Source organism: Mixophyes fleayi, chromosome 6 (assembly GCF_038048845.1).
Source record: "Mixophyes fleayi isolate aMixFle1 chromosome 6, aMixFle1.hap1, whole genome shotgun sequence".
Classification (NCBI taxonomy): domain Eukaryota; kingdom Metazoa; phylum Chordata; class Amphibia; order Anura; family Limnodynastidae; genus Mixophyes; species Mixophyes fleayi.
Window position 1 is genome coordinate 215,254,511 of NC_134407.1, and position 125,975 is coordinate 215,380,485.

At 43.1% G+C, this 125,975-nt stretch overlaps 2 protein-coding genes across 2 annotated transcripts; both read right to left on the minus strand.

Annotated features, from left to right (window-relative positions):
• Positions 1-23,271: 23,271 nt before the first annotated feature.
• On the minus strand, positions 23,272-73,773 carry LOC142095478 (uncharacterized). Its single transcript, XM_075178423.1, has 17 exons — positions 73,654-73,773; positions 72,865-73,047; positions 72,662-72,785; positions 72,494-72,582; positions 71,893-72,004; positions 65,304-66,050; positions 63,365-63,522; positions 55,112-55,231; positions 48,533-48,715; positions 48,330-48,453; positions 48,152-48,240; positions 47,624-47,735; positions 40,138-41,396; positions 30,846-30,963; positions 30,633-30,730; positions 30,378-30,489; positions 23,272-28,625 (listed from the first exon to the last, which is right to left on the minus strand). Exons 1-17 carry the CDS (start codon positions 73,732-73,734, stop codon positions 27,721-27,723), a joined length of 4,614 nt encoding a protein of 1,537 aa, XP_075034524.1. The 5' UTR covers positions 73,735-73,773; the 3' UTR covers positions 23,272-27,720.
• Positions 73,774-83,585: 9,812 nt separating this feature from the next.
• On the minus strand, positions 83,586-121,057 carry LOC142095479 (uncharacterized). Its single transcript, XM_075178424.1, has 15 exons — positions 120,180-121,057; positions 110,919-111,061; positions 110,598-110,789; positions 110,395-110,473; positions 110,065-110,162; positions 109,833-109,941; positions 106,937-107,756; positions 99,540-99,640; positions 96,589-96,662; positions 95,861-95,980; positions 91,195-91,377; positions 90,992-91,115; positions 90,813-90,901; positions 90,272-90,380; positions 83,586-85,089 (listed from the first exon to the last, which is right to left on the minus strand). The coding sequence occupies exons 1-15, from the start codon at positions 120,193-120,195 to the stop codon at positions 84,026-84,028; spliced, it is 3,321 nt and encodes a 1,106-aa protein (XP_075034525.1). The 5' UTR covers positions 120,196-121,057; the 3' UTR covers positions 83,586-84,025.
• Positions 121,058-125,975: the final 4,918 nt, after the last annotated feature.

Here is a 125,975-nt window from a genome sequence, read left to right on the forward strand (position 1 = left end):
ATACATAGGAGGGGGCATCGGGGTAACTGCTGCAAAGACCTCAATTCTTGAGGTCTCCACTGCTCTGCCACATACCATTTTTTCTTTTTTTTATTCAAAAACGGAGCCCAGCGGCAGGAAAGCTGTAAGAGAGACAGCATTATCAGAGGGGGGAGCTAAGACATAGAGCACCCCTGCCCTCCACAGAGAAGTGGACTAGCCCGGGCTTCTGGCGCCAAGGAGAAGCCCGGGAAAAGGACACAGATCAGAGGGAGCAGGCACCAGGACACTGCTGTTGGACTTCTCCCCTGTTTGGCCTATGGGCTAAGTATCTGATCTTATATAAACACATATTACTGTATTTGCTGTGTACAAAGTGGGCTAGTAGGGGTTATATTGTAGATCTCCTATTTGCCAAAAATAGTATATTGTGTTTTAAAATTACAAGTACAACTTTTATATCAGATTAATTGTTTACTTGTTTGTTTCCCACTATTCTCTCTACACTCTCTCTCTCTCTACTCAGCTAAATTTACAACTTAAGCCTGTGTGTTTGGTGTGCCTTCCTTTATAAAAATGACAGATAAAGTAAAGGGCCCTATGGCAAAATATTTCACATGTTCAAGATGTAATGTAAAATTACCTTGTGGGCAGAAAGACCCGTTGGCGCTCTGCTCTGTCTGCGAAGCAGGGGTCCCCCCTGTGCAAACACAGCTTATTTCAGCCCCACTGACGGAGTAACCGGCCTGGGTGGCCGCCCTAACACAGTCGGTTTCCTCTTTAACACAGATGGTTTTACAATCCAATCAATTGCTATCTAGTGTGGCAGCCTCGGTGGCTAATAATGCTAGTACACCTTTGGCCCTCCCCGCTACCTTAGGTTCTATTGGAACGTCTATACCAGGACCTTCCTCATTACTTATGAACCAGGCCCCTGTTCCCACAGAACCGGCATGGTCCGCAGCATTTATAAAGGGTTTGGATAAACTGAACCAGTTACTTGAATCCCCAAACATCCTGCCTGCTAAAAGAAAGCGGCCTACATCCGATAATACCCTTATGGTCCCTTCAGACTCTGAGGGGTTTTCAGAGGAGGAGGGGGAAATTAATTCTGATCCTGACCAGGTTCAACCTTAGGGACAGGAAGAAAACACTAAAAGCCAATTTATTGATGATTTGGTTTCAGCGGTGAGACAAGCGTTGGACCTCCCAGAACCGGAGGATCCTACTCCTAGAGACAGAAATCTCTTTAAGAAGGCCAAAAGGAAGTCTTCCCGTTTCCACCCTTCAGTAGAACTCAGAGATATTGCAGAGGGAGCCTGGAAACAGCCTGATAGAAGGTTCTCTGTTCCCAGAAGGTTCTCTTCCCTGTTTCCATTGCAGGAGGAAGACGTGGCTCGCTGGGAGAGTATGCCTAAGGTGGATATTCCAGTAGCCCGTTTGGCCAGACACACTTTGCTACCAGTCCCAGGTTCAGCAACTCTGCAGGATGCCAATGATCGCAGAGTGGAATCCCAGCTGAAATCTATATTTGTGGCTGCGGGTTCTTCTTTTAGACCCACATTTGCTTCAGCTTGGGTTGCTAGAGCCATGGAAGCATGGGCAGACCAACTGGCAGAGGCCTTACAGGACTCTGATTTACTTCCCCTGGCTTTGCATTTGAAAGATGCATCGGGGTACCTTTATGAGGTGGCCCAGAACACAGCGTCTGTGTCCTCCTCTATTCAGGCTGTGTCTATTTCAGCAAGAAGAACGTTATGGCTGAAATCCTGGGAAGGAGATGCGGAATCAAAAAAGTCTGTTGAAGCCATTCCTTTTTCAGCAGCAGGTTTGTTCGGCCCGGAACTGGATACTATGATTTCCCAGGCAACAGGGGGCAAAAGCACTTTTTTGCCGGTATTCTCAAGTAGGTGCCGGACTCCTCGTGTCAGCTCCTTTGGTCAGCCCTTTAGGGTGACCTCCCTGCCTAGAGGACAGTCCTTTAGAGGTAGACAACCAAATGCTCGAGGCTCCTCTGTCAGGGGCAGATCCTCGTTTGCAGCTAGGCGCCAGGCCTCCAAGACCCAGGAGAAGCCTGCGTCCTGACGACCACTCTACTCTGCCGGAGGTAGCGCCAGTGGGGGGACGTCTGTCTCTGTTTCTGGAACAATGGGCAGCGTCTTCCCAAGACCCTTGGATTCGGGGCATTATATCAAGGGGGTACATGATAGACCTGCTGGGTCCTGTACCACATTGTTTCTTTGTAACCCTTCTACCCCGAGATCCAACAAGAAGACAGGCAATACAGGCTTGTGTCGCCTCTCTTCTTTCGCAAAGAGTCATCTGCAGGGTCCCAGACAACCAGAAGGGACAGGGGTTTTATTCAAATCTGTTTCTGGTCAAGAAGCCGGACGGGTCCTTTCGGCCCATTTTAAACCTAAAGAACCTCAATGTGCACTTACGGGTGGACAGATTTCGGATGGAATCCCTGAGGTTGGTAATAAACGGCTTAGTGAAGATTCACAGTGGGGTCCTCCCACTATCAGTTTCGGCCCTTCCCTTTGGCCTCTCCACAGCTCCGAGGGTCTTCACGAAGATCATGTCGGTCATGGCGGCGTGTCTTCACTTAAAGGGAGTTCAGGTCGTGCCTTATTTGTACGATCTGCTCATCAAATCCTCCCTTAGAGATTTGCTTACGTCAGCACTTATCCCTCACCTTGGCAGTCCTCGAGAGCCATGGATGGCTGATAAACTTAAAGAAATCCCAGATGGTTCCGTGTCAACGCATGGTCTTCCTGGGGCTTATCATGGATATCAGTCGGCAGAAAGTGTTCCTGCCTACGGAGAAGATCAGTTCAATCCGGGCTATAACAACTCAGGTCTTGTCCTCTCCCAATCCCTCAATTCATTTGTGCATGCGGCTGCTTGGGAAGATGGTGGCCTCCTTCAAAATGATCCCTTTTGGCCGGGCTCATTCTCGATGCTTCCAGTGGGATCTGTTACGGTAATGGTCAGGATCCCACATACACTTGGATCTCCAGAAAATTTCGCTGTCTCCGGGGGCGAGAGAATCGCTCCAGTAGTGGCTGAATCAGGATCACCTGTCTGTGGGCAGGTCTTTTGCTCCATGGTCATGTATCATAGCCATGACAGATGCCAGCCTGAGAGGTTGGGGGGGCGGTAATCCTGCACCTCCAGCTCCAGGGACTTTGGTCGGTTCAGGAATCAGCCTTATCAATAAACGAGTTGGAGTTGAAGGCAATTCTTTTGGCCCTTCGGGGGGCCCAGTCCCTCCTCCACGGCCAGCCTGTCAGAGTTCAGTCCGACAATGCCACGGCTGTGGCATATGTCAACAGGCAGGGAGGAACCAGGAGTGCAGCTGCAATGGAAATTGCAGCTCAGATTTTGGTTTGGGCAGAACAATATGTTCCAGTAATATTGGCAGTATTTATTCCATGAATAAAGACTTGGGAGGCCGACTACCTAAGTCGAAATCAAATGATGCCGGGGGAGTGGTCACTCCACCCGGAAGTATTTCAGTCTCTAGTTCAGAGGTGGGGTCTTCCGGATATAGATCTCATGGCCTCCAGACACAACAAGAAAGTTCACAGGTTTTGCACAAGGGCAAGAGACCCCTTAGCGGTGGCAGTGTACGTAATGACGATGTCATGGGAGTTCAGGTTGGGATACCCGTTTCCTCCGATTCCCATGCTTCCTCGCGTGCTCAGGCGAGTAAGGCAAGGCGGTCTGCCGGTAATTCTAATAGCTCCCTCATGGCCGCGCCGAGTGTGGTATGCGGACATAATCTCTATGGCGGAAGGACAAGGATTTCGTCTTCCGTCACGAGACGACCTTCTTTTTCAAGGTCCCTTCCGTCACCAGAATTTACCTCAGCTCAGTTTAACGGCATGGCTGTTGAAGCCAGCCTCTGGAGAGCTAGGGGTTTTTCCCCCAGTGTAGTGAACACTATGATGTGAGCTAGAAAGCCAGTTTCAGCTCGCATCTATCACCGGATTTGGCGAGCCTATATCAGATGGTGTGAAAATAGGACATGTCACACGTCTTCCATTCGTCTCCCTCGCTTATTGGCTTTCCTTCAGGATGGGCTGGAAGCAGGGCTCCGTTTAGGTTCCCTAAAAGTTCAGGTATCGGCACTTTCAGTCTTTTTTCACCTGAAATTAGCGGATTTGCCCGATATCAGGACTTTCCTTCAGGGAGTCTTACATATTCAGCCTCCCTATGTTCCGCCTACAGCACCATGGGATCTTAACCTGGTACTGGATATGCGTAAAGGGCCTCCCTTTGAGCCTTTACTTGTGGCAGATTGTAGGTGTTTGACCTGGAAGGTCGTCTTTCTTTTGGCAATTGCATCGGCACGTAGGGTGTCGGAATTGGGAGCTCTGTCTTGCCGGGAACCATATTTGGTTTTTCACGAGGACAGAGCGGTTTTGAGAACACTCCCATCTTTTGTTCCAAAAGTGGTGTCCTCCTTCCATTTGAACCAGGAAATTGTAGTTCCGTTTTTTTCATCTACTTCTCAGTCTGATCTGCAGTCTATGGAAAAGTTAGATGTGGTTAGGGCTCTTCGTATTTATGTCAAAAGAACATCTCAAATTAGACGAACCGATTCCCTGTTTGTCCTATATGATTCTAGCAACAGGGGCTGGCCAGCCTCTAAACAGTCCATTGCAAGATGGATTACGGCAACTATTAAGCAGGCTTACATAAGAGCTAACCTTCCTGTGCCAGAGAGACTTACGGCCCATTGCACCAGATCGGTAGGGGCGTCATGGGCAGCAAGAAATGGGGCTTCTGCTGACCAGCTTTGCAGGGCAGCCACCTGGTCTTCTGAGGAATATTATAAGCTTGTCTGAAGAGGTGGGTTTTCAGAGAATGCTTGAAAGCTTGTAGACCAGAGAAGAGTCTTATTGTGCGAGGGAGAGAATTCCATAGAGTGGGTGCAGCTCGAACAAAGTCCTGTAACCGGGATTGGGAGGATGTAATGAGTGTGGCTGAGAGACGCAGATCTTGTGCAGAATGGAGTTGCCGAGTTGGGAGATATTTTGAGACAAGAGAGGAGATGTATGTTGGTGCAGCTTTGTTGATGGCCTTGTAGGTTAGTAAAAGTATTTTATATTGGATTCAGTAGAAAACAGGCAACCAGTGTAGAGACATACAGAGTGATTCAACAGGGGAATAACGATTTGCAAGGAAAATCAATCTTGCCGCAGCGTGCAAAATAGATTGTAGGGGTTTGAGTCTGTTTTGGGGAAGACCAGTAAGGAGGGAATTGCAATAGTCAATGCGGGAAATGATAAGTGCATGAATTAAGGTTTTTGCAGTGTCTTGTGTGAGATATGTGTTTTACCACAGCGGCAGATAAATAACAGTAGTGTAGGGGAATAATCCCATGAGACCTTCATTATGCAATGTTATTTATCATGTCACAAACTAAATAACAATTTAGGAAACTTGTTTCAACAAAATCAGCAACATGCATACATAAATGTCACACATCGAAGTCCTGCAGTTATTTTTCAAACCCGCTGTCCAGTGCGCTCCCACTATTCGTCCCTCCACTCTACTGTCAGAGCCTTGTGCCATAATAATAATACTTTGTACAACATAAGGTGCATGGCCCTTTATGAGCTCTGAATCTGTGATCATGTGTTCTGTCCTTAGATCTGCCCTGCTCTTCTGCTCAGCTATTTCAACCTGCTCCAAACCTTTACTCCAGCGGTCCTGTGCATTCTGGACCTGGACTGTTCCTGATTTTCCTTCTGCCTGCTGTTTGGTAAAGTTTATGCTCCTGATTGTTGCTGACCTGGCTTGTTGTGACAATCCTTCGGTTTCCTAATTTGGCATTCTGCAGTCCTGTTGTGTACCAGTCCCAGCTACATTGACCAGTCTTTTTGCACTTGATAACAGTTTGTCTCACCTGGAGGCAGCGCAGAGGACCATCACCTGTGAACTTACCTACTGCAAAACCCAAACCTCCTCGTGGGGGTCCCCGATGAAAACCAGTGGTTCGCCAGACTCTGCGCCTCAGTTGCTGCCAGCACTAATCCAGGTTGGCGAAAGTGAATCCATTATATCTGCTAGAATTGTGACAATAAATCACTATAACAGATAGGTCACCTAATAAATATATCTCACTGGGAAGTGAGGCACTAGTGAGGTACTAGTGCTTCAGTGAAATGGATTTCACAGGTTCAATACTTTTAAAAGACAACTGTTAACGGGTTAATGAGACAATTACACTAAGTGCTGCTGCAACAGATTATCTAGACAAATCAATCACAATAGACTTCTGGAATTATACACTTATCACACAAAAAACAGTAGAAATGCAACAAGGGTTAATCCAATTTGATCAGGTTAGATGCTTTAGAAAAAATGACTCTAGATTAGGCTCACTTTACAATAGACAGAGAGAACCCCCAGGGGTAAATTGTAATCTACAGGTTAAAGCAAAGTTTCAGCAGGACACATGAAGCTTATTAACTTGTAAAGGATGAAATTAACGCATACGTGACTCCTAAACTCGGTGTACGGAACAGTAATTCTGCACAACACACATTTCCAGTGTAAGCAACACAATCTTCACTTAGTAATCTGTCTAATGAAATAAGCAGATCTCTCTAAGGAACTGTAGAGTTGAATAACTTGCAATTCTCTCCTCAGCAACCATTTTAAGCAGTTTGGCATTAGGATCAAACTTCCGATACAGACAAACTCTTGTGACAAATTATTTCTCTCCATGTCCCTAGCACTCTGCGTCAGCTTGCAGATAAACATTAAATACAGCAGATTTGGCTGGAATAACCTTCAATAGCAATGTTACAGTCCCGGTCAGAGGTTTTAATAACACAGCTTGATGTGTCATTTGTTTCACTTTAATAACTTGAACATAGCAAAGAAAAATAATCTATAAACTTATAAACTTCATATGAGTCCTGCTGACATCTGATGGGCTTTACACCAAAGATGCTTCCTTCTGGGTTTACATTCTAAACATGTTTCTAAGCCATCCCTCCAGCCAGCTCCAGTGAGCGTCCTGCCCCTCCAGCCAGCTCCAGTGAGCGTCCTGCCCCTCCAGCCAACTCCAGAGAGGCTTCCGTCCCTTCAACCAACTCCAGTGACTGTGTTTTCCCTTCAGCTAGAGATGTCTCATGGCTCTATCCGGTCAGAGGTGCCTCAAGGTACTGTTCAGCTTGAGCGGCCTCATAGAACTGTTCAGCCAGAGCGGCTTCGTGGACCCATCAGGTCAGAGGTCCCTCAAAGTACTGTTCACCCTGAGCGGCCTCATAGTGCTGCTCTGTCACGGATTGGTACTCTGGATTCTTGGACCTGCCCAACTTGACACTACTCCCAGCAGGGTGTGGAGTCTAACGGACTGATGGCATTCACCAGTGACCACCGCAAGGTGATTTGGACTTAGCGGCGTCCGTCCGCAGGTCGTGGTCCCTACCAGGAGTGTCAGGTGAGATACTTGGGGAGTAGGTGTAAGAGGTATGCAGACACACTGGAGATAGTTGAGGTATAGCTCTGCTTCCAAGTAGCGGAGTGAAGACAGATACAGGATGAACAATTCAAGTAGCGGTTTAATGGTGACTAGGGATTTGAACAGGACAGTCTGTGGTATATTAACACAAGGAGAGCAATAGCAACATGTACAATTCCACTAGCAGGATAGCAGACATATATACAGCTTAGCAGTATAACAACATAATAAAAGCAGTAATGGCATGAACACTCCAGCAGCAGAATGGTAGCAACAAGTGCAGCTTGAGTATTTGGGATCACAGTAAGGCAGCACGATAAGAGAGGTGCAGTTTAACAGTCCAGCCAGCAGGGTAATAATGACAAGTGCAGCCTGAGTGGAATAGCCAGTAATACAGCAACACAATAGAGACAAATGCAATAGGAACAGTCCAGCCAACAAAGGTAGGTGAGGTCAAGCAGCTTAAGCGATACAACCTGTAGTACAGCCGGACCACCGGGATGAATGCAGAGTAGATGATCCAATCAGCACAAAGATAGTGATAGATTTGGCTTCAGCAGGATAGCCCGTGAAGTAGCTACTCTGTGAAGTCTGATGTAACTTGAGCGGTAGAGCCCGTGGAGCAGTGACACAGCGGAGACAGGTGTAGCTTGAACAAGGTAGCCCGTGGAGCAGTAGCACAGAAGAGTCAGATGTAGCTTGAACAATGCAGCCCGTGGAGCAGCTACACAGCGAAGACAGGTGCAGCTTGAGCGGTATAGCCCAGGGAACAGCAACACAGCAGAGACAGGTGCAGCTTGAGTGATACAACTCGTGGAACAGCAACACGGCCGAGACAGGTGCAGCTTGAGCGGTATAGCCCGTGGAACAGCAACACATCGGAGACAGGTGCAGCTTGAGCGGTATAGCCTGTGGAACAGCAACACAGCGGAGACAGTTGCAGCTTGAGCGGTATAGCCCATGGAACAGCAACACACAGCAGAGGCACTGATGATCCAAGTAGATACACAGGAAACAGACAAGGTCCTAATCAAGCAGGTAACTTGATCAACAAGCCCAGAGGAAAGGGAGGAAGTGCCTTTTCAAGTTTGGAGCCAGAACCAAGGACCAATAGGAAACTGCAATGAACAGACAGGTACTAGATCTGCGCATGTGCAGAACCAACGCCAGAAGCTAAGGTATGCTTAATGAGGGACAGGTGAGTGTCTTAGTCCTTGGTTATGGAAGCCGAATGAGCGCCGTGTGACATGCTCCTTCTGAGTTGCATGCCCAGTCCAGGCCTTCTGACTTATGTGTTTAACCTACGCCTTTCAAGTTGTGTGCCAATCTCGGACCTTCTGACATTTGTGCTCTGTCTGAGCCCCCAGACACTTGTGCTCAGTCTGAATTTGAGCTATCTACTACATCAAAAATACTACCATTGTCCTAGTCAGGGACTTATGTTCTTCTGCTGTCCCAGTCGGGGACTCCGGTTCAGCTAGTCCTGATAACTCCTGTTCTAGGAACCCAAGTCTCCTGTTCTAGCTGCCACCTCTTCTTCCAGTAAGGTTCCTACTGCCCTATCATCCAAATTTGTCCAGACTGCTGATTCCTTTCCTGTTTCAGAATCCCGATCACATACCTTCAATGGGGACATGGCGCAATTTAGTGCCCTTTTATTATTATTATTCCTTATTTATATGGTGCCACAAGGTTTCCGCAGCGAAGTACAAAGTACAATACGAACAGTGGACCAAACAGGGTACAACTGTTAGGAACCCCTCCAGCCGGCACAACACAACCCGAAGTCTACTCTGCCAGTCAGGTGTTCACTGGAGCCCCTGATGGTGGGGACAGACTGGGCTGCAGACTGACAGAGGGTCGTGAAGTGTGTACCGGCTGGGGAGAACCCAGGCAAGAAGAGTCAGGTCCACGCAGAGGTCAGAAGGTCGGCAGCAGGTAACAGTAACGATGAACAAGCTGAGGTCAGAGGTCACAGGCAAAGTAGCAGACCGGGTAAATGAGCCAAGGATCAGGGTCACAGGAAACACAAGCGAAGTCAAATACGAAGCCAAGGGTCATACACGGGAAGTCAAACGTAGATACAGGAACAGGAACTGGAACAAGCAGGTAAGCAGACTGGAGCACAGAGCTATAACCGGCAATGAGGTGGCAGACCTCATTGCCTTAAATACTTGAAACAGCCAATCAGGGCCTGGCTCAGATAGGAACCAGCCCCCTAACTTCATTAACCCGCAGGTTAGTAATTTCGTAGAGCGCATGCGCCCGGCTTCTCAATGCCGGGACGCAGCGCTGGAGCGTCTAGTCGTTGCCCCGGCAACAGCCGGGACATGAGAGGAAGTGACGTCCCGGTCGCCATAGCGACGGCCGGGACGCAGGTGAGTGAGTCGCGGCGGCTGGGCACCGCCGCGGCTCGTAACAGTACCCCCCCTTGAGGAGGGGTCGAAGGACCCCGACATCCAGGTTTTCTTGGAAATTTTTTAAAGAACTCCTTCAACTGTTTAGGAGCATCGAGTTGTCTCCGTGGGATCCAAGACCGTTCTTCTAACCCACGATTCCTCCACTGCACTAGGAAGTGCACCTGACCTTGCACTATTTTGGAATCCAAGATCTTCTGAACAACGTATCTTGGTGATCTGTTTGATTTTCTCTCAGGCAAATTTGAAGACTGGTTTTGAGTAGGATATAATACCGGCTTCAACAGAGAACAGTGAAATGTGTTGGGAATTCTCAACGAGCCCGGAATTCTTAACCTAAATGCAACAGAATTAACCTGCTTGATGATAAGGAACGGGCCGATGAACTTGGGACCCAACTTTTTGCAAGGCTGTCTGAGTTTAATGTTTTTTGTAGACAGCCACACTCTCTGGCCCACCTTGAAGGAGCAGATGGTACGGTGGCGATCCGAAAATTTTTTTGCGATAACTGAAGCCTGTTTCAGAGATGCCTGTACTTTCCTCCAGATAACTCTGAGATCTCTTGCAGTGGAACGGATCTCCTGGATACCAACTGGGTTAAGCGAATACAGGGAGTTAGATCTGGGGTGAAAACCATAATTGCAGAAAAACGGAGAAGTTTTAGTAGATGAATGACAGGAATTGTTACAGGCGAATTCTGCCCAGGGTAACAAGGAAGACCAATTATCATGGAACTCTGACGTGTAGCATCGCAAAAATTTTTCCAAGGACTGGTTAACTCTTTCGGTCTGCCCATTGGACTGAGGGTGATATGCGGATGATAAACTAACCTTGATTCCGAGGAGGGTACAGAAAGATCTCCAGAATTGCGCTATGAACTGGGAACCCCGATCGGAAACTATGTCAGTAGGGAGTCCATGGAGCCGGAAAATATGTTGAATGAATAAGACGGCCAAATCCCGAGCTGTAGGCAGTCTGGGTAAGGGAACGAAATGGGACATCTTACTGAACCGGTCTACCACGACCTAAATGGTATTGTGTCCTGCAGAAGGTGGTAGATCCACTATAAAGTCCATGGACAGGTGGGTCCATGGTTTTGCCGGTGGTGCCAAAGGAACTAACTGGCCTATTGGGCGGATCCTAGGAACTTTGTTTCTGGCACAAACCTCACATGAGAGGATATGACTCCTGACGTCAGCAGACATAGATGGCCACCAGACTGTACGGGAAAGGATCTCTAACGTCTTGAAAATTCCAGGATGCCCTGCAACCCTACTGTTATGCGCCTCTGCAATAACCGCCTTCCTTAGATGGACTGGAACAAAGAGACGTCGCTCTGGAGTAGTATCAGGGGCTAATTTCTGGAATCTCTGAAGTGTGATACTCAGATCTTGGGTCAACCCGGCATGGATTACAGAAGGGGGAATAATCGGCTCTGGGATAGTGACTGGAATGTGGTGTGCCGAGAAACTTCTGGAAAGGGCATCTGCCCGGACATTTTTGGAGCCTGGTCGGTAGGTGATCAGGAAGTTAAACCGGGTAAAGAATAACGCCCACCGGGCCTGTCTGGGATTTAAACGTTTGGCTGACTGTATATATTGTAAATTCTTGTGATCGGTAATGACAGAGATCTGATGTGAAGCACCCTCCAACCAATGCCGCCACTCCTCGAAGGCCCATTTGATTGCCAATAGTTCTCTATTACCGACATCATAGTTGGCCTCCGCTGAAGAGAACTGACGGGAGAAATAAGCACATGGGTGCAGACGATTAGTATGAGGATCCTTCTGTGATAGGATGGCACCGGCACCGATGTCAGAGGCGTCGACCTCAAGAATAAATGTCCTAGCTGGATCCGGATGTCTGAGGACCTGAGCGGAGACAAAGGCCTTTTTCAGGCTTTCGAATGAGGCTACTGCTTGGGACGACCAATTAGTTGGATCCATTCCTTTACGGGTCAGAGCGACAATGGGAGCCACAATGTCGGCAAAGTTGTGAATGAATCTCCTATAATAATTGGAGAAGCCCAGGAACCTCTGCACCGCCTTAAGATTGTTGGGTTGCACCCAATCCAGAATAGCCTGGACCTTAGCTGGGTCCATGGAGAATCCCTCAGAAGAGATTACATAGCCTAAAAAGGATACTCTCTGTACCTCGAACTCACACTTTTCCAGCTTAGCGTACAGGTGGTTCTCTCGTAATTTCTGTAGAACTTGTTTGACGTGAGTCTGATGGGCGGGCAAAGATCTGGAATAGATGAGGATATCATCTAAATAGACGACCACGAAACAACCAAGGAATTCCCGAAGAACTTCATTGATCAAGTCCTGGAACACTGCAGGTGCATTACTAAGGCCAAACGGCATGACCAGATACTCGTAGTGGCCAGAGTGCGAATTGAATGCCGTCTTCCACTCATCTCCTTCTTTGATACGGATGAGATTATATGCTCCGCGAAGGTCGATTTTAGTGAAGACAGTGGCCCCTCTTAGCTGATCAAACAATACCGAGATAAGCGGAAGGGGATAGGTGTTCTTGACTGTGATATGATTCAATCCCCGGTAGTCAATACAAGGTCTCAAGCCTCCGTCTTTTTTTGATACAAAGAAGCATCCTGCTCCTACGGGAGACTTAGATGGCCTGATGAAGCCTCTCTCCAGGTTTTCGTCGATATACTCCTGCATGGATTTTGTTTCTGGAGCAGAAAGGGAATACAAACGCCCCTTAGGTAACTTGGAACCAGGAATAAGTTCAATGGCACAGTCAAAGTCACGATGTGGCGGTAAGGTATCAGCAGCCTTCTTGGAGAACACGTCCCAGAATTCATGATACTGTGAGGGAAGCCGCTCCGGAATAGGCTGAATCATACGCAGAGACAGTGACAAACAAGACTGTGTACAATAAGTACTCCACTTGACAATCTCTCCTTTTACCCAGTCTATGACAGGGTTATGACAGGAAAGCCATGGGTGGCCCAAGATCATAGGAACCGACGAACAATCGATCAGGAAGAAGGTGATTGACTCAGAATGGAGAGCTCCGATCTTCAACTGTAGTGGCGGGGTCTCCCAGGAAATCTTGCCACCAGGCAACGGACCTCCGTCTAAGCCACAGACAGTAATGGCAGAGTTGAGTTTTACCATCGGAATTCCGGCAGAGCGGGCAAACCCAATATCAAGGAAGTTGCCTGCAGCTCCGCTATCAATGAAGGCCGACAGGTCCACAGAGCGAGCCCGGAAGGTGAGCTGTGCAGGGATTAATACAGCATTTTTCGGGGAGATAATTTGCAGACCTAGGTGAACTTTCCCCTCATTCCCTAGGCATGGTCTTTTCCCGACTTATTTGGGCAAGAACGGGAGAAGTGGCCTTTTATGCCACAGTATAGACATAGACCCTGAGAACGTCTCCTGTCTCTCTCTTCAGAAGAGAGACGATATGCTCCTAATTGCATAGGCTCCTCACCATCCTGGGAAACAGGAACGAAGGCGGATGGAGGTGATGATGTTTCCTTTTCAGCTTTCCGCTCCTTATATCTCCTGTCAATTTTAATGGAGAGGTGCATCAGATCCTCCAGAGAACTAGGAGACGGGTATTGCACCAAAGAATCTTTAATCTGTTCAGATAGGCCGAGACGGAACTGACTTCGTAAGGCAGGGTCGTTCCATCCACTATCAGGTGACCATCTACGGAATTCAGCGCAGTATTCTGCCGACCGTCGGCCTTGTTTCAAGGACCGTAGATGAGCTTCCGCAGAGGCCACTCGATCCAGGTCATCATACAGTAGACCCAGTACCTCGAAGAAGGAGTCTACGGACTGCATGGCCGGACTGGTCTGCGGCAAAGAAAACGCCCAGGACTGGGGGTCACCCTGTAGAAGGGAAATAATAATCCCAACTCTTTGCTGCTCTGAACCGGAGGAGCGGGGTCTCATCCGAAAATAGAGCTTGCAGCTCTCCCTGAAGTTCCGAAACAGGGTTCTATTTCCGGAGAACCGATCTGGTAAGTTCATTTTGGGTTCACAGATGGGACCTGGAGTTGGTTGTGAAGCTTTTGTGGCTTCTTCTTGAACGGACATACGCTCAGCCAATCCCTGCATCATCTGATACAAGGACTCAACGTGGCCTGCTAGGGTTTGTGCCGGAGACGGTGTGGATCCACTTGCATCCATCCTAATCTTGTCTCCGTGAGTGGGCCGGTTATAATGTTAGGAACCCCTCCAGCCGGCACAACACAACCCGGAGTCTACTCTGCCAGTCAGGTGTTCACTGGAGCCCCTGATGGTGGGGACAGACTGGGCTGCAGACTGACAGAGGGTCGTGAAGTGTGTACCGGCTGGGGAGAACCCAGGCAAGAAGAGTCAGGTCCACGCAGAGGTCAGAAGGTCGGCAGCAGGTAACAGTAACGATGAACAAGCTGAGGTCAGAGGTCACAGGCAAAGTAGCAGACCGGGTAAACGAGCCAAGGATCAGGGTCACAGGAAACACAAGCGAAGTCAAATACGAAGCCAAGGGTCATACACGGGAAGTCAAACGTAGATACAGGAACAGGAACAGGAACTGGAACAAGCAGGTAAGCAGACTGGAGCACAGAGCTATAACCGGCAATGAGGTGGCAGACCTCATTGCCTTAAATACTTGAAACAGCCAATCAGGGCCTGGCTCAGATAGGAACCAGCCCCCTAACTTCATTAACCCGCAGGTTAGTAATTTCGTAGAGCGCATGCGCCCGGCTTCTCAATGCCGGGACGCAGCGCTGGAGCGTCTAGTCGTTGCCCCGGCAACAGCCGGGACATGAGAGGAAGTGACGTCCCGGTCGCCATAGCGACGGCCGGGACGCAGGTGAGTGAGTTGCGGCGGCTGGGCACCGCCGCGGCTCGTAACAACAACAGTACAGAACAAAACGAGAAAACCTCCAATAGCTCCAATTATAGTAGTTACAGTGACATTGGAGAAGAAGAAATGGAATTCACAAAGAAAGGAAGAGGGCCCTGCTCCTAAGAGTTTACATACTAAAGGGAGGGGAAACAGACAGCAGGCGCAAGAGGAGTCAGTGGAGGGATCAAGCACAAGAGGAACGCGAATAGGAAAGGTGATCACTGCGTAGGAGAGGCGACGATCATTGGCCAAGTGCTGGCAACGGGCGGGAGTGTGAATGGAGAGCAGGTTAGAGATATATGGGGCAGTGGAGTCAGAGAGGGCCTTGTAGGTGAGGGTGAGGAGTTTAAAGAGGATTCTGTAGGTGAAAGGGTGCCAGTGTGCGAAAAGGCAGAGAGGGGAGGCAGAGAAGTAGCGGCGTGAAAAAAAGATAAGTCCTGCAGCCGCATTGTGAATAGAGCGAAGGGGGGCAAGATGGGAGTGGGGGTGAGGTATAAAGTTTTGATTATCTTATTTTCCCTCCATGCCAAATCTTGTCAATATCCAACGCAAGCAAGTATCCTTCTTGTTATCTAACTTTCGAGGGAAGGCTTTGGAATGTGCAAACCCCATATTGAGACCAGAAATCCCATAATTTCAAATTTACAAATGTTTACTGACTCAGTGATTGATGAGTTTGTCCCATCACTTGCAGTTACAACCTGCGATTCATCTGTACCATCTGCTTTATAAAAAAAAAAAGGCGCACCGTATGGAATTTGGTTCCCCACAGTTTTATGTCTAGAGAATTATTCCTTTCTTGACCATGGGGTGCAATCACTAACTTGATATTTAACTACTGCAAAGAAGAGAAGTTAGTTAAAAAATGGTGAACAGGGGGCGTGGTTTGGACGCCATCGGAGGTAGACGCCTGACTGGCAAGCTCCGGGGATAAGGTGCCCTAATCCACTTACATCGGGACTTCTGAGACCCCAAATCAGCCCTGCTGATCCCCGCTGCGGACCGCTAGATAAGTGTGCCAACTGCTCACACGGAGAGTGACAGGAAAGCCTGAAAACCGACGGAGAGAGGTGTGGGGCCTGCCTCAGTACATGGCGCCCGGCCGCGGTCACATCTGGCCGTGATATCAGGGAACTGCACTAACCTGTAGAGGCCAGCTACATCCCGGCAGAGTGTTCAGCGGCAGCTGGGGACCGGAGAGAACTGCAGGGACCGACTCAGCAGGCGCTGCACATGCAGATATGCAGATCTGAGGGAGAGGAGTTGCTGTATATGGCAGCGAACAGTCTTATCTGCTCCACTACCACCAGAGCTGCTGACTGGCCGGCTAAGGTATTGTGCCCGAGTCCCCCCACAAATGCAGGCATTGGAAGTGCTGTAACACTGTAACACTGGAGTGCTCTCTACACTCCATTTCAGTTTCTCTCTAGACGGAGGCAAAAATAAGGCAACACTGCACCTGGTGGCTGCTTTAAAAATATAGCTCCTTTCTGTGATAACCTTGAGCCTTTTACATCTTTGAAATATGCCTAAGCCACTTATACACATGTCGTGATTGCAGGGGGTCCCTCTACCCATGTCAACCGAAATATCTCTGAACTAATTATCTTCAATGTCAGCCGACCAGAGCTAACGCTGCTTTAACAACATATCACTTATCATACTACGGGCTCCCGCGCAACCAGTGTCTTGGAAAGTTTTCTATCTTATTGTAGCTCTTCCTGAGTGACGCCGGAATGGCCCCGAAAAAAAATGCGAAAGGCGTCTCATCTGCTTCACCAGTTCAATTCTTCAAACCACAGGTTTCTACCCTGGAGGCAGGTACCTCTAAGAGGCTGGAGACACCCAGGACCAAGACCTCCGATGCTACGCCAGCTACTCAGGGGGCAGCTCACGGTGTGGTCCCTGCTGACAACCCAGATTCTGAGGGTCCTATCACGATCAAGGCTATGCAGCACCTCTTCTCCACCTTTAAATCTGAAATACTATCAGAAATGAGATCGTCGATCAGGGAGATACAGAGGGAAGTCGCTGAGTTAGGTGGTCGTACTGGCCACATTGAAGACACAATGGAGGAACTGGCGGCCTCACGCAATAATCTCATAACGGAACATGAAACCTTGAAAGCAGAATTTCGGGACAAATTTGCGGATATGGAGGATAGATCCAGACAGAATAACATCAAGATTCGGGGTATTCCAGATTCCATTACCTAAGCTGAACTACTCCCCTATGCATTGGATCTTTTCCGTAAACTATTGCCTGACGCGACTGAACAGGACTTGATGGTTGACCGCATACATAGGCTTCCCAGACCAAGATCAGTGTCGGATGACCTACCTAAAGATACACTTATGAGAATCCACTTCTTTCAAACTAAAGAACGTATCTTGAGAGCGGCCAGATTGGAAGATAAAGCTGAATTCCTTCAGAATCTTCAGATATTTCAAGACTTCTCTATGGCTACGATTTCTAAACGGAGATCCTTTCAACCAATCACGAAAGCTCTAAGAGCCCAAGACATCATATATAGATGGGGATTCCCAGTCAAATTAATCATTAGGAGGAATAATTCTACTCACACTATTTCATCGGTTGAAGAAGGTATAGCGTTATTGAAAACCTGGAATGTCCCTGTTCAGGAGCCTGCTTCAGTTCCAAGTTCCCGCGTGAGACAGGACTGGTCGAAATGAGTATTCTAATGGGCCTTAATGGTCCTGATCTCTCTACATTTTAGTAAATATTCGGGAAGCCCTATTTCAACATGATCTCCGGGATGCGGATTGTGCGGCTACTCAAACATGACCTACAGTTTCCGGGGGACGACTCGCCAGGGACTATCTGGAGTCATCTAAGCACCCATGCTTAAAAATGCCTTGTTGTTTTCACTAAGTTGTATGTTATGTGTCTTTATATCTGGTTACGTTACTTACTGCAGGTGCTGGATGTCGCTGGAGTACACCGCGTTCCGCCCCTGGAAGCAAAAGAGTTGGATACATGTCTATATATAGGTTACAGTTAACGGTTAAGGTACTATTTTTGTACTGTGTCAATGTTTTGCTGGTATGTTGTTTTGATTGATATATCTCTTCGCCCTGGATATATTCCATCTGATACGGTTGAATTTTAGATTCTTTAAAATTGCGGGGGTTTGCCGGGTTGACAGGGATGAGGAATGCCATAATTGGCCTGACCCGCCCCAAGTTACTTATTTTGCTGGTCTTTTCCTTTCCCTACCAGCAAATACTCTAACCCAATGTTTTGGGTTATCTCAGTTTTTTTCCCCTTTTTTTTCCCTATGTTTCCCGTTCCCACCGTTATTTCCCCCTTAATCAGGAACACCCCATTACATACTAAAGTCGCCACTTCTAATACTCTTGTTTTGGGTACCAATGTCTCACTTGAGGCCCATTCTCCCTACTCTAATATACATTGCTACAGGGTACCCCGTTTTAAGAATGACCACAGGGCAATAGATTACTTACAGTATAAATTAATAGACACACTTATTATTCTAAATGGTTAAATTTCTTACGCAAAATGTTAGGGGTTTGAATTCTCCAAATAAAAGGAGACTAGCCCTAACTTCATTCCACAAGCTGCGTGCCGACATAGTATCCCTAGGAAACACACTTTAGGGTGGCAGCTCCCCCCATTCTTCGAGATAACCATTATCCGACTTGTTTCACGACAAATGGCCCATTAAAACGTAATGGAGTAGCCTTGCTATTTAGCAGTAGAGTTACTTATGTGAATAAGACTACCATAGCAGATAAAGCGGGCAGATACTTGATTCTAGTCGGTCTATTAGAAAACAAACCAGTGACCTTGGTTTCACTTTACGCTCCAAACTCACGTCAGATTCCTTTTGTAAGAAGAGTGTTCTGGGAAATAGAGAAACACAAAGAGGGTAAATTGATAGTTATGGGGGACTTTAATATTGTGGCAGACCCTAGGCTAGATAGGTCATCCCCAGTTCCATCCTCTCCTTATAATCCTACTCTTCCCACTATACCAGGACCTTCTTTAGCCTTTTCTAAGTTGTTAGCAGAGTTCGACCTGTATGATGTCTGGAGAACCTCGGAACCGAGTGGCAGGGACTACACATACTTTTTCTCAGTCCACAATTCATACTCCCGTATAGACCTTATCTTAACTGATAAGTGGACATTACAGGCCACTAAACAAATTAAAATTCTACCAATATCTTGGTCTGACCATGCTCCTGTGTTGTGGACGTGGCATAGAGGCTGACCGTATGACCCTCCTAGGTCCTGGCGCATGCCAGCATATTTATTGACAGTTCTGGAAGCTAAGTTAGACCTCAAGAACGCTCTCCATCAATACTGTCAAAATAATGCCCCGGAGGACACTAATATTTTTAATTTCTAGTGTGCTCTGAAAGCAGTATTGAGGGGAGTTGCGATTCAGACAGGTGCCCGATTAAAAAGAGCTAATGCATATCGCCAAACTGAGCTAGAATTAAAATAACAAACCTTAGAATCCCAAAATAAGCAACGCCCTTCTACTGAACTAAAGAATGAACTGACACTGTTCCGAGGTCAACTTCAGAAACTGTTGATGGCCAAAACACAACAAGCTTTGACTAAACTTAGGCAAAAATTCTATGTTGCAGGGAACAGAGCGGGGAAGCTTTTGCCGAGAAAGTGTAGGGGTCAACGAGCTAAACATAGAATTAAACATCTAGTGGACGAAAGTGGACAAAAAGTATCTAATCCTAAAAGTATAGCGAATATGTTTGCTCAGTACTATGCTAAACTCTATAATTTGAAAGAGGATAGCCTATTGCATCAACCGTCTCCGGCAGACATAGATGGTTTTTTAAATAGCTTGCATATCCCTAAAGTAGACCCGGAGACTGCAAAATTCCTATCTGTCCCCTGGTCCCAAGCTGAAATACAAACAGTTATTAAAAACCTACCAAGAGACAAAGCCCCTGGCCCTGACGGTTATATCAATGGCTTTTATGTTATGTTTCAGGAAGACCTCCTACCAATATTAGAGCAACTATTTAACGCAGGGACAACACATGGGTCATTCCCCTCTGAAATGTTAGAATCTCGAATCGTCGCTATACCCAAGCCGGGGAAGGACCCAGCATCATGTCTCAATTATAGGCCAATCGCCCTTCTGAATTCTGACATTAAAATATATGCTAAACTGATAGCAGACAGGCTTAACGGACTTCTCCCAAATTTGATCCATCCAGACCAGGTGGGATTTGTTCAGGGGCGGCAGGCCTCGGATAATACAAGAAGATCAGAGTCTACTATCTTTTACACAAATAAAGGAACAATTTCACCTCCCTTCCCAGGAATTTTATAAATACCTGCAGCTCAGACACTGGTTCAACTCCCTTCCCAGACTAGGTCTACCCATTACAACTCCTCCGCCCTTGCTGTTCACTAAATTAACAAAAGGAGATAATAGAGCCAGTATTACCTTCTGGTACCACTATACCCTCCCCTCTACATCAGAAAATAAAACCAAAATACAATTGCAGTGGGAATCTGACCTTCAACTAGAGTTGGAAAGTGAAGAATGGGAAGCCATTTTCACAAACTCGTTCCGAATGTCCAAATGTATAAATCACACAGAAATGATGATAAAATTAATTAATAGATTGTATCTTACCCCAACAAGACTTCATAAAATGTGGCCCTCCCAGTCGAAACTCTGCTGGCGGCAATGCAATATACCAGGGGATTTGATACATATATTCTGGAACTGTCCCTTTATACAGTCGTTCTGGGTACAAATCTTTCAGTTAGTAAGGTTACTAGACAAAATCTCTCCCCTACCCCAGAGGTCGCATTACTGCAGCACTACCCCCCCCCCCCCCCAGTTTCCATCACATGCTAAATATGTCTTTAGCCATATTCTGATTTCCGCAAGGGCCTCCTTAGCTCAAGGTTGGAATTTACCACAGATACCCTTGATATCGAAAGTAGTGGTCAAGGTGCAATTCAGCTTTGAAATGGAGACAGAGGGGATGCCCTACTCCACTGCCACCTCGTCCCCGATAATGAAGTGGTTCAGCTGGCATGTGTATGTTACGGACGGAGAGGGAGCGCGTCCAAATCAAATAGACTCTAATTTACTACCTGCATCTCCTACACTTAGAGAAGTTCCCCAATGTTCCTATTAGTAGTTCCCTGGTGACCATTCGACTAGTGTAACTTTCACGAATTGGAAGGGATCCTATTGGGTTCCTCCCCTCATATGTTCAATGTGGTTTAACAGCAGAATTGTTTAAGGTGTTCCTCCCCACTATGTACCCCTTCAAACCTTCCCCCTTTTTATTTTTGTGTCCTTTCCTTACCCCCCCCCCCCATCCCTTTCTGCTTTCTGTACCCCATAATTTCTGAAAAATTAATAAAAATACTATTGAAGTTAAAAAAAAAAAAAAAAATGGTGAACAAACAAGCTCCCTTTAAAATAATTGTACAAATAACAATTTTCAAGGGAGCGTGTTTGTGCACCATTTTTGAACTAACTTCTTTTCTCTTCTTTGCAATACCATCTGCTGTATCTCCAGTTACCCCCGACCTGGGAATTACATTTGTGTTGTATCCATCCAATAAGTGCCGTCCTTTCTTCCCAAAATGTTTGTGAAAAAAGGGTCTACTGAGTCTCAACTTCCCACGGGTGCAGTTTCTATATAATTTCCTCCCTTTGGATATCTGGTTACTGGATATTACATGAAGGCTTTTTAGTTACGCGCCCAATTCTCAAGTATGATTCTCACTTTTCTGATCGATCCGAAGTTTCCTTGTTATTGGGCTTTTAGTATCCGCCCTAAGGAGGGGGGTACTATCACGATCTGCCTCTGGCTGCAACTCTGCATCTCCTTCCTAGATGCTCCTGTTCCTTCCTCTGATCCTGCCTACTAAGGGTTAAGCTCTCATACTTGGATCCTGATTATGCTTACCTGTCTCTGGCCTTTAAAAGACTGTCTCTCCCTGCGGTCTGGGCCAGTTAATCAACTGTCTGTGCTGCGGCTGGTTTCTCAGTGTAACTCTTGTATTCTGATCCTGACTGACTCTCGGATCATCTCACATGTCCGGCATCCAGCTCCAAGATTCCCAAGACCTCCAGATAGTCTGTGGCTGCAGATCACTTCACCTGCTTGGTAAGCATCTCACAAGCTTCTTAGCTTTATCTGACAATCCAGTCATCTAATATCTGCAATCCACTGTCTACCTTGAAAAAACAGTCTTCAGCTTTCCAGCCAACCTGCTTACACAGACTATCCAGTACCTGCAGTTAGCCTTTTGTGCAGATATCCAGTACTTGTGTTATCTGCCTTTTCATTTACTACATCTCAGTTTTACCTGTATGGTCCATGTTTAAATAAACTACCTTGTTTCATTTACATTACTCTCCGTTGTGTTCATACTAAGAATCCTGACAGGCTTCATTGGGCTCTCAATATCTCTCGGTTGGCAGGATCGTGTAAAATAAGGGGTTCAGGTCACAGTGTTGGGACAATATACCCTGTGTATGATACAGCAAATTGTCAGTCTTTTTGGGGATTAATCTATTAGTGAAGCTGTCCTAGTTTGTCCATTTCTCTGGCATACAGACAATACGAACCATAAATGTTAAATTTCTGTATTTTTATCCCGATATTTTGTAACTTACATTTTTCTTATGTAATTTATTAGGTTTTATTTTATTAGATCAAATGCCTTGTACCTTTTTATATTAAATATAAGATTGAAAAGTTTTGTCCTTGTTACTCTAACAAATCCATAATCCTTTCTATGAAGATAAATATTTGCTTGACCCTGCTAACCCTTTGATTACTCCACTGTACTAACCCTTTGTATGCTAGGGCAGGCTGTATGAATACTTTGAGTGCTAGGATGTGATGTGTTAACCTTTGTTTCTAACAGGAATCATTGGTGTGCCAGCGTGTACATTTGTGTAACAGAGTTTGACATGTTATGCATGTGACTGCTGGTGTGCGGGTTAACTAATAAGGAGCATAGTGGGTATATATATTTGTGTGCCAGAACGTTGGGGTCCTATTGCCCTAAATTAATAGATGATGGCAGATGTAATAGGTGTGTATGGATGTGAGAACTGTTCTGGGGGCGATTCAGCATGATCTGTAACCTGCGTATAGGTGAGTGCAATACTGAGTGCTGAAATCCTCTGTAACCGCTAACAGTAAACATCCAATACAGGGACGCTGGGAGCATGTTTGTGAGAGAAACACAAATGTACTGGTATGGTCAGAATGTATTGTCCAAGGTGTCCTCCACCCACCATTGTCTGGTAGCCATACACTGAGGACACATTTCTCATATGGCCACTTAGACTCCTTGATACCCTTCTATCATGAATTTAATGGTTTGGATGCTCAAATCCGCTTTACTTATACTGCCAGCTCACAACAAACTTATGGTTTTAGACAACACAACTTTTTTATTTAAATGTATTAAGTTTCTTAAATAGGAAAACAATAAGGAAAACAAGTAATTTACGCTCATACAACCACCAACATTTATTTATATAGCGCTTTTACAATTGGGGACAAACACAGTAATAAAACAATACTGAGTAACACAGACAGAGGTAAGAGGACCCTGCTCACACACTTACAATCTGGGGGACAAATCCGCCATACATCAAGGTGAAATTTTTTATTTTTTTTTAAGCAATACCAGATTCACATACATCTATATGTCAACCCAACTGATAAAAATCAGTTATTTTATGAATGTAACTAAAAATAATTCCTGCAACCAGCTGTGTAGAATTAGCCTATAGGGCCCGATTCAAATCCAAACGCAACGTTTAAAAAAAGAGAGCAGAGAACTTGAGTGTAATTCTGACCGTAATTAAGTTAGTGCGGATCTCGAGATGCATTTCAATTTAAACCTGGGTGTAAGTGCGCTCTCTGTAAACGTTACGTTCCATATGTTATCAGACAGAACAGAGTGCGGGATATGCCCATGCAGATGTGCAATGTAAAGTCACAACACATTTTACTAAAAAAATATTTTAGCAAATAAATGAACACATAATACTATAATTATTAATACAAATATATGCTTTAACAATATATATAGTTTTTTACATTACATAAATTAGGATGTTCTTAACGCATACTATATACACACAATGTGTTTTTATAGTTTCTCTTACTTGCACACATGTCCTTTTGTTAGCTACTGGCCGTCATCACTATCAGTCAACACTTACACCTGCCATGTAGCTGTGCAAATGGTACGGCTAAAAAAAAGTTTATTTACAAGATACCCCGGACTGAATAGGCCGTATTTGCGTTGGAACGCCCTCAGCAGGCCTTTGGCGCACCCTTACCGTACATTGTCAACGTTCGTCTGCCCCTTCCCACCCCAGTTCTGCCCATTAGGTCGTAGGCAGCCGTAAGTGTCATTTGCGTTTGGACATTAATTTCATACAATTGCGCTCATTGGCGTAATTCCGGTTTTGACCCATACGCAGAGCAAATTAACACAAGATACGGCACCCAAATGGACTTACGTACGGATATGAATCAGGCCCATTGTCAGTAAACAAAGAATGTAAGAAATGTATATAATGCTATTTCCTAGAGGGTATCAGTCTTGGACTGGATAAGAGACTGACTATGCTGGTTTACAGACACAGGACACATTGTTATCAGTATATTGACATCTGACCTAAAAAACATTCCCTTTTTGATGGAATATAATTCAATCAGTGATCAGACCTGCACTGTAATGTAGAAACACAGCCAATAACTGAGGCTTAACTATCTGTAGAAGATCTTGTGGTTATGCCTAAATTGCACACGCTATCTTCATATTCTGTTCCTAGATACGCTTGTTATATAATCACACTTTTCCTTAAATAATGTCGCCTTATTCAGTCCTTTCACCACGCTAAATAACACTAAAGCCTTACAGAATTACTGCTCTAATACCTACTGTATCTTGGTGATACGTCACAGTGTATACATATACCTGTTATAAATAACCAATACTCGCCACAAGTATAAGTATTAAAGTATTTTACTGTTAAACATAAGTATATACATATATACACAGAAAACTTTGCACTTACAGTTTATACATATATCTATTATAATATCCTTCAATATAAGTAATACAGAATAACAATACCAAAACTAAAACTTTGTTCAGAACATATATTGTAATTAATTCTGTATTCACACCATTACTTTAATACACTAACTCTGATGTTTTCCTTTGTCCTATACTTACTTTATACATTCTGTATACATATATCTTTATTTGCCTTACCTTTGTAGTATCTTAGAAATTAGTTATAATAGATATATATTAGCAACAGTGAAGTATAGCAGTACAGAGTATATTATTCAGGATAGTTTAGTATAGCAGTATTATAGCAGTTAGCTCAGTACAGCAATATAGCTTACAATAGATATATACTTCAGGATAGCAGCATTGTAGATCAGATATAAATGTATAGATCAGTATAGCAGTAGCATTCACATTAAAACAGTAATGAAGTGCAGATAGTAAGAAATACTTGTAAATATACTTATACCATTGTGTCCCCTTGGTTCTGTAGTCTATTTCAGGGCTTAGCTAGCTGGTCTGTGTCCAACAGTAAAAAGCAAGTGACCCTCCCAGTGTCCCAACACCCTCCTTTGTCTCTGTTTGGTCAGTTTCCGATAACAGCTTTGATACCCGAGTTGGGTGTGGGGGTTTTACAAACACATGCAAAATAGCTAATGTTGCCATGTGGTTGGGAGGAGGGGAGATACTTTGAACACTGCATGAAATGGCTTGGGAATCATATCATAGGAGAAGAATCTTCAACACTATCCTTAAGTACAGGAATTGCAGCTCGCAGACATACACATGATGGGTATACTGGATACATGACATACAACTCTCACTCTAATTACCGACCCCATCACTCAGCTCCCATGCCCCTCCAAGCTTCTCAAGACAAAATGCCTACACTGTCAATGATTTGATCACGGCAAAAACTGAAGGTTATTACGCTCTTCTGATTCTCCTGGATCTCTCTGCTGCATTTGCCATTGTTGACCACTCTCTCCTCATACAAACGCTACAATCCCTAGGTCTTGAAGGCACTGTCCTATCCTGGTTCTCATCCTACCTATCTAATCGCTCTTTTAGTGTTAATTTCTCTGGATCCACCTCAGCTCCGCTTCCTTTATCAGTTGGAGTTCCACAAGGCTCAGTCCTAGGTCCTCTCCTATTTTCTATCTACACCACTTCTCTTGGAAAACTAATAAGATCCTTTGGATGTCAGTATCCTCTCTATGTGGATGATACACAAATCTATCTATCCTCTCCTGATCTCTCACCATCTGTGTTATCTCGCGTTACTGACTGTTTTTCTGTCATTTCATCTTGGATGTCCTCTCGCCAACTCAAACATTCTAAAACTGAATTATTAATATTCCCACCCAAAAACAGTAGCGTCCTGCCTGACATTTCTAATTCTGTTGACTACATGACCATAAATCCCACTCTGCAAGCTCACTGCCTAGATGTAATCCTTCACTCACAACTATCCTTTGTTCCCCCCATCAACTCTATATCTAAATCATGTTATATACATCTAAAGACCATTTCCAGAATACGCACATATCTCACACAAGACACTGCAAAAACCTTAATTAATGCACTTATCATCTCCCGCATAGACTATTGCAATTCAATCCTTACTGGTCTTCCCAAAATCAGACTTGAACCCCTACAATCTATTTTGCACGAAGCGGCTAGATTCATTTTCCTTGCAAACTGTTCTTCCTCTGCTGAGTCACTCTGTCAGTCTCTACATTGGTTGCCTGTTCTTCAACGAATCCAATACAAAATTGTTCTACTAACCTACAAGGCCGTCAACAAAATTGCACCAACATACATCTCCTCGCTTGTCTCAAAATATCTCCCAACTAAACACCTCCGTTCTGCACAAGATCTGCGTCTCTCTTCCACTCTCATCACATTCTCCCATTCCCGTTACAGGACTTTTTCAGCTGCACCCATTCTGTGGAATTCCCTACCTCGCACATTAAGACTTTCCTCTAGTCTTCAAACCTTCAAGCGTTCTCTGAAAACCCACCTCTTCAGGCAAGCTTATAATATTCCTCACCCACCATCTTAATCTCCTTAGGTTACCCTATTATCACCCTCTATACAGCCAACACAAGACATTAACCCTCTGACCAACATTGCTGTGTGACTGATCACACAGCCCACTCAATACTTTTTACCTTTGCATTCTAGTTGGTCCAATGTGCAATATGATGTAGCACGTGCCCCTGTGTTTCAAACTCCCATTGTCCCATAGATTGTAAGCTTGTGAGCAGGGCCCTCTTACCTCTCTGTATGTATTACCCAGTATTGTCTTATTAATGTTTGTTCCCAATTGTAAAGCGATACGGAATTTGCTGGCGCTATATAAATAGATGCTGATGATGATGATGATGAGTACTATAGAGTTAAATAACAACTGATGTACACTTTAAGAAAGAAAGAAATATCCCAGTTTCCTCCAGCTCAGTCCTTTCAGATCACTGTCTCCAGTTGCACCTCCTGACACCTCATCTGTATGATCCTCTTAAATCTCTATTCACTAGCACTGCTAACATACACTATAACCATTCCTCTCTAGTGCCTCTGACTCATGGAGATCCATCCATCTACAATTACATCACAATCTGTCTGTATCAAACCTCATATCGAAGGTGAGATCATTACTCCTCACACTGGTGATTACAGTATGATTTATTTTTTTATAAAGTTTTGCACTGTAGGTAAACCATTTATCATGTTATTCTGCTTTGAGTAAAACATAAAGCTAGTACCAGTAAACCCAAAACACAACATAAATGTGCAAGTGGGTCCAATATTTCAGATGTAAAATACTGTAAGTCAATAAATGGTTAATGAGATATTTTCGCAGCCTTTTATCTTTTTAAATCTGTATGAAATTTCTTATGATGTTTAACAAGATTTGATTTCTGTGCAAAATATTTCCCACAGTCAGAACATAAAAATGGCTTCTCACCGGTGTGAGCTCTCTGGTGTCTGACAAGTTCTGATTTATGATTAAAACGTTTCCCACATTGAGAACATGAAAATGGTTTCTCGCTGGTGTGAATTCTCCGATGTCTATAAAGATTTGCACTGCTGGAAAAACATTTATCACATTCAGAGCATGGAAATCTCTTCTCGTCTATGTGAATTGTCTGGTGATTACTAAGGCTTGTTTTCTGTGTAAAACATTTCCCACATTCACTACATGAATATGGTTTCTCACCAGTGTGAGTTCTCTGATGTTTTACAAGATATGATTGCCATGTAAAACATTTCCCACACCGAGGACATGGAAATAGCTTCTCACCTGTATGAATTCTTTGATGTTTTACAAGATCTGATTTCCGCAAAAAACATTTCCCACACTCAGAACACACAAATGGTTTTTCTCCTGTGTGCAGCATATGATGTACAACAAGACTTGATTTCTGTGCAAAACATTTCCCACATTCAGAACATGAAAATGGCTTCTCAATGGTGTGAATTCTCTGATGTCTATAAAGATGAGCACTGTTGGTAAAACATTTATCACATTCAGAGCATGGAAATTGTTTACTACCTGTGTGAACTTGTGTAACACTATCTGATCTATCAGGAAAATATTCCTGATTTAAAGGAGCAGGTGATAAATCTGCATTGTGAAGTACTTCATGTATATTTGTGGTAATAGGGATTTCTCCTGAAGAATTTTGTATGACGTCATTATTTTCTACTTCACAATTTGGTGATAAAATTAGATTTCCCTTCAAAGTATTCTTACTGTTATATTCATCTGCTGGGAATAAAAACATGTATGTAAATAAATATATTTGCAATAGTGATTTTTTTTTTACATTGAGGTACATTGTAGTACTCCAAAATGTACATAATATAAATATACATATTACAGCTGTAATTTATGAACAGTTTATGCACATGTATGGTCTCGAATGTTGTAAAAAGTTTATAGAGAAAAAACTAGAGTATTATAGATAACTTAATATAAATTATAATTTTATAGTAAGGTGACAATAGGCTTAAAAAACAAAACCCAAAGCTCATTAGTGCACGAAACAGAACTTTGATTTTTGACATGAAACCCATCAAAACATTGATAGAATTTTTGGGTAACTCCATTTTAAAATAAACCTCTGTATACTTTGTTTAGAGGAGTCCTTTCTGCTGTCAAGTATACAAAGTACATTTTGTAACTATTAGATTCTAATCCAATATCTAGTGTAAAATACAGACCTTAATTTGATGGCTAGTGTATAATACAGATCCCAAAATAATGGCTAGCGTACAATGCAGACCTAGATCTAAAGCACAGAGTACAAGATAGACCCACATATGATGGCATTCAGAGCAAAATTTTATGGCTAATAGTGTAAAATAAAGACCCAGATCTGATGACTAATGTATCATATAACACCAGACCTGATGGCGAGTATATAATACAGACCCTGGTCATACAAAGCTGGCCTGACGCTGTTAACAAGTGCAGACACTAATCTTGGTTTGCAATTTGTTAGGAACCGTCGCAATATCAGCTACAGACCATAGGTGGCAGTGCACCATCAATACAACACCTGCACATTCTTTTTCATTTACTTCAACCAGCACTTTGGAATCATTATAATTAAGAGACCACATCTGAATGCCGCCTTTTTAAAGTCCTGCCAATCTTTGCACGATCAAAGTTGGAATTTTGTTTCTCTGCTGATGCATCAATCGTCCTGTTTTGTTTGCCTGGTTATCAAGTTCGGCTACATCCCTCACAATTCTACCATCTTCAGTTCATTGACGTCAGCTTTGTCTCCCATGACCCGACGTCCGCTCAGGACAAAAGCGGCCTCGTTCGTCTCAACAGGTTGTACAAATTCAGAACGGCTACCCGTCCCATGTTCTTTCCCTTTTTCAGTATTCGGTTGATTTCATCTCTTTCTCGTGGTATTTATTTGCACTAGCAAACAAACTGATGCCTATTCTGGTCTGCTCATCTACTAGTGTGGTCAGCTAGGTTCCATGAAGGGCGTCTATCTCTCTAAGTTGATGGCATCTTGCTATATCTAATACTAGTAATTTGTACATTTTTTTCCAGGCATATTTCTCAGATATAGGGTTTATTTCTGGGCTCAGGATCAATTGGAATAAGCCTAATGTGTTCTCACGGTTCCAAAATGCTTCTTTATCTGTGCAACTAAGAAGGATTATGAAGTGCAGCCAATGGGACTTCAGGATTCCTCTAGATTGGCCCTGTGACATGGTTCTCCCTCCCATTGTCTTTGTTGGGGGATTTGAAATGAGATGTATGAGAAACACCAGAGAGTGTGTGGAGGAGACTGGTCAGATCTCTGGGCTGGTAGCACAATGATACGATGTGAGGAGAGCAGGAGTCTAATAGGGGCTGATGAATCCTGACTCCCCCACTGGACAGATACTTTTCCTCATCAGTTTGTACAGACAGAGGAGGGTGTAGAATAAGAGATTGTTGTAGTGACTGAACAAGGAGAGTATGTGACTTCTGTATTTAGTGTGTATTACTCACCTGTGCTGATATCTGTAGGGATTTCCTCCTCCTTACACTGCTGATCACCCCTCACATACGTCTCTTCTTCTACCTTTATATCTTCTACTTTAATAACAATTAGGTCTTCAGCCTAAAAAGCCCAATAATACCCCATGAATTGAGATTACACAGAAGAATATCAGTGTATATGACCCACACAGATACTCTACAGATCATATAGTGAAGAATTACTTTGCTATTTTATTATTTGGTGAGACGCTAAACTCCATCTACCTGATAATCCTGTGGGATATTGGAATTTTCCTCAGTACGATCCTGGGAATAAAGATAATGGGGACATCTCTCTGGGGTATTTATTTTACTGGATCCATCTATAGGAGACACACAGTGACTGAATACATTGTTTATACGATTATCAGAATATGTGTATCTAGGTGACCATCATAACTTATTTCTCCTTTACAATAAATTAAAGTCTCCTCTTACCCAGTGATGTGAGGGGTCGGTGATTCTCCATCATCACGTCCTTGTACAGACCCTTGTGTCCTTCTAAATACTCCCACTCCTCCATGGAGAAATAGACAGTGACATCCTCACACCTTATAGGAACCTGACACACACAATGATACAGTCATCACCCAGACACATCCCCTGGTGTTACTGTATAATGTCCCATTCCCAGCAGTCACCTCTCCAGTCAGCAGCTGAATGATCTTGTTGGTGAGTTCTACAATCCTCTGGTCATTGTTTCTCTCATGTATCAGTGAGTGAGGTGGAGGCACCGTGATGGGGCTCTGGGTCCTGCTCAATCCTCCTGACACACGGGGATGGCTGCTGGGTGTCACATGCTTACCAGATGTCTTCTTCATCACTGTGTAATCCTGTGTTTTGAGTAAACAAACATCATTATACATATAGAAGAGGCAGACACTATAGATACAAAAGATCCGGTTGGCTGTGAAGGAACCATAGAGCAGTTGGTTGTGAATTAAGAGTAAGTCACTGTGACATTCCCAGAATCCCTCACATCCAGGCTGGTCTCTACTTTATTAATATAGATACGAGTGATGTCACTGTGACATTCCCTGACTAACTCACCTCTCCAGTCAGCAGGTAGATGATCTCGAAGGTGAGATTTAATATCCTCTCAGTCACATGACTGTCCTTGTCCATTGAGTCTGTCATGTGGTCTATAGAGGGTTCTTTAAAGATAATTGGGTATGACTTTCACGTGACTTCACGCCTTTATCTAGGAACAGAGAAAACAGAATTCTAGAAAGAAACAACAAAAAAAGTAGAGCCAGAGTGTGTCTATAGGGGCACGCAGGGATTCAAATTCTTTATTATCATTAGTAACTTAACAATAATTAATAATGCAAACAATCTTTTATTAGTGAAATATTATAAAAACCACAAAAAAAGGACAAAAGGGACCAGTTTTATTTGATCTGTTAAAAATAGCAGCTAGCCACAACTATATCAGGCCACTGCTGTTATATGAATGTTTATTGTTTCATCGTATATTATTGAACAGTTCTAGAAATTATTTCAACTTTAAATAACACCACCAAATTTAACCCTTATCAAGGGACTGAGGATATTATAGTGCTCCCGTGAAGATTAGGGAATATATAGTCCCTAAACTGATCTAGAGGGAATTCTAGAAATAGATTATTACAGCAACTATATCATATTTGTTGAAGAATTAGAGTATAGACTACAGTTAAAAGCTGACATTGATCTATATTGTTAATACTGAAACATTGGGATCCCTGAGATATTTTCCCACGATACATATAGCTAGAAAAAGTGGGATAGTGGAGATAAAGAGTCAAATTGTGAAATTTGTAGGAAATAATGATATGAAGGGGTTACTGGGAAAACAAACTACAAGGGTGCTCCCAACAGGTCTTGAAGCGGCTGTCGAAACATGTGATTGGCTCTGCATTGTCCATTAGCCACTAGGGAATGAACTTTATTGTAACTAAAAGAATGAGATCTCAAATTATTAATCTGCCAGTGAGAAGCATGGGAAACCCCCTAGCTTATAAATAGACTTTGTGTCTTTTGATATTTCATTCTGCACGGTTGATCCTACATAGAGGATCATAGTTTCCATCCTTCTGATGGTTTGTTATTTTGCCAAGCCGGATCATGTGGATTAATTTGGGTTCTTCAAAAAAGAACAAAAGAAGAATTTGTTTTTAGAATACTAGTGGAACATTTTTTGGGGTTTATTTTTTATGAACACCTACAGGACCTCTGAATATTTTTTTTTTTATTGACTGAAGCCTTGTGGATTAAAAAATTACAAGATAGGATACATTACAGATGAAGACATCAAATGGTAAGGATATGTCGTCTTATTATTTTTAATAAAATTATGTGCTTTAAATGAGGGAGTGTGTTTTATTTACATTACTTTTTTTTTTAATTAAACAAATGTGGTTTTAAAAAGGTGTTTATTTAAATTTTAGTTTGTAGGACTACATGACTCATTGGGTCCTGGGTGTTAGGGCATGCTGGCACTTGTGGTTCTCCAAGTGCCAGCATGCCCAGACTGTTAATGGCAGCCTTGGTTAGCTGGGACTTGTTTTTTTACAAACTAAAATAGTGTTTTACACATTTTATTACATTACACACACTTTATTACCCCACACCTACTGCCCAGGGGTGTGAGAAGAGCCCTAGTGCTTTCAGCACGGGGCTAGGGGGGCCAGAGCATTTTTGCAGACCCTGCACCCTAGGGAAACCAGCCCTGTGCTGAACAGAGTGTCATTAAGGCAGGGGTACCCCATGCTATAGTACCACCAACACCGACTGGTTTGCCTAGTGCTAGTTTTCATCAAATAAAAAATTGATTTTTAAAGACTGCAAAGTGCCGACACGCCCAACCCGCCGGCTGAACTAACTGCTCAGCTGAGATAAGGTAGAAAAAAACCTTTCAGACACTCAGAGCAGGATTCAGAGTTTGGCACGCCCCTACTGTACACTGACTAAGGCAGTGGTTCCCAAACTTTTGCAGTTCACGGCACCCTTAAAGTCTCCAAATTCTTTCAAGGCACCCCTCCAAAATAATTACCGAGCAGTCCTGTTTTAGAAGTAGTTGGGTCAAAAAATTGTAATAAGTATTTAGGTCAGGACAGAAATACTTATTTAGTTGTATGCAAAAATGTCCCCTCTGCATCCAGACACACTGCCCTCTCTCACACTGCCCCCTCTGCCACGCTGTCCCCCCTCCTCTGCTCTGTCACGCTGTCCCCCTTCCTCTGCCCTCTCTCACACTGTCCCCCTCCTCTGCCCTCTCTCACGCTGTCCCCTCCTCTCACGCTGTCCCCCTCCTCTGCCCTCTCTCACGCTGTCCCCCTCCTCTGCACTCTGTCCCCCTCCTCTGCCTTCTCTCACGCTGTCCCCCTCTGCCCTCTCTCACGCTGTCCCCCTCCTCTGCCCTCTCTCACACTGTCCCCCTCCTCTGCCCTCTCACGCTGTCCCCCTTCCTCTGCCCTCTCTCACACTGTCCCCCTCCTCTGCCCTCTCTCACGCTGTCCCCTCCTCTCTCACGCTGTCCCCCTCCTCTGCCCTCTCTCACGCTGTCCCCCTCCTCTGCACTCTGTCCCCCTCCTCTGCCTTCTCTCACGCTGTCCCCCTCCTCTGCCCTCTCTCACGCTGTCCCCCTCCTCTGCCCTCTCTCACACTGTCCCCCTCCTCTGCCCTCTCACGCTGTCCCCCTCCTCTGCCCTCTCTCACGCTGTCCCCTCCTCTGCTCTCTGTCATGCTGTCGCCCCTCCTCTGCCCTCTCTCACGCTGTCCACCTCCTCTGCTCTCTGTCATGCTGTCGCCCCTCCTCTGCCCCGCTGTCACACTCCTCTGCCCTGTCACGTTGTCCCCTCCTCTGCCCTCTGTCCCCCCCTCCTCTGCCACGCTGTCACGATCCCTCTCACTCTGCTTCCTCTGCCGCGCGTCAGCCATAGAAAAAAGAAAGAACACAAAAACTTACCAATCCGCGCGGCGCCAGGACCCAGCATCCTCCTCTCTCCTGCAGCTTGTCACTGAATATCGACGTCAGTGACAAGCTGCGGGAGAGAGGAGGATGCTGGGTCCTGGCGCCGCGCGGATTGGTAAGTTTTTGTGTTCTTTCTTTTTTCTATGGCTGGCCTGCGGCACCCCAGTGACAGGGCCACGGCACCCCTGGGAGCCGCGGCGCACACTTTGGGAACTGCCGGACTAAGGCAAAACACTCCTTCCCCGGCCCAGTTCACTTCCCGAACTCGTAAGCTATACTAAGTGTCCTTTGCGCTCAAAGGCGCACAGAAAAGGGCTGTATTGAAGGCCATACCTGTCAGTTCTGTGCAGAGTGATTTTGTGCACAATGGCCTCCAAATCGGCAGATACCGCCTTCATGAAACAGGCCCTTGGAATTCACATTAATGCCACAATAAGTTTTTTTTTGTTTGTTACAAGAGTGACAATAAATATCTACTTTGCAAATATATAGAATCAGTACAGGGAAGGCATTCATAATATACATTATTATATAATATTAGTCCTGCTGGAAACTATATAAAATGTGACTGTGATGTATATGGAGAAACAGGTCAGTAACAAGAAAGGAATATATAATATACTATAATATCACCCCATATATACAGATACTGTGGGAGATGTCTGGAGACCCCTCACCCAACAAATAGAGAAGATTCATCAGTAATATCCCTACAGGGATTACATAGAGGACACATCACATAGTGACTCTTCCCTGGGTCACCAGAGTCTGCTCCACCTGTCCTATAATGAAAGTCTGCCCCATGTATATATAATAACATTACACCAAACACTGCTCCACCTGTATTATTATAAGAGGACAACAGATTATACTCCACCTGTGATAATATTGTTATACTGATGTCAGTAACACCTGATACCTGTAAAAACAAGACGTCCCCGCTGCTTCCTCCTCACTCACCCACGGAAACGTTACAGAGAACTCCCGGTTACTACAGTACAATGGATTTCCGTTCCAAGATGAGCTTCAACAAAATGGCCGCCGCCGTGTGCAGAGACAGAGCTGCCTCTGATCAGCTAGTGAGAGGGGCGTGTCTATGCAAATGAGGGGAAGGGATTGTATTTTCTTACGTTTTGAGCAGCACGTGTCTTATTCCCACGTGACCAGTTCTAACCTCCAGTATATCTACACAGACCGACTGCAGGGCGGGGCTTACACGCGTGGGCGGGGCCTCGCCATACAGTGGGCAGGTTGGGGGCGGGGTCCGGGATGATCAGGACCAGTGATTATTATGTACACTGAGCACATCCTCTGGTATAACAGGGACATATAATTACTGCACTATATTAATTTGGATTTTTTATTTCTATATGAAATATTTTAATTTGCAGGAATCAAGGCTCTGAATGAAAGTGAATTGAGGATCATTCTGGATCAAACAAGATTTATTGGGACAGTGGAGACACTATGTTCATTGTAATTAAGGGGTCTATATGTTATTGGTGGCTAGTGGGTGGCAGCGACTATCATTGTGTATCGATGTATAGCGCAGGGATACTAAATGTAGTAACGTCACTATTTAACGTGCCAGGCATTGATGAGATTCCAGAAATACCAGAAAGTTTATAAAGTTTCTGGTGTTGAATTGCCTTTCTAGAACAGAAGACCTCACGTAACAAAGATGATGCTCCCCATGAACTAGAAAATTATTTCCAATTCACTATCTGTCAACCTGTGGGCTATTTAAACTGACACATTTAAGATTGATGCATTCCCCATTGAGAAAGTCACAATAGTGATAGAACGCGTTGGGTTACCGCCTTCACTACCATCAGACCTACACCCGCCTACAGAGAGTGACGTGTGCATCTGCCTCCTCACTGTTGCTGATCTCAATACTCATTGGTGGTTAGTGGGGGGCTTTTAATCCAGCTATTGAATTCCAAACTGATAAGTGCATAATTAAACTTAATTTCCCATCTGAATGACGTAAAATATATATTATTAGTATGTTATTTGGGCTGTATAAGCATGGTAGTCATCTGGGCTATAAAACCATCCATTCACTCATCTCCTCCACTTGGCTCATAGTGTTTAGAAAGCAGAATTTACCCATGGGTGCTGTATTTTATTTGAAATTCGGGTGGTCAGACCCTGAAGGTATTTGTACAAGGTCAAAGGGGTAAATGTACCAAATCTTCTAACAAGAAAACGTGGAGGTGTTGCCCATAGCAGCCAATCCGATTCTAACTATCATTTTTCCTTTTTAGAAGGTTTGACACATCTACTTAAAATAATCATTCACCAGTTAAGATAATTGCAGTGAAGTAAGTCTGGAGCCTCTTCTATGTTTAAAACATCAATAACCTTAACATTTACAACAACAAGCCTCCCTATATATCGATCTAGCACGAGGCTTCTTAACTTGTTATACCTCACCCACTTAAATCCCCCGCCCCCCTCCACCAGGACAAATACTTCCACGATCTGACAGCACGGTGGCTCAGTGGTTAGCATTTCTGCCTCACAGCACTGGGGTCATGAGTTCGATTCCCGACCATGGCGTTATCTGTGTGGAGTTTGTATGTTCTCCCCATGTTTGCGTGGGTTTCCACCTGGTGCTCCGGTTTCCTCCCACACTCCAAAAACATACTGACAGGTTAATTGGCTGCTATCAAAATTGACCCTAGTCTGTCTCTGTGTGTATGTTAGGAAATTTAGACTGTAAGCCCCAATGTGGCAGGGACTGATGTGAGTTCTCTGTACAGCGCTGCGGATTTAGTGCCGCTATATAAATAACTGATGATGAGCTATAGAAATATTTGCCCACCGATCCCCACTACACTAATTACTCTAAGGCCCAAGGCAAAGTGCATTAGTTAATGCCCACGACGTACACTAACACCCTCCAGCTGCTTCCTACATTTGTCCTCTACCTTACTACCACCTAAGCCCACTGTCATATATCCACAGTAAGCCGCAACACCTCCCTAGGAACCAAATATCAACAGAACAGAAAGACAATGGAGCGCCTCTTCCGGCTTGCGCTGCAACTGGTGGCCATCTTGTTTTCCTCCTTTATAACCCAAGGTCAGCAAATGAAGAACTGTGCAGCTCACTCATAGGAGCCCACCCAAGCTTTGTCAACTGCTTTTGTTTGAGCAAGCGCATCTCTCTAACAGACCTAGGTCAACTGCAAGTGCTACACTATCTGTATCAATAAATGTACCTCTTTATGACAAATAAGCATCCTTTACATGGTTTAATTCCCATCCCCAAGTGGGAGTAATGGAATCTGTCACCTGAATGTCGTGTATACCTGATTTGGGTTTAGGACATAAAAGTTTGACCTACTTGACAAAATAAAGTGGTTTAACACTGATAATCCCTCATAGCAGCACTCCTTTCTCCAGGCGATTTGATAAAACACACTCGCTTGTCTGTCTTTCCTCCAATTTGACATGAATGTAGAATACAATTTACTCCCTTGCTGTTCCCTCTGCGGCATGAGCCATACAGTCACTTTAGTACAAGCTGGCCACAGACAGCAATTAATGCCAAGGTGTTTGGTGCCATTGTCCTCAGTTTTAGACTCCGCCTCTATCCCCTATCTTTCCCTACACTTCACCCTTGTTACTATATCACAGTCCTACAAAAAGGTATTATAAAATATTATTCAGGTCTCCCCATTTTTCCCTACCTGATTAGTAACAAAAATACTTAGACAAAGTAGATCAAGGTAAACATGAGTTACTTATCCCCACTGTTCTACAGCATCTGTGTCCAAGATAGTTTCTCTCTGCTCAGATATTTGTTAAGCGCTCCCACTCTTCACTGTAAAGTCTTCTCCACCCTCTCAAGGTGTCTCTCTCTCCATAAACCCTCTGTCACTCAGATCCCCGTTACTCTCTCTCTCCCCGACAGTCTGCACGGGACTCTCCCTGGATGTCTGCCTCTCTGAATCTCCAGCTGCCATTTGTAACCGCTCCTTCACATGCTCCCCCTCCCTACTGCATGCTGGGAGATGTAGTTCTCTGCCGGCAGTGGAGGTATCTAAAGCGCATGTACGACCCAATAATTCAGTGAATAAAATTAAATGGAAGTTGTATGAATATCAATCGTAAGTGTAACGTTGCTTTAATAGCAAAATAATACACATCATGTATATTGATAAATGTACTATTTTGTATGTTTGCTAAATATGTGCTTTACATACAGGACACAGTGACGGCACTTCAACCTTGTCTAAGAAAAACATGGTGTTTCCGGCCTGATTAAAAAATAACATCTTAAGACGAAGACGGAAGGGGAATGCTGGATTGGATGCTCCAACCAAAGCAGCCACAATAAGAAGGTAAGTTAATTTGTTTTCTTATTTTGCTCTGAACATCTGAACCTAGGTTCTCTGAATTTGTCTTCTGTTAATTGAAACCGAATGAAGTCTTAATTGTGAATATTTACTATTTTGTAAGTATCTTTTTCCTACATTACTTTGGGGTATATATGAATAAGATATACATCAGTTGTACCATGCAAATTACATGTTTTTTAACCAACAAAATGCTGAAATATTTTATGATTAAAGTTAATGACTGGACAATCAGTGTTTTCAGGCAAGTGTTTAATTTCGAAAAGGACAATGAACATCTGAGTAGAAATCTCTATCACCGCAGTTATGTCACAATGAAACGAGAAGAGATGGGGTAGGTGGACACATATGTGACACAAAAACATTTTTTGAAAAACTGAGTAATAAGACAGCCACTGTAAATAAATACTAAGAGCAAAGTTAAGATGAATCACGAAGAAGTAAAACCTGCTTAAAAATAACCCAGGAATCCAAAGAGCTTGTAAAACTCAATACAAACCAGCAATCAGGTTCTCAAAATGACAGAATAATCTCTACAGATGTCAGCTGGATTATACTCAGCAATGAAAGAGTTGTAGTAACTGTATTGTCTGACTGTTACCCACCTGGCTTGTCCTGGACGTTTATTCTTCAGTGACCCTGACCTCAGCTCGTACTCTGACTGCACTGCTCCTTGTTCATTGCAACAGGATTTTTTCTTCTTCAACTTTCTACCAAAGTCTTTGAACTTGTACTTTACTAAGTTTTTAACAAGGTTTGAATGGTCCTTTCAGAGTTGTGAAGTGTTATTGTCTTGGCCCTTGTAGTGCTGCAGGTTTTCTCATCTATACACCACCAAATAATCTCCATCTCCTGATCACTACTGCGAAAGGCGAGATTCAGTGAAGGACATATTGAGGACAGTGTAATAATAATAAATAAGCTGTCAGGATTTCAATTAAACAAATGTCCTTATCTTTCTGAATAGTCCATATAGTAGGAGAGAGAGGTTCTTAGTACCAAGAAGGAACAAGCCATCTGACTGCTCTAAGGAGATTAGAAATCTCATTATATGACCCCTCTCACACCTTCAATCACAGACCACGTAAAAACATGATTTAATATTTTTCCACTTTACATATTACATACCCAGCAAATTGTTGAGATGATAGATTAGTTAACGTGGTCTAAGTTCTTTATATGAGGAATCTGTTGCAGCCTGATGTTGATTACATCAATTCCACTTATGTGTGGATTGCAATTACATTGTGATATATTAATATATTGTATAATAATGAGAATTTTATTTACCCTTTATTAAGCGGAGACAGCAATATAATTTATAATTACATTTATGCTTGATACTTTTCAATAGTAATATTATAGTATGTCAAATACTCCTGCAATTTACGATTCCTGTAGTTCTATAAACCCAAATAAATTGTGTTTCCTAATGTGTGATGCCGCTGATGTTTACAAAGACTTGATTTATGGGCAAAACATTTCCCACATTCAGAACATGGAAATGGCTTCTCACCTGTGTGAGTTCGCTGATGTTCAGCAAGATTTGATTTCTGTCTAAAACATTTCCCACATTCAGAACATGGAAATTGCTTCTCACCTGTGTGAGTTCGCTGATGTTTAAGAAGATCTGCATTATCTAGAAAACATTTCCCACATTCAGAACATAAATATGGCTTTTCACCTGTGTGAACTCTCTGATGTGTATTAAGTATTGACTGCCGTGTAAAACCTTTCCCACATTCAGAACATGAGAATGGCTTCTCTCCTGTGTGAAATCTCTGATGTATAGTAAGTACTGACTGCCGTGTAAAACATTTTCCACATTCAGAACATGGAAATGGTTTCTCACCTCCATGAACACTCTGATGTTTAATAAAATTTGATTTGTGATTAAAACATCTCCCACATTCAGAACATGGAAATGGCTTCTCACCTGTGTGAACTCTCTGATGTTTAACAAAATTTGATTTATTATTAAAACATTTCCCACATTCAGAACATGGAAATGGTTTCTCACCCGTGTGAACTCTCTGATGTGTAGCAAGCGTTGACTGCTGTGTGAAACATTTCCCACATTCAGAACATGAAAATGGCTTCTCACCGGTGTGAACTATATGATGTTTATTAAGATCTGATTTTTGCTTAAAACATTTCCCACATTGAGAACATGAAAATGGCTTCTCACCTGTGTGAATTATATGATGTTTATTAAGATCTGATTTCTGTTTAAAACTTTTCCCACATTCAGAACATGAAAAAGGCTTCACACCTGAGTGATGTCGTTGATGTCTAACAAGATTTGATTTGCATGTAAAACATTTATCACACTGAGAACATATAAATGGCTTCTCACCTGTGTGAGTTTTTTGATGACTAACAAGATATGATTTCTGAGCAAAACATTTCCCACATTCAGAACATGAAAATAGTTTGTCATTTCTATAATCTGTACTGTGTGTAACAATATCCAAGTTGTAAGGCGAACATTCCTCATTAATTGAAGGATCAGATGATATATCTGCACAGTGAATTAATCTATGATTATTTAGGGTAATGGAGTTTTTTCTTGAAGAATTTTGTGTGATGTCGTTATGTTCCATTTCACAATCTGGAGATAAAATGAGATGTCTCTCCCAGTTATTCCAGCTGTGTTGTTCATCTGCTGGGAATAAAATAAATATATGGAAATATACATTTCTGCAGAAGAGATTTGTTTTTCCTATAACAAGTGGATTGCAATATCACAACATTTCCATACAAACAGTGCATTCAACATTTTCAAGTTTCAATTTGTGAATGAAGAATTCATAGATTATACATTACATGCTTTGATGTCACATTGTTATTCAAGACCGGTCATCGGTTAGGACTTTATGACGAGAGGAGTTGACATCATTAATTAAGACAACTGAGGAAGATAAGGACCCAGGAGCCCTAAGAATGGTTAAGAAATGTTTGTGAAATCTCTCCAGTGGGCCTTGAAGAAGTAGGTGCCCTGGTATCTCTTCTACTAGGTGGTTCTGTATTGGTGCAACATCTGGGCTTGGTACTGGGATTCCTGTACTAGATTCAGACACTTAACCTATATGCTATCTGTAATCATAGTTACAATCTATAACATTCACTTTAAACAATGTTCACTCACACTCTAGACATTAGACTCATATGCAGGTCACATTAGCTGCTCTGACCTCACACTGTCTTATCACTCTCAGGATCTCCATCTCAATCTTTGCAACTGTACCAGATTCTCTCTCTTTAACAGGGGACATCTCCATCAGAGGTCAGACACAACCAAGCATCCAAGAGCACTAAATCAAACATGTATATGAACAGACCGGACTTGAACAAACCCTGGTACAAACGAGCATAATCCACCAGAACACATCACCTTTTTAAACACTAAGATCCTGCCAGAGCTCTCGGTCCACACTCAATAATTACATCACAGGAGCGTTACTCTCTCTTCTTTTGGCAGGAAACCTCAGAGGGTTATTATGCTCATGCACTACAGAAGACCACACTTAGTCCCACTCACAGCATATGAATAACTACGCAGAATAACATTTTAACATAGACATACATATGAGAAGCTTTCTTGAAAACCTGTTGCCCTTGCAAAACAAACAGCATGGCAGAGAACAACAATCTTCTTTCCCATTATACTTTTATAACATTTTTCTGGTCCAAAAACCAAAGCATGGACCGTTTTCACAGGCTATACTTTTATAAATATTTTATGCTCATGAAACAAAGCTCCAGACACTTACCATAAGGACTAAGCCCTGAGACCCCACCCTATTAATCATGGTCAGAGTTTGTCAAATATCAGGTGCCCCTATGTTGTCCCCAGAAGGCTAGGGAGAGACAAGTATCAAACATGTTCAATAATGGTTCTGTATGCCCAGGATCTCAGTGGCAGGGGCAGGTTGGGAACTTAAAGTGACCCTGGAAAAGATTACAAGTGGCCTCGTGTAGGCAGAACTAAATCAACTGTAGACGGAGCCAACACAAATGGATGGGGTTAGCACACAGTTAACCCTAGCTACATCGGTGGTAGACAAAGCCAATGCAACACGCAATGGTAAGCGAAATCACAGCAAGCAGAGAGTGTCACAGTAGGTGAAGCTAATGCACAAGTAGGCAAAGTAAACACAAGCAGGCCGAGTCAGCATACCGGTGGGTGGAATACATGCATCGGTTATGTGATTAGTGTAACTTAATCCAGCCACAGAGGGTTCCTAGGGTTTGCAATAATATGACAGTAGTTAGGTTTCAGACGTCCTTGCTCTTGCATGAAGTTTGGTCAACATCAGATAGATAGTTCTAACTGGGATCTCATCCACTGTCAATCTCCCACTGGTTCTCAAGTCTCCCTAGCAATATGAAATGAAAACAATCTCATTGTCTCCACCTACATGTATGCAAGACTTTAGTGTTTCCTTACCATGATGGTGGGGTATGCCCTTACCCCCAAGAATAGGGACTACCCTCCCAATGTCCTCTGTACCTCTTCTCGGCGGACACTGCACAGCACAGCCGGCAACCGAGTGTCCCAAAAACTTACATGTTCTCTTATTTGGATTAACGGAGGTTAGCTGGATAATTCTGTGTTACCAGTTTAGTCCTGTAACACAACTGCAAAGTTTATATTAGTTGAGGGAATCACCCCAGGCAAAGAGCTATAGTCAGAGGAAGCCCTGATCAAGGCTGCGACTCTGGACCTACTGAAGAAAGCAAAGCAAACTGTGGATGAACCGCGCTGGTGACTGCAACATGGGAATCACAAAATGGCCGCCCCAACATGACATCCCATTGCTGAGCAGGACCACAGCATGGCAGTCCCAAGATGGCCACCACAGAAAGGGAATTCTTTTGCTCCCAGAGGGAAACGTTCACAGAATAGAGAATGCACTGCCCAGAGAGAGGGAACTTCTCAAGTTACAGGAGGCTTCTGAAAGAAATTTGTTGGAAGTTACTCCAAACCTGGCTAGGGAGTTTGCTGTCATCAGACTACACAGAAGATGCATCTGTCTCTCTTTGGAAATCTGACCGGCAACATGTTGTAGTATCAAAGGGCGCTGCACACGCTTTCACAGATCTGGAGGAAGTGGCAGATCTGATAAGGCTCACACCTCTGCTTTTTACTGCTTAGCTCCGCACACACTAGGACTTTCTCACCTTTACCCTTGCAACAAGGGGCTGCTCTGCCCTGACTGTCTGATATGCACCCACTGGCCAGATATATATCAGCAGGCTTCTCACTGATTCGCCCTTCTTCTACCTGCTTTGCCATCACCTTGGTCTGTAAGGTAGGAAGGATTCTCTATCTTGCCCAGGTTCGTTGCTGGGTTTGGTATAGATGAGGTATCAAACAGTCTTCGCTTACACCAATCTCAGGAGAATAGACACACAGTAAATCTCGAGGTAAATCTCCCACTTTCCCCACATGCTGCTTTTAGCAGTCCATGTTAGATTTCTGGTAGGTGATGTCCCTTTGTCACAGAACTTCTTCACAAAGGTTTTGTTAGATGTTTGGTGGGACATCTCTCCTTTCAGGGTACCTTTGGGGAAATAGCATCCAAGATGATTATAATGGATGTCACAAAAGGTGTTGTTCCTAGTGGGTCAACTGTGAAACTTTCCTGTCCCGCACTTTGAGCCAATGACCTGGGCTTAAGGGTGCTCATTGTGCCATCTTGTAGAGCCCCACGTTGCATGACATTATATAAACCATTTGTGTATGTAATGGTAGCACTTTACACTAAGCTCCTACCTTATAGCAACTTTGGGTCTACAACCCACTCTAGCTATGTCTCTCCAGCATCTGTATCTTATGGATTAAACTAAGCAGTCAGGTGTCCTTACACATACAGATTTGGTAATGGTAGAACAAGTATAAAACCTATTTTTTGAACTTCCGCACAGAATAGTTAACAGATATTATTGTAAGTAAAGTGGGACTGCTCTGATATGATATATGTATCTATAAATGTCCTCTATGCCTAAACTCCAGAGCAGAGGTGGAACCCCTCGAGCAACCAAGAACAGAACACATTTTGATCCCTTGAGACAGCACTGGTGAAACGCGCGTTGTAGTGGGCGGTAGTGTCCGAGAGCTCTGCTGCGAGGGGCCTCCTTGACTATATACCTCTATAAATAAACAATATATAGTCACATACAACTGTCTTCGTCTCAGATTAAGACCAGACCCGATATTATAGACAGTTCGGGTGTTAGAACGAAGAATGGCCGTCAAACAGAACAAACTAATGTTCAAATGCGTCGCTGATGATATTATAAATCTACAGTGAATAACACACAGTTATGTGCTGCATTTAGACTATAGAATTAACTGTGGGACAGTATTTTATGATGTCAAAGTCACGAATAAACATATATAAATGTGCCTTGAAAGCCGGCTTCTTCACGGAGCAGCTCTAATTGATCTCATTAAGAGATCGAATGACTGAGAAATAGGCTGTTTAAAGAATCCAATATAGTGTTCAGATAGAGGTATTTAAGTTCTGGTAAAGGGAGATCCAGACTTGTCATTAATTTGACATGGGAACGTAGGGCCTGATTCATTAAGGAACTTAGGCAAGAAATTTCTTACATGGAAGGGGTGAAAATTTGTTTTCTATTTTGCACATAAGTTAAATACTGGCTATTTTTTTCATGATAACGATAATTGGACATTATAATATCAGTATAATCAAGAGGTCCTCTGTTGCATCACTGCAAAATTTTACACACTTTTAAATGTCTTTTTACTTTTTCTTACTATTATTTTAATTTTATATTTCGCCATACCTAGATAAAGAGATAGATGGTAATGTCATCATGGTTTTAAATTAAAATTAATAAAAAGTTTGATTTTATAATAAGTGGGTTCTAGTGTGCCCCCATTTAAGGGAATTCTTTTCCCTCTTTTTTTGAATGTGCAACGGTAGAACAGGTGTGATGAGATCAGGGCTGGATTAACCATAGGGCTAACTGGGCTACAGCCCAGGGGCCTATGGCATCCAGGGGGCCCTTGAAAGTGCTCAGCAGCAGTATTGATCGGTCGGGGGCGCCCCCGGCGTGATCAGTGCTGCTGAGCACTTTCACTGCGGTCCTTCTCCGGCGAGCTGTAGTCTCCTTACTGAGGAGATCTCGTGAGTCTCACTCTCACCAGATCTCCTCAGTAAAGAGTGTACAGTGCGCCAGAGAAGGAGGTAAGTGCCGGGGGGGGGGGGGGGGGGGGGTCGGGCAGCTCGGATCACGCAGGGGGGGGGGCCCTCACGGGGGAATGGAGGCCTCCTTAGCCCAGGGGCCTCCATTCCCTTACCCTTAATCCGGCCCTGGATGAGATGCAGCAGCTGTAGTGGTGCACAGCTACATCTGATGAACTGAACACCAGATCATTGGGATTAGACATGCAACGTCTTGTGTTACAGTCACTTAACTACAGTCTCATCTTTCCTTTCTCTAGAACCTGACAACTTTTCATCACGTCTTCTGATCACGCACATGGCAGTAATTATATTATCACTCTATAGAACTCACCTGAATGAAAAACTGACATTGACATACAGACTCTCTTAACTTGTTGATGGCACACTCAGTACTTAAGCAAAAGGGGGCATTTTATTTAGATATGTGTATGTGTGTATGTATGTATGTATGTATGTATGTATGTATGTATGTATGTATGTATGTGCAGGTGCAGTATTCGTTCAGGTGAATCAGAATATAATCAGTACAGGATATCACCTACAAAGGTGTTATTACCATCAGCAAGGCCATCTTAACAACATTATGGGCCCCCGGGCAAAGCAGTGCACCGGGGCCCCTATGTATATAGATATATATATATAGATGTATAGAGATACAGATACAGATATAGATATATAGAGATAGAGATAGATAGATGTACTTGCTCAGTGACCCTTGAAGGTTTTTTTGCAGGTTTTGTCTTTTGCAGGATTATTTACTCTAATTAAGAGCCCTGCCTATGGGGCCCCCTTGCCCGTGGGGCCCCCGGGCACCTGCCCATCGTGCCCAATGGAAAAGATGGCCCTGACCATCAGTGCTTAGGGATGTTTAGGTTGATAATGTTGTGGTAGTTCTCAGAAAGGATCATGGGTAATATCACATGAGATCACACTCAGGAAGGACCATGAGAAATATAATGTAGTACATGGGGAGGATCATGAGTAATGTAATGTAGTACATGGGGAGGATCATGAGTAATGTAATGTAGTACATGGGGAGGATCATGAGTAACGTAATGTAGTACATGGGGAGGATCATGAGTAACGTAATGTAGTACACGGGGGGGATCATGAGTAATGTAATGTAGTACATGGGGAGGATCATGGGTAATGTAATGTAGAACATGGGGAGGATTATGAGTAATGTAATGTAGAACATGGGGAGGATCATGAGTAATGTAATGTAGTACATGGGGAGGATCATGAGTAATATAATGTAGTACATGGGGAGGACCATGAGTAATGTAATGTAGTACATGGGGAGGACCATGAGTAATATAATGTAGTACATGGGGAGGATCATGAGTAATGTAATGTAGTACATGGGGAGGATCATGAGTAATGTAATGTAGTACATGGGGAGGATCATGAGTAATGTAATTTAGTACACGGGGAGGATCATGGGTAATGTCATATCTGGTAGTTACAGGGAGGAACATGGCAGCTGGTAGCACAATGATACGATGTGAGGAGAGCAGGAGTCTAATAGGGGCTGATAGATCCTGACTTCAACACTGGGCAGATACTTTTCCTCATCAGTTTGTACAGACAGAGGAGGGTGTAGAATAAGAGATTGTTGTAGTGACTGAACAAGGAGATTATGTGACTTCTGTATTTAGTGTGTATTACTCACCTGTGCTGATATCTGTAGGGATTTCCTCCTCCTTACACTGCTGATCACCCCTCACATACGTCTCTTCTTCTCCCTCTATATCTTCTACTTTAATAACAGTCAGGTCTTCTCCCTAAGTAAGCCACAAAATAATAAAATAAAACTATAATAATGGCTGATTTAATTAAATGACCCCTCTGTGACCGGGATATTTTATATCTTCGAGATCAGATCATATTTCAGGTTTTCTACTTATCGGTTTTACCAATCCAATTACTTTAACCCTAGTAAGTTTTGCCAAATATCAAATAACTAGTTCTCTATGTAAGTTATGTGAGGTAAAAGTTTTAGGGTCTCCCCCTATATAACTTCCACTTTAATATCAATCAGGGCCTCACTATAAATGACTCAAAAAACAATAAAATAATTATTGAACAGAGATTAAACATAACAATATCACATTATAAGATCACCACAACTTCTCTAGAGATCATATATAGTAGTCACATTTGTATTATGGGATTTGTTGAGACCCTCAATTCTATCTACCTGAGGGATATTGTGAGTTTCCTCTATATGATCCTGTGAATAAAGAGAACGGGGACATCTGTCTGAGGTGTTTCTGTTACTGGATCCATCTGTAGGAAACACACAATAGCTGAATTATTCATATGTAATTATCTGAAAACTCCATTCTCCTTTACAATAATAAAGAGTTCCCTCTTACCCAGTGATGTGAGGGGCCGATGATTCTCCATCATCACGTCCTTGTACAGACCCTTGTGTCCCTCTAAATACTCCCACTCCTCCATGGAGAAATAGACAGTGACATCCTCACACCTTATAGGAACCTGACACACACAATGATACAGTCATCACCCAGACACATCCCCTGGTGTTACTGTATAATGTCCCATTCCCAGCAGTCACCTCTCCAGTCAGCAGCTGAATGATCTTGTTGGTGAGTTCTAGAATCCTCTGGTCATTGTTTCTCTCATGTATCAGTGAGTGAGGTGGAGGCACCGTGATGGGGCTCTGGGTCCTGCTCAGTCCTGCTGTCTCATGAGGATGGCTGCTGGGTGACACCCCAGACTTCTTCACCACTGTGTGACCCTGTGTATTAAAGAGGAAACAATCAGCACAAAGAGTAGATGCAATTCACTTTTTCACAGATCCATCACTCAGGGTTATAATAATAATATAAACATATATACACATGAATTAATGGTCTCAGAAAGCCAGACAGAGTAATGTTTAAAGCAGCACTCCCAAGTAGGGGGCTGCTGCAAAGAGGATTATTCTCGAAGCTCCATGGTTTATCTCACACCCCTGGCAAAGGTGTTTGTGTGTTGGGGGGGGGGTTAATTATTACATGAACCAATAACAGAAAACAATCTTTGTGGTTGGCCCTTCTGCTGACAATTTCAAGTGGTGAACAAAAATAACTCCTTTGGTCATATGGGAGCACAACTTTATTCATTACAATTCATTTATTGGGAACAAACGCAGTAAAACAAAAACAAGACTGGTTATTATCAGACAGTCAGAGGAGTTAGAGGACCCCACCCACCAAGCCTACAACCTGTAGAAAAAAAGGGATTTTTATACTTCTGCTAAATCTTTTTCTCAGAGTCCAAAGGGGGACACTGGAAACACTGGGGTATAGAGGGCGGTAGAGGAGCTTAGGCACAGATCTCCCTCCAAAAATTCAAACTCCTTCCCCTCTATACCCCCATAGGACGGGACTTGTATTTTTCTTTTTCATCATTTATAAACATTTTATGAAAGGCATCGAGTACATACAAACATAGTGAAAAATGAAAGCACAGGACATCAATAAGTATAAGAATAAACAAAGTATAAAATAAAAAATGTAATACAGGCGTACAATACACAGCATACAAGTGCAACGGATGATAAATATTAAATGCCAGATTTTAACTAACTAATTAAAAAGAAATAGATGGATCTCAGGTGTGACAGTGGGGCCGCGGGAATTCAAGGTATCTCTCTTCGCAGAGGACATACTTCTTTCTCTTATATAAACTTATGGATGAATATGGCCTCCTGTCTGGCTATAAAATTAATTTTGTTAAATCCGAGGCCATGCTCCTCCATGCTTCCCCTTCCCTTAGGTCCAGTTTACAGACTAATTTCGCACTACGTTGGCAGGTAAATAAGATCAAATATCTTGGAGTTTACATCACCTCGTCCTATGAGAGATTGTATCGGGAAAACCTCCCCCCCCTTCTGTCAAAAATCAAACAGGACTTGGAGACTTGGAAGAGCTATATCATATCGTGGCTGGGGAGGATTATCGCTATTAAGATGAACTTGGTCCCTAAACTTCTGTATCTTTTCCAGACTCTTCCGGTGAGGGTTCCTGACTCTGTGTTTAGGGATTTGCATTCCTCCTTCCTAAAGTTTATATAGCGTGCCAAGCCCCCTAGAATTTCGATAGCAGTGCTTAAAAAGCCCAGGGCTCGGGGAGGCAGAGGTTTTCCAGACATTAAATTTTATTATTTGGCATCCCATCTGACCCAGGTGGCGGTAACTTATGCGCCTTACCAGTCCATAGCTTGGGTGGACCTGGAGACCCACTATGTTGGGGTTCCCTCCATGGCATCACTCTGGGGCTTGGCCAATATGGATAGACCACCAGCGGCCTCCTCTCTTCAATCTCTTAAATTCTGCTTATCCCTCTGGGACTCATGCCGGGTCAAATATAAATTGTCCTCCCCTATTTCACCTCTGACTCCCCTTTGGGGCAACCCACACTTCCCTCCTGGCAATTCAACCCAGCAATTTAAACTCTGGATAAAGGCGGGATTACGGGTGGTTTCGGACCTGGTGGTTAATCGAACTTGGGCTTCCATGTCAGAACTTCATCATAATTTTGAACCGTTTCGTCCGCTCTTTTTTGAGTACTTCCAGGTTCGACACTTCGCCATGTCTCTGCCCCCCCAGGAGGCTCTCCGGGTCCCGACCTCCTTTGAGTCCAGGTGTTTACATTCACCTCTCACCAAAGGGATGATCTCCCAGATCTATAATTGGCTCATAGATTATACTTTTGATACTCCAGGCCGACATGAGCGGGAATGGGAAAATGACTTGGGTCCTCCCCCAGACGACTTGTGCTGGGAGGAGGTCAGGGAGGGGATTGCCAAGAGCTCGATCTCCACATTAATTAAGGAAACTGCCTATAAAGTGTACTATATCGCTTCTCGGCCTTTTGGCTAAGATCAAGTGTAGTTCCTGTCCTAGAAGGGTTGTGGATTGGCCTGGAAGGGATGGGGCTCCTTGGTCTGATGCCAGAAGGCCGGTGGTGACTTGGCGGCTCGAGGTTGTCTGTGCCTCCGGGGGACAGGGCCCGGAGGTGACCTGAAAATGCACAGGTGGTGGTGGTCCCACTATCATGAGCACAGAGTAAGGCACAGAGCACATACACGGAGAGCGTACCCTGCACCACTATGTACCTTCTTGGTCCCGGCCTTATGGCTGGACCAGAAATTTTTTTACACCCTCCGGCCATCAGGCTGGGGCTTATGGGCATCTTTTTTATTTTTTGAACATGCAGCACTTATGCACACTTAGCACTTTTTTGCACGGATTTCAGTTGGTTTGATTTTCGTTTACACATTTTGGGTTTGGGTTTAACCCTAAGGGGAACCCCTCTCCCTTAGTCATCTGAGACTCTCTCCTTATGGGGAGAGTTGAAGAACTAGTCCCCCGGGGAAAGCTTCGGCCGACCTCGGGGTAAAGGGGACTGCCCGAGCCTTGCGGAGGAGGCAGTCCTGAAGACCCTTGCCCTCTAAGGGGCCTTATGGCTCCGAGGGTCGGGGAGTAAAGGGGCACCCCATAGCTCGGCGAAGGGGTGTCCGAAGAATCTCTTTCCCCCAAAGAGCCATTTGGCTTTGGGGGAGAAGGAGCAACGGGGCCCCTTCCTTTTTGGGAAGGGTCTAAGTCCCAAGCCCCCAGCACTGTTTTTTCATAGCACTGGGTGATTTGGAGCACGCACCTCGAGCTTCAATAATAAAAAAAAAAGGTGGTACTATACTCCTGTTAAGTTGTTTCGAATGTTCCCTACGGCTACTCCGAGCTGCTGGTGGGAATGTGGCCAGAAAGGTACAATGCTACACATATGGTGGACCTGCCTTCGTATAGTTCCTTTCTGGAACATGGTTCTTACACTCATAAACTCTGTATCAGAACAACAGATAAGTAAGGACCCCTGGTCATTCCTTCTCTCTCGCCCTATACCTGATGAGAGCGCGCCTTCTAACAAGCTTATCTCCCATATTCTGGCAGCCGCTAAATCCCTAATAGCAAAGCACTGGAAAGACCCTAGGGCTCCCTCTATGCAGGAGTTACGGTCGTACATAGGACATGCCGCAAGCATGGAGAGTATAACGTGTTACCTCCATGATAAATCATATAATTTCGATAAGGTGTGGGCCCCGTGGTACTTACTAGAAAGCCGTAGCTGCCTATCCATTCCTCCTCCTGCAGATGGAACATAGCTTTTGGGCCGCCTCTGGACTCCCCCAGGCTGGATATGATACGCTGCTGGTGAGTAATGTTTGTATGCTGCTTCTCTTTCGGGAAGCCATTGTAACTATGTGTCCCAGCTTCTCCTAGCAATGTACCAAGTTTGCGTGCCTATCTATTTATTAGCTATATTGTTGACAATATTTGAGCCTTTCTACCCCTCTCCCTCCCTTCCCTTTTCACCCTCCCCACCGATATAAAAGTATAAAACTCAGAGGAAACACCTTGATTATTAAGATTTTTCTTGTCAAAAATGTTGTATGTGCTGTTCCTGTTGTTTCCTCTTCAAATAAAGAGTTTAAAAAAAAAAAATTGATGTAAGAGGGGAGTGGAAGAGGGTTGTGCGAACGAAAGAGACGGCAGGACAAAGGGAAAGAAATCCTCACGGACAATCCAGCATCTATGTGATATTAGAGAGCAGAGGGCAAATATTTCGGAAGTTAAACTCAATTAAAGTGGAAGCCAAGGGGCATTAATGAAGTGGGACCAAGCACTCCATGTTTTGTAGAAGGAGACGACTGAAGTTCTGAGAATACTGGCGATCCATTTCATAGATGTCCCATATTATTTTCTGAAAAGCAGCTATTGTGGGTGGGCACCGCATTTATAAAAGGCAAGTGGTCACTCTCCAAATATGTCTGGCAAACTAATATAGGTATTTAGGTATTTCAAGGAAGGGTAGAGGAAGCATTATAAGCTTCGGCTGAGACTTCAGTATTTTTTAACAAAGCACAAAAAGCATGAGAGAGAGGAGAGAACAAGGTTCTCAACAATAACAGGAACAAGAACCTAACAAGGAGAACAGAGAAGAACAAGGAACAAAGAACAGAAACAAGAACAAGTGTAAAAAGTGGGCATACAGTGTCCCCAAAGAATTAACACAAATGTAAATAGATCATTTTCTCTTTCACCTATGGGAGATGTCCAAAAGAGTATGATCAGAAGTAATAGTGCACAGAAGCTTGCGTCCACAACTGCCATTTTTGGACGCACAAATGTTGAATCTGTAGAATTTTGTGAACGTGTGTATGAAAACCAGGTGGCTTCCCGGCACAACTGCTCAGCCAAAGCCCGGCCCTATTTGAGAGGCAACCACCGATCTTGTTGAATGTGCCCATAATCCACCTAGCATACCTTTAGACACTGGCCAGCCTTTTCTTGTTGACATTATAGTGGACCAAGAGGTCATCTTTAATACGCAATTCATGGGTCTTATGGACATAGGTCCTCAAAGCACTGAACACATCCAGAGAGTGAAGAGAGTCGTTTTCCTCTGGGGCTTATCCCGGTGTGAAGCCAGGATCAGAATGTGCTGATTAAGTTAACACTTGGAGACCACCTTAGGCTGAAAAGACTTAGGACTAGATTTGCTAAGCTGCGGGTTTGAAAAAGTGGGGATGTTGCCTATAGCAACCAATCAGATTCTAGCTGTCATTTTGTAGAAGATACTAAATAAATGAAAGCTAGAATCTAATTGGTTGCTATAGGCAACATTCCCACTTTTTCAAACCCGCAGCTTAGTAAAACTAACCCTTAGTCTGAAGAACAGCCCTGTCTTCATGAAAGATGAGAAACTGTGGCCTACAAGACAGAGCTCCAAAACTCTCCTGGCTGTGGATATGGCCAGAAGAAAGCTGTCAGCACCAGATTGAGATCCTAAAGTGCTACTAGATGCATGTATGGAGGTTGCCTAGGCATCACTCCCTGCAAGAAAGCCTAAAATTTCCTGTAAAAATGCCAAATTTTCCTGTAAGAAAACTGATAGGGTAGAAACCTGAACCCTGGAACCCACAGGTCAGAGCCCCTAGAACTAGCCTTACTGTGCAGCAGCTAACTATACACATGAACAAGATAGGAATAGTAGGTAATATAGAGGCCAACATTGAAGCAGGCATCACAAGCCGGGGTCAGGGTCACAAGCCGGGGTCAGGGTCACAAGCCGGGGTCAGGGTCACAAGCCGGGGTCAGGGTCACAAGCCGGGGTCAGGGTCACGAGCCGGGGTCAGGGTCAGAAGGTCAGACAGAGTAATGGTTAAACTTAACAAACACGAACACAACCTGTCGCTCAGGCAATAGGGAACTGTCATCCTGCTAGTATCTCCAGCACCGTATCAGGGTGTATAAACAAACTATGGGAGACGTATCTATAAGCTGTGCAGCAGCATTCAATCATTTATTTCCTACAACAATAAGGGGAATGTTGTATCAAGCTACAAATAAGATAATGCTGGGATTTTGATCTATAACACAATTTAGGTTAATCTGCTTTAGTCCAGAGTGATAATACTAATCAGAAGTAATGAGGTCTCAGCATCTCACAGACAGACTACATGTTGTATTCACACTTGTTATATATATTCTCCATATGACTGTTTAATCATTTTCATGATGAAAAGTTATAATATAATTTCTAGAGTCAGCCATGTTAGTTTTTATATCTCAGACATATATTCCTGTCCCCCATGTGACATCTTCCATCCTATAATAACACCAACCACACATCATACACCCTTGTCTCATGCAAAAATAATTTACCTGTGCTGCATGTCTCAGCCCCCTACCTTGCCTCTTCTCTGCACCCTGCTAGTACTAAACAGCACATAATAAATTTCCTTATGGTTCTCTACAACCTGGCACAATGCAAAGTTACAAATGGCTAGACTCTAAATCCCATATTTCCTTTTTCCTTCCATGTCCCCCAGTTCTCCTCTCACCACTAATCACCACAAGTCCTCACTGTATTCCACTGTTACTGTGCCCTGGTCTAGTTACTTCCTCTGCTGCTCACAGATGTAGTGTTGCCACTGTGATATTCCCAGCATCCCTCACTTCTCCAGTCAGGTTTATATGAGTGATGTCACTGTGACATTCCCAGAATCCCTCACTTCTTCAGTCATGTTCATGATTATTAATAGAGATAAATAATAATGAAGTCACTGTGATATTCCCACAATCCCTCACCTCTCCAGTCAGCAGGTAGATGATCTCCAGGGTGAGGTTTAATATCCTCTCAGTCATGTAATTTTTATCCTCGTCCATTCTCTGTGAGACAGGCAGATGATATATACAGGTAAGTCTGTCCTATAGATGGGTTAGAGAATAAATTAGAAAAGTTGATTATTACAAAAAAACATTTATATAATGCAATATGGGGGCATTATGTGGCTATATAATTGGGCAGAGGCAATAGCAATTTGGCACTGATGTGCACAGGAATTACAATCTTGTCAGATCACACATGTTACAAAATTACATATTCACCAAAATATATAACTTATTACCAAGGTGTGTACACTAGAAATTCACAATAAGTATATACTATATCACCATACCATGCAGGCCAAGTACATAATTTTCCCACTGGACTAAGCACAGAGCACTAACACCATCCTGCTTCTCTCATTTATCTGTTTTTCATTTTATTACGAGTGATAGTAAATCTCTATTTTGCGCATATGGAGAAGCAGAACAGTGAGAGGGAAGGAACATATAATATACATTTATTACAATATAACATTATAACCAGCCCGCTGGCAGCAGAGTCCTCCTGGAAAGGATATAAAATGTGACTGTAAACAGGGAGATACAGTACAATAACAGGGAAGGAATATATAATATACTATAATATATAATACCCACCATGAGTACACATAATGTGGGACCCATATGTTGGGGATAGGGGGGGCTATACCACTATACTAATTATTACTAATATCCCTACAGGGTTTACATAGAGGACACATCATATAATGACCCTTCCCCAGATCACCAGAGTCTGCTCCATCTGTTCAACAAACACGGCACCAGAGACTGCTCCACCCGTATAATAATAACACGGCACCGGAATCTGATCCACCTGTATAATAATAACATGGCACCAGAGTCTGCTCCCCCTGTATAATAATAACACGGCACCGGAGTCTGCTCCACCTGTATAATAATAACAACACGACACCAGAGTCTGCTCCACCTGTATAATAATAACACGGCACCAGAGTCTGCTCCACCTGTATATATAATAACACGGCACCAGAGTCTGCTCCCCCTGTATAATAATAACACGGCACCGGAGTCTGCTCCACCTGTATAATAATACCACGGCACCAGAGACTGCTCCACCTGTATAATAATAACATGGCCCGGAGTCTGCTCCACCTGTATAATAATAACACGGCACCAGAGTCTGCTCCACCTGTATAATAATAACACAGCACCAGAGTCTGCTCCACCTGTATAATAATAACATTGCACCAGAGTCTGCTCCACCTGTATAATAATAACACGGCACCAGAGTCTGCTCCACCTGTATAATAATAACACGGCACCAGAGTCTGCTCCACCTGTATAATAATAACACGGCACCAGAGTCTGCTCCACCTGTATAATAATAACACTGCACCAGAGTCTGCTCCACCTGTATAATAATAACACGGCACCAGAGTCTGCTCCACCTGTGTATATATAATAACATGACACCAAATACTGCTCCCCCTGTATTATTATAAGATGGCAACACATTATACTCCACCTGTGATAATATTAGTATAATGATGTCAGTAACACCTGATACCTGGAAAAACAAGACGTCCCCGCTGCTTCCTCCTCACTCACCCACGGAAACGTTACAGAGAACTTCTGGTTACTACAGTACAATGGATTTCCTGTCGAAGATGAGCTTCAACAAAATGGCCGCCGCCGTGTGCAGAGACAGAGTAACTGGAGGCAGAGCTGTCTCTGATCAGCTAGTGAGAGGGGCGTGTCTATGCAAATGAGGGCTGTGACTTCTGGGGAAGGGTTTGTATGTTTCTTACACGTATGCTGTGCATATATATATATATATATATATACAGTGTATGTGTAAGAAAAATACAATCCCTTCTCTTGAAATCGCAGCTCTCATTTGTATGTGTACGTGTATGTATATATATATATATATACACACGCACACACACACTATTTTACTGTACTACGGGGAGGCTGCTAATCTATTATACTATACTATGGGAGAGCTGCTGATCTACTTTACTGTACTATGGGGGGCTGCTAAATCTACTTTACTGTACTATGGGGGGCTGCTAAATCTACTTTACTGTACTATGGGGGGCTGCTAAATCTACTTTACTGTACTATGGGGGGCTGCTAAATCTACTTTACTGTACTATGGGGGGCTGCAAATCTATTTTTACTATGTTATAGGGGGCTGCTAAACTACTTTACTATACTATGGGACAGGTAGGGCTGCTATACTACACTACTATACTGTGTGGGGAAAGGAGGGGAGGGGGCTGTTATACCACTATACTATGTGAGGGAAGGTGGGTGGGCTGCTATACCACTATACTATGTAGGGGATAGGGGCTGCTACACCACTATACTATGTGAGGGAAGGAGGGGGGGTTGTTATATCACTATACTATGTGAGGGAAGGAGGAGGGGCTGCTATACCTCATAATGAGACTATGGTATAATGCTGTTTTCCAAAGTCCCTGCCTTACTGATTCTGAAGTGTTGTTCTACCTGAGTGACTATTCCCCCCCCCCCCCCACTACATGGGGGTCCCCCCTTGTGTTTCCCTTGTTATGACCCTCCCTTTTTTTATTTCTGCCACCGCCCCCCCATATACTCTTGCAAAAACTTAAATAAAATTAATGGATGCATTTTTTTCTCCAGGATATGAATATACACATATCACACCCCTTTTCCAGCTCGGGTGTATGTACAGATTTGTGTGTCCTGTCTGTATATAAACTTTTACCTTGTTTCCTTAGTGGTGCAGTGCCTCTACCTTAGTCAGGGTTCAGTAGGATCTTCGTGGGGTAATGTTCTTGGAATGACCAACATCAGAGATAGACTAAGGACCCCTCCGAGGACCCCACTACTTAAGACCACAGACACACACAAATGAAGTAACAACACACCAGCCTGTCTTTCGAAGCCACACCGGCACGTTTATTAGTGAGGCGTGGACTCCTAAAAGTTTTGCAAGTTTTATATATCTAAAATATATCTATTTATATCAAGCAGTGGTTTAAACTTTAAAGGTAACTTTGGGTGCAGCAAACAATAAATACACAGCAATTTAGGTACACACGTTTCTACTATATCAAATGAACAGGACCAATACTAAATACACTTTAAACGTGTCTCACTTGTTATATACCACTAAGAGGTACCTCTAATCCCTTTAATTACTATCCTGCAATATTACTCTAGTCACAATACTTCCCACTAGCAATATACATTAACCTCAATAACAATTGCTTCAATTTCACTAGGACATATCATACAAAAACATTTGTATAATAAACAGATGAGTGCAATTATGCAGCCTTTCTAGCATGTATTACTAATGGATATCTCCTTCACAGAGCAAACAGGGATTGCTCTGTGCTATTTGCAATCGTATTGTCACAGTTATCTGTATTTCTCAAATTTTGGCTTAACGCTGAAAAATCCCTCACAGCAGCACTTTGCAATCTTACTCTTCTCCAATAAACAGTTACTTTTTCCAGGCGATTTGTTAAACCACAATCCCTTGTCTGTCTTTCCTCTAATTCAACATGAATGTAAAATACAATTTACACCCCCGCTGTGCCCTCTTTTCCTCTTAGTGTAAACATACAGTCACTTTAATACAATCTGGCTCCTCAACACACAGTGAGGATTTTCCCACAGACAGCAAATAATGTCAAGGTGTTTGGTGCAATTTTCCTCAATTTTAGACTCAGTTTCTATCCCATATCTTTCCCTACACTTCACCCTTGTTACTATATCACAGTCCTGCAAAAAGGTATTATAAAATATTCTTCAGATCTCCCCACCTGTTTCCTACATGACTAGTAACAAAAATATTCAGTCTAAGTAGATCAATAACAAGGTAAACAAGTGCCTCTCAGAATCTCCAACTGCCGTTTGTAATGGCTCATTCACACTCTTCCCCTCCCCACTGCATGCTGGGAGATGTAGTTCTTTGATGGCAGGAAAGGTATTTAAACCGTATGTGCGGCCTGCGCTACACTAGACACAATGCAGTAATCGGAATAATTCAGTAAATAAAATTAAATTGAAGTTGTATGAACATGAATTCTAAGTGTAATGTTGCTTTAATAGTAAAATAATACACATGTTTATTGATGAATGTTCTCTTTTGTATGTTTGCTAAATATGCGCTTTACATAAGGAACACAGTGACTGCATTTCTACCTTGTCTTAGAAAACCATGGTGTTTGTGGCCCGGTTGAAAGTTAACATCTTAAGACTAAGACGGAAGGGGAATGCTGGATTGGATGCTCAAACCAAAGCGGCCACAATAAGAAGGTAAGCTAATTTGGTTTTTGTTCCAAAATATCTAACCCTAGCTTCTATGATTTTGTTTTCTGTTGTTAAAACCGATTAAAGTCTTAATTGTGAATATGAGCATTTTGTAAGTATTTTTCCCTACATTACCTTGGGACAGTGGTTCCCAAACTTTCTCAATTCGAGGCACCCTTACGGCCACCATAATTTTTCCAAGGCACCCCTAAGCCAAAATAATTACCGGGTAGTCCCGTTTTTTTAAGTAGTTGGGTCAAAATGACGCGAGATGTATTTAGACCACTTCACCATCACATTGTGTCCCTTCATCATATCACTGCACCCCTTCACCATATCACTCTCTATCCCCTTCGCCATCTCACACTCTGTGCCCCCCTTTTCGCCATCTCACACTGGGTCCCCCTCTTTGCCATCTCACACACTGTGTCCCCCTCTTTGCCATCACACACTGTGTCCCCCTCTTTGCCATCTCACACACTGTGTCCACCTCTGCCATCTCACTCTGTGTCCCCCTATTTGCCAGCTCACTCGACCCCCTCCCCTCCTACAGCATCTCTGTGTCCCCCCTCCTCCTTCTGCGTCTCCCTCCCCTCCTTCAGCGTCTCTCTGTGTCCCCCTCCCCTCCTTCAGCGTCTCTCTCTCTCTCTGTGCCTCCCTCCCCTCCTTCAGCGTCTCTCTCTGTGCCTCCCCTCCCCTCCTTCAGCCTCTCTCTCTCTCTGTGTCCCCCTCCCCTCCTTCAGCGTCTCTCTGTCTCTGTGCCTCCCTCCCCTCCTTTAGCGTCTCTCTCTGTGCCCCGCTCCCCTCCTTCAGCGTCTCTCTGTGTGTCCCCCTCCCCTCCTTCAGCGTCTCTCTCTCTCTCTGTGCCTCCCTCCCCTCCTTCAGCGTCTCTCTCTGTGTGTCCCCCTCCCCTCCTTCAGCGTCTCTCTCTGTCCCCCCCTCCTTCAGCGTCTCTGTGTCCCCCTCCCCTCCTTCAGCGTCTCTGTGTCCCCCTCCCCTTCTTCAGCGTCTCTCCCTCTCTCTGTGTCCCCCTCCCCTCCTTCAGCGTCTCTCTGTGTCCCCCTCCCCTCCTTCAGCGTCCCTCCCTCTCTCTCTGTGCCTTGCTCCCCTCCTTCAGCGTCTGTGTCCCCCTCCCCTCCTTCAGCGTCTCTGTGTCCCCCTCCCGTCCTACAGCGTCTCTCTCTCTGTGCCCCCCTCCCCTCCTTCAGCATCTCTCTGTGCCCCCCTCCCGTCCTTCCAACGTCTCTCTCTCTCTCTGCCCCCCTTCACTTTTCGTTCCTTTAGTTACCTTCTTCCTCATGTTCTGCTGTCTTCTTTCCTCTCTGCTGCTCACTGACACGGTCGGACGTGATAACGTCACGCCCGGCAGTCAGTGAGAACAGTAAGGAGGAGGATCCGGCGCTGGATAATTGGTAAGTTCTTCTTTTTTTTTTTATTCCCAGGGCGATCACGGCCCCCCTGTGATAGCATTGTGGCACCCCAGGGGGCCGCGGCGCACACTTTGGGAACCGCTGCTTTGGGGTATATATGAATAAGATATACATAATTTATACAATGCAAATTACATGTTTTCTAACAGATATGTACCAACAAAATCCTGAAATATTTTAAGATAAAAAAGTTAATGACTGGACAATCAGTGTTTTCAGGCAAGTGTTTAATTTTGAAAAGGACAATGAACATCTGAGTGGAAATCTCTATCACCGCAGTTATGTCACAATGAAATGAGAAGAGATGGGGTCGGTGGGAACATATGTAACACAAAAACATTTTTTGAGAAATTGAGTAATAAGACAGTAACTGTAAATAAATACTAAGAGCAAAGTTAAGATAAATCACAAAGAAATAAAACCTGCTTAAATATAACCCAGGAATCCAAAGAGCTTTTAAAACTCAATATAAACCAACAATCAGGTTCCCAAAATGACAGAATAATCCCTACAAATGTCAGCTGGATTATACTCAGTAATGGAAGAATTGTAGTAACTGTATTATCTGACTGTTACCGACCTGGCTTGTCCTGGACGTTTATTCTTCAGTGACCCTGACCTCAGCTCGTACTCTGACTGCACCACTCTGTGTTATGTCACATAGATGTCCCACAGTTAATTTTTTCTTCAACTTTCTACCAAAGTCTTTGAACTTGTGCTTTTCTAAGTTTTAACAAAGTTTGCGTTGTCCTTCAGAGCTGTGAAGTGTTATTGTTTTGGCCCTTGTAGTGCTGCAGCTTCTCTCATCTGTACACCACCAAATAATCTCCATCTCCCGATCACTACTGGGAAAGGTGAGATTCAGTGAAGGACATATTGAGGACATTGTTACTGATTCTTGTTATCACCTAATGAGCCGTATTATTCATTCATTACCCCAAGTAATATCCTGCTCACATCTATAGTCATTATACTGCTGGGAATATTGGAAGTCTGAAGCATTTAATGGACATTACTGGTTTATACCAAGACAAGCAGCCATCAGCTTCCTGTACCCCATGAAGTAATAACACAATGTAGATTCTCCAATGTATCAATTAAATAAGCTGTCAGGATTTCAATTCAACAAACGTCCTTATCTTTCTGAATAGTCTATATAGTAGGAGAGAGAGGTTCTTAGTACCAAGAAGGAACAAGACATCTGACTGCTCTAAGATTAGAAATCTCATTATATGACCCCTCTCACACCTTCAATTACAGATCAAGTAAAAACATGATTTAATAGTTTTCCACTTTACATATTACATACCCAGCAAATTGTTGACATGATAGATTAGTTAACGTGGTCTTGTTATTGTGGAGACTTAGACCGATATTGAATAGAATAAGTTCTTTATATAAGGAATCTGTTGCAGCCTGATGTTGATTACATAAATTCCAGCTATGTGTGGATTGCAATTACATTGTGATATATTAATATATTGTATAATAATGAGAATTTTATTTACTCTTTAATAAGCAGGGACACCAATATAACTTAAAAAGAGGATTTTTATATTTACGATAAATCCCTTTCTTTGATTCCATCTGGGGGACACTGCTACCATGGGGTTGCATGAGGGGAAGCTAGGAGTCAACACTTAAATAGTTAATCAACGTGTTTATCCTACAGACTTCGCCCCTCTGCAACCTCCTTCATCCTCAGTGTATTTATAAAGCCCAAAGGAAGGGAAGACAACTGGGAGAAGGGAGGGAACGCAGTGCTCCCCAGATGGAACCAGAGAAAGGGATTTATCGTAAGTAGAAAAATCCTCTTTTCTCTCATCCTATATGAAGGACACTGCTACCATGGGGACATTTTAAAGCAGCCCCCTAAGGGAGGGACAGCTCTGACAGCCCGGCACGCAAAACACTGCGGCCAAAACTGGCGTCCGGGGGCGCAAAAATATTAAACTGGTAGAACTGAGAAAAGGTATAGACAGAGGACCAGGTGGCCACCTGGCAAAGCTGATCAGCTGAAACCCCATTACGTGCAGCCCAAGAAGCCCCCACAGAGCGGGTGGAATGTGCAGCAATACAGCTAGGCACAGGCCGATCTGACGTGACATAGGCCTGATTAATGGTGGATGTGATCCACCTGGCGATGATCTGCTTAGTAGCCGGCCATCCCCGTTTACGTCCATCAAGCAGCACAAAGAGTCCATCTTGTGGATGGCTGAAGTTCTTAAATGCGAAATGCACAAACAACATCCAAGGAATATTTGGACTGGAGGCCCGAAGATTGGGCCCACTACTCTGGTGTAAAAGCCTTTTGACCGCCAAAGACTGGCTTCAAACAGCCAAGGCATGAAAGCCAGTTCCCAGAACCGAAACAGGCCTTGCAGTAAGAGGATGTCATGAAGCAGCAGACGACACCCTGACTTGACTGCCGGATGTCTGCGAATCAGACCCGACGTATTCAATGTGGAGTCACCAGCATCACAGGTAGTTCTCCTTTATTAACCTGTCTGAGAACTCGGGCCAGCATCGGAATGAGAGGAGACAGATATCCCAGGTGGAACTCCCAATGCATGGTCATGATGTCTACAGCAACAGTCAGAGGATCCTGGTTCTCAAGCAGAACCCGTCCACCTGCCCGTTGAGGCAATATTCCATCAGGTCGATATTGGGCAGACTCCACTTCAGGACCAGCGACTGAAAGACCTTCGGATGGAGGGACCACTCAGCTGGCTGTATTGCATGTCTGCTGAGGTAGTTGGCCTCCCAGTTTTCTACGCCTGGGATGAAATCCGCCGATATTGCGGGAACAATACTTTCTGCCCACGACAAAATCTGAGCTGCAACTTGCATGACTCCCAGACTTCTGGTGCCTCCATGGCCGTGGTATTGTGGGACTGGAGGTGAACCCGGAGCACCCTGCAGGACTAGCAACATGGCCTTTTAATTCCAAGATATTTATAGGAAGCGACGTTTCCCAAGGCGACCAAGTTCCCTGGATTCTGATGGGGAACATCACAGCACCCCAGCCAAGAAGGTTGACGTCCGTTGTAACAATGGTCCAGGATCACAGGGCAAAGGACCTGCCCATGGTCAGGTGATCCTGGATCAGCCACCAGTGAAGGAAAAGACTGGATTCCGGAGACAACTGGATCAACTGAGAATCCAAGTGAAGGGTGGAGCCAGTCCATTTCCTCAATAGGTCCCACTTCAAGGTGCATGAATGAAAACTCCCGAAGGGAAGAATCTTGAACGCGGAGACTAGAATCTTGAACGTGGAGACTATCTGGCTCAGGAGCCCCATGCATAGGACCATGGAAAGCCCATTAAGTGCTAGAACCCTGCGCACAGAATTTTGAAGGGACTGCACCTTGGTGTCTGGAAAAATTATCTTTTGTAACCTGGTAGCCCTTTTTACCCCCTGAATTTTACCAAGAAAATAAATTAGAGGCAGGAAGAAACCGTCACACAATATTATGTCAGAATAGAGCAGTAAAGGAGGATATCAATTTGGCCCTGGCTAGTAGCCCAAACAGTATCTCCCAATGCTTGTGCCTCACAATATCTGTAGTAGAGGAGAGAGGTCTGTGTGCAGCATGGGGAATGTACAGCTTGTCTCAGTAGCTGATAACAGGCAGCTGTTGTTTTACCGCACTTTTCAGGGAAACAACTGGCCTCTGTAGGGGTGTCCTCTCTTCATGCTGCTCCTTGTTCATCCAATATCTCTTATGGTGTGCTATTCTTGTTATCAAGCAGTCTAATGGGACTGCTTGGCTCTCTGGTTCTAGCGGATGCGCTGGCTTCTATATATAAGCGCACAGCACCCTTTAGCCCATCCGTGACAGTGTGCGGTCCAAGTTTCTAAAAATGGTGGCCTGCATCAGCATCACGACGCGCTCTGCTGACTAGCAGTGCCGGTCAACCTCCTGTCACTTCTTATAGTGATCTGTACTGCCAGAGCCGTCCATGCTCTGGCAATGCAGAAGCCGGGGGTTCTGTGAGGAAATGTCTTTCCAACACATCCCCAGTAAGTTACAGCGCTGCAATACCTGCACCTAATTTAAAATAAATAAAATAAATTTCTCTAAGTCTGTAAAAAAAATGCTGCAGAGCAGCACACAGTAAGCCCAACACAGCAAGCTCCTTGGGCACTCAAATTACACTGAGGATTCAGGGGGTTTGAGAGGGGAGGTGTCTGTCTGTAGGAAAAACAAGTTGATTAACTATTTTAAGTGCCGACTCCTAGCTTCCCCTCATACAACCCCATGGTAGCAGTGTCCACCCAGAAAGGAAGAAAAAGAGATTGTATTTACGCTTGACATTTGTCAATAGTAATATAATGGTATGTCAATTACTGCTGCAATGTACGATTCCTGTATTTCTAAAAAAACTAATTGTGTTTCCTTATTTGTGACGTCGCTGATGTTTACTAAGACTTGATTTATGGGTAAAACATTTTCCACATTCAGAACATGAAAATGGTTTCTCACCTGTATGAACTCTCTGATGTGTAGCAAGCGTTGACTGTTGTGTAAAACTTTTCCCACATACAGAACATGAAAATGGCTTTTCACCTGTGTGAACTATATGATGTTTATTAAGATCTGATTTCTGTTTAAAACTTTTCCCACATTCAGAACATGAAAAAGGCTTGAGACCTGTGTGATGTCGTTGATGTCTAGCAAGATTTGATTTGTATGTAAAAGATTTATCACACTGAGAACATGGAAGTAACTTTTTACCAGTGTGAGTTTTCTGATGATCAACAAAATAAGATTTCCGAGCAAAACATTTCCCACATTCAGAACATGAAAAAGGCTTCACACCTGTGTGATGGTGTTGATGTCTAACAAGATTTGATTTGCATGTAAAAGATTTATCACACTGAGAACATGCAAGATATGATTTCTTTGCAAAACATGAAAATAGTCTATCATCTGTACAATCTTTACTGTGTGTAATAATACCCGAGTTGTAAGGTGAACATTCCTCATTAACTGAGGGAGCAGATGGTATATCTGCACAGTGAAGTAATCCATGTATATTTAGGGTAATAGGGTTTTCTCCTGAAGAATTTTGTGTGATGTTATCATGTTCCATTTCACAATGTGGAGATAAAATGAGATGTCTCTCCGAGTTATTCCAGATGTGTTGTTCATCTGCTGGGAATAAAATAAATATATGGAAATACACATTTCTGCAGAACAGATTTGTTTTTTACTATAACAAGTGGATTGCAATACCCCAACATTTCCATACAAACAGGGAATTCTAATTTTTCTAGTTTTAAATTTGCGAATGGAGAATTCAAAAATTAAATTAAAAAGCTTCCATTACATGCGATGATGTCACAGTGCTATTCAAGACCGCTCATCGGTTAGGACCTTATGACAAGAGAGAAGTTGACATAATTACTTAAGACAACTGAGCAAGATAAGGACATAGGAGCGCTAAGAAAGGTGAAGAAAGTTTTTGTGAAATCTCTCTATTGAACCTTGAAGAAGTAGGTGCCCTGGTATCTCTTCTACTAGAGACTGGTGTTCTGTATGGGTGCAACATCTGGGCTTGGTACTGGGATTTCTGGACTAGATTCAGATGCTTTACCTGTATGCTAACCTGTAATCATAGTTCACACACTAGTCTTCTGACTCACATGCAGGTCACATTAGCTGCTCTGACCTCACACTGTCTTATCACTCTCAGGATCTCCATCTCAATCTTTGCAACTGCACCCGATTCTCTCTCTCTACCAGGGGACATCTCCATCAGAGGTCAGACACAACCAAGCATCCAAGAGCACCAATTCAAACAGGTATATGAACAGACTGGACTTGAACAAACCCTGTGTGAAAGGTATTTTTGGATGAAGCCAATATAGTAGCTAGAAATATATTTACACTGTTTTGTTTTATTTGATGTGGTATTCTTGATGCCAATTGTATTGGTTTGTGTGAGCTGAGGAGAGGGATCTGAGCAGCAGTGGAAGAGTTAATTCTATAAACAGATGTTGCCAATTAACTCCTGGTGAACAAAGATATTCGTCACATTCCCTCGCAGTCTTGAAACCCCGATGGACCATGGAACTCCAACCAATTGTAACATGACATTGAAATTGTAATACAACATACGTTCTTTTTACCATTAAAATTGCTGCTTTCACTCTAGAAGTTAGAAATTTCAGATTTGACATTTTGGATGATAATACTATGACAGCGCAAGCTCTTATTTTGTCAATATACCATATACTTTTTTCTTAAAGTTCGGCTGCTGTAAAAATTCAATTATTGCTTTATCACTTGGTACAGACGAGCATAATTCCACCAGAACACGTCACCTTTTTAAAAATAAGCTCCTGCCTCAGTACTCGATCCACACTCAATAATTACATCACAGAAGCGTTAATCTCTTCCTTTTGCATCAAGTATCAGAGGGTTATTATGCTCATGCACTACAGAAGACCACACCCAGTCCCACTCACAGCATATAAATCACAATGCAGAAAAACATTTCAACATAAACATACATATGAGAAACTTTCTTGAAAATCTCCTGCCCTTGCAAAACAAACAGCATGGCAGAGAACTACAATCTTCTTTCCCATTATACTCTTACAACATTCCTCCGATCCAAAAACCAAAGCATGGACCATTTTCACACGCTATACTTTTTACAATTATTTTCTCATGAATCATCCATAGCAAACGTTGACAAGTGTTATGAAACAAAGTTCCAGACACTCACCACAAGGACTAAGACCTGAGACCCCATCCTATCAATCATGGTCAGAATTTCTCAAATATCAGGTGCCCCTATGTTGTCCCCAGAAGGCTAGGGAGAGGCAAGTACCAAGCATGTTCAACAATGGTTCTGCTTGCCCAGGATCTCAGTGGCAGGGGCAGGTTGGGAACTTGGAGTGACCCTGGAAAAAATTATATAAATTGGCCTCATGTACGCTGGACCAAATCAACTGTAGATGGAGCCAACACAAATGGATGGGGTTAGCACACACTTAGCCCTAGCAGCATCGGTGATAGACTAGGCCAATGCAACACGCAATGGTAGAAAAATTCACAGCAAGCAGAGCCTGTTACGGTAGGTCAAACTAATGCACAAGTAGGTAAAGCAAACACAAGCAGGCCGAGTTAGCACACTGGTGGGTGGAATACATGCATTGGTTATGGGTGTTGTGTAGCTTAATCCAGCTGCAGGGAGCTCCTAGGGTTTGCATTAATATGACAGTAGTTAGGTCTCGGGCGTCCTTGGTCTTACATGAAGTCTGACCAACATCAGATAGATCATTCTAACTGGGGTCTCATCCACTGTCAATCTCCCACTGGTTCTAGAGTCTCCCTAGTAGTATAAAATGAAAATAAATCTCATTGCCTCTGCCTACATGTATGCAAGACATTAGGGTGTCCTTAGCATGATGGTGGGGTACCCCCAAGAATAGGGACCACCCTCCCAATGTCCTCTGTACCGCTTCTTCGAGCACAAATGGTTTTCAAATATAAAAGAATACATAATTACAGTTATATTTAAAAGTAACATGAACAATTCAAAAGATGGTGTTTTTTGTTCAAATTAAACGATAATACACCCATGTACGTGCCATGCAAAATGTAGTATGTCTTCATTACACTGTGCATAGCGCATACATGGGTGTATTTTCATTTAAGTGAAAAAAATAAATAAATAATATTTTCAATTGCAGGTATACAATTTTGCATGATGATTTGGTCAGTAGTCGTGTCCACCAGGCAGCACAGCCGGCATCCCAGTGTCCTGGAATCATCCATCTTCTCTTATTTGAATTAATTAACCATAGCTATGTAATTCTGTGTTAACGGTTTAGTCCTGTATAATGGATAATACAACTGCAAAGTTTATGTTGGTCGAGTGAATCACAACACCACCCCAGGCAACGAGCTATAGTCAGAGGAAGTCCTGATCAAGGCTGCGACTGTGGACCTACTGAAGAATGCAAAGCAAACTGTGGATGAACCACACTAGTGACTGCAGCATGGGAATCACTAAATGGTCACCGCAACAAGAGGTCCCTTTGCTGAGCAGAACCACAGCTTGACAGTCCCAAGATGGCCACCACGGAACGGGAACTCTTTTGTTCCCAGAGGGAAACGTCCACAGAAGACAGACTGCTCTGCCCATAGAGGGAGGAAACTCCTCAAGTTACAGGAGGCTTCTGAAACAGTGTTGTCGGAAGTTACTCCAAACCTGGCTACAGAGTTTGCTGCCATCAGGCTGCACAGGAGAAGAGGAATCTGTCTTTGTTTGGGACTCCGACCAGCAAAATGTTAGTAGTATTGAAGGGAGCAGCCCACACTGTCACAGATCCGGAGGAAGTGGCAGATATGATAATCCACATGTTATGATGCCAAGCTAGCTCAAGCAACCTGGGGTACAGTATTGTTCTCAGTCATTACTGGCCAGATATACTTTGACAGACCTCTCACTGATTCGCCCTTCTTCTATCTGCTTTGCCATCACCTTGGTCTGTAAGGCGCTACGGAATTTGGTGGTGCTATATAAATATGTTGATGATGATCATGAAGATGGGAAGGATCCTCTATGTTGGCCAGGTTCGTTGCGGAGCTTGATTTAGATGAGGTATCCAGCAATCTTCACTAACACCAATCTCAGGAGAATAGACACACAGTAAATCTTGAGGTAAATCTCCCACTTTCCCCACATTGTGCTTTTAGACGTCCATGTTAGATTTCTGGTAGGTGATGTCCCTTTGTCGCAGAACTTCTTCACAAAGGTTTTGTTAGATGTTTGGTGGGACATCTCTCCTTTCAGGGCACCTTTGGGGTAATAGCATCCAAGATGATGAGAATGGATGTCACAAAAGGTGTTGTTCCAAGTGGGTCGACTGTGAAACTTTCCTGTCCCGCAGCTTGAGCCAATGACCTGGGCTTTAGGGTGCTCATTGTGCCATCTTCTAAAGCCCCACGTTGGATGACATTATATAAACCGTTTGTCTGTGTAGGTAATGGTAGCGCTTTACACTAAGCTCCTACCTTATAGCAACTTTGGGTCTACCACCCACTCTAGCTGTGTCTATCCAACATCAGGGTCTTATGGATCAAAGTAAGCAGACAGGTGTCCTTACACATACAAATCAGGTAACGGTAGAACGGGTGTAATGAGATGCAGCAGCTGTAGCGGTGCACAGATACATCTGATGAACTGAATGTACACCAGATCACTTGATTAAACATACAACATATTGTGTTACAGTCACTTAACTACAGTCTCATCTTTCCTTTCTACACAACTTGACATCTTATCATCATGTCTTCTGATCACGTACATGGCAGTAATTATATTATCACTCTATAAAACTCACCTAAATGAAAAGCTGACATTGACATACAGACTCTCTTAACTTGTTCTCAACTGCAGTTAGTGTACAGGTAATAGTCTCAAAGTTTATCTGGTTCCTCTCAGTCTAGACATGTGACTCCCATGCACATCAGGCCAGCAGTATCCTGCTCTGACCTCACACTCCGTCTTGTCCTTCTTGTGATCTCTGTAATTGTCCTGGTTCCTAGGTCTCTAGCTAGGGACATCTCCCTTGGGAGTTCAGCAACACTCAAGCATCAGGGATCACAAAGTCAAACAGGCAGATGAACAGACCAGATTAAAATTGAACCAGCATCAACCCACTGGAACACACAAATCAGGTCCCGCCATCGCCCTCACCGCAGCCCTCAAGAAAGTACTCTCAGAACATATGTAAAAGGGGGCATTTTATTTAGATATCTATGCAGGTTCAGTATTAGTGCAGGTGAATAAGAATATAATCAGTATAGGGAATCAACTACAAAGGTGTTATTACCATCAGTGCTTAGGTTGATAATGCTGTGGTAGTTCTCAGAAAGGATAATGGGTAATATCACATGAGATCATGCTCAGGAAGGATCATGAGTAATGTAATGTAGTACATGGGGAGGATCATGAGTAATATAATGTAGTACATGGGGAGGACCATGAGTAATGTAATGTAGTACATGGGGAGGATCATGGGTAATGTATTGTAGTACATGGGGAGGATCATGAGTAATGTAATGTAGTACATGGGGAGGATCATGAGTAATGTAATGTAGTACATGGGGAGGATCATGAGTAATGTAATGTAGTACATGGGGAGGATCATGAGTAATGTAATGTAGTACATGGGGAGGATCATGGGTAATGTATTGTAGTACATGGGGAGAATCATGAGTAATGTAATGTAGTACATGGGGAGGATCATGAGTAATGTAATGTAGTACATGGGGAGGATCATGAGTAATGTAATGTAGTACACGGGGAGGATCATGAGTAATGTAATGTAGTACACGGGGAGGATCATGGGTAATCTAATGTAGTACATGGGGAGGATCATGGGTAATGTAATGTAGTACATGGGGAGGATCATGAGTAATGTAATGTAGTACATGGGGAGGATCATGAGTAATGTAATGTAGTACATGGGGAGGATCATGAGTAATGTAATGTAGTACATGGGGAGGATCATGAGTAATGTAATGTAGTACATGGGGAGGATCATGAGTAATGTAATGTAGTACACGGGGAGGATCATGAGTAATGTAATGTAGTACATGGGGAGGATCATGAGTAACGTAATGTAGTACATGGGGAGGATCATGAGTAATGTAATGTAGTACATGGGGAGGATCATGAGTAATGTAATGTAGTACATGGGGAGGATCATGAGTAATGTAATGTAGTACATGGGGAGGATCATGGGTAATGTCATATCTGGTAGTTACAGGGAGGAACATGTTAGCTGGTAGCACAATGATACGATGTGAGGAGAGCAAGAGTCTAATAGGGGCTGATGGATCCTGACTCCCCCACTGGGCGGATACTTTTTTTCTCCTCAGTTTGTACAGACAGAGAAGGGTGTAGAATAAGAGATTGTTGTAGTGACTGAACAAGGAGATTATGTGACGTCTGTATTTAGTGTGTATTTCTCACCTGTGCTGATATCTGTAGGGATTTCCTCCTCCTTACACTGCTGATCACGCCTCAAATACGTCTCTTCTTCTACCTTTATATCTTCTACTTTAATATCAATCAGCTCTTCAGCCTAAGTCACAAAATAATAAAACAAAACTATAATAATAATGACTTTTTTAATTAAATGAACCCCTCTGTGACCATGGTATGTTAGAACTTTGAGACCAGACCATATTTCTGGTTTTCTATCTAACAGTTTTAGCAAAAAAAAACCAAAAAATAAAAATCGTTTTCCAGGTTTTTTACTTTAATCCAATAACTATAACCTCAGTAAGTGTCAACAAATATCAATCAACTAGTTCTCCTAAGAACAGGGCTAACAAGTATATGTAAAATATGTGAGGTTAAATTTTTAGGGAATCCCCCTACATAACTTCAACTTTAATATTAATCAGGCCCTCACCATTAATGACCTACAAAACAATAAAATAATAATTAATAAACGCAGATTAAACAGAAGAATATCACATTATAAGATCACCACAACTTGTCTAGAGATCATATATTGTAGAGTCACATTTGTATTATGGGATTTGTCGAGACCCTCAATTCTATCTACCTGTGGGATATTGTGAGTTTCCTCTATATGATCCTGTGAATAAAGAGGACGGGGACATCTGTCTGAGGTATTTCTGTTACTGGATCCATCTATAGGAAACACACAATAGCTGTAATTATTTCAAAACTCCATTATCCTTTACAAAAAAAAAAAAGAGTTCCCTCTTACCCAGTGAGGTGAGGGGCAGATGATTCTCCATCATCTTGTCCTTGTACAGATCCTTGTGTCCTTCTAAATACTCCCACTCCTCCATGGAGAAATAGACAGTGACATCCTCACACCTTATAGGAACCTGACACACACAATGATACAGTCATCACCCAGACACATCCCCTGGTGTTACTGTATAATGTCCCATTCCCAGCAGTCACCTCTCCAGTCAGCAGCTGAATGATCTTGTTGGTGAGTTCTAGAATCCTCTGGTCATTGTTTCTCTCATGTATCAGTGAGTGAGGTGGAGGCACCGTGATGGGGCTCTGGGTCCTGTTCAATGCTCCAGACACACGGATATGGCTGCTGGGTGACACACCAGACTTCTTCACCACTGTGTAACCCTGTGAATTAAAGGGGAAACAATCCGCACAAAGAGTAGATGCATTTTACTTTTTCACAGATGTATAACTTAAGGTTATAACACTAATATAAACATATATTCTCATGAATTAATGGTCTCAGGAAGCCAGACTGAGAAATGTATAAAGCAGCACTCCCAAGTAGGGGGCTGTTTCACAAAGACATTATTCTCAAAGCTCCATGGTTTTTCTCATATCACTGATCAAATACTGGAGCTGTGTGATGCTGCAGAGGGTGTGTGAGATGACTGCATGAACCAATAACAGAAAATAATCTTTGTGATTGGCCCTTCTGCTGCCATTTTATAGTCATGAACAGAAATAACTCCCGTGGTTATCTGGGAGCACATCTTGAAATCTACAATGGAAGTTCGATACATGAGGGTAAGTGCCACATATTGTATATTGGTCCAGCCATTTTGCAAAGGTATAAAGTGCTTAGTTGGCTATATGAAATAGTCGGACAGCAATGTTGGTCAGAGTTGTTGCCTTCTGTGAACTGTGTAAAGGGTGGTAATAGGGTACCCTAGGAATTTTATAAGCTTGCCTGAATAGTGATGTCACTGTGATATTCCCAGAATCCCTCACCTCTCCAGTCAGCAGGTAGATGATCTCCAGGCTGAGGTTTAATATCCTCTCAGTCATGTGATTTTTGTCCTCCTCGTCCATTCTCCGTGAGACAGGCAGATGATATATACAGGAAAGTGTGCCCTATAGATGGGTTAGAAATATAGAATAAATTAGGAAAATTGATTAATACAACATTTATATAAAGCTATATAGGGGCAGTATTTATAATATTCCTCAACTACATAATTTCCCACTGTACTAAGCACAGTGCACTAATGTACACCATCCTGCTTCTCTCATTTATCTGTTTTTCATTTTATTATGAGCGATAGTAAATCTCTATTTTGCGTATATGGAGAAGCAGGAAAGCGACAGGAAAGGGACATATAATTTACTATAAAATATAATATCCCTCCGTATGTACAGAAAATGGGGAACATGTCTAGAGACCCCTCATCCAGCAAATAGAAATTATTCATCATTAATATCAATACAGGGGCTTACATAGAGGACACAACACATAGTGACAATTCCCCAGGTCACAGGACTCTGCTCCCCCTGTATAATAATAACACAGCATCAGAGTCTGCTCCACCTGTATAATAATAACACGGCACCAGAGTCTGCTCCCCCTGTATAATAATAACACAGCATCAGAGTCTGCTCCACCTGTATAATAATAACACGGCACCAGAGTCTGCTCCACCTGTATAATAATAACACGGCACCAGAGTCTGCTCCACCTGTATAATAATAACACGGCACCAGAGTCTGCTCCACCTGTATAATAATAACACGGCACCAGAGTCTGCTCCACCTGTATAGTAATAACACGGCACCAGAGTCTGCTTCCCCTGTATAATAATAACAGCACTAGAGTCTGCTCCACCTGTATAATAATAACACGGCACCAGAGTCTGCTCCACCTGTATAATAATAACAGCACCAGAGTCTGCTCCACCTGTATAATAATAACACGGCACCAGAGTCTGCTCCACCTGTATAGTAATAACACGGCACCAGAGTCTGCTTCCCCTGTATAATAATATCACAGCACTAGAGTCTGCTCCACCTGTATAATAACAACACGGCACCAGACTCTGCTCCACCTGTATAATAATAACAACACAGCACCAGAGTCTGCTCCACCTGTATAGTAATAGCACTGCCCCAGAGTCTGCTCCACCTGTATAATAATAAAACGGCACCAGAGTCTGCTCCACCTGTATAATAATAACACAGCACCAGAGTCTGCTCCACCTGTATAATAATAACACGGCACCAGAGTCTGCTCCACATGTATAATAATAACATGGCACTAGAGTCTTCCCCACCTGTATAATAATAACACAGCACCAGAGTCTGCTCCACCTGTATAATAATAACAACACGGCACCAGAGTCTGCTCCACCTGTATAATAATAAAACTGCACCAGAGTCTGCTCCACCTGTATAATAATAACACGGCACCAGAGTCTGCTCCACCTGTATAATAATAACACGGCACCAGAGTCTGCTCCACCTGTATAATAATAAAACTGCACCAGAGTCTGCTCCACCTGTATAATAATAACACGGCACCAGAGTCTGCTCCACCTGTATAATAATAACACGGCACCAGAGTCTGCTCCACCTGTATAATAATAACACGGCACCAGAGTCTGCCCCACCTGTATAATAATAACATTGCACTGGAGTCTGCTCCACCTGTATAATATTGTTATAATAATGTCAGTAACACCTGATACCTGTAAAAACAAGACGTCCCCGCTGCTTCCTCCTCACTCACCCACGGAAACGTTACAGAGAACTCCCGGTTACTACAGTACAGTGGATTTCCGGTCCAAGATGAGCTTCAACAAAATGGCCGCCGTCGTGTGCAGACAGAGTAACTGGAGGCAGAGCTGCCTCTGATCAGCTGGTGAGAGGGGCGTATCTATGCAAATGAGGGCTGTGACTTCATGGGAAGGGATTATATTTTCTTTCGTTATAAGCAGCTCGTGTCTAATTCCCACGTGACCAGTTCTAACCTCCAGTATATCTACACAGACCGCCTGCAGGGCGGGGCTTACACACGTGGGCAGGTTGGGGGCGGGGTCCCAGGAGATGAGCTGGTGCTGGAGCAGTGAGCAGGTTGGGGGCGGGGTCCGGATGATCAGGTGGTCCCAGGAGATGAGCTGGTGCTGGAGCAGTGAGCAGGTTGGGGGCGGGGTCCCAGGAGATGAGCTGGTGCTGGAGCAGTGAGCAGGTTGGGGGCGGGGTCCGGATGTTCAGGTGGTCCCAGGAGATGAGCTGGTGCTGGAGCAGTGAGCAGGTTGGGGGCGGGGTCCCAGGAGATGAGCTGGTGCTGGAGCAGTGAGCAGGTTGGGGGCGGGGTCCGGATGATCAGGTGGTCCCAGGAGATGAGCTGGTGCTGGAGCAGTGAGCAGGATGTCCTAATATCCATCAAGCACAAGGTCTTGTTCTGGGGTCTGCACCTTGTGGGAGTGGAACCTCCTGAGTCACCAGGAGGTGGGGAAGGAAGAGCTTTGGTTACATTTATTAAGCCCCATCTCCTCATTAGTGTAGTCTTGGGCAGATCTTTACATATGTGCAGATTATGCTCTGAGGACGGAATCCCCGGGGATAACAACTGTTCTTTCATGACTGCAGCCTGGGTCTCCGGGAGGGTGAGCTGGTGCTGAGGTGTGAGTCTCATAGGGGAAGTGGTGATGGTGACAGCCGCGTCATTGTGATTTTGTGTGACCGAGGCACAAAAATACCCAGTATAACTGCTGGGCTGGTCACATGGGACCTGAGACTCATATGTCCCTCTATGATGAACCTCTGTTCATAATTCTTTGGACCGAGACTATACAATACTCAGGCTTCCCGTTTAGAGGGGAGTCATGGCAGAATGTGATATCCGAGGCCTCAGGGCGCAGAAGAAGAGGTCTCGGGCACAGGAGGGCTGGCAAACTTTAGCCTGGGTGGGGGACTCCGCTCAGCAGCCTATTAGGAATATTTAAAGGAAAATAAATGCATGTAGCCCAGTAACCCAGCACAAGGTAGCCCACTATGGGACCAGCCCGGGTGTATATGCCCCCTTGGTCTCGGGTTCCCTGCTATCTACTGGGAGTGAGTTTGTGGCTGGTAGCTATGTGGGCCACAGTGTATTAGAAGAGCCGTCGAACAATGAGGTAAAAGTGGGACCCCAGTGAAAGAGGGGGGGGGGGGGGCATCACTGTCTGCAGCAGTATGGCTGTATCAAGGAAAGAAATAGATACCCTACAGAGTTAGAACAGCTGCAAGGGGCAGTGTGGCAGCAGCGAGAGTGGCCCTGGAGGGGCTGAGAGCCCAGTGTAGCGTATTAGAGCCCAAGCAAGTGAAGAATTTCCCATGCTCTCAGGACTAGCCCATTGGGCTTAGATATATTATCCCTCAGGGATTGGCAGCTGTGATAAGGGGCTGTTACAGGGCTGTCCCTCCCCAAACCCACAAACTCCCTGCTGGTATGACTCCTGGTTGTCTAGCTGGTTACAGCCCTAAACAGTGTAGACCTAATCAAGGTACTGAGGGGCTTGGTCTTGAGAAGGGCTATGCAACTCCCCTGACATGCTTTTTCCCTGAGGTTCAGCTTCCAGCTGTCTCAGTGGTGGGACAGGATACTGCAACCCATGCTGGTCCCGTTAACCACCCATAACCACCCTTGAAACATAATAGCAGTAACACTGGAAACCACCACACCACTACCTACCAGATTAACTATACATAGTTTCCACACTATGAACCATGAAATGCAGTAAACAAGCAAGAATACATTTTTCCTATTAAAACTATGTTATATTGGCACATGTATCTTATGAGGGTAGGTAGGGCCCTCACATAATGGATGGGCTGTCTTGGTCCTCTTGTCAAGAGGCCTGGGACATATTGGACCCAGAGTAGCGATCCAGGGGTGCCTGAAATCACTTGGGGAGTGGTGACCCTGGCTTGAGAGTATGGAACAATGCACAAGTCCCACTTTTCAGCTACACTGAATCTAGGAGAGGTGGTGTGATCCTTGTGGCTGACATCTAACCCGAAACCCCCAACATCCACCCTCCTTTCCAGGGGGGCAGAAATTTGGTGTCCTGGGGGAAGCTCCGGCAGAACCCTGGGCAAAAGGGCCCCGGCAAGCATTGTGGTGAAGGAGGTCTGAAGACCCTTGCTCCCCTAAGGAACCTTTTGGTCCCCAGGTTCAGGGATAGAGGGGTCCTTCTTCTTTAGAAGAGAGACTAAATGCTGCACCCCTGTGCACATTTTTGTGCGTTTGCACTTTTTTGGGCACTTGGGTGAAGGAAGCACCTTTCCTGGCTTTCAATAACAAAAAAAAAAAGGCTTATGGAAGGCATTAGCTTTAGTGTGGTAAAGTAACACCAGTATCTGACTATTACCCCAATATATTATGGTCACCCAATGAGGTCTCTATAGTAGGGTATTTCTTCCTTCACCCACTCCCCCCAAGGACCACAGTAATTCAGGAGTGCTTAAAAAGTCTGTCCAAGAAGGATAAGGATTCTCTTTTGACTTGACAGGACTGGCTGGAGGTTTCGGCTTCCACTAGACTGTCCGAATATAACACTGCTCAGGACAAGGGATTGACTGTACAGACATTGCATGGACTTTGCCGATAGCTGATCCATAACAGAGTCTGTTCATTTTTGTGTGCCCGCCAAAAGCAGGGTGATGGATTTGGCAGACCGCTGCTGTATTAGGCAGAGAGGAGAGATTGGTGAATCCCTGGAGTTTCCTTGCATATCTAAAAGGACTACCTCTGCAACCAATGACCGAAGCTCATTTTTGTAAAGTATTGTAATCCTTAGGTGTTTGGTTTTGTCGCATACCGTGTACTGTGCAATTATTTTAGTGTTACAGCCATTTTAGTGTTTCCGAGAAACTAAATTAACCTTCTGTTTATTGCAAATTGATGTCTGTCTAAGTTGGAAAGTACCCCAGGGCACCATTCTATAAGGGTCTGTTAGTGAGCCCAATATAACTCCCAGTTGATGCCAGTTCCCTACCCATAGGCTTTGTCACGATCTGCCTCTGGCTGCAGTTCTGCATCTCCTCCCTAGATGATGCTAGGCCTTCCCCTGATCCTGCCTACAGAGGGTTAAGCTGTCGTTGAATCTGGATCGTGCTCACCTGTCTCTGGCCCTTAAAAGACTTACTCTCCCTACAGTCTGGGCCAGTTCAACAATTGTCTCTGCTGCGGGTGGTGGCTCAGTGTAACTCCTGTGTTCTGATCCTGACACACCCTGGATCATCTCACATGTCTGGTATCCAGCTCCAAGCTTCCCAGCTTATGTGGACTCTCTGAACTGTCGGCAAGTCCTTTAAAATCCCCTCAGGAACAAATCAAGGTCACCGTCCTTTTCCAACACAGGGAATTGGTCGTGCCTGGGTTTTTTCCTACCCGGACCTCGGTCTGCCGACTGGCATTGAGCCTGGCTAGCTCTAACTGGTATTTGCGTTTTGTCATGACGTTCAGCAGCCTCCCTGTCTGTGCGATGTTCAGCAATCTCCCTGGCTGCAGCGGCACAGGGTTCAGTATCCTCTTGGAGTTGCTGGATCAGCTGCAACGATGTTACAGGATCAGTATCCTTCAGCTGTTTGAGGACAGCATGCATGTAACTGTCCAGGGTAGATTTCTCACTTGGTTCAACAGAGGTATTTGTGGTAATGTACAGTGTTACTGCTCTCCTGAAGCATAGATGCTTTCTCCCTGGCCTCCTCTGGCACTTAGCTTCTGATCAGCATCCATAAGCGCTTGAATAATTTGCTCTCTGTTCTTGCCGGGGTCGACAATTCCTCTGTAAACACACAAGGTCAAAAGATCTTCCCTTTTCAAATGCCTATAGTCAGCGGTCATCCTGGACCTCACACTTCCACCAAATAAAAAATAGACAAGAAAAACAAGGGAGGGGAATAAAAACTATTTGCACAGTGTATCTTTTAAAATTTTGAAAGGCTTGAGCTTAATCTTCGGTCAATTAGGATGCCGACTCTCTCTAGAATCACACACCACTAATTTACTCAAGTTCTTATGATAAAAAGAAAAATATTATCAATCCCGCCAAGCTGCCACCAGTTTGTCACGAACACCCCAGCCTGTCTCAGATACAGCAATCTGAACAGCTTGTCATGACTGGTGTTACCTTAGTTAATTAACACACCTTTTCTGCCACCACGAAGGATTTATTCTTTCGTCCTTACGTTCACCAACACCACTTATTAATGTTTCACACTAAATCACATACACATGTAGCATGAGCCTCCCTGGGCTTCATAAATTCACAAAGAATCACAGAGAATATACTAGATTAAATATATTTAATCTGAAAAATATTTCCAAGGCTTTACTTTACAAAATAAACAGACATACAATAAATGGCACAAATAAGTTTTAAAAAATAAAATGGGAAATAAAAACCAGAGTGCCTAGTTACAACTTCAGGAATTGGCGTGTAAGGAATACACATTGAAAAGGATGGCACATTTCAGTTGTGATAGACCCCCCTCAAAGAAATGAACACTGTATTACTGATACAAGGGATTTTTAAACCATTTCCTGTTGGCTCTTCACCCTCCACCTTAGGAATTTAATTTTCACCTAAATTAGTTTGATGCCCCAAATGACACAGAGCTTTGAAAGTAAATTATGGATGTCCCGAGACCTGGCATTTTCACAGGACCTGAGATCTCACTTCTGCTTGTTTGGCCTGGCTAAGTCTAACTCATCTGCATACACAAACTACTCAGAGATTTTATCTGTCTCTGGGCCTGGCTACTTTCACAAGACCATTGACACTTGCCTAGGTCAGACTCAGGTCAGTTAACAAAATACACTTTGAAAGGTTACATAAAATATTCAGTGTTATACATAAATTCAACAGAAAATTACAATCAGTGATTAGATATACTACATTTCATCACACTAAGGACCTTTTTTGAGAAATAAACATCACTGCTTCATGATCCTGCTTTGACGCCTACTTACCTGCTGTGACCTACAGATTAGACCACCCTAATCAGTTATCCGGCTGTTCTGAAGTTGAGACCCAGCATCTAATAACAACATTGTGCCCGTTACCCTCCAGCTCTGACCATTGTGAGAGGCCAGGGAGATCCATCCACAGCAAACCTGATCTGAAGGAAGAAGTCAGGGGTACCAGACCAGGTGCTCAGGAAGGAGGTGTACTAGCAGAGTTACCCAGAAAGAAGCGGTTCTATGTGTTGGTGAAGGAGTGTAGTAATGGCAGCAGATCCCCTCCTACAGTGTTTAGAGGAGGCGCATTTGGCAGCTGGTCCCCAGCATGACAGGGTGGCATAGGAGGTCTATCCTGTCACAGTAAGATATTGGGGTCATCCATGATGAATAGTTGTCCCGGCTTTTCTTCTTCTATAATATGGTCCTTTCATCAAAAATGTATTAAGTCTGCACTTTTTTACTATCCACAAAGTACATTATGAAAATAATGGTCCTGTAACATCCGCTTATTCAATCTAAGCAATCCCTTTTTATTATCGATGACTTTTATTAAATTATTCTAGTTCATTATGTTACCCTAATTATCACACATACACTGTGAAATCAGAGACCCAAAACAGATCAGTGTGACCCTTCTTCGTGCGGTAATGTTCTTGAAATGACCAACACCAGAGGGAGACTAAGGACCCCTCCGCCTCCTACTTAAGACCACAGACACACACAAATGTAGTAACAATACACCAGGCTGGTCTTTAGAATCCACACCGGCACGTTTATTAGTGAGGTGTAGACTCCTAAAGGTTATGTAAGTTTTATATATCTAAAATATATCTCTAAATCAAGCAGTGGTTTAAGGGTAACGTTGGGTGCAGCAAACACAATAAATACACAGCAATTTAGGTACACACGTTTCTACTATATCAAATGAACAGGACTAACTAATACTAAATACACTTTAAACGTGTCTCACTTGTTATATACCACTAAGAGGTACCTCTAATCCCTTTAATTGCTATCCTGCAATATTACTCTAGTCACAATACTTCCCACTAGCAATATACATTAACCTCAATAACAATTGCTTCAATTTCACTAGCACATATCATACAAAACATTTGTATAATAAACAGATGAGTGCAATTATTCAGTCTTTCTAGCAGGTATTACTAATGGGTATTTCTTCATCTCCTTCACAGAGCAAACAGGCATTACGGCTACAAATAGCACAGAGCAATGTCACAGTTATCTGTATTTCTCAAACACAGATAATCCCCCACAGGCATCACTTTGTAATCTTACTCTTCTCCATGAATGTAGAATACAATTTACACCCCCGCTGTGCCCTCTTTTCCTCTTAGGTGTAAGCATACAGTCACTTTAGTACAATCTGGCTCAACACACAGTGAGGGCTTTTCCCACAGACAGCAAATAATGTCAAGATGTTTGGTACAATTTCCCTCAATTTTAGTCTCTATCCCCTAACTATCTTTCCCTACACAACACCCTTGTTACTATATCACAGTTCTGAAAAATGGTATTATAAAACATTATTTAGGTCTACCCATCTATTCCCTACATAACTAGTAACAAAAATACCGAAAGTAGATTGATTACAAAGTAAACATGAGTTACTGGGTTTACTGCGCTCCGGTATCTGGTAAGCTCTCCCACTGTAAATTGTAAATTAATCCCCACTGTCTCAGGGTGTCTTTCAGACCCCTGTTACTCTCTCTCTCTCTCTCTCTCTCTCTGACAGGCTGCAGGGGTCTCCCCCAGAATGTCTGGCTCTCAGAATCTCCAACAGTCATTTGTAGTGGCTCCTTCACACACTCCCCCTTCCCACTGCATGCTGGGAGATGTAGTTCTCTGCCGGCAGGGGAGCTATCTAAAGTGTATGTGCGGCCCGCTTAGGTCCCCAGCGTTACACTACACAATGCAGAAATACAGTAAATAAAATTAAATGGAAGTTGTATGAACATCAGTTCTAAGTGTAATGTTGCTTTAATAGTAAACACACATCACGGCCACAATAAGAAGGTAAGCTAATTTGCTTTCTTATTTTGCTTCGAAAATCTGAACATCGGTTCTCTGATTTTGTCTTCTGTTGTTAATTGAAACAGAGTGAAGTCTTAACTGTGAATATGAAAAGTACAATAATGTGTGTCTCCAGGCAACAGTGAACCATGGTGGAGGTTCCTTGCAAGTTTGGGGATGGATTTCAGCAAATGGAATTAAGGATTTGGTCAGGATTAATGGTGTCCTCAATGCTGAGAAATACAGGCAGGTACTTATTCATCACGTGATACCATCAGGGAGGTGTCCAATTGGCTCCAAATTTATTCTGCAGCAGAACAAGGACCCCAAACATACAACCAATGTCATTAAGAACTATCTTCATCGTAAAGAACAAAGCGTCCTGGAAGTGATGATATGGCCCCCACAGAGCCCTGATCTCAACATCATCGAGTCTGTCTGGGATTTCATGAAGAGACAGAAGGTTTTCAGCAAGCCAACATCCACAGAAGATCTGTGGTTAGTTCTCCAAGAAGTTTGGAACAAGCTCCCTGCTGAGTTCCTTCATAAACTGTGTGCAAGTGTACCTAGAAGAATTTATGCAGTTTTGAAGGAATAGGGTGGTCACACCAAATATTGATCTGATTTAGATTTCTCTTCTGTTCATTCACTTTGCATTTTGTTAATTGATAAAAATAAACTATTAACACTTCTATTTTTGGAAGCATTCTAGCTTTGCGGCATTTTTTTCACACCTGTTTAAACTTTTGCACAGTACTGTAAATTCCAGCTATGGGTGGATTGCAATTAAGTCGTGAAATATTAATATATGTGTAATGATGGAAATTGTACATCCCCTTCATTAAGCAAGAACACCAATATACTTTAAAACTGTTTTCATGCTTGATAAAATAGATAAGATAAACTTCAACAAGATAAAATAGGAAAATATACGGGTCTTGCGCTGAGTTAATAAAAACAATTTGGATTAGCAGCTGTGCTACATAAAGGGTAGAAGCCAAACCCTTTTCAGAAAACAATCAAGAAAACATAACAGCGCTAAATTTCATAATAAGAATGAGTCTCAAGAAAATCCAACTCCCTATCGCAGAAAAAGATAAGACAATGTGTATATTTTGTGTTTATTATTAATTATTTCTATTGGAGCAATTATACCCAGTTTGTCTTATCTTTTTCTACCACAGGGAGTTTGATTTTTTTTAAGACTCATTCTTGTTATGACATTTAGCGCTGTAATGTTTTCATGATATTTTTCAATAGTAATATTATAGTGTGTCAAAGACTGATGCAATTGGGTTTATAAAAATTCCTGTATTTTTATAAACCCAAATAAATTGTGTTCCCTCATGTGTGAAGTTGCTGATGTTTACAAAGACTTGATTTATGGGTAAAACATTTCCCACATTCAGAACATGAAAATGGCTTTTCCCCTGTGTGAGTTCGCTGATGGTCAGCAAGATTTGATTTCTGTCTAAAACATTTCCCACATTCAAAACATGGAAATTGCTTCTCACCTGTGTGAGTTCGGTGATGTTCAGCAAGATTTGATTTCTGTATAAAACATTTCCCACATTCAGAACATGAAAATGGTTTCTCACCTGTGTGAAGTCTCTGATGTGTATGAAGTATTGACTGCCGTGTAAAACATTTCCCACATTCAGAACATGAAAATGGCTTCTCACCTGTGTGAACTCTCTGATGTATAGTAAGTACTGACTGCCGTGTAAAACATTTCCCACATTCAGAACATGAAAATGGCTTCTCACCTCCGTGAACACTCTGATGTGTAGCAAGCGTTGATTGCTGTGCAAAGCATTTCCCACATTCAGAACATGAAAATGGCTTCTCATCTGTGTGAATTATATGATGTTTATTAAGATCTGATTTCTGTTTAAACCCTTTACCACATTCAGAACATGAAAATGGCTTCTCATCTGTGTGAACTATACGATGCTTATTAAGATCTGACTTCTGTTTAAAACTTTTCCCACATTCAGAACATGAAAAAGGCTTCACACCTGTGTGATGTCGTTGATGTCTAACAAGATTTGATTTGCATTTAAAACATTTATCACACTCAGAACATGCAAACGGCTTCTCACCTGTGTGAGTTTGCTGATGATGAGCAATTTCTGATTTCTGTCTAAAACACTTCCCACATTCAGAACATGAAAATAGTTTATCGTCTGTATAATCTCTACTGTATGTAACAATATCAGAGTTGTCAGGTGAACATTCCTCATTAATTGAGGGATCAGATGATATATCTACACAGTGAAGTAATCCATGTATGTTTGGGGTAATGGGGTTTTCTCCTGAAAAATTTTGTGTGATGTTGTTATGTTCCATTTCACAATCTGGAGATAAAATGAGATGTCTCCCCGAGTTATTCCAGATGTGTTGTTTATCTGCTGGAAATAAAATAAATATATGGAAATGCACATTTCTGCAGAACAGATTTGTTTTTTAATTGAATGAAGAATTCATATATTAAAAAGCTTCCATTACATGCTATGATGTTACATTGTTATTCACGACCGCTCATCGGTTAGGACTTTATGACAAGAGAGAAGATGACATCATTAATTAAGACAACTGAGCGAGATAAGGACCCAGGAGCCCTAAGGATGGTGAAACATATTTGTGAAATCTCTCCAGTGGACCTAGAAGAAGAAGGTGCCCTGGTATCTCTTCTACTAGGGACTGAGCTCTGTATGGGTGCAACATCTGGGCTTGGTACTGGGATTTCTGGACTAGATTCAGACACCTTACCTATATGCTAACCCAGTAGTTCCCAAACTTTTGCAGTTTGCGGCACCCTTAGAGTCTCCATAATTTTTTCAAGGCACCCCTCCAAAATATTTCTGTCAAAGAATAATTTACAGCTAACTCACACTGTGCCCCTTCATCCACTCACTCTGCCCCCTCTGCATCCCCTCACTCTGCCCCCTCTGCATCCTCTCACTCTGCCCCCTCTGCATCCCCTCACTCTGCCCCCTCTGCATCCCCTCACTCTGACCCCTCTGCATCCCCTCACTCTGACCCCTCTGCATCCCCTCACTCTGCCCCCTCTGCATCCCCTCACTCTGCCCCCTCTGCATCCCCTCACTCTGCCCCCTCTGCATCCCCTCACTCTGCCCCCTCTGCATCCCCTCACTCTGCCCCCTCCTTCATTCTTTTGCCCCTCCATTGCTGTTTCCTATCACCATTCCTCTCCGTTTCTTTACTAACCATACTTGACCTTCTTTCTTCTATTACTTCTGTCTTTTCTTCCTTTTTCTTATCAATGCAGTGGTGCCCGGGACCCAGCATCCTCTCCCCTGCCGCTTGTCACTGAATGTCGGGCGTGATGATGTCATGACCAACAATTAGTGAGAAGCGAGGAGGGAGGAGGATGCTGGGTCCCTGGCGCCGCTGGATTGGTCTTTTTTTTTTTTTTTCTCTTCCTGGCCACAGCACCCCTGTGACAGCGCCACAGCACCCCTGGGAGTCGCGACACACACTTTAGGAACCGCTGTGCAACCTGTAATCCAAGTTACAATCTAAAACATTCACTTTTAACAATGTTCACTCACACTCTAGACTTTAGACTCACATGCAAGTCACATTATCTGCTCTGACCTCACACTGTCTTATCACTCTCAGGATCTCCAGCTCAAGCTTTGCAACTGCACCAGATTCTCTGGGGACATCTCCATCAGAGGTCAAACACAACCAAGCATCCAAGAGCACTAATTCAAACAGGTATATGAACAGACCAGACTTGAACAAACCCTGGGACAAACGAGCATAATCCACCAGAACACGTTACCTTTTTAAACACAGAGCTCTCGGTCCACACTCAATAATTACATCACAGGAGCGTTACTCTCTCTCATCCAACTGCATCCCAGCGTCTGACGCCCAGCACAGCCGGCAATCTAGTGACTTGAGATCATTCACTTTCTCCTATTTAGATTAACTAAGCATAGCTGGATAATTCTGTGTTAATGGTTTAGTCCTGTAACACAACTACAAAGTTTATGTTGGTCGAGTGAATCACAACACCACCCCAGGCAACGAGCTATAGTCAGAGGCAGCCCTGATCAAGGCTGCGACTGTGGACCTACTGAAGAAACCAAAACAAACTGTGGATGAACCGTGCTGGTGACTGCAGCATTGGGAATCACAAAATGGCCGCTGCAACATGACATCCCTTTGCTGAGCAGAACTACAGCATGACAGTCCCAAAATGGCCACCAAGGAACGGGGATTCTTTAGTTCCCAGAGGGAAACGTCCACAGAACACAGACTGCTCTGCCCATAGAGAGGGAACTCCTCAAGTTACAGGAGGCTTCTGAAACAGTGTTGTCGAAAGTTACTCCAAACCTGGCTACAGAGTTTGCTGCCATCAGGCTGCACAGGAGAAGAGGAATCTGTCTTTGTTTGGGACTCTGACCGGCAACATGTTCGCAGTATTGAAGTAAGCAGCCCACAATGTCACAGATCCGGGGGAAGTGGCAGATATGATAAGACAATCCACATGTTATGATACCAAGTTAGCTCAAGCAACCTGGGGTGCAGTATTGTTCTCAGTAATTTCTATGATTATAGATGCTGCAATTTTATTGCCGAATTGAAAGAGAGCAAAAGATACCAGTTACAGCATGTGACAGGCCTTGTTAATATGTTGCTTTTGGTGTCTTCCTTGGCAGCAACAGTCTTTCTAGTGGTTGTGCTCACTCCCTGGTAACCTCTCTTCATGTAAAGTCTCAGTGCATCAGCTTGTTGTATAAGTTTTTGAAGGTTTCCACATTCTCTCCAGTAGACTGCAGTGTATCCATCTCTCTACATCAACTATTGAAACATGGTCAACTGCTCACATCTCTGCTCTACTCCCCTTGGACGTTCTCTCCTTTTTCCTTGCAACAAAGTTCTGCTCTGCCGTGAGTGTCTGATATGCACCTACTGGCCAGATATATATCAGCAGGCTTCTCACTGATTCGCCCTTCTTCTACCTGCTTTGCCATCACCTTGGTCTGTAAGGTGGGAAGGATTCTCTATCTTGCCCAAGTTCATTGCTGGGTTTGGTATAGATGAGGTATCCAGCAATCTTCACTAACACCAATCTCAGGAGAATAGACACACAGTAAATCTCAAGGTAAATCTCCCACTTTCCCCACATGCTGCTTTTAGACGTCCTTGTTAGATTTCTGGTAGGTGATGTCCCTTTGTCACAGAACGTCTTCACAAAGGTTTAGTTAGATGTTTTGTGGGACATCTCTCCTTTCAGGGTACCTTTGGGGATTCCAGATGATGATAATGGATGTCACAAAAGGTTGTGTTTCAAGTGGGTCGACTGTTAAACTTTCCTATCCTGCAGCTTGAGCCAATGACCTGGGCTTTAGGGTGCTCATTGTGCCATCTTGTAGAGCCCCACGTTGCATGACATTATATAAACCGTTTGTCCGTGTAGGTGGTGCAAGTGCTTTACACTAAGCTCCTACCTTATAGTAATGTTGGGTCTACCACCCACTCTAGCTGTGTCTCTCCAACATCTGTATCTTATGGATTAAAGTAAGCAAACAGGTGACCTTACACATACAGATTTGGTAATAGTAGAACAGGTGTAATGAGATGCAGCAGCTGTAGCGGTGCACAGCTACATCTGATGAACTGTATGAACACCAGATCATTTTGATTAGATATATATATATAATGTATTGTGTTACAGTCACTTAACTACAGATTCATCTTTCCTTTCTACACAACTTGACATCTTATCCTCATGTCTTCTAATCACTTACATGGCAGTAATTATATTATCAATCTATAGAACTCACAATGCAAAGCTGACATTGACATACAGACTCTCTTGACGTGTTCTCAACTGCAGTTGGTGTACAGGTAATAGCAGTCTGAAAGTTTATCTGGTTCCTCTCAGTCTAGACATGTGACTCCCATGCACATCAGGCCAGCAGTGTCCTGCTCTGACCTCACACTCAGTCTTGTCCTTCTTGTGATCTCTGTAATTGCCCTGGTGTCTAGGTCTCTAGCTAGGGACATCTCCCTTGGGAGTTCAGAAACACTCAAGCATCAGAGCACAAAATCGAACAGGCAGATGAACAGACCAGAATAGAATGAACCCACTGGAACACACAAATCAACTCTTTATACACTTGGGTCCTGCCATCGCCCTCACCGCAGCCCTCAATGTGGCACACTCAGTACTTAAGCAAAAGGGGGCATTTTATTTAGATATGTATGCAGGTGCCATATTAGTGCAGGTGAATAAGAATATATTCAGTACAGGAGATCACATACAAAGGTGTTATTACCATCAGTGCTTAGGTTAATAATGCTGCGGTAGTTCTCAGAAAGGATCAAAGGTAATGTCACATGAGATCACGCTCAGGAAGGATCATAAGTAATGTAATGTAGTACATGGGGAGGATCATAAGTAATGTAATGTAGTACATGGGGAGGATCATGAATAACGTAATGTAGTACATGGGGAGGATCATGAGTATTGTAATGTAGTACATGGGGAGGATCATGGGTAATGTAATGTAGTACATGGGGAGGATCATAAGTAATGTAATGTAGTACATGGGGAGGATCATGAATAACGTAATGTAGTACATGGGGAGGATCATGAGTATTGTAATGTAGTACATGGGGAGGATCATGGGTAATGTAATGTAGTACATGGGGAGGATCATGGGTAATGTAATGTAGTACATGGGGAGGATCATGAGTAATGTAATGTAGTACATGGGGAGGACCATGAGTAATGTAATGTAGTACATGGGGAGGATCATGAGTAATGTAATGTAGTACATGGGGAGGATCATGAGTAATGTAATGTAGTACATGGGGAGGATCATGAGTAATGTAATGTAGTACATGGGGAGGATCATGGGTAATGTATTGTAGTACATGGGGAGGATCATGAGTAATGTAATGTAGTACATGGGGAGGATCATGAGTAATGTAATGTAGTACATGGGGAGGATCATGAGTAATGTAATGTAGTACATGGGGAGGATCATGAGTAATGTAATGTAGTACATGGGGAGGATCATGAGTAATGTAATGTAGTACATGGGGAGGATCATGAGTAATGTAATGTAGTACATGGGGAGGATCATGAGTAATGTAATGTAGTACATGGGGAGGATCATGAGTAATGTAATGTAGTACATGGGGAGGATCATGGGTAATGTAATGTAGTACATGGGGAGGATCATGGGTAATGTAATGTAGTACATGGGGAGGATCATGGGTAATGTAATGTAGTACATGGGAGGATCATGGGTAATGTAATGTAGTACATGGGAGGATCATGAGTAATGTAATGTAGTACATGGGGAGGATCATGGGTAATGTCATATCTGGTAGTTACAGGGAGGAACATGGCAGCTGGTAACACATGGATACGATGTGAGGAGAGCAGGAGTCTAATAGGGGCTGATGGATCCTGACTCCCCCACTGGGCAGATACTTTTCCTCATCAGTTTGTACAGACAGAGGAGGGTGTAGAATAAGAGATTGTTGTAGTGACTGAACAAGGAGAATATGTGACTTCTGTATTTAGTGTGTATTACTCACCTGTGCTGATATCTGTAGGGATTTCCTCCTCCTTACACTGCTGATCACCCCTCACATACGTCTCTTTTTCCATTTGATCTTCTACTTTAATAACAGTCAGGTCTTCTCCCTAAGTAAGCCACAAAATTATAAATTAAACTATAATAATGGCTGATTTAATAAAATGACCCCTCTGTGATCCGGGGAATTTTATACCTTCGAAACCAGACCATATTTCAGGTTTTCTACATATCGCTTTTAGCAATACAATTACTCTAACCCAAGTAAGTTTCAACAAATATCAATCAACTAGTTCTCCTAAGAACAGGGCTAACAAGTATATGTAAGTTATGTGAAGTAAAAGTTTTAGGGTCTCCCCCTATATAACTTCAATATCAATCAGGGCCTCACTATAAATGACCCACAAAACAATAAAATAATAACTGATTAGATTAAACAGAAGAATATCACGTTATAAGATCACCCCAACTTCTCTAGAGATCATATATTGCACAGTCACATTTGTATTATGGTATTTGTTGAGACCCTCAATTCTATCTACCTGTGGGATATTGTGAGTTTCCTCTATATGATCCTGTGAATAAAGAGAACGGGGACATCTGTCTGAGGTGTTTCTGTTACTGGATCCATCTGTAGGAAACACACAATAGCTGAATTATACATATGTAATTATCTCAAAACTCCATTCTCCTTTACAATAATCAAACAGTTCCCTCTTACCCAGTGATGTGAGGGGCTGGTGATTCTCCATCATCACGTCCTTGTACAGACCCTTGTGTCCTTCTAAATACTCCCACTCCTCCATGGAGAAATAGACAGTGACATCCTGACACCTTATAGGAACCTGACACACACAATGATACAGTCATCACCCAGACACATCCCCTGGTGTTACTGTATAATGTCCCATTCCCAGCAGTTACCTCTCCAGTCAGCAGCTGAATGATCTTGTTGGCGAGTTCTAGAATCCTCTGGTCATTGTTTCTCTCATGTATCAGTGAGTGAGGTGGAGGCACCGTGATGGGGCTCTGGGTCCTGCTCAGTCCTCCTGACACATGGGGATGGCTGCTGGGTGACACACCAGACTTCTTCACCACTCTGTGACCCTGTGTATTAAAGGGGAAACAATCAGCACAAAGAGTAGATGCAATTCTCTTTTTCACAGATCTATCATTTATAATACTAAAATAAACATATATTCTCATGGTCTCAGAAAGCCAGTTCATCTCATACCCCTGGCCAAATACTGGAGCTGTGTGATGCTGCAGAGGGTGTGTGAGATGACTGCATTAACCAATAACAGAAAATAATCTTTGTGATTGACCCTTCTGCTGCCAGTTTAAAGTGGTGAACAGAAATAACTGGTGTGGTAATCTCGAAACACAGCTTAATTTATTAATTAGCATCCATTTATATAGCACGAACTTTACAATTGGGAACAGACCCAGTAAAAAAACGAGACTGGTTATTATCAGACAGCCAAGAGGGGTTAGAGGATCCTGCCCACAAGCCTGCAACCTATAGGAAAACTGGGATTTTTATACTTCCATTAAATCTTTTTGTCCAGAGCGGAACGCTGGAAACACTGGGATATATATATATATTTAGTTGCGGTAGAGGAGCTTATGCCCAAATCTCCCTCCAAAAATTCAAACTCCTTCCCCATATACTCCCATAGGTTGGGACTACAGATTTTTTTATTTTTTTTTAATAAACATTTTGGTAAAGGCATTGAGTACATACAAACATAGTGAAAATGAACACAAGTCCTACGCATAGGACATAAATAAGTAGAAGAATAAATCAAAGTATAAAAGAATATAATACAGGTGTATAATAAACAGCATACAAGTGCAACAGATGATAAATATTCAATGCCAGATTTTAACCAATTAAGAAGAAATAGAAAGAGAAAATCACATTTTCTCTTTCACCTATGGGGGATGTTCAAAAGATGTTCCTACGGAAGGGTGTGCCCAGAAGAAGTAGTGCACAGCACCTTACGTCCAAAACTGACATCTTTGGGCGCAAAACTGTTGAACTTGTGTACGTAGACCTGGTGGCCTCCGGGCACAACTGCTCAGCCGGAGTCCTGCGCCGTCAGATAGGCACCCACCAATCTGGTAAAATGTGCCAGTCACAATTTTGTAACAGGCAATTCCTGGCTGGGAGACAACCTGATAAGTTACCAAACTAATCCACCTAGCAATAGTTTAGACACTGGGCAGCCTGTTCTTGTGGACATCATAGAGGACCAAGAGGTCATTTATCCTACGCACTTAATGGGTCCTATCGACATAGGTCTTTAAAGCACTGAACACATGCAGATAGTGAAGAGAGCCCTCTTCCTCCAGGACTTACCTCAGTGTAAAGCCAGGATCGCAATGTTCTGAATAAGTAAAAATTTGGTGACCACCGTGGGCTGAAAAGGATTAGTCCGAAACTGTGGCCTACAAGACAGAGCCCTCAGCACCAGACTGAGATCCTAAACTTCTACTGGGTGCATGTATAGAGGCTGCATAAGTATCACTCTCTGCAAGAAAGCCTACACTTCTGGTAATAATGCCAGTTTTCCCTGTAAGAAAACATATAGGGCAGAAACCTGAACCTTCAAGGAGCTAAGTCTCAAGCCCCCTTCCAGACCTTCCTGCAAGAAGAAGAGTAAACAAAACAAAAAGTGGAGGGAAACTCCCTTCCTTTCACACAAGGAAATATAAATCTATCAGACCCTGCGACGATGCCACGCAGAAACTGGCTTTCTGGCTGTGAGCATTGTCTGAATCACACTGCCAGGGATCAGGGCTTCAACAAGATTCCTGCCTGATGGAACAGATAAAATAGACAGAGGTGCCACCTCGATGGTAGAGCCCATCTTGCTAGGACTTTCATGGAAAAGTGAATCAAAATCAGTTTGCAAACTAGCAGGGACAAACACAAAGAGAAATCCCGCAACACACTGCTATAACCAGAAAAGGAGCTGCCTTTTTTACTTTTACATAAAAATGCAAAAATCTCAGTTGCACACATTTGTAAATGTATGAAAACCCACCTTCCCCGTCAAGGCGCTTCTGCTAATAGGGTTGTCCTAAATCTAAACAGTGAGAGTCCCTATATTTGGGCCATGTGTTTTTAAATTCCGAGCTAACTTACCAAGAGATACCCCAAAAAGCCTCCAAATGGCAATACAGTACCAGTTCTCCCCATCAGCTAGTGATACCAACATGCCGCTCAAACAATATAGAAGTGGAAGTTGCTCAATCAATTTATAGGTTCATTCGCCTGTACGGCAAGGATTTTTCCTGTGGTAAGAACACTATCTACTGGCTGCTGTCAAAAAACAACAGGAAGACCATCTGCTAATTAACAGTCAGGTTGGACTTCTAGTTGTTAATCCAATTGTGAGATTATAAAGTCCCGGCCATCTCTTGAACATGACCTTGCAACAAGTCCAGGGTGCCCACATTGATCAGCAGATCATCCTGGTAGGGTATTACAGTCACCCACCAGGATCTCAGTAGTACAGCCATCACTTTCATGATCTCAGTGAACACCCTGAACGCTGTCAACAGGACAAAGAGTAGAGCAAGAAACTGAAAATGGTGGGACTGTACAGTAAATCTCAGGAGAAACTGGCGTCCCTCTCAGATTGGAACATTCAAGTACGTGTCCTCGATGTTCGTGAACAATATAAACTCGCCCTGCACCATGCGGTTGATGACAGACCTCTAGGACTCCTTCTTGAACTTGGCCAGTTTCAAAACCAATAAGAAATTTCAGAAAAACCCCAATCCCTTCTTCTTCTCCAGAACTCAAACAACTACCCGCGAGGAGACCAAGGACTTAATAGGTTCCGTAGAGCAAACCTCTTTGTGTTCTCTCCAGGAAGGCAGAAGTGAAAACCCATCTAGGTGGGAACTTTATGAGACCTATCACGTATTCCAGAGAAATTATTCCTCTCACCCAGGCACCGGTGGTGGAAATTAACCAAAATACCAGTAGAGAAGCAGACAGGCTCCCAGCACGGGAGATCCCAGGTGGGTAACCTGCCCCTCATACTGACTGTTTTCTGAAGGTTTGGAAGCTTGCTGCTTTGATCCCCAAGTCTCTTTTCCCTTCTGCTGACCTTCATGATGTGCGTAGGTATGTCTGACTTCTCAACTTCCCTGAGAACGAAAGGGGTGAAACATAGAGCCCTTCAGTCTGGGGATATTATCAGGCAGAAATTACCTCTGTGGCCAGGGAAATAATCTTGTCCAATTCTGAATCATACAAAATATCCCCAGAGAAAGGCAGTGACCACAGAGTCCCTTTGGACTCTATATGTCCACGTCCCAATTCCTAAGCCAGATGAAAGATCATGCAGATACTGCTGAAGATGAAATCCTAGACCCTATGAGCCACAAACTGATGGTGGCGATGCCCAGATATTTGGAGGCCTTAAAGATATGCTCCACCAGAGTTAGCAAATCCGATCTGTGCCTGCCAGACAGCAAACCCTCTGCCAAATGCTGTGAAAACCTTTTGATGACCTTATTGACCCAAGCCATAGCAAAGATGGGTTAAGGGAGCTTCCTACTGCAGTGTGTTTCTGTTTTCCTATACATGTTATCCCTCAAGGTAGCAGCGTTCGGAATTGGAATGTTGATTGTCTTAAATAGGCAAACTATAGGAGCATGTATTCCCATTTCACCATATCCATGCTTGGGAGACTATAAACAAACAGCAATCTGCGGGGGACCTGAAACTTATGACCAGACTTCTTCAAAGCTTCACATAAAACGTCCTCCAACTGAGAGGGAAGAGTCCTTGTAGGGCACGAGGAAACCTCAAGGTTAGAGAATTCAGCCACCTCATATTGGGAGGAAAAGTCAGAGTCTGAACCTTCCCAAGACTGAAAAACCAGCACAGTCTAGGCCTTGCGGAAGATTCCATAATCGTTGGCCGGGAAAAGGAAACGTGAACCAGACCATGTACTGACCTCACCAGGCCTGGAATACAAGACAGCTCGTCAGGAGCTGAGGAGGAAGATAGCCCCAGGGGTAGAAGGGATGCTCCCGCCGGATGGGCGTAGGATGGCAGGTTCCCGAGAACATGCGATGATCTGTGTGAGCTTCGCAATAGCCTAGGCCAAATTAGTGGTGGCTTCCACAGACTAGCACGCCCGCGGGTCCTCTACTTTACATGCTGAGTATAGGGCATCCACCAAAGGCTGGGCGCAGGGCAATTAGTATTGGCTTTTAAAAAAGCAAAAAACTTATGCCACTGTCCTTCCTCAAAAAATTTATGTTGAAGGCTTATTGTGGCACTTTATTTATTTGTTGTTCCAAATTTAACTATTTGGAAAGCACCCTTAAAAATCCTGGGTTTGCCCCTGCCCATGTTCCCCCAGTACTCCTCTCACAACTAATCATCACAAGCCCTCACTGTATTCCACTGTTACTGTGCCCTGGTCTAGTTACTTCCTCTGCCGCTCACAGATGTAGTGATGTCACCGTGACATTCCCAGAATCCCTCACTTCTCTAGTCAGGTTCCTGTTTTATTAAAAGAGACATGAGTGATATCACTGTGATATTCCCAGAATCCCTCACCTCTCCAGTCAGCAGGTAGATGATCTCCAGGGTGAGATTTAATATCCTCTCAGTCATGTGAAGTTTGTCCTCGTCCATTGTCCGTGAGACAGGCAGATGATATATACAGGAAAGTCTGTCCTATAGATGGGTTAGAAATAGAGAATAAATTTAAAACGAACATTAATATAAAAAAAACATTAATATAAAGCTATATGGGGGCATTATGTGGGTATATAATTGGGTAGAGGACTGATGTGCAGAGGAATTACAATCGTGCCATATCATACATGTTACAAAATTACATATTCACCATAACGTATAACAAACTATATAACTTATTACCAAGGTGTGTACACTAAGAAGTCACTTTTATGTCACAATAAGTATATACTTTATTGCCATGCATAATTTTCCACTGGACTAAGCACAGCGCTCTAATATACACCATCCTGCTACTCTCATTTATCTCTTTTTCTGTTTGTTACAAGAGTGATATTAAATCTCTATTTTGCTTATATATTGAGAAGCAGAACAGAGACAGGGAAGGAATATATTATACACTACAAGATATAATATCCATCCATATGTACAGATAATGGAGACCCCTCAGCCATGCAAACAGAGAAGATTCATCAGTAATATCCCTACAGGGGCTTATATAGAGGACACATCACATAGTGACCTTTCCTCAGACCACCAGAGTCTGCTCCACCTGTATTATTATAACACAACACATTATACTCCACCTGTGATAATATTGTTATACTGATGTCAGTAACACCTGATACCTGTAAAAACAAGACGTCCCCGCGGCTTCCCCCTCACTCACCCACGGAAACGTTACAGAGAACTCCCGGTTACTACAGTACAATGTATTTCGGGTCCAAGATGAGCTTCAACAAAATGGCCGCCGCCGTGTGCAGAGACAGAATAACTGGAGGCAGAGCTGCCTCTGATCAGCTAGAGAGAGGGGCGTGTCTATGCAAATGTGGGCTGTGAAAGGGATTGTATATTCTCAAGCTGTGAGCAGCACGTGTCTTATTCCCACGTGACTAGTTCATACCTCCAGCATATATACACAGACCGAATGCAGAGGGGCGGGGCTTACACGCGTGGGCGGGGCATAGTCATACAGTGGGCAGGTAGGGGGCGGGGTCTCAGGAGATGAGCTGGTGCTGGAGCAGTGAGCAGGTTGGGGGCGGGGTCCGGATGATCAGGTGGTCTCAGGAGATGAGCTGGTGCTGGAGCAGTGAGCAGGTTGGGGGCGGGGTCCGGATGATCAGGTGGTCTCAGGAGATGAGCTGGTGCTGGAGCAGTGAGCAGGTTGGGGGCGGGGTCCGGATGATCAGGTGGTCTCAGGAGATGAGCTGGTGCTGGAGCAGTGAGCAGGATGTCCTAAGATTCATCCAGCACAAGGTCTTGTTCTGTAGTGATGGGAAATCTACTTCACTTGGAAGATTAGTTCATTCTGATCTAGTTCACACAAAAGATTAGTTATTGCACTCATTTGACTCAGTTCAGTTAGATCACTGGCTCTGGAACACACTGCTGAGAGAAGTGATTGGAGACATAGATCTAGTCTATTACACATACTGTAGGCATATCTACTACTCCTCATTAGATGAGTTATAGTCCTGTTAAAATGATCCGATAATTTTAATATATCAGATAATTTTTAATATTTTAAAAAGGGCAATCACTTATACAAAACTAGTAGTGACATGGTTGATCTCTGCAAAGTTAATTACATTTTTATTATTATTTATTGCTTCCATAATATGCAAATGAAAAAAGACCCAAAACAGGTATCACGTCAGTGGGGGCGGGGCCAAAATGGCGCAATTCACAAAGCCCCGCCCCCTATGCCCATACCCCGCTTTAGGAACTGCCAGACGTAACCAACATAATGTTGGCAATTATGACTAATCAGCGTCTGTCATTTATCTAGCAGAGTCTATAAAATTACATAAAATGATTGGTTGCTATGGGCAACGCTTCCACTTTATCTCTCTTGAAGGTTTAATACATCTCCCCTGTATATATGGTGCAGTAAACAGAACTACAGTATATAGCATGCAGCACTCAGCAGTGCAGTGTGTCTGGAGGTGACAGGGAAGGGAATGTATCCTGTGACTCATGAGCTAAATGATTCAAAAGATTCAGACGAGTGAAAAGATTCAGACGAGTGGAATAAGTCAGAGATTCATATGAGTCAGAAGAGTGAAATGAACTAGATGAACTATTGAACTCCTGAGCCAGGATAATGACTCAGTCAGTGATCAGCTCCTCAGAGTCTCACACAATGTCTGAGCACAGCAGCGCCACCTTTGGTAGTTTAGAGGTACTGACTCATGAGTATTAAATGAGAGAGCTGAATAGAAACTAAAGAGCCAGTGTGAGTGAGACAGTGAGTGAGGCTGCTGGAGCTGCTCGGCTTTATCTCTAACTCCTCCCACTTATTTTACTTCCTGGTGAACTAATCTTTGCCAGAGCTGTGAACTAAATGATTTAGTTCACTTTGAAGATTAGTTCATTTGAACTAATCATTCGTGAACTACCCATCACTATTGTTCTGGGGTCTGCACCTTGTGGGAGTGGAACCTCCTGAGTCACCAGGAGGTGGGAAGGAAGAGTGTCATGTGCAAGCTAATCTTTAGGCATAAATCTGCAAATATATGTTTGTGAATTACTTCCTAGAAATAGTGGGACATGGTTCTCTTAGAAGCTGTTAGATCAATGGGTTGTGTGTATGTTAAACTGCCCAGGGGGGCTGGTAGATAAGAGTGGCACCTTATGCCATTTATGGCAGGACGCAAATGTGAAAGCCTTTGAAGAAATCTCTTGCAAGACAATTAAATCTCACACATGTTTGGGAGGCCCCAGACAGGCCACCTGCAGAGACTGGGTTGTATGTAAATGACAGATTCCAGCTGAATAAGGTCACAGGAAGGGGGGGGGGGGGGCTGTGGGCCCTGTAGCTGGGTTCTGAGGGAGTCATTTAATTGAAGAGGTTCAATTTTTTCTGCTTCTCCCAGCCCAGAAACTTGATTCTAAGTGAGGTATCAATTCTGTGTTTTATCCTTTTTATTTTATAAGAAACAATTGCACTATTTTTGTATGTCATTTTATTATCTTTTTATCTTAAGCATTGTGGATGTATTTTTCATATTAAATTACACTTAATAAGTTCTAGTCTCTGTGTTCTTATGAATTCACGCGACAGTTTGGTCCAGACGCTACCTAATTGAAACTGTGCAAACCTTGTGGATTGTGTGAACTCTGATTAAAGTAAATTGTGTTGGATTAATGCTAGGGAGAACCGAAGGCTTCCTAAATAAGAGTTTCAGCTCTTGTCCGAAAAACCTTGGTGGTGGTAATTAGTATCGCAAAGCTAGTGTGTGGCATAGATAGGGAAGGATTTAATCATTTTAGACAGACCAGGTGGTTGTCTTTGTGGTTGACCCTGTGTCACATATGCATCACGCAGACTCAGGTGAGTGCTGTTCGTGACAAAGAGCTTTGGTTACATTTATTAAGTCCCATCTCCTCATTAGTGTAGTCTGGGGCAGATCTTTACATATGTGCAGATTGTGTTCTGAGGACGGAATCCCCGGGAATAGCAACTGTTCTTTCATGACTGCAGTTGTGGTCCCTGGAGGGTGAGTTGGTGCTGAAGTGTGAGTCTCATAGGTCATACCTCCCAAGTGTCCCGATTTCAGTGGACTGACCCGCTGTTCCCGCAGATTTACAATTTGTCCCGATATCGGAGCGGACATAGCAGCCAGTTTCCCCGGTGGTCTAGGAGGAAAAGGGGCAGGATGTGTCCTGAAAATGCTACTGCGCATGCGCAAAAGACCGCTAGTGGGCGGGGATTTGTATCCACTGGGCGTGGCCAATGTGTCCCTCTTTCGGACCTCCAAATGTTGGGAGATATGAGGGGAAGTGGTGATGGTGACAGCCGTGTAACTGATTTTGACTGAAGCACAAATATACCCAGTATAACTGCTGGGCTGGTCACATGGGACCTGAGACTATACAATACTCAGGCTTCCCGTTTAGAGAGGAGTCATAGCAGAATGTGATATCCGAGGCCTCAGGATGGAGAAGAAGAGGTCTCGGGCAGGGGAGGGCTGGCAAACTTTAACCCTGGGGGGAGGGGGGCTGCTCGGCTCAGCAGCCTATTAGGAACATTTTAAAGGAAAATAAATGCATATAGCCTGGTGACCCAGCACAAGGTAGCCCACTATGGGACCAGCCCAGGGGCATATGCCCCCTTTGTCTCGGGTTGCCTGGTATGTACTGGGAGTAAGTTTGTGGCTGGTAGCCAGAATGTATTAGAGGAGGGGGATGAGGAAAGACAACAAGGAAAGAGGGGACCCCAGTGAAAGAGGGGGGCATCACTGTCTGCAGCAGTGTGGCTGTATCAAGGAAGGAAATATATATCCTAGAGAGGTAGAACAGCTGCAAGGGGCAGTGTGACAGCAGCGAGAGTGGCCCTGGAGGGGCTGAGAGCCCAGTGTAGCGTATTAGAGCCCAAGCAAGTGAAGAATTTCCCATGCTCTCAGGACTAGCCCATTGGTGGGATTAGATATATTATCCCTCAGGGATTGGCAGCTGTCATAAGGGGCTGTTACAGGGCTGTCCCTCCCTAGTTCCCACTGCTTTTACAACTCCTGGTTGTCTAGCTGGTTACAGCCCGAAACAATGTGGACCGACTCAAGTAACTGAGGGGCTGGGTCCTGATAAGGGCTAGGTAACTCCCTTCACATGCTTTTTCCCTGAGGTTCAGCTTCCAGCTGGTCTGGGACTTCCTGTCTCAGTGGTGGGACAGGATACTGCAACCCATGCTGGTCCCGTCAATTACCCATAACCACCCTTGAAACATAATAACAGTAACACTGGAAACCACCACACCACTACCTACCAGATTAACTATGAACTATGGGATGCAGTAAACAAGCAAGAATACATCTGTCGTATTAAAACTACGTTATATTGGCACATGCATCTTAGGAGGGTAGGTTGGGCCCTCTCATAATGGATGGTCCTCTGGCCAAGAGGTCAGTAGCTTGAAAGCTCAGGACATATTGGACCCAGAGTAGTGATCCGGGGGTGCCTGAAATCACTTGGGGAGTGGTGACCCTGGCTTGAGAGTATGGAACGGTGCACAAGTCCCACTTTTCAGCTACACTGAATCTAGGAGAGGTGATGTGATCCTTGTGGCTGACATCTCCCCAAAACACCCGACATCCACTCTTCCTTCCAGGTGGGGCAGAAAATTTGGTGTCCTGGGGGAAGCTCCGGCAGAACCCCGGACAAAACGACCCCGGCAAGCATTGTGGCGAAGGAGGTCTGAAGACCCTTGATCCCCTAAGGAACCTTTTGGTCCCCAGGTTCAGGGATAGAGGGGTCCTTCCTCTTTAGAGGAGAGACTGAATACTGCACCCCTCAGGGGGAAACGCAGGATTTTTAAGGGGGGGTTTCCAAATAGTTGAATTCTGAACAAAGCAAAAATACAACTCAAAAAATAAAGCGCCACAATAAGATAATAGCATTGATAAAACACATTAAAACTAGAAATTATACTCCACATTAAAATTAACACTGATACCGCACATCAAAATAACATTGATAACACACATTAAAACTAACATTGCTAATGCACATGAAAAAAAACCCACTTATAACATGACACATAGTTTGGACTAATATATATATATATATATATATATATATATATATTTATTTATTTATTATTGGGTTACAGGGTGAAATCAGATACTGGCCACAATCAATCTGATGTAGTTTTTTTATTAATAGAACAAAGACTCTATTTCTGGGCAGCCTGCAGGGTATTCAGAGCTGTGTGAGTATATATAAATATTGTATTATAGGATTAAAAAAGTAGAGGAATCCTTTTTTAATCCTATAATACAATATTTATATACAATAACACAGCTCTGCGTATCCTGCAGGCTGCCCAGAAATAGAGTCTTTGTTCTATTAATACAACAGTAAATCAGATTGATTGTGGCCAGTATCTGACGATATTTTACTATATATTAATTGAAATATCAAGCCCTACCGTGCCCCAGGGAAGCCAGGATGGGTGATGCTGGGTATTCAAGGGAGGAGCTGCTGCGCTCGCGCATGCGCAGCAGCTCCTTCTCGCCGCTTGTGAGGTATACAGCAGCCGCGGCGCTGTGACAGAAGCGTTGCGGCGGTGCTGTAATAGAAAAAATCTTTTGCATGTTTAAAAACATTCTTTTTGCCCGACTACGATCCGCGGAGGGGGGGGGGTTCTGGAGACTCAGAACCCCCCCCCTGCGTGCGCCCCTGTACACGTTTTTGAGTGTTTGCACTTTTTTGGGAACATGGGTGAAGGTAGCACCTTTCCTGGCTTTTAATAAAACAAAATAGCATATGGAAGGCATTAGTGTGGCAAAGTAACACCAGTATCTGACAATTACCCCAATAGATAAGGGTCACACAATGAGGTCACTAGAGAAGGGTGCTTATTCCTTCACCCTCTCCCCCCAAGGACCAGTTACTCAGGAGTGCTTAAAAAGACTGTGCCCAGGATGGATAAGGATTCTCTTTTGACTTCACAGGACTGACTGGAGGTTTCAGCTTCCACTGGACTGTCCGGATATAACACGGCTCAGGATAAAGGATTGACTGTACAGACATTGCATGGCTTTGCCGATAGCTGATCTATAACAGAGTCTGTTAATTTTTGTGTTCCCGCAAAAACAAGGTTGTATTTGGCAGACCGCTGGTGTATCAGGCAGAGAGGAGAGATTGGTGAATCCTTGGAGCTTCCTAGCATATCTAAAATGACTACATCTGCAACCAATGACCGAAGCTCATTTATGTAAAGTATTGTTATCCCTACGTGTTTGGTTTTTTCGCATACCATGTACTATGCAATTTTTGTTAGTGTTACAGCCATTTGAGTGATCCTGAGAATCTAAATAAACCTTATATTTATTACAAATAGATGTCTAAGTGCGGAAGTACCGCAGGGCACCATCCCATAAGTGTCTGTTAGTGAGCCCAATATAACTCCCGGTTGATGCCAGTTCACTACCCATAGACTTTGTCTTCAGCTCCTCCCTAGATGCTGCTGTGGCTTCCCCTGATCCTGCCTACAAAGGGTTAAGCTGTCATCATTGGAAACGGATCATGCTCACCTGTCTCTGGCCTTTAAGAGCCTACCTCTCCCTGCAGTCTGGGCCAGTTAACTGTCTGTGCTGCTGATGTTTTCTCAGTGTAACTTCTGTGTTCTGATCCTGGCTGACTCCCAAATCATCTCACATGTCTGGCATCCAGCTTTATCTTGACTTTTGGACTCTCTGTGGCTGCAGATCACCTCACCTGCTTGGTAACCATCTCACAAGCTTCTTGGCTTTATCTGGCAATCCAGACATTCAATATTTTATAATCCACTGTGTACCTTGGAAAACCAGAGTCTTTAGCTTTCCAGCCAAACCTGCTTACACAGACTATCCAGCACTTGCAGTTAGCCTTTTGTGCAGTTATCCAGTACTTGTGTTATCTGCCTTTTTATTTACTTCATCTCAGGTTTATCAGTATTGTCCGAGTTTAAATAAACTACCTAGTTTCATTTACATTACTCTCTGTGGTGTTCATACTAGGAATCCCGACAGGCCTCATTGGGCTCTGAATAGATCTCGTTTTGCAGGGATGTGTAAAATAAGGGGTTCAGGTTAGTTTTGTGTCAATATTCCCTGTGTGTGATATAGCAAATTATCAGTCTTTTTGGGGCTCTATTAGTGAATCTGTCCTAGTTTGTCCATTTCCCTGGCAGACAATACAAACCATAAGTGTTATATTTCTGTATTTTTATCCCTTTATTTTGTAACGGTTTTGCATTTTTCTTGTATGTAATTTATTAGGTTTTATTTTGTTAGATCAAATGCCTTGTACCTTTATATATTAAATCTAAAATTGAAAAGTTTTGTCCTTGTTACTCTAACAAATCCATAAGCCTTTTTATGACTATAAATATTTGCTTGACCCTGCTAACCCTTTGATTACTGGACTGTACTAACCATTTGTAGGGCAGACTGTATGAATACTTCGAGTGCTAGGATGTGATGTGTTAACCTTTGATCCGAACAAGGAGCATGGGTGTGCCAGCGTATACATTTGTATAACAGTTTTGAAATGTTAACCCTTTGAATGCTGGTGTGTGGGTTAACTAATAGGGACCATAGTGGGTATATTTGTGTGACAGAGCGTTGGGGTCCTATTGCCCTAATTTAATAGATGGTGGCAGATATGATAGGCATGTATGTATGTATGTATGTATGTATGTATGTATGTATGTATGTATGTATGTATGTTAGAACTGTTCTGGGGGTGATTCAGCATGATCTGTAACCTGTGTATAGGTGCAATACTGAGTGCTGAAATCCTCTGTAACCACTAACAGTAAACATCCAATACATGGATGCTGGGAGCATGTATTTGAAAGAAACACATAAATGTACTGGTATGGTCAGAATGTATTGTCCAAGGTGTCCTCCACCCACCATTGTCTGGTAGCCATACACTGAGGACACATTTCTCATATGGCCACTTAGACTCCTTGATACCCTTCTATGATGAATTTTATGGTTTGGATGCTCAAATCCGCTTTACTGATACTGCCAGCCCAGAACAAACTTATGGTTTTAGACACCACAACTTTTTTATTTAAATGTATTAACTTTCTAAAATAAAGAAAACAAGTAATTTATGCTCCTACAACCACCAACATTTATTTATATAGCGTCAGCAACTTCCGTAGCGCTTTACAATTGGGAACAAACACAGTAATAAAACAAAACCGGATAATACAGACAGAGGTAAGAGGGCCCTGCTCACAAGCTTACAATCTATGGGACAAATCCGCCATACATCGAAGTGACATTTCTGGGGGGTTTTAAGCATGATCAGATTCACACAGATGTATATGTCAAACCAACAACTGATAAAAATCAGTTATTCAATAGTTTTATGAATGTAAAAAAAAATTAAATAAAATAAATTCCTGCAGCCAATTGTTTAGAATTAGCCCTATAGGGCCAGATAAATATATGAACACAACTTGCGTTTAAAAAAAAAAAGCAGAGAACTTGAGCGTAATTCTGCCCGTAATTAAGTTAGTGCGGATCTCAAGATGCATTTCAATTTGATCTTGGGTGTAAGTGCGCTCTCTGCAAACGTTACGTTCCATATGTTACCAGACAGAACAGAGCGCAGGATATGCCCATGCAGATGTGCAATGTAAAGTCACAACGCATTTGACAAAAAATATTGTAGCAAATAAATGAACACATAATACTATAATTATTAATACAAATGTGCTTTAAAAAATGTTTTACATACATAAATTAGGATGTTCTTAATAAGTACTGTACACACATTGTGTTTTGTTATATTATTATTATTATTAATTTTTATTTATAGGGCGCCACTAGGTATCCGTAGCGCCGTACAGAGACAGACAGAAACACGATACAGGGTGAGACAGCACGGTACAGTTAACAAAAAGCACAGTAACTCAGAAGCTCGATGTACAGCTAGATGAGAGGTGAGAGCCCCCAGCGGGGTAGAGAAGGGGGTAGAAGGGCAGGAGGACCCCACGGAAGAGACAAGGAGCTGGAGAGCAGAGTTAAGGTGGTGGAGAACAGAGGGAAAGGAGGCCCTGCTCGAAGGAGCGTACAATCTAAGGGGAGGGTAGGACGGACAGAGACGCAATGGTAGGAGGAGGGAATGGGGAGAACGGGGCTGAGACGGAGAGGAGGGGAGAGGAGAAAGAAAAGGAGGGAGGTAAGAGGGGGACAGGAGGGAGGGCAGGAGTGGGAGGGGGGTAGGGGGACCCCGGGAGGAGGTCAATTAGGTGGGGGACTGGAGGGCTTTAAGGAAAAGGTGGGTTTTTAAGGCCCGTTTGAAGCTGGACAAGTTGGGGGAAGTTCTGATGGAGTCTCTCTTACTTGCATACACGTTCTTTGCCATCCAGTGGCACATATACATTTAGTTTATAATACAAAGGCCATGCCGTGATGGGCATCCCTATCAGTTGGCACTTACACTTGCCCTGTAGCTGGTGAAAATGATACGGCTAAAAAAAGTGTAATTACAAGATACCCAGGACTGAATAGGCTGCGTCTGTGTTGGAACGCCCTCAGCAGCCCTTACTGTCTCCGTTCATCTGCCCCTTCCCACACACATTCTGCCCTTGAAGTTGTAAGTGTCATTTGCATTTAGACATGAATTGGATGCAATTTGCGCTCATAGGCGTAATTCTGGTTTTGAGCGCAGAGCGAATTGATGCAAGATACAGCACCCTAATGGACTTACGTATGGATATGAATCAGGCCCATAGTTAGTAAACAAAGAATGTAAAATGTATATAATGCTATTTCCTAGAGGGTATCAAACTTGGACCGGATAAGAGACTGACTATGCTGGTTTACAGACACAGGACACATTGTTAATCAGTATATTGACATCTGGGAGTAAATGTATCAAGCTGAGAGTTTTTCGGCGGGTTTGAAAAACCAATCAGATTCTAGCTATCATTTATTTAGCACACTCTACAAAATGACAGTTAGAATCTGATTGGTTGCTATAGGCAACATCTCCACTTTTCAAATCCACCGGAGAACTCTCAGATTGGTACATTTACTCCCTGATCTAAAAAAAAAAATCCCTTTGTGATAGAATATAATTCAATCAGTGAACAGATCTGCACTGTAATGTAGAAACACGGGCTGACCTCACTTAGCCTTTTTTCCTGTAAAAATATCTAAAAAAAAAATAAATCTAAAAAGAAGACTTTTTTCAAGTATGATTTCTTTGCTGTTTTACAAAGTTTTACACTGTAGGTAAAACCATTTATCACGTTATTCTGCTTTAAATAAAACATAAAGCCTTTTTTACCAGTAAACCAGTTTTTTACCAGTGTACCAGTAAACCCAAAACACAACACAAATGTGCAAGTGGGTCCAATATTTCAGATACAAACTGGTACTGTAACTTAATAAAAAAAAAGGTTAATGAGATATTTTCACAGCTTTTTACGTTTGTAAATGTGTATGAATTCTCTTATGATGGTTAACAAGACTTGATTTCTGTGTAAAATATTTTCCACAGTCAGAACATAAAAATGGCTTCTCACCGGTGTGAACTCTCTGGTGTCTGACAAGTTCTGATTTTTGTGTACAACATTTCCCACAATCAGAACATGAAAATGGCTTCTTGCCTGTGTGAATATTCTGATGATTAACAAGGCTTGATTTCTGTGTAAAACATTTCCCACATTCACTACATGGATATGGTTTCTCTCCAGTGTGAGTTCTCTGATGTTTTACAAGATCTGATTTCTTTGTAAAACATTTCCCACACTGAGGGCAGGGAAATGGCTTCTCACCTGTATGAATTCTTTGATGTTTTAGAAGATCTGATTTCTGCCTAAAACGTTTCCCACACTCAGAACACGGAAATGGTTTTTCACCAGTGTGCACTATCTGATGTATATTAAGATGTGATTTCTGTGTAAAACATTTCCCACATACAGAACATGAAAATGGCTTCTCCTTCGTGTGAATTCTCTGATGTCTATAAAGATTTGCACTGTTGGTAAAACATTTATCACATTGAGAACATGGAAATAGTTTACCACCTGTGTGAACTTTATTTTGAGTAACAATACTCGATTTATCAGGAAAACATTCCTGATTTAAAGGAGCAGGTGATAAGTCTGCATTGTGAAGTACTTCATATATATTTGCGGTAATAGGGTTTTCTCCTGAAGAATCTTGTATGACGTCTTTATTTTCTACTTCACAATTTGGTGGCAAAATGAGATTTCCCTTCAAAGTATTGTTACTGTTGTAGTCGTCTGCTGGGCATAAAAACGTATATGTAATATAGATATTTGCTGCAGAGATTTTTTTTGTAAATTGAGGTAGATTGTAGTACTCCAAAATGTAATATAAATGAACCCAACTTATTGAAAGCTGTAAATTATGAACAGTTTGTGTACATGTCTGGTCTTGAATGTTGTAAAATGGTTATAGAGACATAAGTTGAATATTATAGATAACTTAATATAAATTGTAATTCAATAGTAAGGTGACAATAGGCTTTAAAAAAAAACCAAAAAAAACCCCACGAAAACACATTAGTGCACCACATAACTAGTTTTGTAGCTGATATACAATACAGACTCTAATCCAACAGTTAGTGTAAAATACAGACCTTAATTTGATGGCTGGTGTATAATACAGATCCCAATCTAATAGCTAACGTACAACACAGACCCAAATCTGATGGCATTCAGAGCAAAATTTTATGGCTAATAGTGTAAAATAATCAGATCTAAGGACTAATGTATAATATAAACCAAACCTCATGGCGAGTATATAATACAAAGCTGGCCTGACGCTGGTAACAAGTGAACAGGTTCTAATCCTGGTTTGCGATTCGTGAAGAACCAATACCAGCTACGGACCATAGGTGCACCATCAACACATTGACTGCACATTTTTGTTCACTTACTTCAACCAGCACTTTGGAATAATTATAATAAGGAGACCACACCTGAATGCCACCTTTATGGAGGGCATCACTCCTGCCGATCAACGTTGGAATTTTGGTTACCAGTGTCCTGTTTTTATGGCGCAAGACAGTACTGGGCGATTTTATTTAGTGAAAGTAGCGCTCACTTTTGTGTCCCATAGAGGTGCGAGCAAAAGTAAACGTTACTTATTACCCTTCCCCATTGAGCGTTGTCTCTCATGACCCGTCCCATTCAGGACTAAGCAGCCTCGCTTGTCGTGTGGTTTCTGATAGCAACCCCAGCCAACTGGTCGTCTCCTAGAAATAACCAGTACTGTAACACTATCCTGGTTGCTAGTACACAAAGCAGATGAGCGCAAAGGCTAGTGAAGAAAGCAGACCCCAGTCCTCATCCATATGGTAGAAAGTAGAACAATCCTGAAGACTGTTGTAGAAAGCACAGCTCAAACCTGGTGGATAGTGTAGAAAGCAGACTATAGAGGGCCGTTGTGCACAATGCGTGAAGTCTGAGAAATGCTTGATTTTCACTAAACCTTTATTGCACAAATTTAGCTCTTACTGGCTCTTTGATAAACTGAGAACAATGGTAGCAGATAAGCTTAGACAATTTGCTCAAAATCAGCACTCAGCCACTCCATGTTCAGTGACTTCCGGACCCAACAAGCTCCCTGCTTATAGCAATGGATACAATTCCTACCTCTAATTCTGGTTACTGTTCTCAATACAAATTCAGAACTGCTGCCCCTCCCATATCCTTTCCCTTTTTCAGTAGTCGGTTGATTTGTTCTCTTTGACGTGGCATTAGACAGGAGTTCTGATCATCCCCCAATTATTTGCACTAGCAAACAAACTGAAGCCTGTCCTGGTCTGCTCATCTATAGTGTGGTCAGGTAGGTTCCCATGTAGAGCTCCTATCGCTCTAAGTTGATGACATCTTGCTATATCTGAGTACTTTGGACATCAAAGTGTGTCAGGCATATTCCTCAGCTTTTAGGGTTATTTCTGGGTTCAGGGTCAACTGGAATAAGACTAATGTGCTCTCACGGTTCCAAACTGCTTCTTTCTCTGTGCCACTAGATGGATTATGAAGTTCAAACATGGAGACTTGCCCCCGTTACATGGTTCTCCCTCCCATTGTCTTTGTTGGGGGATTTTAAAGTGAAAGAAACACCAGAGAGTGTGTGGAGGAGACTGGTCAGATCTCTTGGCTGGTAGCACAATGATATGATGTGAGGAGAGCAGGAGTCTAATAGGGGCTGATGGCTCCTGACTCCCCCACTGGGCAGATACTTGCTCCCCATTAATCTGTACTGACAGAGGAGGGTGTAGAATAAGAGATTGTTGTAGTGACTGAACAAGGAGAATGTGATTTCTGTATTTAGTGCTTATTACTCACCTGTGCTGATATCTGTAGGGGTTTCCTCCTCCTTACACTGCTGATCGCCCCTCACATACGTCTCTTCTTCCTCTATATCTTCTACTTTAATAACAATTAGATCTTCAGCCTAAAATGCCCAATAATACCCAATGAACTGAGATTACACAGAAGAATATCAGTGTATATGACCCACACAGATACAATGCAGATCATATAGTGTAGAATTATTTTGAGACACTAAACCATCTACCTGACACTCTTGTGGAATATGGGAAATTTTTTCTGTATGACTCTGTGAATAAAGACGATGGGCACATCTTTCTAGGGTATTTCTGTTACTGGATCCATCTGCAAAACACACATAGGGGAAAATTCAATTAGCTGCGATGTTCTGAGGTTCATCGGAGCTGCGCATTTTTACTGTTACTATGGAAAAATCTCTGCTCAGTTTTCCTCGCACCTCTATGGGGCACGAGGAAAAAAATCAGCTGAGATTTCTGTAAAAATTCCCACTGTAGTGAATGATTGGTGGTCCTCAAATCTGCTCTGCCCTCTAAAATAAATGGAAGTCTCCTCTTACCCAGTGATGTGAGGGGCCGGTGATTCTCCATCATCACGTCCTTGTACAGACCCTTGTGTCCCTCTAAATACTCCCACTCCTACATGGAGAAATAGACAGTGACATCCTGACACCTTATAGGAACCTGACACACACAATGATACAGTCATCACCCAGACACATCCCCTGGTGTTACTGTAGAATGTCCCATTCCCAGCAGTCACCTCTCCAGTCAGCAGGTGAATGATCTTGTTGGTGAGTTCTAGAATCCTCTGGTCATTGTTCCTCTCATGTATCAGTGAGTGAGGTGGAGGCTCCGTGATGGGGCTCTGGGTCCTGCTCAATCCTCCTGACACACAGGGACGGTTGCTGGGTGCCTCACACTCACCAGATGTCTTATTCACTACTGTGTAATCCTGTGTATTGAACGAGACAATAATAAATCATCATATACATTCCCAGAATACCTCACCTCTCCAGACAGGTCTATTTTTTCTGAATAGGGATAAGAGTGATGTCACTGTTACATTCCCAGAATATCTCACCTCTCCAGTCAGAAGGTAGATGACTTCCAAAGTGAGATTTAGTAACTTCTCAGCTAAGTTACAACTGTCTTTATCCATTCTCCGTAACTCAGTCAGATGACTTATACAGGACTCACTCCCCTGTAGGCAGGTGTCAGTTCGATCTAGAAATAGAAGATGAAATACATGAAAAGGAATGTAGGAATGACATATGTATATTGCACAGTTAAGAAGGAACAAAGTGGGATATTGTGAGAATGTAAAGAAGCCTGAAGAGGGAGACAAATGACAAAAAGATAAAGGATGGGGAGAAAAAGTGAAAGGAAAAAAAAAAAAAGAGCCAGGAAATTATGTTTTCAAACATGAACATTTCACAGAGCACAAAAATATCTGTTCCTGGTTTCTCCACTAATTTTCTGGGAGAAAAAACAGCTAAGGCTCATTTTCTTTACCTATGAATATTAAATAAAATTATTTTACATATTAGTTATTTACTGGATGAAAAACGAATGAAAACAGGGAGTTACATGTGCCTACTGTTCCCTGGTGGTCCAGTGGAGTGGCAGCCAGCTTGCAGGGGCTGGCAAAGGGTTTTGCTCAGCAGATTTCTGGATTTAAATGAATGCTACCTTGGGTCCCACAAGGCTCTGTTCTTGGCCCTTTAATTTTTTTGATTGTACACCTCTTCTCTTGGGGTACTAATTCGCTCATTCGGACTCCAATACTACCTCTATGCAGATGACACCCACTTCCCCTGACCTATATCTTTCTATACTATCTCATGTAACCAACTGTCTTTCTGCTATCTCCACATGGATGTCCCAACACTACCTAAAGCTCAACATGTCCAAAACAGAGCCCTCCTTCCAGAGTCCTTCCAGAGTCACCACCTGCCCTCAAATCTCCTTCACTGTCAAAACCTCCAGACTCTCCCAGTCCTGTTGATTCCACCTTAAAAACATTGTCAGAATACGCCCTTTTCTTACTCAACATGCTAACAAAACTCTTATCCATTCTCTCATCATCTCCCGTCTTTACTATTGCAACCTCCTGCTATTTGGCATTCCTGACACCCATATATCCACAGTTCAATCCATCCAGCACGGTGGCTAAGTGGTTAGCACTTCTGCCTCACATCGCTGGGGTCAGGAGTTCAATTCTGAATCATGGCCTTCTCTGTGTGGAGTTTGTATGTTCTCCCCGTGTTTGCGTGGGTTTCCTCCGAGTGCTCCGGTTTCCTCCCACACTCCAAAAACAGTAGGTTAATTGGCTGTTATCAAAATTGACCCTAGTCTCTCTCTCTCTCTCTCTCGCTGTCAGTCTGTGTGTGTATTAGGTAATTTAGACTGTAAGCTCCAATGGGGCAGGGACTGATGTGAGCGAGTTCTCTGTACAGCGCTGCGGAATTAGTGGCGCTATATAAATAAATGGTGATTTTCCTCTCTCACTGCTCGACATCTGCTGCACCCCTTTGCAAATCCCTAAATTGGCTCCCTGTGTCCTCCAGGATCAAATTCAAATGACACCCTTACCTACAAAGCCCTCAATAACAACACCCCTTCATGCATCTCAAATCTCATATCAAAATACTCTCCCTCCCGCCCTCTTAGATCTATCTCTGATCTTGGCCTTGCATCATCTCAGAAAACCACCTCTCACTAACGCCCACAAGACTTCTCCTGTGCTACTTACCACTTATGGAAGTCCCTACCACACCCAATCAGACATTCCCATAGCCTTCAAATCTTTAGATGCTGTTTGAAAACCCATCTCTTTTTTTTCTTTTTTTATAGGTGACCTTATCCCCGATAACACTATTCACACTAATGCACCCTCACAACTGTCCTAATCTCCACTCTGAGCCACACTTGCTCCTCTTGTTTCAGCTGTGCCCTCTTCCCTTTAGAATGTAAGCTGTCTAATGATCAGGGTCCTCCATACCCTTTGTTTTCATGTCTCCATTCATTTTGTCTGCCTTGTCTGTTCTTGTTTTACATATGTACTGTTTTATGTATGTCCTTGTCTTCCTACTGTATGGCGTTGCAGAGCCTTACAAATCTACGGTATTATTACTATTATTAAGTCTCTATTACACTCTATACAGACTTAGGACACTACACCCCCAACATGACCTGACCGTGGACATGTTCATAATATAATTCTATTACACTCTATACAGACAAAGAACACTACACCCATGTCACATATTAAAGTCCGGCAGTTACTTTTTAAACCCACTGTCCGGCACGCTCCCTACATGCGCAGAACCTTTTTCCATAATAATAATACTTTGTACAACAGAAGGTGCATGGCCCTTTAAGAGCTCTGAACCTGCGATCATGTGTTCTGTCCTGAGACCCGCCCTGCTCTTCAGTTCATCTATTTAAGCCTGCTCAGGTCTGTACCAGAGTACTAGGCTCCATACCTTTACTTCAGCATTCCTGTGCAGGACTGTGGTGGAAAGCCTAACAAAATGAGTGCTGAAACCCCATTTTAACATCTGTACTATGTGTGTATTACTTTAAATATTTATATAACCCAGTGATTTTGCAATATACTTGTATAACCCAGTGATTTCGCAATGCTTATATAACTAAGGACACATCTCCCCATATTTTGCTAGGGTGGTGTCCCAGTACCTACTGCTCATGTGCAAACTTCTTATCAGTATTATACCAATAGAAAGTCTGAAAAATCATGTTTGTACCTTATATATAAGTGATTTCTGGGACCCCTTGTTTCTTTGTCAATACAAGCTAGGAAACTGCGACATAACTCTGCTTCAGCTTGCACCACTGCCAAGTACTCTGTTTGTTTACAGATGTTTACTCCTAGCTTTCGGACTTGGAAAGACAGGGCCCTAGGATCAGTGACCGAACATATTTTACTGGAAACCTTATTGGCTAATTATCACTTTTTATTTACTCTTTTCATCATATTACTCTTATATTATATTATTTACATCAAATAAACAATACACTTGTTAGACAGCCTGGGAGTCATGTGTTATTAATCTACTGTAACCCGAACCTGCATTTTTTCACTGTGAACACTGTTCCTGACCTTTCTTCTGCCTGTCGTTTGGTACTGTGTATTCCTGATTGATGGTGACTCCGTTTGTTATTACAATTCTCAAGTTTTCTGATTTGGCATTCTGCAGTCCATTACGTATCAGTCCCGGCTACGTTGACTAATCTCTTGCATTTTGATACCAGCCCGTGTCACCTGAAGGCAGCACAGAGGGCTGCAACCTTCGAATTTACCTGCAGCAAAGCCCAAACCTCCTTGCAGGGGCCCTGGTGAAAACCGGTGGTTCGTTCGACTCCATGCCTGTGTTACTGCCAGCGCTAATTCAGGTTGGCAAAAATGAATCCACTATATCTGCTAGAATTGTGAAAACTCTGAAACATGACCTGCCCACTGTTTATGATCACAATACAATTCTATTACACTCTATACCAGGGGTAGGCAACCTGCGGCTCTCCAGGTGTTGTGAAACTACAAGTCCCAGCATGCTTTGCCAGTAGATAACCAGCAGAGAGGTGGCAAGGCATGCTGGGATTTGTAGTTTCACAACACCTGGAGAGCCACAGGTTCCCTACCCCTGCTCTATACAGACATAGGACACTACACCCCCAACATGACCTGACCACTGGACATAAGTGTAATACAATTATATTATGTTTTATACATACATATAACACTACTCCTATCTGAAATGAATACAACTACTAATGTTCCTTTGAACAGATGAACCAGTACAGGTTGTGACCAAAGTACTCACAGAAGACACATCCAACACAAGAACTATGAAAGTCATTACCAAGGCCTTTGTTGGGAAAGTCACGAAATAATCTCCAGTATACTGTATGTGATGAAATCCCCTCTGACTGTGACTAAGTGGATAGTGTTGTCCAGGTTCTGTCTCCCAATAAGTACCAAAAAATCTGTACAAGAAAAAAAAAAACCACACAATAAATACCCCGTTTATTGTACTGTCCTCATACCTACAATGTAAATTGTGCTCTCTTAAATACAAATAGCAAATTGCAGAAAAAAGAAGGACAAGAATTTTCAGATATCAGGGCATTTTGATTCCAACGGTCTAAATAAATGTTATCAAGCTAATCGTGAATGTTAACACATTTTGGGGCAGATTCAATTTGCCGCAGTGTTACTAAAAACATTGATGCAGCGCATTTCTCCAATAGTGATAGGATGGACAGCCTATGCCACCCTGTCTGTTGTTGCTGGGAACTGGCTGGGCTTACTTTGTCACTGTTCCCTTTCGTTATCCCAAATGCGCCCTCTAACCGCAGTAGGAGGGGCTTACAAATGCTGCCACCACTGGACTCCTTGCTGGCAAACAGTACCGGGTTTCTTCTGGGTAACTGACGCTGTGAGTGTACCCTGTTGCTGGTGTACCTTGGCTGGTACTCCTGACCTCTTAATATGGATCAGGGTTGCTGTGGATGGATCCCCCCTGGCCTATCACACTGGCCAGAGCTGCTAGGTAGCGGGCAGCGTCTAATCTGTAGGTCACAGGGATAGAGAAGTTTCCAAGCAGGTCTTTGAAGAAAGTGATGTTTATTTGCTCACCCTTGTTGAAGGTACCGGGAAACAGGTCAGATGAAGCATGAATAACCATTTTCAATACAAGACAGTGCTTTTTATACAGATTTGAACACAACCTCACAAGGTAAGCCAGCCCCCTGAGGTCTGAGCTATTTTTAGAATCAGAATACAATTTGTTTACCCAAACATGGATTTACATGCAATGCAAAGCTAACAATATTTATGCTTATCTGTGATATCCTAAAACCTTGCTGTGATGTCTTGCATCTTGTTTTTAGACACAGGAAATCTAGTAGCAAGTCTTAATTAAACCTTTCTGTGCCTTCAGGTGCTGGACCCTCACACATCAAAAGGTCTAATTAACATGAGATTAACATGGGTCCTTTCTTCAGACAGCTGCAGAATACGCAATCCCAAAGAAAGTCACAAAAACGCAAACAAGTCATTTCCGTACTCCAAGATACACAAACGACTTCCTCAACAAAGGCTTATTGTATCAGATACATAATGCATTTCCTCTAGCAAAGTAAAAACAAATTAATTCCTTCCCCTGGTATCAGAAATAAAGATATCTCCTTTACCAACATACACACAATATCAAAAATAAGTACATTTGCAATTATATAAATAAGGGCTTTGCACTATTTAATTTAAATAAATTTATACTATAAGTTACTTATAAGTGATCCAGTCACATAATATTTATGTTGTCAATCATCATCCTGACATTAAAACAATGTAAAAAGGCAAGAAGTTGTTTGTGTGTTTCATCAGAAGTGTGCTCTTGCCACAATACACCTGAAATCTTGTACTAAGTAAATAATCCAAAGGAAACAGTGGAATATTTTTTATACACACACAGCAAAAACACATATTATATAGTAATATTATTATTTATAATGACTTCCACTCGATAAATTACCGCTGGTAATAAAATTGTCTCAACAGGCCGCATAGATTTAATAATTTAGCAATCATTTTCACTTCAATCTCATTTCTCCAGTTGCTTTTTAGGAAACACCTTCCAGAAAGAAGAGAGAGAGATATTACCAGACACCAGTCACACAAAATTTCCAAACGCCACACTTGGATCATCCGCATGTTTAAGTTCACAGGATACAGTTGCTTAGACTTGTCTAATTTTTTATGACACCAACGGGTAAATGTATCAAGCTGAGAGTTTTACGGCAGGTTTGAAAAGTGGAGATGTTGCCTAGAGCAACCAATCAGATTCTAGCTGTCATTTTGTAGAATGTACTAAATAAATGATAGCTAGAATCTGATTGGTTTTTCAAACCCGCCGGAAAACTGTCAGCTTGATATATTTACCCCCAAGTGAAGCTCCACAGGATCCCTTTCACTTGTCTACTCTATCCCACGGCCTCTCACATCTTGTGCGGCATCCAAGATGCCTCCCATTCGCAGTAATTCTAACTAACCCTGCTAGACACTGTTCATTTTTACATAGTACAGATATATTTGTATGTTTTGAATTTGTTCTTTCTCCTTTGAGAACAGAAATGCTGTAAATGCTTCTGAATAACAGATTGTCTCACATCCAAACAATGTTTTGAGATGTCAGCTTGCAGGGGTCACATTTATTTTTAATTGCTTGGTGGTACCTAGTACTGAAACGCCTTCTTGATAATTGTTGCTTTTTTCATTATTGTGAAGCCATGACCTTTCGCCTCTACATAGTTTCTTTATTACAATATTCTTGTATTGTGTTACATATGACACTAGTGCCATCTACGGCTACAGCCATACCTATTTTGCTTTTTTTTCAATTGTATAATCCTGTGGTTCCCAAACTGTGCGCCGTGGCTCCGTGTGGTGCCGCGGGGGTGCCGATGCCGGCAGTAAGCTGGGTAAACAAGGCGGGGAACTACTTGGTAATTATTTTGGCTTAGGGGTGCCTTAAAAAAAACTTAAGGCTACTCTAAGGGTGCCTCGAACTGAGAAAGTTTGGGATCCACTGGTATCATCTGTCTTTATTCAAGAAATATACAAATTTGAGACAAAACACAGCATAAAGACATCATAATCACCATTAAAACAGTCAGAACAAACATAAGCTCTCCATACCATGAAGTTTTCAAAAAGCATTTACAAACGTCAAAAACAGGTGGGATCCCATTTGACACAGTTTGCAGTTACCTATGTCCCCCACCAGACCATAGCGTGGGTGGACTTGGAGACCCACTTCACAGGGGTCCCTACCCTGGCATCACTCTAGGGCCTCCCTAATGAAGACAGACCACCAGAGGCTTCCTCCCTCCAATCTCTCAAGTTTTGTCTGTCCCTATGGGACGCATGTCGGATCAAATACAAATTTTCCTCCCTTATTTCCCCCCGACTCTCTCTGCAGTAACCCACACTTCCTTCCCAGGGATTTGTCACAACATTTTAAGCACTGGTTACGTGCGGGAATTCGGGTGGTTTCGGACCTGGTCGTCAATGGAACTTGGGCTTCTATGTCGGATCTGTACCACAAGTTTGAACCTTTTCGCCAACTTTTCTGAATATTTCCAGGTCCGACACTTCGCTATGTCCTTACTCCCCCTCAAATCTCTCCGGACCCTCACTTTTTTTGAGCACGTGTCTGCATAGCTCACTTACTAAAGGAATGATATCCGGGATTTATAATTGGCTTATAGAGACCACCTTTGATGCGCCAGGATGGCATAAATGGGAATAGGAGAGGGATCTAACCCCCTCCCCCCCCCCAGATTAATCCTGATAGGCGGAGGTCAGGGGGGGATTGCTAAAAGCTCGATCTCTACACTAATCAAGGAAATGGCCTAGAAATTATATTATAGGTGGTATTATACCCCAGACAAGCTGTCAAGAATGTTTCCCTCGGCTGCTGGCGGGAATGTGGTCAGAGGGGTACGATGCTACATATATGGTGGACCTGCCCTCGTATAGTCACCTTCTGGAACGTGGTCCTTGCGCTTATAAACTCTGTGTCAGAACAACAGGTTGATAAGGACCCTTGGTCATTCCTTCTCTCTCGTCCCATACCTGATGAGAGCACCTCCACATACAAGCTCATCTCCCATATCCTAGCAGCAACTAAATCCCTAATAGCCAAGCACTGGAAAGACCCTAATCCTCCCTCTATGCAGGAACTACGGAATTACATTTGTGGCCCGCGTGGTACCTACAAGAAAGATGTAGTTGTCTATCCACTTTGGCTCTCCCCCCCCCCCCCCGCTCTCTCCCCCCCTCCACTATTGGAACATAGTGTATGGGCCGTCCCGGGTCCCCTGGGCTGGGTGCGTGGCACCGCGGGTAAGATTCTTGTTGATGTTTGATCTTTAACTGCATGGGGAGGTGGTCCCCATGTATAGTTTTCTACTCTCCTTGTAAATGAAAATTATGTAATCCTCCGTCAGTAGGAAGATTAATATGCTACAACCCCATCAGTCTGTTGGAGTCTAACCAGCAGAAGTAGTCCAATCCATCTAGCTAGAAAGAAGTTCTTCTCGGCCAGTTGACCAACAGAGACATTGTTTAGCTTTATTACCTCCTCTCCCATTAAGAAGATTGGATGACTACTAATGACGAAGGTCCCATCTCTTTCCGTTTACCATCAGTCCCTGTTGTCATTAGACGCCATACACTAGAGGATAAGAACTTGATAAAGTTTGAAATCCCATCAAGCGATGAAATGAGGGATATAATGTTATTTTAACACCGGCAGAGTCTAGAGGGAGGACCGGGAGGGTACAGCAGTCTGCAGCAATAGCTCAGGAGGGATATCTTCTACAGTCTGGAGTCACACAGCTCTCCATCCTTACCCTGGCAACATCACTGGCAGCTATGGTGCATTCATACAGTTGCACCTGTTAAAAAGTTGTTGTTTTTTAAATTCTTTACTATTAAGACACAGACAAGACACCAGGGTCTGCTCCATCTGTATTATACTGTGTATGGGGAAATAACAAGACAGACAGGACCCCAGAGTCTGCTCCATCTGTATTATACGGTGTATGGGGAAATAAGACACAGGCAGGACACCACAGTCTGCTCCATCTGTATTATACTGTGTATGGGGAAATAACAAGACAGGCAGGACACCAGAGTCTGCTCCATCTGTATTATACGGTGTATGGGAAAATAAGACACAGACAGTGCACCAGAGTCTGCTCCATCTGTATTATACGGTGTATGGGGAAATAACAAGACACAGACAGGACATCACAGTCTGCTCCATCTGTATTATACTGTGTATGGGGAAATAACAAGACACAGACAGGACACCACAGTCTGCTCCATCTGTGTTATACTGTGTGTGGGGAAATAACAAGACACAGACAGGGCACCAGAGTCTGCTCCATCTGTATTATACTGTGTATGGGGAAATAACAAGACAGACAGGACACCACAGTCTGCTCCATCTGTATTATACTGTGTATGGGGAAATAACAAGACAGACAGGACACCACAGTCTGCTCCATCTGTATTATACTGTGTATGGGGAAATAACAAGACAGACAGGACACCAGAGTCTGCTCCATCTGTATTATACTGTGTATGGGGAAATAACAAGACAGACAGGACACCACAGTCTGCTCCATCTGTATTATACTGTGAATGGGGAAGTTAAAAGGAACAGACAGGACATTAGAGTCTGCTCAATATGTATTTTATACAGGACACCAAAATCTGCTCCATCTACATTATAATAACAAATGAAATTACCTGCTGCCAGTAACATCAATGTCTCTTCCGCCTCCTAGCCTCTCACCCGGAAAATGTTACTCCCACTTCCTGCCTCTGCCTTCCAGCTGCTTTCTCGAGCTCTGATTGGGCACAGTTCTGACATAAGACACGCCCTTCTCGCTCTGATCTATCGGCGTCCTTCTATTGCGGCTAATAGAGGATGACCAAATATGGAATGTGTGACGTCACAGAGACCAAGCACCTGCCGATTGTTTCCTTGGATACAGACACTAGGGATAATAATGTCCTCACAAGTACACATACAGCTGTCCTTAATACAAGAGAGCGGCAGACATGTTCTTGTGGTCCACATCTGTTGCAGGAAGGACATGAAGAAGAAACACAGACTCCTCATCTGCAACCCTGTTACCGGGTAATTACAAAGACTACAGCAGTATGACACTGGTCTGTTATATGGTGGCAATAGAGGGATAATGTGGGGGTAAGGTGAGGTGAAGTGCTGGTAATATGTGGTAACGTGCACCAGGTCACTCATTGCTCCATTAATAAATGTTCTACTCTTAAACTTATCACCCATCTTACTATTGCTTGTAAATGGGTTGAATTAACTGGGCATTGGGATGATGTGTGTACTATATGCTGTGCTATAGTATACGATGGATAGCAGGGTATGTCAGTTTTAGTTTTTGTTTTTTTTTTTGGTGGGGGGATGCATTATTCTAACAATGCACCATTTCTTCTACAAATTTGTTGAAATTAAAAAATATATATATATTGTAGCATCCACATATGTATGTCTTTGGTTTGCAGTGGAATAAAACACAAATAAAAAGAAAAAAATGACTAAGTGACACAGGATGGGCATTAACTCTTATGTTCTTGTGTGCGATTACAATGATAGACAACAATTGTAAAAAGGATAATACAAATGTTTACTATAAAGTATATATATATAAAATTAATAGATACTTAACTGCGGAGTACAATTTGATTGTTGAGAAATGTCTTGATCTGTGGAGCTCCTTTCTTATATAACATTCAGGATTTTCAGCTTTTATCACATTTAGTCGAAGCTAAAGCTATCTGGGTGTTGGCTGCCTAATTACACTCTGAATCCAACCTCCCTCTTCAGGGGCAAACGCAGGATTTGTAGAGGGGGGTTTCCACACCACGCTGTCAGTGGGCGTGACCAGCATGCATGGGGGCGTGGCTATAATATTAGACTGTGCTTGGCTGTTCTCCAACTCTTCCTATTCCCATAACATACATGGGCAATGCTGTGTGCACTACTGTTAGTGCACGCAGTTCTCCCTTTTCAAGCAGAGCCGTGTGAAGCGGGGACAGGGTCCAGTCACCTCAATTATACAGTGCCCCAGGTTTGGAGGGGGGTTTCCGGGCACTAGGAAACCCCCCTCGGTTTGCCTATGCTCTTCTAACCCCTGACATTAGTTAAAACCAGTTCTTTGCTGGACACTCATCATTGCTTTGTACTCCAGAACAGCGTTTATTGTATACATGTTATCTACAAATCAGGGGGTGCTTACATGATAGTCTCACTCTCACGAGATCTCAGTAAGGAGATTACTGAGCGCCGCCAAAGGACTACAGTGACAGGCTCAGCAGCATTGATCAAGCCGTCCCCGCACTAATCAATAATGCTGCTGAGCACTGTCAAGGGCCCCCTGGATGCCCGATGCCAGAGAATTGTCTGAGGAGGTCAGGCAGAAGATTGTAGCCAATCACAAGGCTACAAATCAGAGGCCTTGATGTTTCCGTTTCCACTGTACATAATGGGCCTGATTCTTCAAATCACGTATTCTGAGCGCAGCCTGAGTTCAGTATTATACACACGTATTTAGGCTTTGCATCCGCTCATATACAAGGCACGGATCTCAAGATGCGTGTGCTTTAGAAATCAGGAGCAGGTCTGCTGTGCTCTACTGCATGGGACGCAGCAGCATGCGTCCAATACATTGGCAAAAGAACGCACAGGAAAATAAAAATGAAAACCTATTGCATTATTGTTACCTGATAATAATAAAGGCATTAATGTTAAAACAGTAAAAAATTAAATTAAATTTATTAGAATGTTGTAAATGTCTACTGGGCTTAACATACATTTTTACAGTTGTTTTTGATTGAAAACACATGTTATAGCAGCATACGAGATGGTCATCACTACCGATCTGAACTTAGACTTAGACTAGCCCTGTAGCTGGAGCAAGAGATATGGCAGAAAAACAAGTAACTTTCAGACTCTCGGAGCTTGATTCGGATGGGGCTGCGTGTGTTTGAGTTTGGCACGTCCCTACTGTAAATCATTTTTTTATGGTGGCAATGCAGAACACATTCTCCGGTGCCTAATGTACAATACATAACTTATTATATCTTATTGTCTGGTGCCTAGTGTTCTGCACAGACTACATACTTTGTTAGTTAGCAGGAAAAGATAGGGGTGTCAGCACCTTGAAAATGAGTTTAGCATGCTGGACTCCCCCTTCTTGTCCAAACTGTGCTTAATTTGGCTTGATTATTTGGGGCAGCATGGTGGCTTAGTGGCTAGCACTTGTGCCTCACAGCACTGGGGTTATGAGTTCAATTCCCGACCTGTGTAGAGTTTGTATGTTCTCCCTGTGTCTGCGTGGGTTTCCTCCAGGTGCTCCGGTTTCCTCCCACAATCCAAAAACATTCTGGTAGGTTAATTGGCTGCTATCAAATTGACCCTAGTCTCTCTGTCTGTGTGTGTAATTTAGACTGTAAGCTCCAATGGAGCAGTGACCAATGTGAGTGAGTTCTCTGTACAGAGCTGCGGAATTAGCGGCGCTATATAAATAGCTGATGATGATTATTGTGTGTCAGCCATGTGTCCATGTATTTTATGTTTATTTTATGTAAATGGTGCCAGGTGGTTTCATGACTATGCTGCTCGCTATCCTTATTATCGTCTTGTAATGCAGTAATTGTATCAATATATTTGCATTTTGTAAAAAAGAATCTAGACACAGAGCATCACATGTTAATTAGCCCTTGTTTTAGGCAGCAGGTAAAGTATTATCACGATGAAGCACATTCTTAAGCTGAGGGAGTTTTCTAAGTGCTGAGGACTAGGGGAGGTTCACGGGCAGCCCTGGTAAGAGAGAACTTGAGAGTTTTTCTTTTTGTTAAGTGACACGCATTATGCAGAAAGAGCTACTTCAGGACAGGGATGACTAGACGTTGGATTGGTCCAGGATCATGGCTGTGTGAACATCAAATCATCTGTGGACTGTGCTTTGTGGATCTGCCAAAAGCAGGAGGATAATGGACTCAGTCCCTATTACGTGAATGGAGGAATGATGAGCGTGGCTCTGCAGCTGGGATTGGAACAAAGATGCCTGTGAGGTATAGGAGAGTGTAGTTTGCAGTGTGATACCCAGGTATCCTCACAGGTAGGTTCAGAGGAAATTTGAGGAAAAACTACTTCACAGAAAGGGTAGTGGATAAGTGGAACAGCCTCCTATTAGAGGTGGTAGAGGCTAATACAGTAGATCAATTTACACAAGCTTGGGGTATATATAAGGATATCCTTACAAAGAACTAAGGAGCAAATAGGGTTTGAGGTTAAAATAGGTAAAAAAAATTGGGCAGACTAGATTGGCCAAGTGGTTCTTATCTGCCGTCATATTCTATGTTTCTATGTCTACTATACAGTTTCCATTCTCTGGTAGCTAGTATACAACACAGAAATTAGTCTCTGGTGGCAGGTTATAATTAAGATCCCATTCTTCTAGTGTACAATACAGTTCATTCCCTGGTGGATAATGGACAATACAGACTAAATAATTAGAAATTTTGACATCAGTTCCAAAACCTGTTGGGAACACTCTTGCGATCTTTTCCTTTTCCCAGTAACCCCTTAATTTAATTATTTACTACAAATTTCACACTTTGACTGTTCATCAAAACTATCCCACTTTTCCAAGCTATATACCTGGTACATTCGCTCTTGCTGGATCCCTGACGAAAAAATATCTCAGGGATCCTGAGATAAATATCAACTTTTAATTTGTAACCTGTGCTCTTTTTCAACAAATATGATATATTCACTGTAATAATCTATTTAAAAAAATCTGAGTTTTTTTTTGTTTTGTTTTTATTCTTTGTGTCTAGATAAAGCTGTGAAGTCACGTGAACGTCATACCCACTTATAGGTAAAGAACCCTCTACAGACCACATGACAGACTCAATGGACAAGGACAGTCATGTGACTGAGAGGATATTAAATCTCACCTTCAAAATCATCTACCTGCTGACTGGAGAGGTGAGTTAGTCAGGGAATGTCACAGTGACATCACTTGTATCTATATTAATAAAGCAGAGACCAGCCTGGATGTGAGGGATTCTGGGAATGTCACAGTGACGTACTCCTAACTTACCCACAACCAACTTATTCTGGGCTCAATAACACTGGAGTACAGAGAGGTGTTATGGCTCCACTGGGGAACCCAATAGTTTGTATTATCAGCTTGTTACATCACTACATCTGAAGAGCCTGTCAGTACCAGGAACTAAATGCTCTATGGTTCCTTCACAGACAACCAGATCTTTTGTATCTATAGTGTCTGTCTCTATATGTATAATGGTGTTTGTTTACTCAAAACTCAGGATTACACAGTGGTGAAGAAGACATCTGGTGAGTGTGTGACACCCAGTAGCCGTCCCCGTGTGTCAGGAGGATTGAGCAGGACCCAGAGCCCCATCACGGAGCCTCCACCTCACTCACTGATACATGAGAGAAACAATGACCAGAGGATTCTAGAACTCACCAACAAGATCATTCAGCTGCTGACTGGAGAGGTGACTGCTGGGAATGGGACATTATACAGTAACACCAGGGGATGTGTCTGGGTGATGACTGTATCATTGTGTGTGTCAGGTTCCTATAAGGTGTGAGGATGTCACTGTCTATTTCTCCATGGAGGAGTGGGAGTATTTAGAAGGACACAGGGGTCTGTACAAGGATGTGATGATGGAGAATCACCAGACCCTCACATCACTGGGTAAGAGGAGACTTACATTTATTGTAAAGGAGAGAACAGTTATGAGGGCCACCTAGATACACATCATCTGATAATCACATATAAACAATGTATTCAGACACTGTGTTTCCTACAGATGGACCCAGTAATAGATATACCCCAGAGAGATGTCCCAGTCCTCTTTCACAAGAACATACAGAGGAGAATGACAGCATCCCACAGGAGTATCAGGTAGATGGAATTGAGGATCTCGCCAGATACTAAAATCATTGTACACTATGGGCCTGATTTATGTCCGAACGCAACTTGGATGTAAGTTCCATGTTTATAAAGAGCTTGCAATTTAAATGTGTTCCACCCGTATTCAGATCCAAGAGTGTCTCAAGATTCAATTTGAATCTTGGTGGAAATGCTCAGAAAGCAAGTTTTTTTTACCATAACTGTTAAAACTGTAAACAGTATAATCGCTTATTTATTTAAATTTTTTTTAACATTATTTACTTAAATAAAGATGATTTCAATGTGTACTATACATGCAATGTGTTTCGATAGTATATCTTAGTCACATAGAGTTCTATGATAGCATATGTGTCATTTTTAATTGAAATACTATGCCGGGTCAGTCATCACTATCAGTTGGCGTTTACATCTGCCTTGTAGTGGATTTAGAAAATACAGGTGGAAACAAGCGTATTTAGGACAAACACAGGACTTGAGTCGGCCGTATCTGCGTCGTAACACCCTCACTGTACATGTATTATGTTAGTCTCCCCCTTCCCTCCCCTGTTCTGCCTAT

Coding starts and splice junctions, on each gene's coding strand:
- LOC142095479 (XM_075178424.1), bottom strand. Junction 107,757..109,832: donor CCCTACAGATATCAGCACAG/GTGAGTAATAAG, acceptor TATGCCCAGCAG/ACGACTACAACAGTAACAAT. Junction 90,902..90,991: donor CCAGCCCCTCACATCACTGG/GTAAGAGGGAAC, acceptor TGTTTCCTACAG/ATGGATCCAGTAACAGAAAC.
- LOC142095478 (XM_075178423.1), bottom strand. CDS start 73,734: ATGGACGAGGAGGACAAAAATCACATGACTGAGAGGATATTAAACCTC. Junction 73,048..73,653: donor TCTACCTGCTGACTGGAGAG/GTGAGGGATTCT, acceptor TTTAATTCACAG/GGTTACACAGTGGTGAAGAA. Junction 41,397..47,623: donor CCCTACAGATATCAGCACAG/GTGAGTAATACA, acceptor TTTTATTCCCAG/CAGATGAACAACACAGCTGG.